At 45.3% G+C, this 144,179-nt stretch overlaps 1 protein-coding gene across 2 annotated transcripts; it reads right to left on the bottom strand.

Moving 5' to 3' along the window:
• Positions 1–4,928: 4,928 nt before the first annotated feature.
• LOC144799965 (maestro heat-like repeat-containing protein family member 2A) lies at positions 4,929–90,603 on the bottom strand. Of its 2 annotated transcripts, XM_078671609.1 has the most exons (20): positions 90,487–90,603; positions 75,105–75,267; positions 73,779–73,877; positions 70,544–71,571; positions 63,741–63,833; positions 62,157–62,235; positions 61,626–61,739; positions 60,920–60,981; positions 59,002–59,121; positions 56,534–56,641; positions 54,593–54,713; positions 52,535–52,575; positions 52,079–52,220; positions 48,386–48,438; positions 46,600–46,707; positions 25,916–26,035; positions 24,471–24,569; positions 8,721–8,804; positions 7,981–8,052; positions 4,929–5,414 (listed from the first exon to the last, which is right to left on the bottom strand). In XM_078671609.1, exons 4-19 carry the CDS (start codon positions 70,562–70,564, stop codon positions 7,987–7,989), a joined length of 1,431 nt encoding a protein of 476 aa, XP_078527735.1. In that variant the 5' UTR covers positions 70,565–71,571; positions 73,779–73,877; positions 75,105–75,267; positions 90,487–90,603; the 3' UTR covers positions 4,929–5,414; positions 7,981–7,986. The 2 variants fall into 2 exon arrangements, with proteins under 2 accessions (XP_078527735.1, XP_078527736.1); XM_078671610.1 differs by lacking the exon at positions 56,534–56,641.
• Between the last annotated feature and the right edge of the window lie 53,576 nt (positions 90,604–144,179).

Raw genomic sequence — 144,179 nt, forward strand, 5'->3', positions numbered from 1 at the left:
AGGGTTGATGGCGTTCATTTGTCTGACTACGGAATGGAGATTTACCTGATATACAAATAAAGGAAGTTTTATACAAAGCACTATACATACGAATAGCCTAGGTGATGGGTGGGGGGGTTGGCAGGAAAGTTATAGGGACTGTTTCTGAGTGGCGTCTGGTAGCTGGTTCTGTACAGTTTTCCTGTTCACTTTATGGTTGGGAACAGGTTACTCCAGGAGCAGATAATAAGGGTAGGATAGGAGATACTTAGTTAGGTAGACATTTAGACAGGTAGAGAAGATGTTACAGGATTTAAAAGGTCACCAGTTATTGACTGAGTTGGGGTTGTTAAATAGTTGCAAAGAAAGGAGAAGGGCGGGGAAACTTTAGGGGTGGGAGTGGAGGATATGTAGATGAAAGATTTATAGCGGGGTTTAGTCTTGTGAGGCATAGGACAAGGTTATGTTTTTTGTAAGATGCACCTGTTTTCAATAAAGTGTCCTTTCTCACACATCTTGAGATTTGATTGTGGTCCATTCTGGGCATGTGGCCCAATGGTGCTTTGGGGAGGCTCGCATCCCCAGGGTTTTTGGGCCATTGGTGCAGCCTGCGACAAATTGGTCTCTCTATGGGCTGCACTTGGGCTATGTGATTGGGTATTTTAGCTGGAAATTTTAGAGGCTGTGTTACCATTTTGTAAGGTGACATGGCAGCCGGCAGTTAGGGACAGTTTCCGATCCCCTCCTACCGACCCTTTAGAAGGTAAGATGGGGGGTTATTTTGGTTATTATGGGATGGATGGCCAAATTTGTTGGGTACAGGTGCATCGGGGGAGTGAAAATGCATTGTAATTGGTTGTCACTTGAAGCAGGTTCATGGCGTCTGGAAGCTAGTTCTGTTCAATTTTACAGTTCACTTTCTAGTTGGGAACAAGTTACTCCAGGATCAGGTAATAAGAGTAGGATAGGAGATACTTAGTTAGGTAGATCTTTTGACAGGTAGAGAAGAGGTTACAGGGTTTAAAGGGACAACCGTTATTGACTGAGTTGGGGTTGCTAAATAGTTGCAAAGACAGGAGAAGGGAGTGGAAACCTTAGGGGTGGTCGAGGGGGATACGTAGATGAAGCATGTATAGAGAGGTTTCGTTTAGGGAGGCAAAGGCCAAGGTTATGTGTTTTGTAAGATGCACCTGTTTTCAATAAAGCAGCCTTTTTCACACAGCTTGAGAGTTGACTGTGGTCCGTTCTGCGCTTGTGGTCCAAAGGTTATTGTTTCAATGCGTTACAGGCATGTACTATTTAACAAGCGGCTCCACTGAAGGTTGTAAGGCTGAGTCAGAGATGACTAAAAACAATGTTCATAGAATTCTTGAGCTGGGTGTTTGGGTTAGGTTTTTTATAAATAGTGTTTGATTTTAAGACAGGGTTTATTAACTTTTTGTTTCATTCACTTTTTGGTGCTTTATTCATTTTGCGGTGATAAGGCACATATGCATATATAAACAGCATGGGTCATTTTTCACTAATTTTCAATTTTAAGTAATTGATAATAGACACACATATTTTGAAAAAATATATGTTTGAGTACAATATGCATAACATTTTACATTAATTTTGAAGAGTCTAACAATTTATACATGGTTCCTGATGGGTTGTTCTAAATTTCCAGTTACCCCTGACGAAGGGCCTGTAGCCCAAAATGCATTGGGTGGACTTTAAATCTGGTTAGTCAAATTGAAATGTGATACACGGAGCTGTTGGACAAAGCCCAGACGGGCATTCTTGGAGCATTGAAAGATTTTAAATCACATCCTCTCTGTCTGAACTTTAAATTGAACACAGATAAAAATAGATGAAAAGGATTACTCATAAGATTACTGGATTTTTTACTGAGACAATTGATTGTCTGTATGCAGTGCAGTTGTAAACTGGTGCATGCCGATGCCCCAGGTACTCTTTGTAATTGAATTTGTGACTCTTGAAAATCTCATTGTACCCTGTAACCGTTATAGTCAATTAATTAATCGAGGTAGGAGTAACAAGTGAAGTAGGCCTGCTGCAGTCTTAGTTCATGAATACATATGGTCTCAGCTGTCAGTAAACATTTATAACCTCTTGTAGAATGTTCTTTCTGACCATTAATTACTGTTGGTCTCTTGCTAGGTGAGAGGTGTATTCCACTAAAGCTGGTCATTGCTGACTACTAGCATTAATAGACTCACCCACCCTGACTCCATGATATGTGGTAACCCTCCCTGGTATTACTTTGTGAGCTCTGAATATGCTAAGAGAAGCTCTTTGCATTAGTAAGGATGATTTTGGGCAGGTGTAATAGCAAGTGATTTTTTTCATCAGGTGTTACTGTCAGCTGCAGCTACACTACTCATTAATGATAGATTTAACGAGTGAAGATGTCCCTATAATGAATGAGACCTCTTCTTCTGTCAGCAGGATCTCTATTCCCTGTCAAGTAGATAGTAACCACAGAATGCATTTTCTGTGGAATATTTACTTCATCAGCCACAATTTAGTAACATTCAGGTACTGGTTCTTATCTCAGGTTTCTTTTGTATCTGTTACACTTAAAAAGCCCTAAGGGATAAGGGGACTTGATTCTATGGAAGATTTATAAGTACACATGGGTCTTCCAAACACATTAGTATGTCACTCAAATTTGAAATGTGTAGCAACCAGTGAACTGGCCAATATAGGGTACCACTGGTTCATATCCCTCCTTTCTAAAGGCACACCTGGCTAGGTTTTGCTAGTTCCCGGAGCTGTAGGAATATGTTTGCGTTACTGCAGGTAAGGGAAAGCACACAGTCATCTCATACCCGTCTCCGAGGACCATACACATTAGAAGAAAGCCCATTTGTGAGCACACCTAACATAGTAGTTGGAGGAACCATGATGTGCCTACCCCAATTGTGTCTACTCAATTCATTATACAGGCAATAGATAATTAATATAATGGGTTTTTATTAAATCCTATCCTCTATTATTATCTAAGTATTACAACAGTCATCTCAACAAGATCAGTACTAACGATGTCACAATAAATTTGGGATAAAAGAATACAAATACTAAATATTATATTTTGTTAGTGAATTCAAGCCTACCATTGTTGACAGATCAGCAAAGCTATGTAAAACCACCTGCACTCCTTTTTACGACCCAAGAATGGCCTCTACCTCATCAGATGGGATGTCCTTTGAACAAGTACTGCTCCCAGTTCTCTAGAAAGCCTTTCTCCCTTTCCTTAGGAGAGAAAGGGTTATATTGTACTTTCACCTGGTTATGGCTGTTTCCTATTTGAACGGCATGAAAACCCATTGTTTGGTGAGTGAGCCTGGCAACCTGTTGTTGGGTGAAGCACTTTCTTTTCAGTTTTATATAGGGCACACTTGACCCAAAGGTATCAGAGCTCCTCACATGAACACCAGTTGCATTACAGAGGGACACATTCCTTTTTTAAGGCCCAGGGAGATTAAGTGAATAAAAGTAGCACTATCATATTGTTATGACAATTTTCACACAATCAAATCTCCTTAGGCCTTCAAGACTTGTACCTCAAGAGTCAGTTAGTAAAGGCCTTTAGTGAGGCACTATACCATATGACATGAGTTTTCGTGTATCAAGTAAAGACGAAGTAATAAGGGGCATCATGAGGAAAGAAATCCCTTCAGAGATTGCAGTATTAAGCCTGCCATAAAAAGCACCAAACCCTCATCCTGCTTATCTGATCCCATCCCTCCCACTTTTGCTAAACAACAAGCAAATTCTCTCTCACAAAGGACATTTTGAGACACACACTGGCAGGGGTTTGTTTTCTAATTATCTCGTCTCTGACCTGTGACAGAGAAGTCATGTGACCCTGAGGTATATATCTTCCTTCTTAGAATGAGTCAGGAGTAGAAAAAATAATTTGGGGTAAAGTTCTCATACAAGTTAGGGGCTTGTGCACAGATCCACTTTTTTTAGTTTTGTCCTTTATTTATTTCTTTAAGAAAGATGTATGTTTAAACAGTAAGATTCTTTTTGTCCGTTGAACACCCCAAATTACGATGATCGTTGAGAATAGCCAAAGAAGATTCCTAAATGTGATCAACACGGAATTTATTTTTATAGTGGTTTGTGTGAATGCAGTTTCCTAGATTCTTAATGGCTGGTATAAGCATTTTCGTAAACAAGGGACAAAGTAGGAGGCCTGGCCAGAGTTTGTGGAGTGACCAAAAAACTCTCCATGGAGTTCCGCAAGCGATGGAGTGAGGTAAGTTGCACTGCTGATTTTTAGCTCAAAAGGGTGCATCCTTCTGCCACTTGAGATGTTCTACTCGAGTGGCAGCTTCCTCAATGCAAGTGGCATGTTTCTCAACATGAGCAGTAATGACCTACCGCGACCCCTCGCAATGAGAAATCTCGCCGGGATTGGATTTTCCTAGCTTGCTCTTGCTAACTCAATATTGGCGAGCCATGAGAGAGGAAAGAATCTGCTGCACACGAATATGCGGAGTTTTTAGAAGCTCTGCGGTCCATGCGGAGTGCAGAGTTAGAAAAAGTCCACAAACTCCTCAAGGGTAGCGGAGTTTACCGCCCAGGCCTACAAATTAGTCTAATGAACAGAATTGTTTTTTTCATATTGCTTCCCTTGCACAGATCTGAGCCAAGCGAACTAATAGACAAAGACCAGTGGGTCTCTGTGTTTCAAACTTTTGAATGTGATTGAAGAAGCATGTTCCATCCAAATCCTAAATTCTGCATAGAAAAACATTGCTGAGAGTGATTTTTCAAGAATGACGCATTGTGATGCAACATGCCCCACACCTTTGCCAGTCATGTAGCCAAGAATATATGAGAGTCATCATTAAAGACAAGAGTGATTTAATTTTTAAAAACATTTAAATTAAATTAAATTACATTAAATAATGTACAATGTTCACATTCCGAGAGTTTGCACAAGAGCATTTGTAATACAAACATGTTAAACAGTAAGATTTACATTACAAATAGTAAGCAATTTAAAATTCACCATGGCTGTACAGTGACTATTGAACAACTGCTTAATATTGCTCAAGTTATTATGAAGTAACATGTCATGGATGATATTGATGAATGATTTGATGTAGAAGCACCAGACGAGGGGGAAGTAGTACTTCGTTATCATTCAAAGTGATCCTCAGCCATACTCCTGAGATGCGGTTGTCGTCCTTCGCCAAATCACAAAAGTCAAATCTTCATGTTTCTCTATGGCTGGTGTTGCTTTACTGTTCAATGATTTCTAATGGTTCGCTGGATGTCCTCTGGTGGGATATTGTGTTTCAGCAATGAATGTTTATGAGAAAGGGAGATGGTTAGGGATCCTCAATACATTTTGTCAGTGGTATCAGTCGCAGTGGTCGAATCAAAGGCCAACGAAATGGTAAGTAGGTTGAAACCTGAAAGTTGAAAAGTACAAGGTCAGATAGGTCAAGTAGGCAATTGCCCATACTCACAGTCCAGCAAGCAATGGAGGCACCAGGAGCTCATAAAATATATTTTGCTCTGTGTTCAACTTTGGCTTGCAAAGAATTTGAATACCGTTCACCAAGGTGACGGGGGAGTCAGCACTGAAGAGATTGTGACTCTTCAAACACGACAAGAGGTAAGGCAGTTTATAAAAATGTGCTGCCATACAATATTGTACTCCAGCAGGTGCCTCTTGTCTTCTCCAGTGTCTCACCCTGTTGTTTTGGAATCATACAGATTATTTTTAACAATGTGAAACAGGCCTGATAAATGTCAGTACTAGGGGTCGATTACGATCTCGGTCGAAACAGAAGCTTTCCGACCGAGATGGTTGGTTTCACTATTGACCCCCTAAATACAATTTTGGTCGTCGGAAATGAAACTGGCCAGTCATTCCAGCTGGCTTCCAACAGGCTCAAGGAGCCCGTCGGCCTGTCGGAGTCTGGCCCGTAATTCATATGGACGCATTTTTATACCGTCCATATTATGATTAGGGTTCCCTGATTTCCGCTTTGTCTGATTTTTACAGATAAACACAGACAGAAAACACTGTCTCCCCTGTCTGTATTTATTTTTGAAAGTGGAAAAATACAGATAATGTAGCTTCTTTTGAGTGATTCATCATGCTGAGATTAATCCCTTTCAGGCCAGTAGCTGTACATATTGACAGCAAGGGGAGCTACAAAACTCAATGATATGTCCTTAAATTACTGCATATCTCAACATGTATGTGTGTTGTTACACTATTTCTTTAATGTGAGTTTATTATGTTTATATTTTTTACTGTGTAATGTGCTAAAACCTGACAGGCATTTAAGTATGAGTCCACATTTATCTGTTAAATAAATGCAGAAAAACACGAGTTATCACCTCATCTATTTAAACAACACAAATTAAATATGGATAAATACCAATAAGCTGGCCAAAAAAGAAATATGGACAAATACAGATGGAAATGTTCAAATAATAAATACCATAAAACCGTGAGACCTAATTATGATGCACGGTTTCCGGGGCAGACTTTCCATGCCGGCTTCCGACATGGAAAGCCTGTTGGAAAGCGTGTTTGGGGGTGCCTGCCACGTGGTGCAGGGAGGAACACAGCTTCCCATTTCTCTATGGGAGCTTGTGCTACAGCTGATTTATAGCCACAACACATGCTCTTATAGGGAAATGTAAGTATGTGACCGCACCATGTGTGGTTGCATCATAATTAGGCGGTCGTGACTGCCAACTAGAGGTCAGTCGGTCCATGTTTCCATGACAGTGTTGGGCGGACTCAAGGGGGCAGATAACGATGCTTACTCATGGGCCCCCCCTTTGCATCTGTACCACATTTGCAGAATTATTTTGCTCTTCTGTGCAATCACAAAGCATCCATAGAGGAATTACAGCCAAGCTCTTGGTGGCTCTATTCTCACATGATGCATCTCTGAATTGGTAAAGTACTTCTCTTCTAAAAGGTTTTACACCCAATCTTCCCCAAAATTAGAGGTGTTTCTTTTATGATGATGAGTGCTTTGGACAACCCTACCCCGAAATCTCTCCTCCTCCAGCACCAATGGGATGTGATCGCTCAGTCTCGCTAGTTCCATTGTTGGTTACATATTTTTCTAGGCTCTTGAAAACCTATGTATTTCGTTCCTTTTCAACCCTCATAACTGTAATGTAATTTAAAACAGTAACCAAAGGCCTTATATTATAAGTGGCTCTGGAATTATGAGACTAAGAAGGGCCGATTGTACTCTTGAACGTCTAGTACAAGAATATCGTGACACAGTAATACTGTGGACAGAATATCGAGGGACAAAATATTAAAGGGTAAATGCACAAAGGGACATATACATTTGCCATTCTCAACTCCAAATAAATAAAGATATATGTATATGTATTTTGGTACACATATGTTGAATTAGGTACAGAACATCTTTACATACTTACCTTTTGGAATTTTGTCTCTTGATTTTTTTATCAATGATATTAGTGTCCCACAATATTGTTATTCATGAGACACATAGGAAGGCCAAATTATGGAACACAGTGCAAATTATGCAGCATAATGTAGTACATTCTGTGACAATACTATTTTGCTGTTTTATCAAATATTAATGCTGTTCTCGCAAAATGTTTTGCCTCTCTAGTACCAGTATAACACATGGGTGATAAATTCAGGTGAGTAGTTAACATTTGCCACAGAGCAACACCATGTGTAATTTTTGATTCTTCTAAACTAGCAAAACATTTATTTGTAAAAAAAACTGTAAACTATTTAGCATAGGGTGGATTGTTTGGCAAGTATAGTAAAGCCATTATTGTATGGAAGAAGTGCCTGGAGACCCTCACGGGTGACAAGCAGCTCTCTACAAATCCACCCTACATTTACATTACATTCCAGTGACCCCCATCGATAAGTGATGGTTTGTTGTGTGATCCGTTTAGTCTAATAGTACTCACACTCTCACTCACATTGACAGGAAAAAAGCATCAAAATCTTACCTCACCCTACTTAGAAAGTATGAACTCGCACAACCTGAGAGTGCTTTTCATCATTTTGATCATGTCCTCAAGCTGGTAGATAGAGAGAATGGAAACAAGAAGGCTATTTAGACATGAAAACATGTATAACAGTTGACTTGTTTTTCTCAAAAAACTCAAATTCTGGGCATTGCCAGTAAATGGTTGACCCCAAGGAATAGGAGCTTTTTTCTCCATTGATTAAAGCCAAGGCCAGCCAAATTCTTTGTCTAGTCTAGAAGTGAGGATAGAAAAAGCTAAATTTGCTCCTATTGTGAAAGGGAATTTTTAGCCCATAGATCCTTGCTCACAAATTGGATCAACCCCAGTGTATTTTGTTTCGCAGAAGAGGTTAGTCTAGTAGTCAGAAGGGTAATCGTTTTAAATAATCTCTTTTTCCTTCAGGAGATACATTCCACCTCTGTACATTTACACTGTGCACTAAAACCAGCTTTGAAGTTAAGAAATCAGCTCTAGCTCTCTAAGGGTACCAGTGGATGAGAGACGGATTGAGTTGCTACACCATTCACTCCTTGTTAATAACGTAAAGAATTCCTTGTGTTTTGTGAGAATGGAGTATAGTTTCCATGGGAAGTTATTTGTGTGATATCATGTGGATGTACTTTGTTTGTGAAGATGGTATGGAAGAAACAGAATTTGAGAGAGAAGGCACATGAACATGATGGTATTGTATTTTAAAGAACCCTCACAAGAACCCTCACATGTTTCTTTGGTGAAAAGTTGGGGATGTGGAAGTCATCCCTGTATTCTGGTGGTGGTATTTCTTCAAGCAGATTATCTGGATCCTGAAAATATAATAAAAAAGATCAGCATTACCAAGACCGTTGTAAACAAATGTAGACTGTCATGAGTCTTGAAGATGAAAGTCATGAAAGGCTGCACACCTCACGCAAATAAAAAACATATGTATAAGAAACAGCATACTATGTTCACTCCTATTTTGGCATTTCACATCCTTAGCACCTTGTACTCATCACCTAAAAGCAGAACATATGTGTGAGTGAAATATTGCTTTTGTGAGTAATGGATCAAAGATGCAGTAACAGTGAATAATAGTGATTGGGCAGTGTATACGTGTGCTGCTGCCATAAGTGCTCACTCTGCTCTTTACCTAAGAAATCTTGTATGGCTCTTTCTAAAAAATACAGTTTCTACCTTATCTGATAAATACCATCCTGGCTCCCAAAGGGCTCGCCTACCATTGACAGATCACTCACCTCCACTACATTGTAAAGAAATCAAGAAAGAAATTATTGGAGGACGAGGCCAAGCAGCCTAAGATGGTAGCCGCATTTTGAGCGAGCTACATGCCAGCTCCTAGAACCTTGCTGAATCCGAACCTTAGGTGACCTATTTTCAGTTGCAGGCACCAGTGCAGTGGCCCTATAATCACCCCCTTTGGCCCACCCGAACCTATCCAGGGAGCCCTGGATGAGAGAGCCAATTTCTGCAATCGACAGCCTGGGTGTGCATACGGCCTACCTGTAGATGGGCCTGCCAGAGGCAAACACCACCTGGAGCTGTGAACCCACAGTGGCAACCCCTTTCTGCATCGACTCCTGGAGCGTGAGAGGGAGAGAAGACAGGCGCGTGGCTGAGGTGTGGCACATTGCTGCTTTCACTTCCAGGTGGTGGCCCGTAACAATGTAACGGGCACCTTAGAGTGGAGGAGATGGACTGGTCACCACACGTGGCTAGGACTGAAACTGCAGCCTGATTGAGCCAACTATGGGGCAACCTTTTCTTGGATGCAAACATCCATGTGGTGCCCGCTACACTTGTCCCCTTTGGCCAACCTAAGCCCATGTAGGGAGTCGGGGATGAGAGAAACTTATTAGGCAAACAACGACCTGCCGGGAGATGGACATGCCGATAACAGACACAACCTGGAGCTGCAATCTCACTGCAGCGACTTACCTCTACCTCTGCATTGACCCTTGACTCGCAAGGGAGAGGATACAGCCACATGGGAGGGGAGTGGTAGGGACCACCTTTCATTTTAAGCACCCCCATGGGCTTGTAACAGCCCAGCTGATTTGGTGGCCCAGAGTAGAAAAGAGGGGGTGGGCAACATGAGAGAAATTCCCCACAGAATACTTCAAAACCTGCATCATGGATTGTGAGCTATCCTCCTACTTCATTCTGGAAAGGGCGCACGGGGCACTGGCCCTAAGGCCACAGCCAGGGAGACCGCCTAGAGGCGTTACCATCAGTATACTGTACCTTATGGACAGACTATATCCTGCGGCAGGCACAACAACGTCCATTGCACCAACTCTATGGTTATGCTCTCCCCCGATTACGCAGGTAAAGTGCAGCCCCTTCTTACATCTTTCTTAGAGGTTAAGTGAAAAGTTAGGGCTAAGGACATTCGATATATGCTGATGTACCCTGCCAAACTGAAAGTAATGTATCAGTGGAGAACCATTTTGTTTAAGAGTCCGGAAGAGCTCTGGGACTGAGCGGCGGAGAGGAAATAACTGCCCATATCAACTAAGGAACCAATGACAATTTGGGAGGCCGAAGGGTGTCAACCATCCCACTCTAGGAGGAAACTCAGCAGACTGATAGGAGGCCAACTGTGGTCACAACTGGAGGACAGACATAGGGCATCCTCCTCAGAGAGCTCTGGTGGTCATGGGGGAGGGGACGCTACCAGTGGATGATGAGATGTTATTCAGTGGTATAGAGTTTGGTCCCTTTCCTTTCTTTCTTCCATGTAGAGCTACAAGTTTATTCTCATTCGCTGACAAAGAAGAGACACATTGCATCTGTAAAGATGGGCTGTCTTGGGGCAAATCACTCCCTGCTACACAAGACTATGGTGATTACTTTATTTTGATAGAGTACTATGTTGTATTGTATGTTGTTCCTATTCAGGTTGCTTGTTTTTGGGGCGGCAGATGCTTCCTCTTTAGAAGTGTTGATTAGAGGGTTGTTGGGGGAAAAGTTGGGTACTTTAGGGTTGAGTTAGGTCACAATACTAGGTCTCATGCAAGACACATTGCACAAGCCCTAGTCAAACGGGCTCTTTTTAGGCTCTATTTATTTACAGCACTATTAGAAAGTAGACATTGCACTTACTGCTTTTTGTGCGTGACAGCCCGTCTCTAATATACGTCTGGGGTGGGTGACAGCTACACTTTGTGCATTCAAGCAAGACCGCCACAACACATAAAGGATAGATGGATCTGAGTACCCATCTAAATATATCTGCATTCTGATGGCCTTCTTGGGCGGGGTGGAAGGGAGGGTCTAACACGTCACTTGAATAGGCAGTGTCCTGTCCTCACAAAAAGGACAGATTATCCCTGATGGACAGGACTGAGTTGAAAGGAGAACCTATGCACTTCAGAGGGCTGCTTTGAAGTCACACCCTCACCTCAAAGGCACTTTTGGGTATAAGTACTGGGTCTTTGACCCCCACCCCGAAATCAGACACTTGTAGATATTGAACTGAATCTATCAGAAGGACTTTTGTGGTGCTCAAATGACTCATTTTTAGACTGCAAGCTTGAAAGGCCTGCTTCTATCTTGCGTTGCCCTGCTGTCTGCTGCTCTCGGACTCTGCTGAAGGAGAGCTTGACTCTGCCTTACCGCCAAGTGATCTCCAGGTGCTTGTGGCTTGCCTCCTGTTGCTTGAGACTCAGGGATATCAAAGTCCTTACCCCTGCTCCTGTGCCTGAACTTACTGGAAGTGGTCCGGTTAGAGGCTGCACACAGGTACCGAACGGGTGCCAGGCGTTGCGGGCGGTGTGTCATTTTCGCCTCCACCCCCCTCCCGAGACCTATGGGAAGTGGATCTTTTATTTTTCAAACTATACAGGTTCCTCTGTTAGATCATTTTGCACCTTTTTTTACACTGATTTTTAACTTTCACGTCCTCTGGTCAGGGTGGGCCTTAGCGTGCCCATATCGCCGAGGTACACTCCCCATGGTCCTGACGAATGCCCAGTAAATCACACATCAAGGGCAGAAACATGTTGAACCCACTTTAAGTGGAAATAGCCAAACAATTAAGTTGGTGGTTTCCTAAACACATTGCTTTTAATATGTCAGATTGGCCACAGAATAAAGTTTTTATGTGAGACACAATCTGGACATTTTTAAACCCTTTTCGCATTTACATAATCTTCACAACTAACCAGCTCCGCAGTAATCCTGGTGTTGTAGCACACCGGGGAGGCATTCGGCTTCTCCCGGTGGGCCCGATGATGAAGCATGTCACCAACCAGGGTGGTGAGTGAGGGCTTCCTATACAAATCTAATAAGATTTGCATACTCATCTTCTCTCCTTTTGTGCTTCTATACATTTATTGATTTACACTCTTTCGTTGTTTGAAGCTTACTGGAAGTGGCCCAGATACTTGCAACATGGAATTTGGCGCATCTCCTGTCTGTGTGTAATAGAACCGGCGATCAACACTGTTGCTGGAGTTTAATTGCCACATCACATTTGAACCAGCACTTTGCCTCTAGAGATTAATGCATCGGACAACACATCTCCGCCACTGCAGCTTGGTGAGATCGAGGCATCCCCTCAACTGTGTGGCAGAATCTGGTGAGGCCCATCACTCAACACCTCTCGACTCAAGCACCCATCTTCCGAACTGACACATCGCCATCACTACATGGAACAGATCGACTCATCTCACTGTTTGTGACCAGGAAAGGTACTTTGATCACTTGGACCTGCATGGGTCCTGTAGCTGGCCTGCCCTTCCACGCGGTCAGCCTGAACGTTGACTTTGACCCGGTCCAGCACGATGTAAAGTAACTTTTTTAATGCTACTTGCTTCTAAGCGCTTCACTGCATGTATTCCTTTAACATTTAATATCTCAACTTCTATACATTGGATTTTTGTCATTTTGGTCTTGTTTTGTTTATAATAGTGTTAGTATTTCTAAACCTGTATGGAGTCTTTTTGTGGGGAATTCTTTCTGTTGCTGTGTGTTTGTGTGTTGCACAAACACTTTACACGTTGCCTCTTTATATAAGCCTCACTGCTCTGTGCCAAGCTACCAGAGGGTGAACACAGGTTATCTTTTAGTGTGGATCTAGCTTACCCTGACTAGGATTACCGCTTCTGATTAGACAGGCTGCATTCTTTTGCCAACCAGAAACCCAATTTCTAACACATGAGACCCATAGGAAAGCTGGGACAGGAATATGACCCCATTGACACGCAAAATTAAGGGAAATATGGTGAGATAGATCTCCCCTCGATCATGATGGAGTATAGAGCCAGTCAAGTCAAGAATAACTTTATTTCAGCTCAGAGAACCATGAAAAGATTTACAAATTAATATGATTAAAATACAATACATACACAATTCATCATAAAAAGGTAAAATCTCTGTACCGATTTTACTCCTAAGGCTATCTAATCGCAATGGAGTTTCTTATGTAGTTAGCTACTGCAATTCAGATTTCAGCCGTAGCCAAAGACGGTAAGAAGTTAAAACCATTAATACGAGCAAGAGTGAGTATTTCTTAGTAATGGGAGCAGACATCTAGTTCTCTCTGATTTATACAATGTGCAAAAAAATACAAAGTCCATAGTTCGTTAAACTGAGACATTATCACATGGGCAGAGCATAACCTTGTTTGACCACCTTCCTTGGCGAGGAAATGCCGGCAACAAAGTGCACAGTGCATAAACAGAACCTGGTTAGATAAAATCAGAACTGGAACTTAGTAGAAATAAATAGATAACATTGTGCAGGGGCAGGAAGCAAACAGGGGACTCCAATATTGTCATGTTGGTAACTAATAAGCCTATTGCCCCTGGAACTGCATGCCTCCTTGAAAACTCCTTTGGCATTTAGGGGAATTCCTTCAGGGTTTTCAATAAAGTATTCCAGACCAATCTCATGGTAAATCCTCTCTAAATATTAAAACCATGGAACCTTTAAAATATTGTCTGATTTTTGGGAATCTTAAATAACATCACATGAAAATATTAAATCTTCAGAGGTCCCTATCTTGGCCTATAGAAGAAAAGGGGCACAACCTATACGGTCTTCCATAAATTCTAGTTAAGTTCTGTATGGCAAAAGAGGTAGGAACACTTTTTGGGAGCATCAGTAATCTTTTCATGAATTTATTTTCGATTCCTACAAACTGTTGGTTTTTAGCGTAGCCCCAAACCCCAGCTCCATACCTGGCAATAGAGAGACATTTGGCTATAAAGAGTAATTAGTTCCTTCACAGGCTTGTGTCCCAATGTATGGTTTAAATCTTTTATTCATTTTCAAACAGGAAAAAGGGCAAGACCCCCAGCTCCCTAGGGACAATGCACTAAAGACAAAAAGTTGTCCCCAATTTAGAAGCAAAACGGAATAGTGCATCCATCACCCTACTTGTCTGCTGTGCCCTTATGGTTAAAAGAGGTTCCCATCTCAACAGTTTGCTAAAAAGATTGCCCAAGTATGAGAAGTTACTTACCTTTTCTGTGTAATGTGCTAAAACCTGACAGGCATCTAAGTATGTGTTTTTTCCCTTTTACTGCCATATCTTACTATGACTGTTGTACCGGAGTGATGACTGGGGAGTAGGGTTACTAACGCTTTTTCCACACCCATATCTTCCAACATAGCCCATAATTTATCTCAGTTGACAGTGTCAAAAGCACCAGATAGGTCCATGAAGGCCAGATGGATAGAACTCTTCAAGGACCTTCTGTGCTTATTAATGATGAAAGATGAATTAAGATATTGTTCAGTTGTACCCCGCCCTCTCCTAAAACCATATTGAGTATTGGACAAAATCCAATTTTCTGATGCCCAATCTTTCAAGCGTGCAAGGAGGACTCTGCCCAAAACCTTATCTGCGGCATCTATCAACTAAATGGGCCTTTGGCATGCCAGGTCACATTTTGCACCTTTCTTTAAAGATTGAGACCACTGTTGCTTCCTTCCATGATGAAGTTATATAGCCCTCTTCAAAATGGTGGCATTGCCATAGCTGTTGTACGTTTTGCCACACTACCTCCAGAAAATCCTTACCCATTGGTTTGCAACCCTACAGTTCAACCTCAATAGCTACAAGTAGGGAGGACCGGTGCCATGAATCTCTCATAAGGAGTGCATTCAATCCTTTGTGATGGCGGACTAGGGGCAGTAGACATCAGACTATAATACTGGGCAGCTCAGATCAGCTGCTGGCGGTTAATGACTGGATCTTTGGGGACCGGGGGGACCCAGCCACGAAACTTAAGCAGACTCCCTTTACCGGGTAAGCATCAGGGTTTTGGCTGTATGGGGAGTTTCTCCTGCCCACTATTCCAGCCATTTTAGCCGTTCCAGCCATTCCATTGATTAACTGGAGGTTGCCTACTAGGAAGAAGCTGTTGTGCATGGGTACATGCCCAACGGAAACGGTAGGGCTGTAGGGCACTGAGATAAGTTTGGGATCTGTAAATAGGGAGACATCTGGCAGACATACCATATGATGTTCTACGACCAACTTGAAGCTAAAGAGGATTTACAGAGATCCCAGTTGTTTATTTACCTACTGTGCGGACATGCACTGGTTAGGCACATAGGCCACATAACAGCACTCACAAGAGTACAGTCCATTAGAAATCTGACTCATGATGTTAGCTATTGGTAGGAAAGGCAGATATTGCTTATACAGAATTCTGGTGCTAAATGTCCCAGACCGGCTAAACAAATTGCAGGAAAGATATGAGTCAGACCTGCAGCCCTTGGATGATGACAAATGGATTAAGGCAAACATTGGCCGCCGAAAATGGGTAATATTGCCTCACCTGAGATTAGACCAGGTTAAAGAATATATTAAACCCCTGAGAGGCTATGCAGGATGGGGAGGGACAGCTGCCCTGAATATTTTCGTATGGACAGACCAAAAGCTCCTTCATGCATGTGGTATGGAAATGCCAGGTGATTCATGTGTATTGGATCCTGCTATACCCTAACCTACAAAGGGTATGCCGATTTCTGATAGAACACAATCCCACGTTGGCTATCATGGAAGTATTTCTGGGATGGGATGGGTAAGGGTAAGGGGACAAAAAATGATGATTGGGACCGGTTGTGTTTTTGCTAAACGTCACAAAGTAGGCCATTGGAGATGCAGGCCCCCCACAATCTCAAAGTAGCCAAGAGGGATGGTATAACTGCTCTTTAGCTGCGGAAGCAGTATACAGATCCAGAGGGTAACAACAAAAGTATGATAGAATCTGGGGACAGTGGAAAGTTCAGCACAAAACACCCAGAGCTGGGCACCCATAGGAAGTTCTTGGTGGAAAGTGCACAGTTGTCCATGGCACATATCTATCTATAGTGAACCGGATTGGTAGCAGCAGACTTAACTGACGTCTACTTCATGGTATTCCAGAACTAAATGGGATGTTGTGCAAGGGGGGCATGGGATGGAGTGCTATGCAGTGATACAGTAGTGTGATCTTAAATGTGTTGAAAACTCAATAAAAAGAATTTTCAAAAAATAAAGAAATTACTATCCAGCTACAGGAAAACTCAACAAGAATTTCCTCTTGCGCAATAACTGCTCTTGAACCAGGGTGAAATTGCAGCAATGAAACTCATCCAATCTGTTCACTTCGCTGTCAAAGCTGACCCTGCAGTTGTGCCAGCTGGACTTTTCCCCAACTTTTAATATTATTGACTGAAGTCCTACAACCTTTCATGGGATTTTCAGGCTGTCAGAAATCCCTCAATACGGTGTGCTGTATGGCTACCAGGTCAGTGGAGTACATGCTTCCACTGCCCTGCCCAAATGGAGTTCATTATTTGATGGGCTGGCCCATCTATCAACACTCCAATATTTCTGAAGTTCAGTTTATACAAATATCTATGCAAACATGCATGCAATACCAGTGTAAAGTGTTAGAGTAACTAGCTAGAGCTGGGACTGCTGTTGTGACTGACATATTCTAAGACACCTTTCTTCCCCCTTTTTTGGTGATGTTGCATTTCTCTAAACTATTCATCTAATCTGAGCCTTTCATTGTCTCGCTTTTGTTAGCCACTGATCATCTTAATCACCATTGTCATACCCCCAGCCAATGAGCAGAGACCTTCACATATATAAGCTTGCATGATTTTACAATAGGTCTCGAATTTGCACGGGTTAGAGCTATAGACGTAAATGACAATGTCTTTTACTTATGTTTTTTGGTTTGGAGTGTAGTGGATGTATGTGGTGTCCAGTGGAATTATGTTGGTTGTATTCAAGTTGTTAGTTTTGAAATTGTGTGGGGTGGAAGTGTGTGGTGTATTTGTGTAGTGGAATTGTGGTGCATTGTGAATAGATAGGGGTGAGAGCTGTACAAAATAGATAGAAATGGATGATAGAGAGGGATAGGTAGTTTGTGCAGGAAATGGTGATTGATTTTGAGATAGAAGAGCAGAAAGAGTATGTGAGAAAGAAGGGGAGAGCAGGCCACAGATGCATAAACGGGAGCACATGTGTATGCGGAAAACACCTGAAGAATAAGAGGAGAGTGTGGGTTTGAGGGACAGAAATTTGAGATAGAGGAGCAGAAAGTGTATGTGAGAAAGAAGGGGAGAGGAGGCCATAGATGCATAAAGTGGGGGCACATATATATGCAGGAAAGTAAAACACTTAAAGAATAAGAGGAGAGTGTGGGTTTGAGGGACAGAAATTTGTGAAAAGGCATGGTATGGAAACTGTGCTTGAGAACTCAAGTGAACCGTATGAGAGAGGCGGGAAGAGTGCATGAGAGAGCGAGAGAGAACAGTGAGAGAGAGTAAGAGAGAGAGAGATAGAGGTACAAGTGGAAGGGGCAACAATAATAGGGGGGGGAGGCGAGAGGTGGACCAGTGAAGAGCGTGAGGAGGTACAGGAAGGTAGCGGATGTGAGCAGGCAGTATAGAGAGAAGACAGGGAGCGTGAGGGTGGGAGAGATCAGCGGTATTGTAAGATGAGAGGGGGTACTGGGAGTCTGAGGGAGAGATGAGAGAGGCAGTGGGTGTGTAGGGAAGTGATGACAGGGTTGATGATAGTGCAAGGGAGTGAGTGATGTGTTAGATTGGAATTGTTTGTTGTAGAATTGTATGGCATGGTGTGAAGCTGTGTAGAGGAAATATGTGGCATGGTGTGCTCTGGAATATGTGGATATAACTGAAGAGTGATGATGTTGGCAGCAAATGGGAAGCCCATGGGCAGGCTAAAGCCCATCCAGTAGATGCAGCATGTCTCGGTTTGAGACAGCCCATATGCTCCGTCTAGAGCTGAGGCCTAAAAAACATGACTTTATCCAGCTGCGTGGTTTACCATCAGAGAGATACCAAATAGCGCTGCAATGCTTTGCCTGTACAAGCGCATATGTGTTCTCTTCCGTGTTCTCAGAGTGCGACAGAGAGCAAGATTGAATGAGCAAGCAGACATTGTAGTTTATGAATTGGTGGTAGCAGCATTCCTGACAAACAAAATGGCTGTGTGTGTTTTGACCACGGTGTGGGGGCAGTTGACAGATTTGTAGATGCAGAAAATATGGGTGTCACTAAATGTTCAATATGTCATCCTGCCCTTGGAAGAATGCCCACAAAGGTAATCCTAGAAAAATCACATGTACATGCAATTACGGTATAATCAATATAACAACAGAAACATATGTAAGAGGCTTCATTGGATCAGATAATGAGTGTAAAATAACCCTGGGCATAGTATGCATAGTGGGCCTACGCGAAGCTACGCAAAGTGGGCGAGAAACTATGCCCACCTACACACTTCGCGTAGCCCCACTACGCACCGCCTGCCCCCCTCCTCTACATACCTAATTTTTGTAAATGCTGTAATAAAAGTAAATAAAAAGCACTTACCTTGTCCGCTGCGTCCCGGGGCTCCCTCTACTCATTCGCGCCGCCGTCGCCGCCATCTTGGATAGCAATGCGCATGCGCGGCCGCCCGCGCATGCGCATTGGTATCCAAGACGGCGGCGACGGCGTCGCAAACGAGCAGAGGGAGCCCCGGGACGCAGCGGACAAGGTAAGTGCTTTTTATTTACTTTTATTACAGCATTTACAAAAATTAGGTATGTAGGGGAGGGCGGGAAGGAGGCGGGTGGCGGGCAACTTTGCTACGCCCACGGAGTGGGCGTAGTGTTGCCTGCTACGCCTACTTTCCAAAGGGCGAAGTAGGCAACACTACGCCCACTCCGTGGGCGTAGCGAAGTCCTTCGCCCAGGATTAGTCTAAAATGACTTTGACAGTTACCAAAATGTTTATTGTGTAGTACCTTACAGTTTGCCACTCATTTCCATACACATACTAACCGTTTGACCTACATTTACTTTCTGAGAAAAATAGGCAATGCTCATGTTTTATTGACCAGGAAGTGCACGGAGTGGGAGGCCACTTCAGTGCGGGCCACACTTTGCAGGAAAAGGCCCTACCTGCAGAGCCCAGGTGGGTGTTGGAAAGGGACAATTAAATGCTCACACTTTCAATTCCACTGCAGTGTGAGGGGTGCAAGGCCACAGGAGTTAGAATCATAGAATAATGAACAAGACTAGTCTCAAAAAATTTGAAACAAAGAGTCCAGCAATTTGCGGCAGCCCCGGCTGCCAGGGCGTGTTATACAAATTTCCAACATGATATGACTAATGCTCAATTACCATAAACATAAAAGTCTACCACAATTGGCAGCTCATCATGCTCAGAAAGAAAAAAAATTAAATGTAGCAAGTTACTGTTTGTAGCATGCTTCATTAAATAAACCCTGGCCTACGACGAAAGGCCTATGCAGGGCTTCAAGTGGTATGAAAAAACTGGTGGGTCCCTCAAAGGGGCGTGGCAAGAAGATTACGGATGTGTCTTAAAACATGTAAGCTAATAATATGTGCTTCTGTATAGTGTGCCTCCCCACTAGTATTTTGGAGCTGCTGTCATTGCACCCAGATATATAATACAGCAAGTTACATGGCTGATACAACAAGCCCAGGTTGTCAGCTTTGTCAATGGTGTGTATTTCCATTGGCTATATCTGAGGGTGAACATTTCCATGCCCTTTTCAAATAATTTGCTTCCTTTTAAGTCTTTTCTCTCTCAATGGGGGCTGGTTATCAAAGGGAGGATTTGAAAAGGTTAGTTTAAATAGGCCATCTTCTGTTTTTGCTGAGTTTAACGCAGGATATTTAAGTAAAGCCCTTGCCTTTCTCTCATAATTTTTTTTCCTGCACAACTTATTTCTAACAACCTTGGTGTTTAACAAAATATATGCTTCAATACCTCGATTACACACTCAAAGCATTTCTTCCTGCAGAACAGTTGTCATGTAAAAATATATGGTTTACATGTAAAGCCCTTTAGTGCCCTAGGGCCAAGTTTACACTATATAAACTGCCAGCAAAAAAAGAAAGAAAAAAGCATAACTTGACCTTGGTGTGGCCTGGCAAGTCATATGTCCTTTTGTGCAACAACAGCATGTAAGCATAATCGTTGCCTTAATTGCAGAAGTATACAAGCACATGAAGGGCAGAAACCTTCCCTAGTAGAGGACAATGACAGTTAATGTCATTTGTAGTGAACACTGTAATAATGTACTCTGCATTATATTGCTGTTCTGCAGAGTATGTTGCAATGGTAAAAGACCCATGCTTCCCTACAGGAAGGAACTTCCCCTAAGCAGCGGGATCAGAGCAGACATTCCAGCAAAAAAGAGGAATCTGACAAAACAGAGGTTTCTGCCTGGAGGGTGCGGGCAAAAATGGAGACCCCGTTAAGGACACGTCCCGGCACTTGCTTTTTAGAACTGCTGGTGCACCAGCAAGACCCAGCCCACTTAAAGCCCTCGGCCTATGTGATATCTATTTGTGCCTGGGTTGTTAAAAACATTATCTGCAAGACGTGCGGCAATGCTATGAAACTACAAAAATGCAGTTACATGAGCTATAAATGAAAACATACATTATTATTATTACGGTGTTCAGGCTGTTAAACATGAACATGTGCGCAGAGTCAGAAGGAGGAGAGCAGAAAGAAAGTATACGAGTAAACTGAACGTTTCTGCTGGGTGAGAACGAAACCTGCAGAGAAGACTGCAGCCCTATGCAGCGTGTACCCCATGTTTTCACATCTTGCTTGGTCCCATCTATGATCTTACTGCCAGGTCCTATAGGCAGGCTTGCTTCCAATGTGATCTGACTGAGTGCTCCTATTTGATTTTCACAACTTAGAAGCGGTGTTTTAGCCAACACAGCATTGGGCATTGTCAGAATTATGCTCACACTACAGAAAAACAGCTTTTTAGACGACAGGCATTGTGCTGTTGAAATTCCAATTTCTTTGCGATACCCCTTAGATCAATGAAGCAGCTGCCATAAAGGGGCACCTGCTGAACAACGGAAACACGACAAACGGAAAACAAACCTGAGCCAATAATGTGTTGAGATAAAAGCACAAGATAACAATAAAAAAACAAGTATTTCCAAGATCAACGAGAGAGTGCGCCTGTAACCACCGTGCACAGTAGTTCTAACCAATGGAAAAAGTATTCCCAAAATGAGTACCTAAAATGGCCACTGTGTTAACAGATAAGTAATTGGCTGGTGCTTTCAGGGGGGGTTCAATACAGGAAGAGGCATGATGTATTCATGCCACGGACGAATGGAGTGACGATTGGGGCAGCTAAAGGGAAGCCTATGGGCAGGCTGGTCAGAGCAGCGCACACGCGCTGTCTAGAGCAAAGACCTATGAAGTAACCACTTTTGTAAGTTAAGAGCTTTGCCAGGAAGCGGATCTTTAACCTGTCGGAAAAAGTAATTTCATTCATCTAGTGACGACTTCATGCAGCTTCTGGGCACTGCTAAACTTCAAACGAAAACCTAAATTTCAGATATCGATCCATCACACTTAATATCATTTATAAACTTATACAGCTTATTTTTATTTCATTTAAAGGGTGCAGCTCATAGGTTTCATGCCTTAACAAACACATATTTTGTCATAGCTATTGGCGCATTTATTGGAGTGCAGCTTCCACTTGCCCTGGAACGCAATGTACTGTGAAATAAGTGAGGGATGTGTAATGGCTGTTGGTTATGATAAAGTTTAAACACAATTCTTTTTCTGTGCTATACAATTGTGGTGGCACAGGCAACACTAATTATTCACTCAAAGTTGAATTATGGTGTCAAAGAACTTTTGGGCAGCACTACCTCGTGCACCTGTCTGCTCAAAAGACACTTGTCCCTTGCCAGTGGTATTTAGGTTAAAATTTAGAAATTAAATATAGAGGAAAAAAATACAAACAGAAAAGTGAGAAATTGATATTTCAAATTTTAATGCTGTATAAGTATCTGAAAATTATTTTGTAGGATTTTATTCTTGTGGTAAGGTACACAAATCCAAAATCCTATGTCTAACCATAATGCTATCACTATCACTTGCCCATTACTATTATGTACTATAACCCAAACCCAAACCCCCTAACACTAGGAGGATAAAATACCCACCACTTTTCACAGACCTGAACCTAGTTCATTCCAGCAAAGAATGCTGAACAAAATTCTTTACCCTAACCCTGTATCATGCCCATACTTCATCTCTAGCCATAAAGTTATCCCTAAGACTAACATTAATCAAGAACTGTTCCGTAACTGGCACAATATACGCAACCTGAAGTCAATATCTATCCTTTATGCTTACATTAACTCTACACCTAACTTTAATGTGTACCATTACCCTTACCCTAACTCTTATTCACACACACACACGCACACACTCACAACCTCAAAGGCGGCAGGAACGCCACGAAGAAAATGCCTTGCAAAACCAATGATCCAGTGAATATTGCCTTACCCGGCTGCCTAAATCAACCCTGGCCTCAGTGTCACCCAGCCCCCAAATACAATGATCCTCCCTGGCCTTGTCCTAGGCATAAGGGATATGTGTGGTTCTCTGCCCGTACAACGCAATCACCATGCCTTACCCATGTGTCAATCAATCAATCAATCAATCACAACATTTATATAGATCGCTACTCACCCGGAGGGTCTCAAGGCGCTAGGGGGGGGTCCACTACGGCTCGAACAGCCAGGTCTTGAGCTGCTTCCTGAAGGCGAGGTGGTCCTGGGTCAGGCGGAGGTGGGTCGGGAGGGAGTTCCAGGTCTTGGCGGCCAGGTAGGAGAAGGATCTTCCTCCTGTGGTGGCTCTTCAGATGCGGGGGACGGAGGCGAGGGCGTGGCCGGTCGATCGAAGTTGGCGTGTGGGAGCGTAGAAGTTGATGCGGCTGTTGAGGTATCCTGGGCCTTGGTTGTGGAGGGCCTTGTGTGCGTGGGTGAGGAGACGGAACGTGATTCTCTTGTTGACCGGGAGCCAGTGCAGATCTCTCAGGTGTCCGGAGATGTGGCTGCGACGGGGGATGTCCAGGATGAGTCGTGCTGAGGCGTTCTGGATCCGCTGGAGTCTCTTCTGGAGTTTGGCGGTGGTTCCGGCGTAGAGGGAGTTGCCGTAGTCCAGACGGCTGGTGACGAGGGCCTGGGTGACCGTCTTCCTGGTCTCGGTGGGGATCCACCGGAAGATCTTCCATAGCATGCGCAGGATGTTGAAGCATGACGAGGAGACGGCGTTGACTTGTCTGGTCATGGAGAGGGAGGAGTCCAGGATGAAGCCCAGGTTGCGTGCGTGGTCTGTCGGTTTGGGTGCGCTGCCCAGGGCGGGGGGCCACCAGGAGTCGTCCCAGGCAGAGGGTGAGGATCCCAGGATGAGGACTTCCGTCTGGTCAGGGTGGGTTGTTCACGTTGGCCTCATGAAGGCCCATCCTCAGACAGGAGAGGTAGTCCTTTAACACAACACACCAGTGCTGGTGCCGGTTGCCTCCTGGCCCGGGCCAGTCACCATTTCAGTGGGAGTTTAGAGCACAGTAAGCTGTGTGCTATAGAATATGGACTCAGCCGCATACCTTTCCTCAATGTAACTGTATTCTGTAGATACAGAGCCCAGCCTTTACCCAGGCCTGTTGTTTGATATCGAGTACCACTCCCCCCTTGAGTCCAGGGCCTGGTCTTAGACCTGGTCTTGTATTGAACACCCACATTCCTAAATGTAAGTTGTCTTGGAGGGTGGCATTTCCGTTGGTGCTCTATTACTTCTGAAGTCATGAGTAAATCAAAGGAGAAAGTAAAGGTTGAATGACTTGTTTTTATGGTAAATTTAAGAAAGTGTTGCATTTGGTATCATAAGCCCCTTCAAAATAAATTTTCTAAACAAATTTCTAAATTTCTTCAACAAATGTTTATACACATGAGGAATGGAAGCTGCACTGGCCATTTATTTGATACAGTTTTGTTTTCGGAATTGTAGACTGCCTACGTCTTTAGACATATTTTAGCTTTTATTTCTCGTAAACTTCTATCTAATTGTAAAATACATTTAATAAATGTGAACCGCCGCTGCTGAGGAAAGTTTGAAATATGAGACAGAAAGAGATGCATGGTTCTTACCAGCTCAATATCAGAAAGACAACCCTTGTACGCTTCAAGTACCTGCCGACATGCGAAAGGATGAACCTTGGCACATGTTTGGAAACCAATTACTATGCCCTGCAAATAAGGAAAGACAACTCACAGCCTCAGGGAGACAATAGACATTAACCAAACACAGACATTTAGTACAAGAGATTTCATATTTGAAAGAAAGGATAAAACTGGTTCTTGATTTCACATTCAGTGTTTACAGCTGGTATTGGTGAATGATTGTCAACTAGTAAAGCAAGGGAAACGGCCACTACAACGCGGCCGTTTCCACGAATGCATTAACCACGCATGCATTACAACGCATGTGTGGTTAACACGAAAGCCTTTACCACGCATACCTTTACTAAGAGGTAAGTAGTAAAGGCATATGTGGTAAAGGTTCAAAATAAAAAAGGGGGGTTTAGGGGGTCTCCCCCCAAACAAAAACCTCACCTGAAATCACGTAGGAAAGTGCAGGAAATCGGCATAGTTTAAGAGGAAATGGAAAGAAACTTCCGCTTCCTCTTAACGACGTACAACGTCACCACGCAAGAATTAGAGGAAAGGGTTATGCGTTGAAAAACCATTCCGTTGTAACGCATGCGTGGTAAAGGCATGCGTTGCAACGGAATGCGTTGTAAGAACATACAACCGTAAAGCAAATATATTCAGTGGCCTGAAAGCATGATTTAAGGATACCTTTATACAGCTATGCTGGAGGGCCTTTACCATGCTACTTAAAAAGCATCTTTGGACAATAAGATGAGAGTTTCGTCACTATTTGTTTTCTGTCACTTTGTTCTCTCTGGTGTTTCACATAAAGGAACTGCAAGGACAGTTCAATACACAAGCCTTCTTTACAACAAAGGAGTGCGATTTCTTTAGAAGCGGTGCTTATCCATTTTTCCTCATGTCTACTGTTGTCTATTTTGAAGTCCTTTCTGAGAGAGTCATTTCAAAGCCTTCACATAGCTTTATGTCTTTCACCACTTTATCTGCAACATTGATTAAACTTGATTTATCTTGTTCAAACACTGGCTTCTATCAAGAGAGATCACCTAAAGAGGCTCCTAACTATCCCTGATGAAATGCATTATTAGTCACCTGAAAAAAGGAGCTCTACATTTAGTTTCTGCTAACTTAGTCCTCATCTACTCTGTAGAGGGGTTTCACTCTACTATAATTTGGCTATGCACGGAGTACAAAATCACACTTTTGGGTTAGAGGAAGTACTGAGTGAGGAATGTTTCACCGGTCATCAATAATTTACCATCAAGCTCTATGAATGAAGTTACAAACCTACACAATGTACATCCAGATGCTCCACAGCCCATATGACTACCTTCTCAACTTGTTTTTGTTGTGGTCGTACAGGGTGAAATACCCTAGGGAAATAAATCTATGATATTGTAAGATATGCACTTGATACTTACTGCATGGTAAGGCGTAGCGATGAACCTAGTAGATTCGAACATGCTTCGAAGGAAGGGTAAAATCAGTGCAGTATCATCACTGCTGGCCATGCACTTACCAAGGCACTGGAAAATAAAACCCTAATATGGGAGTGAATTAAAGACAGTCTGAGTTAAGAATAAACAGCATCTCCTGCTCACTCTATGAAAGTCTTACTTATATTGGAGTATTCATCTTTGATTCACTCTACACACATATTTGTCTCCCACTTTCAAATAGCACTTAATAAGTTGAGTGAAATGTTTGTTATCTTATGTATAGTATAGTTATATTTTCTGGACATTTTAGAGATTTGTATATGGCCTTAATATGACTCAAAACAAGGAAGTGAGGGGTAATGTGAGCCAATGAAGGTCCAGTACCAAGGCTCTGAAAGTGCTAATGCAGAAACCAGTGGAAATACTGCTCCTTTCAGAAAGCAAAGTAGAAAGAAAGGCGGACAAAGAAAGGGGAATCCTAAGGATTTTTTCTTGGTGCCTTCACAAATCCATGAGCATGTAAAGTCTCATCATCAAGGGTGTTCTTCATAGGGCTGGCAATGCAATGCCCTATGGGCCCCACGAAGGGTCGCTTTAGCAGAGATCTTTTTATTTTTGCCATCTGATGAAAGTGCCAGTGTGAGGGCGTTTTGAATGTGTGAGGTTGAGTGAATGTGTATAGTGAAATGAAGAGAGACTAAAAAGAGGTATTCAAGTGGACTTTAAACTGATGGTTTCCTTGGCAGGTTTAAAAAAAACATAATTTGGTACGGGCGACTACAGGGAGGTAATGTATCCAAGTAGCCTAAATCTGTGAATGTGGTCAGGTCAACGTGTTTCTTGCCTGTTGGCCCAAAAAGTATCTGTACCACTTCTTCAGGACCTAAAAAAGGGAGAGCTAACCCTACCCCACATCTAAGATGTGATATAAAGTGTAGGTAATTCACAAAAAAAAAATACCTTTGTTCAAAAAGTTTAAAATTGATCGTCCAACTTAGAAAAAAAAAGAGAAATTGAAGAAAACACAGAGTAAACAAATGTTTTGCATGTATGGGCCAATGTGTCTCCAGGATCGCTTTTCCGGGACACTGTGTGTGCATGCTATTGTTATGGCTGATCAGTCGCCACAATGTGAAGGAAGTAAAAAACACACTAGTACATGCAATATAACAGAACAGGCAAGTGGACATACAGGCAACAGATAACATAAAACCAATCTGTGTTGCTGTTACACAGTGTATCAAAAGTTGTCCTCAGGAGTGAGTGAAGGGTCTTACCCTTTGGATCAGTGACCCATAGGTCAAAAGCAGAGTGTAGCACTCAGCTGCTAACTGTGGAAAGAACAATGATAGTCAACATAAAGAAACAGCAAGTCAAGGGGACCCAAATTGCCTTGGGGTGAGAAAAAAAAGAAAAACAGAGTTTTCAAGAGATGCAACCATACTCATGTGGTTTCTGTGCAGAGAGCACAGGAGACCTACCATCCTCTGTTCATCTGGATTGAGACTGAGCAGGGGAGAAGACCCGTCTTTTAAGGTGCAGGTAATTGTAGTGATTGTCCTTGGGTGGGGTGCATGCGACCGTGGGAAGGAGTGATGACGCACTGGGCCCCTTGAGATTCCCGAGCCATGATTCGCTTTTAAGTGTACCCAGAAACTGAAGGACCTCCTGGTAAACACCAGACCTCATATTCAACAGTCCCACATGCAGAACACCTGGTGGGCCTTACCACCTGTCACAGGGCACTATCCCTGTGGGTCCTACGGGGTATGCCCACTGACTAAACATTCCTAAGAGGTCAGGTTGGGTCCCCAATTCGCCTGGAAACAAAAAAGTCATAGTAACTGCAGTACAAAAAACTGTGTTTACCTGATCACCTGCCTTTGTGGCCTTCATTTGCGGGAATGACCACGAGCGCTATCGAACCAAGAATACATGGAGCACTGGAGCAACATATGCTGCAGACACAGCACTACAAAAATGTGCCATCACTTTTCCAACTCCAACCACTCTCCAGATGACCTCCGGCAGATCATTTGGGAAGCTATTAATTCATGGAGCCCTTTAAACCTTTTCAGAATGGAGCAAGGGTGGATTTTATGCCTCTCCACCAACAGCAAAGGTTTGAAAGATGAAATCCTCTAGTGCGAGGTGTAATTCAGTCCCCTGTGAAATCAGATACTCTCTTACTATGGCTGGATTGACATTTTCTTCATACATGGGACCTGATATACCATATCACCATTGACACCATGTCACATATGGAATGCCCGGCTATGGAGTCCCAGACACCACACTAAGCAGTGCTTATGATAAGCATTTTGCGACTTGGCATTGGTCTCTTCTTCAGTAACACAAATGATTCTGTTGATACCAATGAGGTGGTACCCTCCAATAAGAAACCATGTAACTGTCTTAGTCTACTGTTTGAGATGAACAAGTTACTTACCTTCGGTAATGCTTTTTCTGGTGGATACAGTATCTGCCTGTGGATTCCTCACCTTGTGAATATCCCCCTGAGTCAGCAACGTTCGTAAAATTCTTTGTAGCTCGCCGGCGTGGACGACGTCACAGGAACGCACGACATCGCGCGCGGCTGCGCTGATGTCACCGACTCCATAATAGGCCTACGCCGGCGTGATGACATCAGTTCCGCCCTTTTTTCCGTGCCTTCGAGGCACACGGACGGACCAACAACAATAGATATATACACAGTATACACAGTACAAACTAGTCAAGTTAACACACATAGTGTGAATATAACATAGTAAATCATGTACAAGAACACACTTCCTTTGAGGATAACATGTATACATTAAAAAAACATTACCAGAAATTCAGGTATAGAAGAGTGGACAACGGGGAGGCGGGTGGGCATGTGAGGAATCCACAGGCAGATACTGTATCCACCAGAAAAAGCGTTACCGAAGGTAAGTAATTTGTTCTTCTGATGGATACATCTGCCAGTGGATTCCTCACCTTCTGAATAGATTCCCACAGCAGTCCTCACTCCTGGAGGAGGGTGTCTACTCCTCTATACCAGAAAGTCCTGAAGGACAGAACGCGCAAAGTGGCCGTCCCTCCTCACTTCGGTATCCAAGCAGTAATGCTTCGCGAAAGTGTGGAGGGTGGCCCAAGTTGCCTCTCTACAAATGTCCTCTATAGGAACACCCCTAGACAAAGCAGATGTTGATGACTTTGCTCTAGTAGAATGAGCTCTTATACCCTCTGGAGGTTCCTTACCAGCCAGGGCGTAGCAGATCTTGATGCATAGAATAATCCATCTCGAAAGTGTGCGCTTGTGCACAGCTCTTCCTTTTCTACTGACAGAAAATCCAACAAACAACTGGTCATCCACTCGATAGTCCTTTGTCTTATCAAGATAAAAGCTCACCGCCCTCTTAGGGTCCAGACGGTGAAGCCGTTCCTCCTCCTTGGAAGGGTGAGGGGGAGGATAGAAGGTAGGAAGGGTAATAGACTGTCCTAGATGGAAGGGAGTTACCACCTTAGGCAGAAAAGCAGCCCTGGTCCTAAGAACCATTCGTTCAGCATGAATGGTCAAGAATGGGGGCTTCGAACTAAGAGCTTGAAGCTCACTTACCCTCCTTGCCGAGGTAATAGCAACCAGGAAGACCGTCTTAAAAGACAAGAGTCTCAAGGGACACTTGTGGAAAGGTTCGAAAGGAGAACCCAGTAAGCACCAGATTCAAGTCCCATTGAGGTACAATAAAGGGAGTAGGAGAAAATGTATTCTAAGGCCCTTTAGAAATCTTAAAACAACAGGAGACTCAAATAAGGACGGCTGATCCGGCAGGTAGAGAAATGCCGACAAAGCCGAAAGATAACCTTTGACTGTAGGAACAGCAAGCCCTTGCTGCGCTAAAGAAAGAGCAAATTGAAGTATAGCTGATAAACGAGCCCTCAAAGGATCGATGGATTTCTCCCCTCACCAGGAAACAAACCGAGACCACCTATAAGAATAGATAGACTTGGTGGAGTCACGTCTGGCCGATAGAATGACATCCACCACATCATGTGGGAGAGAAAAGGAATTCAGGTTGCCCCTTTCAATCTCCAGGCATGAAGGTGTAAGGTCTGGAGGTGGGGGTGTAGAACCTGCCCCTCCATCTGAGAGAGGAGATCTGCCCTGAGAGGGAGACAGAGCGGCGGGCACGAGGAGAGGTGGAGAAGATCTGTGTACCACACCCTTCTTGGCCAATCCGGGGCGATCAATATGACTTGGGCCCGGTCTTGGCGAATCTTTCTCAGAACCCGAGGAATCAATGGTATGGGAGGAAACGCGTAAAGGAGTTGTGAGCCCCAACTCAACTGAAACGCGTCCCCCAAAGCTCCCAGCATCGGATACTGAAGACTGCAGAATGACGGGCAGTGAGCATTCTCGTGAGTGGTGAACAGGTCCACCTGAGGAGTTCCCCACGTCCGAAAGACGTGACAAACTACCTCTGGATGAAGCCTCCACTCGTGGTCGGCCAAGAACTGCCGACTGAGACTGTCTGCACGCACGTTCAGAACTCCGGCCAGATGATTTGCCATCAGACAAATCTGATGGTCCAGAATCCAGGACCAGAGACGCAGAGCCTCTCTGCAGAGACACTGCGACCCCACTCCTCCCTGTTTGTTGACATACCACATCGCGGTGGTGTTGTCCGTCAGGACTTGAACCGACCACCCGCGAAGGGAAGGGAGAAAGGCCTTGAGTGCTAGACGTATCGCCCGCAACTCTAGAAGGTTGATGTGTAGCAACCTTTCCTTTTGATCTCCAGATCCCCCAGATGAGCACCCCACCCTAGAGTGGATGCATCCGTTATCACCGTGGCAACCGATGGAGGTAGATGGAAAGGCTTTCCTTGAGACAGATTGCCTTCCACGCTCCACCAAGATACCTCCGCTGCAGCTTCTCTGGAAATCCTCACAGACTCCCTGAGATCCCTGTTGTGTTGATACCACTGCCTGCGGAGACACCACTGGAGTGCCCTCATGACCCAGCGTGCATGGTTGACCAACAGAATGCAGGAAGGCATCAGACCGAGCAGGCGAAGGACCTTCAGGACTGGAACGACCGCTCCATTGTGAAATAAAGGAATCATTCCCTGTATGTCGAGAATCCTTTGAGGTGGAGGGAATGCTCGACATACAGTTGTGTCCAGTACCGCACCTATGAACAGGTTGCGCTGGGAGGGCACCAGGTGAGATTTGGGTACATTTATTGAAAAACCCAACCTGTACAACAACTGAGTTGTGACTTGCAGATGATGGAGCACTGTCTCTGAAGATTCTGCTTTGATCAACCAATCGCCCAGATACGGGAATACAGGTATCCCCGACCTTCTGAGATGTGCTGCCACCACAGCCATCACCTTGGTGAAAACTCGAGGTGCAGTAGTAAGACCAAACGGAAGGACCGCAAACTGGTAATGTTGCGATCCCACCGTGAAACTAAGATACTTTCTGTGCGACTTCAGGATAGGAATATGGAAATAAGCATCCTGCAAGTCGATCGACACCATTCAGTCCTCTTCCAGCAGCGCCTGAAGAACCTGAGCCAGGGTGAGCATCTTGAACTTCTCCTGTTTCAGGTAAAGGTTCAAGATCCTAAGATCCAAGATTGGACGAAGTCTGCCACCCTTCTTGGGAATCAGGAAATACCAGGAGTAGCATCCCTGACCCCTTTCCTGCTCCGGAACCATCTCTATTGCACCCTTTCATAACAGTGACAGGACTTCCTCCTGCAGGAGAAGTAGGCGGTCCTCTGAGCAAAATCCTTGGCAAGGAGGGTAATCTGGAGGAAATTCCAGAAAGGGAAGAGCATACCCATTCTCTTCAAGATTGAGAACCCAAAGATCTGATGTAACCGATTCCCAATCCCGTAGAAAATGGGTAAGCCGACCCCCTACAGGACCCGCATGATCCGGAATGGCGGATCTAGGGCTGCTTTGCTGATGGTGAAGGGGGTTGGGAAGAGGAGGAGGAGGCTTGACGTCCTCGAGGACAAGCTCTTTGTTTGCCCCTGTAGGATTTATATAGTGGATTTTGCTTTTGCTGCTGCTGTTGAGTTTGACGGTAGGGACGATAGGACGAACGTCCAAAACCTCTATACCTCTTAGTCGCAGAGCCTCTGGACTGCAGCCCCAAAGATCAGGCAGTAGCCCTACTGTCCTTAAATCTTTCCAAAGCTGCATCAGATTTTTTGCCAAATAGTCCAGCACCATCAAATGGGAAATCCAACAAGGCTGCCTGAACGTCCGCAGAAAAGTCAGATGACTTCAGCCAGGCAGCCCTTCTAGAGGCAACAGAAGTTCCCATAATGCGAGCAACTGAATCAGTAGTGTCAAGACCACTTTGAATCACTTGACGTGCAGCCGCCTGCGTATCGGCCAACACCTCGTTAAAATCCTTCCTGCTGTCCTCAGGAATTTTAGGAGCCAACTGCCGTACAGAGTCCATCAGGGCATGTATATATCTCCCCAAGAGACATGTGGCATTGGTCGATTTTAGAGCCATACTTGCCAAAGAGAAAATCTTCTTCGCAGTCTAATATTGTGTCTTGGACTCCTTATCCCAGGCACTTGAGGGAAAGCACCAACAGTCTTCTTCAAACAGGCTGCCAGTATAACCAGACTTCCAGGCAAAGGATGTGAGGATAGAAACTCAGGATCACCAGGTGCTACCCTATACCCCTTGCAACACCCATAGCCACTGCAGGAGCTGTAAGAGGCCTGTTCCAAACCTCCAATATAGGCTCAGTCAAAGCCTCATTAAAAGGAAGCAATGGTTCCACAACTGAAGATGGGGAATGGAGGACCTAAGTCAAAAGATTAGACTTGTATTCAGCTGTAGGCAAAGTCAAATTTAAAAGATCCGCAGCTTTTTTGATGACCACATGGTATGGTGCAACGTCCTTTGAAGGGGCATCAGATACAGAGGACAGCTCCCATTCAGGGGAAAGCTCCAAACCACTAGCATCCCTCAAATCATCAAAATAGTCCTCCTGAAGCTCACCTTCTTCCACCTCAGCCTCAGCCTCTCTAAATCTTTGCTCCTCTATAAGGCGCTGAGCTTCTCGCCTCGATCTCTCCTTCAAGAGTCGCGCCATCGGATCCGTGACCGACTCCAATGGAGCCGGTGCCGGTGTCGAGATCGGATCTGGAAGCCCAGGTCGCTGCTCACGAGGTCGAGTCGGAGCCGGCGATAATGGAATCGGCGTCGATGACCTCTGAGGCGCCGAGAAATGCCAAGGCGGAGCCGGCGCCGGCATAAACGGCATAAAAGGAGCTGGAGCATAGAAGTGGGGAACTACTAAATTATATGCCAATGGACCCATGGGACCCGAAGGTGCACCAGAGGGGTACAAAGCTCTCGAGTAGACTCCATACATTGCGTTTAAAAACGAAGTAGGGTCTTGACCTGGAGCTGGGAAGGGCGGGTAAGGACCCACAGGATGCTCTCTCGGAGGTTCCAGATTCGCCTCCTCTTCCACAGGCGGATGGACTGGAGTCATCGAGCCCTCAGGTAATGGAGCCTCTTCTTCCTCTCGAGCCGGGGACGGCGTGGAGAGGGATCCGATACCGGAGCCGGAGAACGCACTGGCAACTTCAAGGGCGAAGCCTCACCTTCTGGAACAGCATGTGAAGGAGACACCTCATCTTTTCTATGCCTCCTCTTAGGCGACTTCAGTCTCGACTCCGAGTCCTTACCGGAGTGATGTCGAGATCCATGCCTTCGCTTCTTATGCGTCTTCTTCGTTGACCTCGAAGCATGACCAGATGATGACCTCGAAGGCGATGCCGTGCGGGACCTCGACCTCGACATCAACTTCGACCTCGCCCTACTCGAACGCGATCTCGAAGTCTTCTTCTCCTTTCTACCTTTCAACTTCACCACCAGAAGTTTTGCTTCCCTCTCTCAAAGAGCCTTCGGGTTCAACTTCTTACACGAAGAACAGCCTTTGACATCGTGGTCCGAACTCAGGCACCAGATACAATCCTCGCGCGGGTCCGTAATCGACATCATCTTGCCGCACTCCCCACATGGCTTGAACCCGGTCTTCTTAGACGGCATCTTCAGCGAGAAACAAAGAAGCAAGAAGACACCAAACAGAGAAAAACAGTAACAAAGTTACTAACAGCTACAGAGGTTCTCCGAAACCGTTAGCGTCGACGACGTGGAAAAAAGGGAACTGATGTCATCACGCCGGCGTAGGCATATTATGGAGTCGGTGACGTCAGCGGAACAGCCGCGCGCGATGTCGTGCGTTCCTGTAACGTCGTCCACGCCGGCGAGCTACAAAAATTTTTCCGAACGTTGCTGACGCAGGGGGATATTCACAAGGTGAGGAATCCACTGGCAGTTGTATCCATCAGAAGCCGCCTTACTAATACCATTGACAACTTTGGTCGGCCTGCATTTGACCGCTACACACTCCAAGATGTCCACCACAGAGGGATGATACTTTTGCTACACAAGCACATGAGGGGCTTGCTCCTATTGGCTCCAGCCTACCTCTTCTCTTTCCTCTTCTCCTCATTTGACAATTCCCAATAGTGCTCACCAAGCATCCTAATCCATTGGGAATAGACCACTTGGCCGCCTCGTGTTACTTATTACATGAGGTGGCCTAGATTTCCAACATGAACACAGATGGCAATATGCCTAGATTCCACCATGAGGGATCGCTAGGAGTTATGTGCACCTGATTTGCTCTCCATCACTGTATATGCAAGAGTACTTAAATTTACTATACTTTTCTCTGACCATTACCCTTGATTAACAAAATATTCAACTGTCTTAGTTTACTACTTAGAGGCCACCTTACAAAAACCATGGATGACTTTGGGATGCCCAGCTTTTAACCACTGCACACTCTGAGATAGGCGCCACTGAGGCATGATACCTCTGTTACATCAGCACGTGAGAAGCTCACTCCTTTTGGCTCAAACTCGCCCCTCCCCTCCTCTCCTCTCCTCATTGTCCACTAGGTCATCACTCCTTCCAGCTGCTGCCCACACCACACCTGAGGACAATCGCTCCAATTGCCCGTACCTTCAATGACATGTCTTCTCCTCTGCTCAGTCTCGAGCCAGGCGAGCAGAGGAGGGTAGGTCTCTTGTGCTCTCCGTGCAGAAACCATGTGAGTATGGTTGCTTCTCTTGAAAACGTTTTCTTTTTCTTTTAACACTAAGTCATTTGGGTCCACTTGATTTACTGTTTCTTTTTACTGACCATCATAGCTCTTTCCACTGTCAGCAGCTGAGCACTACCCTCTGCTTTTGACCTTTAGGGCATAATTAATTGATCCAAAGGGTAAGACCCGTCACTCACAATGGAGGACAACCAATCACTTATGATACGCTGAGTAACACGAACACAGATTGGTTTATTTTGTCTGTTCCATGTATGTTCACTTGCATATTCTGTTATTTTATATGTACTTGTGTGTTTTTCACTTCTTTCACGTTGTGGTGACTGGTCAGCGCCAAAAATAGCATGCACATGTCTACCTTTAGAGACACTATGATACAGTGAGTTGGAAAATCGATTCTGGTGACACATTGAACCAAACATACAAAACATTTGTTTACTGAGTGTTTTCTTTATTTTTTCATTTATTTTCTAGGTTAGATGATCAATTCTAAACATTTTGAACCAGGTATTTTCTTCTAAAGGAATACCATAGCAGCATATCATGTCTTAGGTGTGGGGTCGGACTATCCCCCATATTTTTGGTCCTGACGAATCATTGTGGAACCTTTTTAGGCCATCGAAACATGACCACACTCACAGATTTAGTCTACTTGGCTACATCACACCCCTGTCTTAGCCCCAACCAAATTATATTTTTTTAATCCTACCAAGGGAACCATCACATTACAGTTCAGTTCGGTATCTCTTAGATAGTTTTAGTCTCCCTTTACTTCACTGTACACATTTACGAATCTCTGACAGAATATATAGGCTGAAAATATCGACAGACAAAATATCGACGCTGGAATATCGAAGGCAAGTACATCGACACCCTATCTACAACATGGTAAGTACAAAAATATCGAAACAAAAATATCGATGGTAAAAATATCGTAATTAAAAATATTGTTTTTAAAAAAAAAGATAAAATTAAGTAAATAGTACTTATATATATTTTAAACTTATGTTAAAATGTGTTATAATGTTTAAAATGAATAAATAATACATATTTACTATTAAACATTTAATTAAAATTAATAATAAAATATATAATATATACTTAATTAATTATAATATATACATTATTTTTTAAATAATTATAAAATATTAACAAATACTACAATTTAAAAATACATCAACACTCATAAAATAATAACACATAATTATATTTAATAAATAACAACAATTAAATATACTTTCAATATTTTTAAAATTAATTAAATACAACATTATGTAACATCTTAAATACATAAATAAATATAAATAATATTGAATAGCATAAGGGTAAAAATTACTATTCAAACTCCAGAGGGTGCAACAGTAGATAAAGCGTTGGATAGCGTAAGGGTAAAAATTACTATTCCAACTCCAGTGAGTGCAACAGTAGGGAAAGCGTTGGATCGCGGGTATGTAAAAATGACTATTCCCACTCCAATGAGTACAACATTAGGGAAAAGCGTTGGATAGCGTAGGAGTAAAAATTACTATTCCCACTCCAGAGAGTGCAAAAGTAGGGAAAGCATTGGATAGCAAGTGGGTAAAAATTACTATTCCAACTCCAGTGAGTGGAACAGTAGGGAAAGCATTGGATAGCGGATAAGTAAAAATGACTATTCCCACTCCAATGAGTGCAACATTAGGGAAAGCGTTGGATAGCGTAAGAGTAAAAATTACTATTCCCACTCCAGAGAGTGCAACAGTAGGGAAAACGTTGGATAGCGGGTGGGTAAAAATTACTATTCAAACTCCAGTGAGTGGAACAATGGGGAAAGTGTTGGATAGCGGGTATGTAAAAATGACTATTCCCACTCCAATGAGTGCAACATTAGGGAAAGCGTTGGATAGCGTAAGAGTAAAAATTACTATTCCCACTCCAGAGAGTGCAACAGTAGCGAAAACGTTGGATAACGGGTGGGTAAAAATTACTATTCCCACTCCAGTGAGTGGAACAGTAGGGAAAGCGTTGGATAGCGTATGGGAAAAAATTACTATGCCAACTCCAAAGGGTGCAACAGTAAGAAAAGCGTTGGATAGCGTAAAAATAATATTTAATATTCCAACTCCAAAGAGTGCAACAGTATGGAAAGCGTTGGATAGCGTAGATTGACAAATTACTATTCCAACTCCAGAGGGTGCAACAGTAGGGAAAATGTTGGATAGCGTAGGGGGAAAAATTAGTATTCCCACTCCAGAGTGTGCAACATTAGGGAAAGCGTTGGATAGCTTAAAAGTAAAAATTGCTATTCCCACTCCAGAGAGTGCAACAGTAGGGAAAACATTGGATAGCGGGTGGGTAAAAATTACTATTCCAACTCCAGTGAGTGGAACAGTAAGGAAAGCGTTGGATAGCGGGTATGTAAAAATGACTATTCCCACTCCAATGAGTGCAACATTAGGGAAAACGTTGGATAGCGTAAGAGTAAAAATTACTATTCCCACTCTGGAGAGTGCAACAGTAGGGAAAACGTTGGATAACGGGTGGTTAAAAATTTACTATTCCCACTCCAGTGAGTGGAACAGTAGGGAAAGCGTTGGATAGCGTAAGAGTAAAAATTACTATTCCCACTCCAGAGAGTGCAACAGTAGGGAAAGCATTGGATAGCGGGTGGGTAAAAATAACTATTCCAACTCCAGTGAGTGGAACAGTAGGGAAAGCATTGGATAGCGGGTATGTAAAAATGACTATTCCCACTCCAATGAGTGCAACATTAGGGAAAGCGTTGGATAGCGTAAGAGTAAAAATTACTATTCTCACTCCAGAGAGTGCAACTGTAGGGAAAACGTTGGATAGCGGGTGGGTAAAAATTACTATTCCAACTCCAGAGAGTGCAACAGTAGGGAAAACGTTGGATAACGGGCGGGTAAAAATTACTATTCCCACTCCAGTGAGTGGAACAGTAGGGAAAGCGTTGGATAGCGTATGGGTAAAAATGACTATGCCAACTCCAAAGGGTGCTACAGTAAGGAAAGCGTTGGATAGCGTAGATTGGCTAATTACCATTCCAACTCCAGAGGGTGCAACAGTAGGGAAAACTTTGGATAGCGTAGGGGGAAAAATTACTATTCCCACTCCGGAGAGTGCAACAGTAGGAAAAGTGTTGGATAGCGTAGGGAGAAAAATTACTATTCCCACTCCAATGAGTGCAACATTAAGGAAAGTGTTGGATAGCGTAAAGGTAAAAATTACTATTCCAACTCCAGTGAGTGGAACAGTAGGGAAAGCGTTGGATAGCGTAGATTGGCTAATTACCATTCCAACTCCAGAGGGTGCAACAGTAGGGAAAACGTTGGATAGCGTAGGGGGAAAAATTACTATTCCCACTCCGGAGAGTGCAACAGTAGGAAAAGTGTTGGATAGCGTAGGGAGAAAAATTACTATTCCCACTCCAATGAGTGCAACATTAAGGAAAGTGTTGGATAGCGTAAAGGTAAAAATTACTATTCCAACTCCAGTGAGTGGAACAGTAGGGAAAGCGTTGGATAGCGTATGGGTAAAAATTAATATTCCAACTCCAAAGGGTGCAACAGTATTGAAAGCGTTGGATAGCGTAGGTGGGAAAATTACTATTCCAACTCCAGAGGTAGCAACAGTACGGACAACTTTGGATAGCGTTGGGGGAAAAATTACTATTCCCACTCCAGAGAGTGCAACAGTAGGGAAAGCGTTGGATAGCGTAGGGAGAAAAATTACTATTCCAACTCCAAAGGGTGCAACAGTAGGGAATGCCAATTAATAAATATTTACAAAATATATTACACATAAAAAAATGTAATTAATTACAATTAAATTACTTCCCACCCTATTCCCCTATAAACCCACAACCCACTCTGGTACTAAAACATAACATTTAAAAATAATTAACATTATTTACCAATTAAATAAATATTTGATCAATTAAAATAATTAATTGCCAATTAATAATTACATAAAAAATTAATTATTTACAATTAAATTACTTCCCACCCTATTCCCCTATAAACCCACAACCCGCTCTGGTACTAAAACATAACATTTAATAAAAATTACCATTAATTACCAATTAAATAATTAATTTATCAAATAAAATAATTAATTGCCAATTAATAATTACAATTAAATTACTTCCCACCCTATTCCCCTATAAACCCACAACCCACTCTGGTACTAAAACATAACATTTAATAATAATTAACATTAATTACCAATTAAATAATTAATGTATCAATTAAAATAATTAATTGCCAATTAATAATTAAATAACAAATTAATTAATTACCATTAAATGACTTCCCACCCTATTCCCCTATAAACCCACAACCCGCTCTGGTACTAAAACATAACATTTAATAAAAATTAACATTAATTACCAATTAAATAATTAATGTATCAATTAAAATAATTAATTGCCAATTCATAATTACAATTAAATTACTTCCCAACCTATTTCCCTATAAACCCACAACCCGCTCCGGTACTAAAACATATAATTTACTTAAAAATAAATTTATTAATATATAAAAATAATACACATATAATAAAAATTAATTTAAATACTTAACAAAAACATATAACACATACATAATAAAAATCAAAAAAATAATACAAATATCGATATTAATAACATCGAAATTAGTTACATCGTTATATATGCTATCGATATTACTAACGAACAAGTTACTTACCTTCGGTAACGCTTTTTCTGGTAGATACAATATCTGCCTGTGGATTCCTCACCTTGTGAATATCCCCTTGCGTCAGCAACATTCGGAAATTCTTTTGTAGCTTCGCGCCGACGTGGATCCGGACGTCACAGAGGCACGGCATCGCACGCGACCTCGCTGACATCACCGGCGCCTATAACAGGCCCACGCCGGCGTGATGACATCAGTTCCGCCCTTTTTTCCATGCCCTCGAGGCACACGGACGGACCGATGATAGTAGAAATATACACAGTATACGTAGTACAGAAAACAAGGTAACACACACAGTGTGAAGCAAATGCAATAAAAACATTTGAAATAAACATTTCCATGACAATAAAATAACACATCATAGAAACTCTGGCATAGAAGAGTGGACAACGGGGAGGCGGGTGGGTCAGTGAGGAATCCACAGGCAGATATTGTATCTACCAGAAAAAGCGTTACCGAAGGTAAGTAACTTGTTCTTCTGATAGATACATCTGCCGTGTGGATTCCTCACCTTGTGAATAGAGTCCCACAGCAGTCCCCACTCCCGGAGGAGGGTGTCCACTCTGCTATACCAGGAAATCTTGGAGGACAGAGCGAGCGAAGTGGCCGTCCCTCCTCACCTCGGTATCCAAGCAGTAATGCTTCGCGAAAGTGTGGAGGGAGGCCCAAGTCGCGGCTCTGCAAATGTCCTCAACAGGTACACCTCTAGACAAAGCAGATGTTGCAGACTTTGCTCTAGTCGAATGTGCTCTAATACCCTCTGGTGGGTCCTTACCAGCCAAAGAATAGCAGATCTTAATGCAGAGGACGATCCATCTCGACAAAGTCCTCTTATGGACCGCTCTTCCTTTCTTGCAGCCAGCAAAGCCAATGAAGAGCTGGTCGTCCACTCGACAGTCTTTAGTCCTGTCCAAGTAAAAAGACACCGCCCTCTTGGGGTCAAGACGGTGTAATCTCTCCTCCTCCTTGGAAGGGTGAGGGGGAGGATAAAAGGTAGGAAGGGTAATGGATTGACCAAGGTGGAAAGGAGTCACCACCTTAGGCAGGAAAGCAGCCCTGGTCCTAAGAACCATTCGTTCAGCATGAATGGTCAGGAATGGGGGCTTGGAACTAAGAGCTTGAAGCTCACTTACCCTCCTTGCCGAGGTGATTGCAACGAGAAAAACCGTTTTCAAAGTCAGAAGCCTCATGGGACACTTGTGAAGAGGCTCAAAGGGAGCACCCATTAAAAATGTCAAAACTAGGTTCAAATCCCACTGAGGCACAACAAAAGGTGTAGGAGGGAACCTATTAGTAAGGCCCTTCAAAAACCTTAAAACAATGGGAGACTTAAAAAGAGAAGGCTGGTCAGGCATACAGATAAACGCCGACAGCGCAGAAAGATAACCCTTCACCGTGGCAACAGCAAGTCCCTGCTGGGCCAGGGAAAGGGCAAACTGGAGCACATCAGATAAATGGGACCTCAAAGGGTCTATAGATTTCTCCCTGCACCAAACAACAAATTTAGACCACCTATAAGAATAGATGGGCTTAGTGGAGTCACGCCTGGCTGACAAAATGACATCCACCACATCGTGAGGGAGAGAAAAAGAAATCAGGTTGCCCCGCTCAATCTCCAGGCATGAAGGTGTAAGGTCTGGAGGTGGGGGTGTAGAACCTGCCCCTCCATCTGAGAGAGGAGATCTGCCCTGTGAGGGAGACGGAGCGGCGGGTGAGAGGAGAGGTGGAGAAGGTCTGAATACCACACCCTTCTTGGCCAATCCGGGGCGATCAATATGACTTGGGCCCGGTCTTGGCGAATTTTCCTCAGAACCCGAGGAATCAAGGGTATGGGAGGAAACGCGTAAAGGAGTTGCGAGTCCCAACTCAACTGAAACGCATCTCCCAAGGCTCCTTGCATCGGATACTGGAGACTGCAGAATGACAGGCAATGAGCATTCTCGTGAGTGGCGAACAGGTCCACCCGAGGTGACCCCCACATCTGAAAGATGTCGTGAACCACCTCCGGGTGAAGCCTCCACTCGTGATCGGCAGAGAACTGCCGACTGAGACTGTCTGCACGAACGTTCAGAACCCCGGCCAGATGATTTGCCATCAGACAAATCTGATGGTCCTGAACCCAGGACCAGAGACGCAGAGCCTCTCTGCAGAGACACTGCGACCCCACTCCTCCCTGCTTGTTGATGTACCACATCGCGGTCGTGTTGTCCGTCAGGACCTGGACTGACTGACCGCGAAGGGAAGGGAGGAAGGCCTTGAGCCCCAAACGTATCGCCCGCAATTCTAGAAGGTTGATGTGAAGCAACCTTTCCTCTGGAGACCAAAGACCCTTGACCTCCAGGTCTCCCAGATGAGCACCCCACCCGAGAGTGGATGCATCCGTTATCACTGTGGCCATCGATGGAGGAAGTTGAAAAGGCTTTCCTTGTGACAGATTGCCTTCCACGCTCCACCAAGACAGATCCGCTGCAGCTTCTCTGGAGATCCTCACTGACTCCCTGAGATCTCCGTTGTGCTGATACCACTGCCTGCGGAGGCACCACTGGAGTGCCCTCATGTGCCAGCGTGCATGGTTGACCAACAGAATGCATGAAGCCATCAGACCGAGCAGGCGAAGGACCTTCAGGACTGGAACGACAGCTCCATCGTAAAATAAAGGAATCATCTCCCGTATGTCGCAAATCCTTTGAGGGGGAGGGAATGCACGACATACGGTTGTGTCCAGTACCGCACCTATGAACAGGTTGCGCTGTGAGGGCACCAGGTGAGACTTGGGTACATTTATCGAAAAACCCAACCTGTGCAACAACTGAGTTGTCTCCTGCAGATGATGGAGCACCTTCTCTGGCGACTCCGCTTTGATCAGCCAGTCGTCTAGATACGGAAATACATGAATCCCCGTTCTCCTGAGATGAGCTGCCACCACTGCCATCACCTTGGTGAAGACTCGAGGTGCAGTAGTAAGGCCAAACGGAAGGACCACAAACTGGTAGTGCTGTGACCCAACCGTGAAACGGAGATACTTTCTGTGCGACTTCAAGATGGGAATATGAAAATACGCATCTTGCAAGTCGATCGACACCATCCAGTCCTCTTCCAACAGCGCTTGAAGAACCTGTGCAAGAGTGAGCATTTTGAACTTTTCCTGCTTCAGGTAAAGGTTCAAAATCCTGAGGTCCAGGATTGGCCGAAGTCTGCCATCTTTCTTGGGGATCAGGAAATACCGGGAGTAGCACCCCTGACCCCTTTCCTGCTCTGGAACCACCTCTATTGCACCCTTTCGGAATAGTGCCAGGACTTCTTCCTGCAGGAGAAGCAGGTGGTCTTCCGAACAATAACCCTGGCAAGGAGGGTAATTGGGAGGGAATTCCTGGAAAGGAAGAGCATACCCATTCTCTACAAGATTGAGAACCCAAAGATCCGATGTTATAAATTCCCAATCTTGTAGAAAATGAGTAAGCCGACCCCCTACTGGGCCCACATGATCCGGAATGGCGGATCTAGGGCTGCTTTGCTGCGTTGGCCGGGGGTTGGGAAGGAGAGGAGGAGGAGGAGGAGGAAGCTTGACGACCTCTAGGACGGGGTCTTTGTCTGCCTCTGTACGACTTGTACAGCGTGTTCTGCTGCTGCTGAGGCTGCTGCTGGGACGATCTGTAAGATCGAAAGGATGATCGGCCAAATCCTCTGAAGCGTCTTCCGGTAGTACCCCTGGACTGAAGGCCCAAAGATTTTGCAGTGGCCCTACTGTCCTTAAAACGCTCCAAGGCAGTATCAGCTTTTTTTCCAAACAGACCTGAACCATCGAAAGGTAAGTCCATTAACGCAGACTGGACATCAGCAGAAAACTCTGAAGATTTGAGCCAAGCAGCTCTCCTAGTAGCCACAGAGGAACCCATGACTCTTGCCACCGAGTCTGCAGTGTCCAAACCACTCTGGATGACCTGTCTCGCAGCTGCTTGGGTGTCCGAGATTACTTCTTGAAAATCCTTCCTGTCCTCCTCAGGAACCTTTGGAATAAGTTGCTTGACAGAGTCCATCAAAGCATGGATATATCTCCCCATCAAACACGTAGCATTGGTTGATTTCGATGCCATACTGGCTGATGAAAAAACCTTTTTTGCATTTTGGTCCTGTTTCCTGGATTCCTTGTCTCCAGGAACCTGTGGAAATGCTCCAGCAGATTTTTTAGAGCAGGCAGCCTGCACTACCAAACTCTCAGGAAGAGGATGCGTTGTTAAAAATGCAGGATCCTCCGGTGCAGCTCTATACCTTCTCGCCACCGTTCTAGAAACCGCTGCAGCAGATAAGGGTTTTTTCCAGACCTCATAGATAGGTTCAGACAATGCCTCTTTGAATGGTAACATAGGCTCGATCACAGATGAGGGTGAATGAAGCACCTCAGTTAAAATATTGGGCTTATAATCAGCTGTAGGTAGAGTTATGTTTAGTAAACTCGCTGCCTTCTTAATGACAGTGTGGTAAGGCACCACATCCTTAGATGGAGCATTCGATACAGAAGCCAACTCCCATTCAGGTGATAGCTCAAGACCACTGGCCTCACATAAGTCATCAAAGGGATCCTCAGAATCCTGTAACTCTCCTTCCTCAGTATCAGAATACCCATATTTCTCCTCTTCCAGAAGTCTCTGGGCCTTTCTCCGAGACCTTTCTTTCACATCCGAAGTCAAAGGATTCAGAACCGACTCCAACGGGGTCGCCGCCGGCGTCGAACCCGACGTCGGACGAGGCTTCTCGACACGAGGTCGGACAGAATCTTGCCTCGGAGTCACGGGTATCGGCGTCGATGGGATCGGCGTCGATGGAGCCGGCGTCGTGCGCTTCGGCGTCGACGACACCGGGGGTGTCGGAAAATGCCAATGCGGCGGTAGAGCCGGCATAAAGGGCATGAAGGGTGCAGGGGCATAAGCCTGCGGAACCCCTAAGTTAAAGGCCATAGGACCCGTGGGACCAACAGGTGCACCAGACGGGAACATTGCCCTTGAATATACACCATACATGGCGTTCAGGAACTGGGTAGGATCCTGACCTGGAGTCGGAAACTCAGGATATGGACCTCTCGGTTGTTCCTGGGGAGGCGGAGTCGATACGACGTCGACCTCTTCTTCGGGCGCCGGAACCGGAGTCGATGAACCATCGGGTGCCGGAACTTCGGCTCCACCAGCCCCCTGCTCCTCACCTTCATCCTCCTGACCAGAAGGATTGGATGGAATCGGAGAATGGACCTGTTCCTGAGGTTCGGGTGAAACCGGATGCAAAGTCTCTTCATGTTCCGACTCCGAAACCTCCACTTCTTTACTCACGAGTTTGATCTGGGACTTCGGTTTCGAGCTAGAGTCCTTCCCAGAGTGATGACGTGACTCATGGGACTTCCTCCTGTGTTTCTTCTTCGAAGACTTCGAAGCGTGAGCTGACGATGACTCCGAGTGTGACCTCGAACGAGACCTCGACCTCGATCGGCGAGATCGAGATTTCGATGACTTCTTAGCTTTCTTGCTCTTGAGTTTCGCCATGAGGAGCTTTGTCTCCCTCTCTCTTAAGGCTTTTGGAGTCATCTTTTTGCAGCAGGAACAGTCCTCGACATCATGGTCGGAGCTCAAACACCAGACACAACATTCGTGGGGGTCGGTGATTGACATGGTCTTGCCACATTCACCGCAGGCTTTAAATCCCGTCTTCTTCGACGACATCCCGAAGAGAATGAAGAAAGACACAAATACGAAGAAATAGTAACAAAGTTACTGTAAGCTACTACACGATCTCTGAAAACCGTTAGCGTCGACGACGCGGAAAAAAGGGAACTGATGTCATCACGCCGGCGTGGGCCTGTTATAGGCGCCGGTGACGTCAGCGAGGTCGCGTGCGATGCCATGCCTCTGTGACGTCCGGATCCACGTCGGCGCGAAGCTACAAAAGAATTTCCGAATGTTGCTGACGCAAGGGGATATTCACAAGGTGAGGAATCCACACGGCAGATGTATCTATCAGAATTCGATATTACTTACATCGATATAAATGAATTCGATATTACTTACCTCAGGGTCGATATTCTGTCCTACGATATTCTTGACATCGATATTCTGTACCTTCGAAATTTTAAACACGATATTTGGTAGGTCGAAATTTTCAACTCGATATTTTGACTGTGTACCCACATTTACATCACCCCTTACATACAAAATGCCCTTACACAAGCACTTCTCATCAGACATCAAAAATAAAAAGATCTCCCCTAAAGTGACCCTTCTTGGGGCCCGTAGGGCATTATAGCGCTGGACCTATGAGAAGCAAGCCCACTATGAAGCATTACATCCTCAGTGATGTGTGAGGGCACCAAGAAATAATCCTTAAGATTCCCCCTTCTTTGCCCGTCTTCCTTTCTTCTTTGCTTTTTGATAGGAACAATACCTCCAATGCTTTTTGCATGAATATGGCCTCACATCCCCTGAACGGGGATTGGCTCTAACATGAAGACTACCTATTGGCTAAAGGAGATCCAGTAGGGAAATGAGTATAGCCCTGAAATGTTGTGGCTTTTATTGATTCAAGTGGAGAGGATTACCTCAGGGAGTTCATCTCCATCTGCTTCTTAGTAGGTCAGTCCTTCCAGGGAGTGGGAGAACCATACCTGATTTTCCCAACAGGCTAAGCCCAATGCTGTGTACCCATATTATAAAAATTACCTTTACTAATGGAATACACAGTTCTACCCTTCTCCGACTTTGTGTTAAATTGACTTCTCCAATGGTTCAATACTGACCCTTGAGAGCACTAACCTCCTCATTCACATGATGGGCAAAACTGTCAATCTGTTCGGTGAGTTCTTCCATAAAAGAGACATGCCATTCTCTGTATGGGGCTTGTTTTAGGATAGTCCCCAGGAACTACAAGAAAAACAGTGAGAGACTTTAATGCAGTAATAGAAACGTAAATGCAGTATCCACGGCTGACGTCTGCAATGATTTTGAGAAGATAAGGGTAAACAAACTTCAGCTAACAACTAAGGGTGGGCGTAGTTCGCGAAGTAGCGCTACGCGAAGCTACGCGAAGTGCACTTCGCACTACGCGAACTTCACGTAGCATTACGCGAGCTGCGTAGTAGCATGTTCGCACTGTGCAAGATGCGTTTTCAATGATTGCACAGTGCGGACAAGCATCCGGCACTGTGCAAGCATTGAAACCGGCATCTTGCACAGTGCGAGCTGTAGTTTTCTGCTGCTCAAGTAGATTATTACTCGAGCGGCAGCTTTCTCAACGCGAACCGGTAGTTTCTCATTGAGAGCGGTCGCGAGCATGCGCAACCACTCACAATGAGAAACCTGACCTCCTCGCATTGAGAATCTCGCCGGGATGCCATTTTGCTTGCTCGCGGTCGCAAACATGACGTTCAGGACCGCGAACAAGCAAAAAATGACCGCTGCACTACGCATGTTCGCACTGTGCTACGTGCTGCTCGCGTAGTGCGAAGTTGCGAAAACTTCGCAAACTCCGCGAGCGTAGCGTAGTGCTTTGCCCAGGGTTACTAACAACCTCTGTAATGAAATTATATTTGGACATAAGAACCAGAGAACACATACAGCAATGCTTAAATAGTGTGGTGTGATATCAGTGCTCAGAAGAAACAGGAGGCCTTGACAGTGGCCGTGATTTACACAGAAACACATGCAACAAAACCATGCTGCCCACAAATTATTGTGAAAAGAGCAACAGTGCAGCCATGCAGACAGAAAACACATTGGGACTATGCAACAATATCACATACTTAGAAGCATAATGCAAAAACATTTTGGGTATCCAGCAAGGGAGCAGAATGTAAATTTAGTGTTAACAAGGGTGAAGACTGAACACAAGGAACATACAATGTCATCTCAGGAGCACAATAGAAGCTCAGTGGAGTGTGATGGCCTGGCAAAACATACAGTGACAGAGTGACAATTCAAATGAAGATAGGGAGCATGGATCATGTGCCTATCCGATTGCAGAATTTGAATTTACTGATAATGTGGAATGCAGTGGGAAGAGTGATAGTGTGACAATCCAGGGAAAGAAGAACGTTGTGCTAGTGTGACTATCATGGGGGATAAAAAAGAGTCGGAGGAAACAATTACCAGTAAGGGGCTACATTTTTAGCCCTGTGCAACAACAGTCAGATTTATGAGTAATGCAATGATCACTGTGGAGCCTGTAATTTACCTGGGTAAAACATGCAGATAAACTCTGATACATGTAGGACTAGGTGTCGTAAGCATGCAATTTCCAGTTTTAGGAATGTCAACCTGGGCCAATAAGGTTTTTAATGCCTCTGGTAAACATTACATATTAGGGAAATGTTATGTACCGGGTACAGCTGCTCCCCCTCTGTGCCCAATCATAATCAACATCATCTTAACAATCATAATCCATAGAAATAATAGGGATATGGTGAGAATATTGCAACCTCATAGCAGAACAGCACTATGATGGGGTGAATTTAATATCTGCATATATTCACGCTGAATGAGTGTCTTTGGGAAACAAAGAGACAAGCGTCATGTGTGACATTCATTAGCAATTCATCCTTACTGAAACAAGCGTGCATTTCCACTTTGCCAAGTCAAAGTTTCTTTCCGTGGAAGCTGAAATAGTAGTTGGTAAAAAAGAAATATATGTAAGTAAAAGTAAATAGCAAGCAACATTTCAAAGGCAATGTGCTTACATACAAAGCACTAGCAGAAGTAGATTCACACAATTCAAAGTGTGCAAAATGTGTTTGTTGGCTCAGCCTTTCCTGGGAATTGAGTTCAAGGTCATTAGTTGTTCATGTGCCCTTGATGTCACTCTTAGCTCCTTATATCTGGTTGTAATTTTAAGTTTATATATTCTGTTTTCCTTTCTTATATAACAGAAAGGTCACCACACCACTTGTTTGCAGAAAATCAGTTTATTACAGAGCTACTGCCAATAAGCATTTCAGCTGTCAGATTAAGCCTTGATCACATAGGGGATAGCCGTTGTGGTTCAGAGTAAAAAAGTGCATATGTGCTCTAAAATTACATACACATAGAAAAATACTCCTTTATTATATCAAAGACTAAAATATTTTGTAACACTTCTTAATTTGCTATAATACCCAACGTACTCCAATATAGTCCTAGGTAGTCGCACAAGCTTTTACCGACATTTGTCCTACCTTGCTCTACATAACAGTTCTGGCCCTGACCTTTTACCTAGTTAGGTGCTGCATAAATGTTGTGTAGTTTTCTAAAAAAACTAGCCTAATTTATTATGCATGAGGATTCTTAGTATCACAGCAGGATTACAATCTTGTGCATAATAACTCTGTATAAGGGTCACCACTATCGTCATCCTTGGCCTACATGCCCACAGTACCTTGGCACATCTAGGTAGAACCCCTGATGGTACCTTTCATGTATATAAGTACCACATCTTTGCTGGGCAAGCCGGAGGAGAAAAATATTCTATGCTGACATGCTGACACGAGACGCTGAAGTCCCTGCATGCAGACACTCCAGTTAGCAGTCGTCTGACATTACTTGTGGGTTGTCCACTCGAGACCAAGATGGGGTCCTTTGCTTTCTCACATCAGGTATTGGGGTTTGCTCTTTCCTAGGAGGTTCTTGGCTATACTCCAACATACATGCTAGGTACACTTAGGTACATCTAGTTAGGGTTTGCATCGTAGGAGTACGCACTATTAGCTTTATGTATTTATATGTCTGCATATATTCACTATTTTATCACCATGGTAGAATTCTACTTTTTATTTACTCTATTGGTGCTTGTAATCGTCTATATCTGTTTCTGTCTCGTGGTTGTTGCAGCACATGTATTTTATGCTAGAATGACTCTGGTTCAATAAATACTTATTGAAAACACCCCCACCATTTAGTCTGTGTATCTCTCTGAGATAAAGTGAGCACAAGTGACCAAGCAAAAAGTATTGTACTGTTTCCATGATCCCTGAGGGGTCAGGGTTCTCATGTTCGATAGTTGTCAGAAACTATTCTCTCCTTGGTAAGGTTGTGGGGCTTATAGTGGCACTGTGAGCTAGCTGGTCTACATACTGACATATCCTTTGGGGGTGTCTGGAATCAGTCTGGACACCAATCCCTTAGTTTATGTTGTCTAAAACGTGGAGATCCTTTATAGATTCGTAGGAATTCACTACTAATTCACATAAGCGACATTATAATTTGCAATTAATTCTACCTTAAAAACACAATAAAACACTTCCGCATGATATCTGCTACACAGGTTGAAATATAAATCTTGTTTTTCAGAAAGCAAGGGTGTCTAACCTTACAGAAATATGTATCAATCAATTTATTAACAACATATTATCACCAACTTTTCTAAATGTTCCTCCATGTGAACTTCTCACATAGAAGGATTCAATTATGCAACATTTAAAACATTACTTTTAACTGCAACATATGGTTGTATCAGAGCTCTAACATTTTCTTTCATATTAATTGCTGTGAAATACCCTGTTCATCCTTAGTCATCACACAAACAATGTTATGCCCGAGTAGACTAATCTAACCTACCATGTACCCTGACTAATACCTACTTCTAATACAAACGCAGAGGATTTAAAGCTGCAATATTGGGACTGGGTGGTGAACAATAGACACTCTGGACTGTCAGATACTAACCTTACTGGTACATTTGTTGTTAGGAAAGATGTCCCCAGTTTTGAAAATTATTGGGATGCTATAACTAAACCCCTGGACCGCAAAGTATACCATCAATTTAGGTGCGGTTCTTTGCCCTTAAGGGAGTATACTAAACAGTGGGGTAAGGGAGGCCCGGGCATTGTCCTAGGTGCTCAGGACAGGATGAAAGTGTTAACCATTTTCTTTTTGCCTGCCCGTTGTACACTGCCCCTCGAGTAAAGTGGCTAAGCCCAGTTTGCAGAAACTTGGGAACACGTTCAGCAGCGAATGCTAGTAGGTTATTAAAGTCTGACCTGTCACCCACAACTGTAACTGGAGTAGCGAAATTCTTAGGTTGGGCTTGGATCCTAAGAGTAAGATTCATTAATTTGTCTTAGGTTCCAGCCTATATCCACAGATCTGCAATTGACTATGTGTAAATGTGTTCCCGCCTAATGTGCCTGGATTATTAAGGTTATTTGGTTAAGGATCTATTGTAACTTTTAACTAATTTTCAATGAAGTTTTGTGTAAATGATTTATTTTGGTCTTTGACTGTTTTAATATCACCCTATTCTATTTTAGGAACTGTACATGTATTTTAGCTACTGTAATTTGTGTTACATGTCTTTTATGATTTAATTATCGAATAAAGACTTCTTGAAATTGAGAGAGCGTTTGGTGTTTATAAATGTGTGTGCAAAATCTCTTCTGTATTGAGGCCACCAGGGGTCTTTGTTTCGAGTTTAGTCATTAGAAGAGTTGGTGCTACTGAGTTGTTACAATAAGTCACAATTCAAATAAAAGAAAAGGTGCCAAAACAGGTAGTGCTCTAAAATAATGTTGACCTTGGATATACTGAAGAAATATTTTTTTCTATGTTTATGGAATTTTTTGGCACATATGTACATTAAAACACTGAATCAAGATGCCGCATTCTTATGTGATCAAGGCTGCGTCTGACAGATGAAGTGCTTCATGGCCGAAGCTTTGTATTAAACTGATTTTTTCGGCAAACCAATGTGTCAACTGCCTTTCTGTTATATGCGGAAGTAACCCAGAACTTGCAAGAAGATACCTGACTCCGTTTCTGTTATTGCCTCATTCGGTTTGGAGTATGGCATCGGCCAGCTACAAAGAAAGACTGTGACTATTTCTTTTTTTGCTTACTTATACAAGCATTCAGCCAGACCTCCTCATCTGCTGGTCTAACATGTCCTATCATTCACATTCTCTTCTGTCCTCCACAGCATACATCATGGGCCAATTCTGATGTTGGCTAACTTCACTGTGAACAATGGCGTTCTGCTTTTTCACAAGGAACACATCCACACACAAATTATTTTCATTTAGTTCCAGGGACAACAATAAGAATGTGACCTTTTGAGACCAAAACAGTATTTTTTATCTTGGTATGTACCTGGCATCACCTCCCACAATACAAGTTTATAAAAACCATGAAAAAAACATGAGTGGACAAGGTCTAAAAGCTAGCAGCCAACACCAGACTTAATGGCTTTGTCATTGGTCAATGGTTGTTTGAAATGCCATTAATACTTGTTTAAATTGTGTGCTCACTGGTTCATGCTTTGGGGTCTCACCTTCTAAATATGTTATCAGCAGGGGGATCTTCATTCTGAGGAGTTTTGCTAGAAATGGGTAATTTGCAGGAATCAGACGCTTGAGAAGAGCCAAGACTGAAGTTCCCCTTTCGACATCCCAGCGAGGATATGAAGAAATTACCTGAAACCCCACAACAAAGAATTCAGAAAGTGATTCTTTCATGAGTTCCTATTCTCTAGCCTTTAAAACTTCTGGAAATGCTACCTTGTTCTCTACGCAGTACTTAGTACCAACCACATTTTGGCTGTTTCTGTACAATGTAAGTAGCATGTCGTACTGATAACCAATTTACTGGAAATAAAACCATCAAATTCAAAAGGAAAAAAGCTGAGTTGAATTTAAGATCTCTATTAGCAGGTTGCATAGAAATGGCAGCAAACAACTTGGGAAGAGGGATCTGGTGGAATATGATGGGGGTGGAATGTGATACTCACCAGCAATCTTATGAAGAGCCTGTGTATTGGAATTTCTTTAGCTGTTTAGGTACAAAAGAATGAAGACATGTCATACTCAATCCATAAATTACTGAGCAATACTTGCCAAAGGAAGACATATGGCTGACACACACACTTAAGACACCCAGTAGTACCTGTAAAGAAGATGATGGGTGATGGGTGGCATTTCAATGAGCCTCTAGCGGTCATGAGGATGCTTTGAAATTCCTGCAAATACTGGCAAAGGCACCCCTACCACTAAGGAGCGCTCAGGGGTGTACAGTACCTTGACAGCCTACGCTGCGATTCTCTTCCTCCCTCCTTTAGCGGTTGCTGTCAAGGAATGAAAGCTGGAGGAGGAGCTACCTAAGCTGTCATGCACAGGTTCCTGCTACAGCTTTCATTGAGGGATAGAAGACTCCAGTGGGATAAGAGAGGATGCGTCATGAGCCGTGGACGTGCTTTACATCCTGACAGCGGATACCCCAGAAGAAAAGAGGACTCCAGAGCATCTTCTTGCATATCTATTTTCTAATAAGGTTAACGACCTGGGGCAAGCAAGAATGAGCACATATTTTGCCTGTTCGATTCTGCTCAGGACTCCTAACATGAGTGACAAATAAATAGACTATGATACCATCTGCCCAGGTCACTCGCACTTTATCAACACATCCACTGGAAAGATGAGCGGGGAGAGCTAATTGGAACCCTGGAATTATAGCAATTACAGGTATTCACCACCAGATGCGAATCTCCTTCGTAACCTTGGAGTCAGTCAAAATATTTATTTTCACTTACCATCATTGAGCATGCATCCCTGCTTACAACTGAGGGCCAATAACTTGCATTTTAGTATGGTGCTGAAGTCCAAAATGTTGAACCAGAAACATTGCAGAGACAAATATCATAACTAAAAGTAACTCCATGGAGAAATAAAATACATCCCTGTTGCGGTCGGCAAAAGTAACAACACATAAATAGGTACCATACCCAGCAGGGCATGATCAACATACTAGACAGAAGTAACATCATGGAGAGCAAGAATACTCCAAGGTTTGAAGAGGAGCATTAGAGCCCTGAGTAGCCTCATGGTGTGTGGAAACCTGGGACAGTTAGTACATTGCATTAACCAGACTAAGAGCTGAACCAAACAGGAAAGTCACTTTATGTCTGGCAAACTACAAAAAGTATATAGGGATTATTTACAAGCCCCTTGTGCCACCTGTGCATCACTTTTTGAGACACACCAGCAGTGCAACCTGCTGCTCCATATTTACAAGGACAGGTAAAGCCACCCTGCGTGGCTTTTAATGCCCTTGTAAATATGGCCCCTTTACACACAACACTTTGTGTGGAACAGTTGTGCCATGGGTTTTGCTGTGAGATTTCCTGCGCAACACCCAAGGCTTCTGCCGCATTTCCAGATTTACAAGAAATAGTACACCTGGAAATGGGTCAGAATGCTACACCTCCCCAGGGGGAGGTATAGGGAGGTGCAACAAGAACAAATATTTTTATTTCTCCCCGTTGTTTACCTCTTTCTACGCATACTGCAGCACATTTAGGAAGAGGAAATTACCTATTGTGATTGTTTTTGCGCACAAAGGTATGCCTAACTGCATAAAAACAAAGATATGCCTTACTGCACAAAAACAATCATCCCTGTGACGCAGCCACCAGCACTGGGAGTGCAAAGGGATCCATTATATCATTGTAGATATGAAGCATCCCGGTGCTTCGGAATTAACGCAGCGTGGCACAGCCAAATGGCTTGAGGCACAGCAATTAGTTAATGCCTTGTGAATAAGGCTCACAGCGAGCAGCAACATCAGCACAGACACATATATCTCTAAAAGGAGAGCAATAAATGTTATTTGAAATATTGACACCCACATTCTATAGTAACTCAACCATAACATCCTGAGCTAATGGACTGGTTCTTCAACTCATGACTGATCATGTCAAAGTAAGAGGGGATCTGGGGAGTGGAGGAGGAAGCATTAACCACCTTCAATGGTAGATCCCACTGTGTCAATGAGTAGGATGCTTAAGACTCACCACATTCATGAAAGTTGATGCTTGCTTCCTTATCTACAACAAGTAGCATCTGGCACAGTGCTGGCACAGATGAAGTATAGTCATCTTCCAGCATGTAGCTCAAAATCTCTTTCCAAAATCCCTGCAAGAAAGAGCAGCGAATGTGTTATTAGTATTATTAGCATTTAATAAGGCTGCATTCCCACAGATAAACAGTCATAGCCGGTGGGAGGGTTTCTGGTGGGTCTTCTGGAGATGGGGCTACATTTGAATTATCCCCTTCCTGATACCATTCCTTGCTGATGGGGTCCAAGACAGATTGCTGGTATTACACTGATGTAGCACCAACCCTGTTCAATGCTACAATCCGTGATTCTATATCCGAGCAATTATTTGCAGAGAATGAGTGCAACATTTATTCTCCAAAAACCCTGTGAGTGAGCTGCTTTGTAAATGATCTCATTATCTGCTGTTATCCTCATAACAATCACAAAACAAAACTATCTTTATAAATGTGCCAGAGTGTGCAAAGCTATGGCTGGGAATGAACGACCCTGTTGATATGAAATATTGGTGATTGATGTATCAAGTAGCAAATAGGAGATGCAGATTGAGTAGCTATGTTTTGCAATGTGACTGATGTGCCATTCAATCTCGTTTCAAAGTGGCTATTTAGACTAATTTGGAAAACCTGCCTAATTAAAAAAGATGAGGTAGGATTCGACAATCTTCTATGAATGCCAGAAATGCTGGGAATGAGGACTGCATGGGACAGCAGACCTCTATCCCTGCAGCAGAGGAAACAGACTTTACATCGCGTCTCAAATCACGCTGTGCCTTAACAACTTGGTCCAAACCACTAATAATAATAATAATAATGAGATTTATAAAGCATATAGCTGCGTCAGCTGCGTGTCCCAGCACTGGGGTATCAGTCCTATTATACAGAGTAAGAATATGAATTTCCCTAATCTAAGTTAGCGTGAAAAAACATGTTTTTAAATTCTTGCGATATCGTATTTCAGATTTTTCTTGCCTAAGTCAAAGTGGTAGGGAGTTCCACATCTTGCCTGCCAAGTAGTTGAAGGAATGGCCTCCAATGTGAGCGTTTTTGATTCTGGGGATAGATGCAAGAGAGGCATCAGCTGATCTCAGATTTCTTTTAGGAAGATAAGGTGTGATCAGAGGTGAAGATATTTAGGGCCTTTATGATTGAGAATCTTGTGACAATAGCACATGGCTTTGAAATATACCCAATGCCTTAACGGAAGCCAGAGCAGCATTGGTAGAGCTGGGGCTGATGGTGAGTGTCTAGGCAGATGAAATAGCAGCCAAGCTGCCATATTCTGCACCCACTGTCGTCTTCTTCATCATGTCTGTGACACTCCGCGATACAGAACAATGCAGTAATACAGTCTCAACATGATTAAAGACTGGACCACTGTCTTTCTGGCAGCTTCTGGCAGGAAGACAAGATGTTTTTAAGGTATTTAAGATCCCAACACATTGCCCTGCAAGACTCGTAATTGCTGTACGTTCCCTAATGTGTCTTTTCAATGCATTACTTTATCAAGCAAGCCAATAAAACCACTTCCCTGAAGGAAAGCGTTGTTGGACTAATGTTGTACTTTAAGTCCAACTCTTTCCCTACAGTTGCTCAGACTGCAGTTGGAATAGTAAATACTATTCCAAAGTCCAGTGCTTTCCTGAAGGCAAATCATGGTAACGACCTGGGTGAAAAAGGAATGCATTTTAAACATGCATTCATGGTTCAGATCACTATGTGCATATTTCCCACATACAAACCTGCAGCAGAGAGAGCTTTACTAAAACATGCTATTATGTGAGTTAGAGGATAATGAAGATAACCTGGGAATTGAGGAGTCTTTGGACATTCTGCAATTTATATTTTGTACACTTCTAGTTTATTGACCCACCTTATTTCACATCCTTCTCACTTACCTCGTCAGTATTTTTATGGCGTAATGCAATTTTATTGAGGAGCTGAAAGATTTGGAAGTGGATGGTCTCTTCTTCAACATCAGATTCAGGATCCATGTGACTAATACCCTGTGAAAATGTGGAAAAGCAAGAGAAGTAAAGTAACATATATTTTCACATCATTTTCACTGTGTTTTCTCTCCTCATGGAGGGTCAAGAGATTTGAGAGTGAAAACATCACAATTTTCAAATCAAGGTTGTAAGCACAGAGAGAACCTCTTGGCTTAAATTCAAATGTGAAATTAAAACCACTAGCCGCAAAAATGTAAATAAAAATGTATAAATGAGGTTATGCACCCATGCTCCGCTCTACAGAGAATAAAAGTATATGGTCATTTGGCGGAGAAGTGTATAGCATTCATATACAGTGAAAATACCGGTGGACTCACTTATAATATGTAAGGTTCTGATGCACTGGGCACTACATCTGACACATTGCACCTCTGGCACCACAAGGTAGTCTCTCTTGCTCACTACAAAGATTGTGATGCCCCATGAGGCCTCCCCTTGCTGCTTGATGGGAAAGTATGTGCTACATTAAGGTACTTCTTACACTCAATAAGACAAAACCGGGAACTGCATTTTTGGGAGGCAGTGCTGATATGAAATACTGATTTGAAGTATGTTTGTGCTACTTTGTGTAGGATTTGGTAGTTTGCCCTGTTAGGCATTTCAACGATAAAGCGGGGTATGTAACAGAAAGGAGCCCACTAGATAATGTATTATCAGTGAAAAACACAGCTTATCAGTGCATTCGCTGAATGCCCATGTGCCTTGCCCAATCACCCAAGAAATTTCCCAGTTAGCCCCGGCAAAGTCTAAGGGCCAGTTGTCTCACTTAGGCTGGATTGTGTGGTAGGCCTATGTACTGCATAGGAGCACTGCTGTTGAGACCTGTATGGAGCGAGTCCCATTCTCACAGTGTCTGAGCATCTTATTTCTTTGCACTCATGCCAGTCAACATGTGCATCTGGTTACTAAAATGGGATCTAGGTATTCAAGCACCATTGTTACAATGCGATGCAACATAAGGACAGGCATCTGAATTGTTCCTGGCATGATGCCTCTGGCCTGTGGTAAAAAAAACTATGGACAGCGTCTGGCTCATCTATTAGTTGAGCTTAATGGGAACCCAAGAGTAAGACTAAGCATGGACGGCAGACACTCTGGATTATGGTCAGGCCCCAAGGAGATGGATGCCAGACGTCATCAGTAGTGCCCAATCCCCACACATATTACTGAGCATGGACTTGAGTTGTGCATCTTGGTACAACTACTCTGTAACATGGATGCATTGGCCAAGCTTGAGGAAGTCCTACCTGGTTCACAGTGATCAAGAAGGTCATGGCACCCCTGCTGTTATGGAGGAATTGGTGAGACCATAAACCACTGTGGCCTACTCTCCCAGAGACACTGACAAAGCCAAGAATACTGCAGTTTTCAGACACCATGCCACCTGCCATTGCCCATGCTGCCACATATCACCTGCAGCCCCACAAGCACCAGTGAAGAGCACTGATCCAACACCCATTCCTGGCCCCTAGTCAGATGACAGGTGTTTCCTCCATCTACTAGAGATAGGATCAACGTGTAAGTGCCCAAAGGACTTGAGATGGTCCAAGAAAAGAGAAGAAACAGAAGAAGTGCCCAATACAAAATCATACATGAGGCCTGTGGAAGAGGAGGGCAATGAAGGAGAAAGAGAATAACTAAAGGATATTATCAGACCACTTTCTGAAACTTGTTGTTCACAACAGTGGACAATTTTGCACAACATAAGAGCAGGATAAAAGTTATAAAATTGCCACAAGTGCCACAGTACGAATCAAACCAGCTGCAATAGTTGAACTTCGGGACAACGACTCCACTTGCAGTTGACATCACTAACTCAGACCCCACAATAGTAAGGGTACACTAGGTTAAACATTTCACAATAATGGAAAAACCGTAGATTGGGTATACTGGAAGAATGACTCTTGAAGTGAAAGCAATAGGTAAATTCACTTGAGAGGTTTGGTTCACATCATGGGCACCCTGGAATAGCAAGACATGAAGAAAAGGCATGTACAGTGTTGGCACTGATGGGCAGCTGCTGAATTTCAGGTGCAAATGTAAGCAGACAAATGGATAAGGGACACCCATAAAAGTGACGGAGGGAGAAAGACGCACTGGAGTGGAAGTAGGGAACATCAAGCTCAAATGAAGAACATAGAATGTCAAGGTGAGACTATGGGAACTAACGAGAGGGACATGAGGTCTATATTCCACCATCAGGGGCAAATATGTGACACTGCTGATGTATATTATATGGCAAAGTAACTACGTTGGGACACAAGGGGGCTAAAAGGTCCACTTATTTCTTGTGTGCTGACTACTGTTGCTGTTCCCTAACACATTCACCTACCCAAATATGTGCATCTGCCACTTACCTGCTCTTTGATAAGGAGGCTGGTTTTTTTAAGCACATAATCCATCACAGCTCTTCCGTTCACATCATAAAAACCTTTGGCTGTTAAACTGGACATTAAACTTAAAGTGGCAAGAATAACCTGTAATTGGGAAAAAAGGTAAGCATGGTTAGTGAGAAACCCTTTTGGTGTATGAATAGGAGAAAATCACACATTCCAGTGAGAAAGTAGCAAGGGAGTGTGAGAAAACCATGCATTCTCTCCTTCCTTTTGTCCACAGAGTAGACAGATATACATTTTTATGTGTGGAAAGCCAGTACCTGGATACAACCTTTTAAAGTATGTTGCAAAAAGGGCTATTATGACACTCTGAGAATGAAACTAGAGTCAATTTAATTAAACTGTTTTTACAGAGTGTCTGACTGAAGTGTGATTGAGGGAATATTCAAATATTCCAGGTGGGCTACACCTTCTATAGGTGCCTGAGATTTGATAAAAGATACAAAAAAATTGCAAAATATGCCTAGGTAGGTTACAACCAACAAAAAAGCTCTCAAGTCCTGATATTGATTACAAAAATGCAAATGAGAATTCAATAGGCTGTGGATTCCACTGCTGAGGGAATAAAAAAAAACTAGAGTTGTCTGTGGGAAGAATGATGGCCGCTGTCTAACTCCACCTGTAAGATTGAGCAGACATCCCAACACAGACAGCAGATAACAAATGGGTTGCAGTACTTAGAGTTCATTGTCCCACACCTTGTTGTTTGGTTGATCCATATCACTTTCAAGAAGTCGTTTTGGCTCAAGACCGTAAATAGTCACAGTCTCCAGTATCCAGCATTGAGTTAAAATTCACATCCCTAACATGGTTCTGTACGCTGTATATTTGCACAATCTGGCCACAATGGCTTCAACTGCCAAAGAATACATCCATGCTTGATTTCTGTGATTCTAACATTCCTAGCAGAGTCCTGTCTCTGATGTTCCTGGTTTAATCTGAAAAATATCTAAGAATAACTTGGTTTATATCGTGCCCTGATGTTAAAAATGACAAACCCAATACACCTCTCAAAGAGAATCCAATAGAGATAAAGTTATGGCAATACAGCCTTTTGTTCGTTATCGAAAGAAAACAGCTTTGTTGATTTTCCTTTGTGCCTATGTCCTGTGCTTGCTAACATGCTGAACATGGTGATTCTGATAGTGAGTTACTTGCTTTCTCCATGGCACTGAAGTTAGGCACATTGTGGACATACATGGCATCAAGAAAGTCACATATATTCCAATTTCTACATAAAATACATCTTTTATATCACAATCAGACTTTTCAAACGTGCACATTGAATATTATCCTGTATTATCGATTCACGTTTGGTGAGATTTCGCTGAGACATGGCCCAAATATATTCTTGGTAGAGACATTTGAAATACTTTACACCACGGTTGTTAAAGATTTGAGGAGATAATAATATTCTGAACTTCAAAACCCCTTATTTGATCATCAACATTCTCCTCCTCAGTGAGGGGTATTACAGATCAACTCAATGTGAAATACAGACCAAATATGTTAACAGCATACACAAACTTTCTTTTAACACACATTTATTAAACAATTAGGGATCAGCAACCTCTGGGATTGGGTCTGAAAATAATGCATTGACACAGACTAGGGCAGGAAAACTGGGATATGTCAACTTGGACAGGGAGACAATGGAACACAAGACACACTGAACTGACAGAAATGGCTGGAGGTTGCATGACCCAACACCTCCACTGAAGACTTGCCTTGGAGAAAGTCAACAGATTGTGGTGTGCAAACCACAGCTCTGAGTCCATGTAAGTAGGACTACTGCACTATGCAAAAACTGCATAACTTAATTAGATTGAGTTGCTAATTATGAAAGTGCTTTAACACACGTATAATAGCTTGATGGTACCTTGCGATTGTTATCCTCAAGCACGTGACGGACCGCATCCAGATAAAAGGCACCTTCTGAATCTATTAAATAAAGCCATACACCAAATGTTCATAACACATAGATATTGACTTTGTCTATTAAGATCAAGATTAATACATAAGTAGTGAAGTTTCAACTATCAACTGTGATTACCACCCTGAGGGTCCTGTCTTTCAGTTTTGGTTTGTGAGTCTGTGACTGTGAGCCCCATGGGGCTATAAATGCCTTCCTGTTTCGCCGTGCATGTCTGTGTCATCATGTACCACTGAGCGTGTCTGTGTCGACCTGCTCCATATTTTATTTCCCTTTTTGTTCCTGTCCAGTGTCTATGTCAGGATCGGTTTTCACAGTGTCCCTGTCCCATTAATGGCTCACAATGGGAACAATTAACCGAAAAGAAAACAGTGGCACTCCTTTATTTCTTCACCATGATTCACATAATTGAAGTTGATGTAAGCAAGACTTTATTTGTAAATTGCAGTGCTCTACCAGGAAAAGTTGGCAGTTAATTTAGCTGAAGAATATAAAATTGAAGTATTTTGCTTATAGCTGCACCATGTTGGACAAGTAAGGGAGTAAGTTGGGAATACAACTTAGGGCTCCGGATTCTATGACAAGCATTATATCCCTTTAACTATTTTCCCTGCTAAATCACACACTGCCACCCACCCACTGACAGTCTTACCAGTTTCCGAAAGGAGCTTGCAGAGCAGCTGTAATGTTGTGGCACGGGACTCTGCACCTATCTGCATCAAGTTACTTTTGAAATATTTATGGACCTCACTAGAGTGAGAATGGGCTGCAAGAGTAAAGTGAAAAGAAAAAATAGACATAATTGAAAAATAACACAACATAAAATTATGCAAGAAGGAACTCAACGCCGGGGAGCAGCCCATCAAGGCCATTCTTCAACGCATGTCCAGGAGGTATGTTATTAATGGTCTGCAACATTTAATTATGATCTTACGAGCACATGGTACTCATGTGACTACTATAGCTGTATATAGTAAACTGGGCACCATATTCCAGTAGCAAGCCAACCAATGTACTGGGTGGGGAGATAAATACTGAAGCAATAGTATCTTTTAAGATGATCAAGTTACGTGCAGGGCAGTGTACAGAAATTAATGTTACAGAGGACCTGATCCCTAGTAAAGGCCAATATATACTTGCAGTATCACAGATATATACATACATACATTTATGACCAACTCACCCAGTGACAGGATAATAGCCGTGGACAACTTGAGTGGCTCTTCTGTTTCATCGGAAACCCCACTTGAGGGTGTGCAGATCTGCCAATAACAAAGCCATAATAAATAATAATGGAAGCTAGGCTATCTGAAAGCCAATCCCATATATCAAGACAGCAAATAACTTCCAGTGGGGGAATGATAGCATAGGAGTTTGTCAGGACTTGTGGGGTCATGATCCATACCACGCTACAGTAAAATTAATTGTGTGGAATACAGCATATTCAGGGTGCCCGATATTGGTGGAAGTGCAAATTCTCAGATACCACTCTAAGATGGATGCCTTAGTTTCCTATGGTTTTAGGATAGTTTGTAGACTCAGAAGTCTGGCGAGATTGCAGAAGGTAGTGGTACTTAATGCTTTTAACAAAGCTGGCACTAGTGGCGGCTATTCAACGTAATCAAGACGAAGGCTGTAGTTACACTTCATCTTGGTTTATCTCTGGGGACGGTAAAGCTGTTCCCCTTTTGCGTCCTACGGTGTCTGGCCAGCATAGTGGGTTGCATGCTTTTCAGAGCAGGCCATTTTTTGCTTCACTGTTTGCCCATTTTGCGTCCCAGGTCTCTAGTCAGCAGAGTGGGGTGCGAGTGTTTCTGTCAGTGGCTTCATTAGGGCCTTTTTCTGTTCTCGCCGCCACTTGCTGTTTCTGCTGTACCACTTCATTTTTTTTTCTTTACCGGCATTCAGTTCTCGCACTTTGGCCCTCATCAGAGATGCTTGTCTTTTGTTTCCCATTCATTCCAGATTCCACGTGCCAGCATTGCTATTTGGAATTTCATGCTTATGGCCGTCAAGTTGTGCACCTGTTTTCAGAGGGCCTTCTTATATGTGGACTGGGGTCTTGAATGCTTCAAGTTTGGATTGTAAGGATATTCCAGAAATGTTGTGTATTTGGATTATTTGAACTAAATTGTGGGGTAGTTTCTGCACATATTGACTTTAGGAACCTTAGTGGGATAAACACTGAATTTCCTTGATTGATGGCATTAATCAAATGCATACGATATAGCCTTATTATTATTAAATATATAGATTTAAGATTGGGTGTACTGTTGTTGGGAATGTCATGAAGAGTCCAGTATATGTTATATAGTAAAGTCTAACTGGAGATAAGCTTTGTTAGTATTATGTATCTGTTGTAAACCATTGTTATTGGGTACAGCTTTTTTCTTTCAGGTCTCCATCCTTGGTGTTACCCCTGGGTCCCTTCCCTTTCCCTGTCACTCTGTTCCTCTGTTACCTATTATCAGAGCCAGAGCTGCCGGGAGGCAGACTTATGGGTGGTTCTTGCAGAGGAGCTCTCAACACTGGCAGATTTATATCCATTGTCTTCTTTCTTAGCATCCTAGAAGCAAATTGGTTCATATAGGATTTTTATGGATTATAATTTAATATTTTATGCAAGAGAGTTCCCAAATGCCCTTTAAAAACACTCCTACTATAAATTGGATTAAGGAGAAATGTTATTTGTTACAATATGTTACACAGGAAATGTCTGTCGCCTCCCACTGATATGCTTTGTTTGTCCTCATATATATATACTTACCAGGTGATGCAGGATGGCAAGCACGGTTGGCACAGTTCCATTCAGCGCTCTGCAACTCTTTGTAACAGCTGCCTTGATGCATAACTCAAGGGTCTGCAAGGAGATAAGAAAATTGAGATGAGGCCAAAGGGCAGTTTGTGCAAATGATGATGGGCAGTGGTGAATTACAAACTTCAAAGTGTAAATTCTGTCTGAATGCAAGAGTGGGTTGGTGTGCGAATGAGCTCTCTTGTGTACTAATTCTAAATACATATGACCACAAGTAGATTTTGACAGATGACCGTGCTTATGTCTAATTTTTTCTTTCCTGGTTGTTCTGTTTTCTTGACTCACAGTGCCTTAAGATCTCTCAGATCCACGTAGTGATTTCTGTAGAGGTTATCTGTTGGAGTCAGATGTTGGATTTTAGTCCATCAAGGAACCAGAAGAGAACATGTTCAGCATTTAACAGGGGCATGCCCTAACACATGTAGCCTAGACTCACTTGTCATCGTAGGCCCTGTATTCTTAGCCACTGTTGATGATGGCCCTTGCCTTGGTTGTCCTAGTTCTCTTGGTGGTTCTAGTTCTCTTGGCTGTCTGATACTCATTCTTCTTATGGCACTGTCTAGATCCTCTTGGCCATCTTAGTCCTTTACTTCCTGGCCTTGGTCTTCCTGCTCCTGGTCTTCCTGCTGGTCTTGGTCTTAATGGTACCCATCAGTTTTGTTGATCTCTCTTTCCTTTCCTATCACCATACAGCCTTTGCTTTTCCTGTCCCTAGTTCTCCTGATGCGTGCCCCGTTGTGATTCCCTTGATGGTTGTGTCCTCTTGGTGGACCTGGTAATCCTAGTGCTCCTGGACTTCCTGGTTGCCCTAGTCCCTCTACTCCTCTTGGTCATTCTCCTCTTCCTGGTCTTCCACCTATAGGTTTTCCTCTTCATGCTCCTGGTTTACCAGGTCTACCTTTTAATAGTTCTCTTAATCTTCGTATTGATTTTCATGTTCTCCTTTTCTAGGTCTCTTCCTCCTGATCATCCTCTTATTCTTCTTTCCTCTCTGTCAACTCATATTTTCCTCAAAATCATCCTCCTGGTCTTCATCTACATATTCTTGGTCCTGGTCTTGTAGGTATTGGCCATTGGCCATAAGTAGCCCTTATCCTCCTCAGATCCTACTCCTGTTAAAAGGATTATCTTTACCATGGTGCTTATTGCTGTGTCCCTCCTAGTTGTTCTTCTGGTGCTCTTGCCCTGGTGTTCTTCAATCTTTTCATTCTTCGGGTCCCAGTCCTGCTAGTCCTCATGATCTTCATTGTCCTTATGTTCATGGTCCAGCTAATCTTGGTCATCCTCTTCCTGGTCCTCTGGATCCTCTGGTGCTGTTACTCCTAGCAATCCTGGTGTTGGCCCTCAGGTTTTTCATGGTGGTCATGGTGGTGGCTGCTGTTCTGGACCTCCTAGCCTGTGCTTTCTCTTCATGGTCTTCTTCCTCTTACTGGTCTCCCTCCTCCTGGTTTTCCTCATTATTCTCCCAGTCCTCTTAGAAATCCTTTTCCTATTCTTCCTGGTCTTGATCCTCTTGGTTGTCCTAGTTCTTGGACATGGTATTGGTCCCCTGTTGGTTCAAGTTTTCCAAATCCTTCTGGTGGTCCTGGAGTTTCTAAGCTTCTTGGCTGTCCTGGACCCTCACCTCCCCTTCTACTCATCCTCATGGCCATCTTCCTCCTCCTCATTCTGTGTAGGGTCTTCACAGTGGTGTAGGTTTTCCGTGTTGACCTGCCCATCTTCTTCCTTCTTGTTCTGGTGATCCTGGTCCTCCTGATGACCCTCCCTTTCCACTTGCACATCCTTCTTCTCCATTCCATTCCATTCCAAAGTAGCTTTATTCGAAGTATACTCATAAAAGCACAAAACAAACAACATTTAGATACAGTTAAAAATGCCTTGGCTGGATAGTTAAAAATGTTTGATAAAACGTAGATCTCAGAGCAAATGGACGAGATAAAAGTTACATTAATTCAATTTTCTTTGCATTATGAAATACATTACAGCAGACAAAAACAATTTAAAATAATCAATTACATTCAGTGGCCAGGCAAGGGAAGTTAAAATTAATTCTCACCAAAGAATTACCCAGATTTAGGTTTCAGCCTTATAGCCCACGCCCATCCTAGGTATTTGGCTACCGCTATTGTGATAAATGGTAAAGTGCTGGTGCGCATAAGCCTTTCCGCTTTGGCGCTCCTAAGTGTGCAAAGTAGTTTGCACACTGGAGCCAGCCAAACTCGCCTAGGGAGTGCATAGGCGGGACAGGCAAATAGCAGGTGGGCAACTGTTTCGCTATGACTCCCACAGGCAGGACAGATGTTATCACTTGTGGGAGTCCACCTGGACATAAGGGACTTTAAAGGTAAGGAGCCTGCCCTGAGTTGGAAGTAAAGCTTCCTATCTCTCGGCCTGGTGATATTATCCCAATAGGATTCTAATCTGGGTGTGAGTTTTGTTTCTAAGAAGATTCCCACCATAGAAGATGAGTCAGAGTTACTCCAAGCATTAAAAGCAGCCTACTCCCAATACTTCTCTTTTAGGATGTTTAGAGGGAAAAGAAGCCTCTAATGGGTTCTCCCATAGCATTCTCATTCCCTGGCCAATCAGGCTATTCCTAACACCTCTTAAACAACCGATTTTATGGAAGGCATCAGATTTTATTACAACCAGAAAACCTGAGGCATATGATGAGACTTCATGTGTTGTTATATAAAATCGGACGCAACTTGGCGACATCAATAATAGCTTTTCTACCCAAATCATATCTAAGTGGCTTAAGAGGGGTGCTTTTTGAGAAATTGGTAATGCTACGGAGGAACTTATTTTCAGAAAGAGTTAAAGGTGCTGCTTTCTCAAACCCCCATAATTCGGCACCATGAAGAGCGGGGCTAACAGCTTTAGATTCATAAACTTGGAGGACTGGTCTAATTGGTTTTTTTAGAGACCTTTTATGCTCCAGACTTAAAGCTCCCGTAACTTGTCGATGTTTCAGGGCTGCTAAATCTATATGGCAGTCCCACTTAAGTTTCTTCTCTAACTGTATACCCAAATAGGTAAAAGCCCTGACCAGTTCAAGTGGTTGTTTATTCATAAAAACCCTCCCCTTAAAACTTCGATTAAAAGCCATGAGTTTCGCTTTTGACACATTAACTTCCAGGCCTCGAGCAGCACAAAAATCTTCAAAAATTGATAGAGCTCACTGGAGGCCATTAGGAGTCTTGGAAATAATTAATGTGTCATCTGCAAACATTAAAATCAGAGTTTTTACACCTGCTAGAGAAGGGGCATCTGTATTCACTGGCAACAAACGGTCCACTATTCCATTAATATACAAAGAGAATAACGTTGGTGCCATGGCACAGCCTTGCCGTACCCCTCGTTCAACCGGAAACTGGGTGGTGACCCTACCCTGCCCTCCCCAGCGGATTCTAGCATGATTGCCCTCGTGCAGCCTCATTACGAAGGTTAGGATCTCGCCCAAAAGGCCTAATTCCCTCAACGTCACCCATAACCGGGAACGGGGGACAAGGTCAAAAGCTGATCGTAGATCGACAAAGGCAGCATAAAGGCTGCCCTTGCCCAATGTCACAGTCTTCCACTATAAAAGAATAAAATGAATGACTTGATCAATGGTGCTAGTGTATTTAAGGAAACCCTCTTGGAAAGGGGGCAATATACTATTCTCTTCAATCCAATCTAAGATTTTGTTTAGGATCAACCTCCCAACTACCTTCTGAATTGTATCCATCACGCTGATCTGTAGTTCCCCGGTTGAGTTTTATCTCCTTTTTTATATACTGGAATTATCATGGCCCCTTTCCAGGAAACCAGGATCGGGCCACCCTGGGCCGTTGCATTTGCCAACAAGATGTATCTACCCCATCGTATTTTGTCGTAGAGGAACACATCTGCAGGGACACCATCGGGTCCTGGCGCTCTACCTCCAGCAACTGCACTAAGAGCTGCTAAAACTTCTTTGTCATTAAAAGCCTCATCAGTATAAAAACATAACTAACTTCTTCCATTTGATCATCTAATGGGTTACGCCCATATTGGGACCTAAAGTAATTAACCCATCCTTCATGAGAAACATGAATTAGGGGCTGATCAGGTTGACCCCCTCTGCCTCACTTAATGATATTCCAAACTAATTTGGTATTATTCTGCAAACTAGCTTCTTTTAGGTCCTGCCATCTAAGCTCATCCCATAGGCACTTGGCTTTATGGATAGCTTTTTTGTATTCATATCTTGCAGTACGGACTGTACCCATTTCCCCAACCCTGATAGCATTGCCAAGGGCAATTCTTGCTTGCCTACATTCATTGTTATACCACCGAAAGGGTTTGGAGTCAGCTAGTTTCTGGCTTCTATGGCGCTTAATAAAGTGGCTACTTGTACTTCTTCTCCTCTTTGGCCTCCTGGTTCTGGTCCTTCTGGTCTACTTCATTCTACTTATTCTCCTGGTTTTACTGATCCTCCTCTTTGTCTTGGGCATGCTGGGCCTTATATCCTTGGGGTCTCAGTCACCCTGGTCGACTGTGGTTTTTGGCTGCCTGATCCTCCAGGTTTTTGCCATGGTCCTCCTGCTATTGCTTTCTCTTCATTATCTTGGAAATCCAGTTCCGTGTGTTCCTAATCCTGCTAAATGATCTTGGTCCTCCTCCTCCTCCTCCTCCTCCATTCAGTTGTACTGAACTTTTTGGAGAGTCTTGTTCCCTTGTCCGCCTCCACTGTTTGACCTCCCTTTCACCCTCCTGTTTCTCCCTGTTCATCCTACAGGTCCTCTAGTTATCTGCCTGCTTCTCCAAGTGATCCACACTCCACTCATGTAGTCTCATCCAAAGTCAGCAAAATACACCCTCAAGCCAAAGGGCACACTTAGATGTAGCATGGGTGGATGAACACTATTGGAAATACATTTCCCCCTTTTTTGCTGTTAGATAGTAAAATACAGACATAATTGGGGTGCTCCTCTAAAACCTGCATCCATGTATGCGCCGCTACATCTGTTTCACTATTAACAGTTGTGGACCAGGATTGCTCAATGTCCCTCTTGCACCCCTGCACACTGTGAACCATGGGAGTACAGAGGAGCCTAAACGGATAGTGTTTGCTTATGAAAATCAAAGGCAACGTGGAGGCAGGAGCTGCAACACAGAAGATGGGTGACGACTAAAAGCAGTTTTAGGAACACATTTGAATTTTGAATTTGAATTTACAACAATTTGTATAGCGCACTTATACCATGCGGTTTCATGGCGCTAGGAGGACATTTAGCTACACAGATGCTAATGTGGAGAATGATCACCTGCATTGAAGGCTTGTAAGACTCATTGGGGGAACAACCTCAAATTATGTATATGGTCAATATGCCATACAACAAAATTCTGTCATGTTTTTATGTTTGTAGCTGGTATTCAAATTTTTATTACAAGTGGAGACTGTCAAAAGAAGGACTTGTAAGGAAATTTGAACATCCTGTCCTTTTAACTGTAAGTGCTCAGACCTAGCAGAAACTGTTCCACTTAGAGCCTCAACATTAATCTACAATTCTCAAGCCTTAAAAACAATAGTTCTGTGGAAATGAAAATTGGCAGATTGGAGACGTAATGATTCTAATATTGTGTCCACCAAGGTCTACGTCACTCTTGCTTTTTCAGCTAATACAGTTTGCACGTCTCTAACTACGGACTCTTTCCTTTGCTTATATTTGTTTTTATAGCAACTAAAAGTAGTATTCTATAATTCCAACACATTATTGATTACCAACATGATACATTTCCAGTGCTCCTCTTAAGACTTCACTGTTTTGCCTGTATGTTCGGTCACCAGGAGTGCAATACAAAGTCATGGGGCTCCTTAGTGAAGGTCATTTGTAAATGTACTTGTATTTCACAGGGTGTAAGCAGCCTCTCAGACTAGAGAAAACGCAATGGCACACTGTTTGTTATAAGAGGTCACTAGGGCTTTAGTAAGCCCAATTACTGCTTGGGACCTATGTCAGGGCTCTAGTGACTGAAGATCTGCTGTTTTGTTATGATTAACGCATCAAGATGGAGCGTCAGTATGCTCAATTTCACTTCCATAACCAATTTTACTTACCCAGTATCACAACAACAGGTGAAGCAAATTTCAGCACTGTTGATGTTTATTTAAAATCTAGCACAATTGCTTCGGTCCACATTTCTCCTTTATTAATCCCGATTTCATATGTAACAAATACAAATGTGCATTTTGCTTCTCTGGCTGCCTTCATGGATTGTGTACTAATCACAATTGAGCTGGTTCAGTATTTGGAATTAATGTTGGAAAACTATATTCCCTGTAATCCCTTCATCTCCCAAAACAATACACCAGCTCAAAACTGAAATAATTACCAGGTGTGAATGTGTCAAATAGTGGGGAATTACTGTCCAAATTGGTGTGGTGGTTCTATTTCTCAGGGGTACCTAAGGGGCAAACTTGGAATCATACATTTTTCCTACATCCCAAAATTTCTGATACCCACAACATTGGTACTATTGGGAGCGGAATGCCAATATGTTGGCCCAATGTACACATGATGGAGGCCTGAACCATCTCACAACTCCACCTGTGGTGTAACTAACTCACCAATGGAATCCTGTAGTTCTGTATTCAACCCTCATTTCTCAATAATGTAGTGTTTCATTGCAGCTAATCTCTCATTATGGGATACAGTGTTCATTATGAGTGGATCATTTGGGATTGGTTGAAGTGGCAAGCATGGACAGCAAATAAAGGTCACACTCACCGTGAGCAAACGAAATGCCATATCAGCAGGCAGCTGGGGCTGGAGCCTTTCAACTTCATTGACCAACCAAGGAAGCTCCTTATCTAGTTGCTCCTCTGGCAGAATGGAGGCCAAATGTCCCAGAGTGGTGATGACCTGCCCCCAGACCTGTTAAGATAAATTACACCAGGTTTTCAGTTCCACACACTAGACATTAACTACTAAGAAAAGATGAGCCACATGTGGAAGTAGAGGGTTCCCTGGAGAGGCAGCTGCACTTGACATCTGTTCACTAGGAAGTGATTCTGTCATGCAAAGGTAGTGGTTTCTGTCACTGGCAGAATATTCCAATAGACAAAACTGATTCTCTAAAATAGAAATGTTATCCATGAATTTGTTTCGCTCTTTTCTTATTTGGATGAGGGTTCCCCACCCACTCTCTCTATTTTCTCCCTCTCCCCAGCTCTTTAAAAAATATATATTTCCCCTGCCTCCTATTCATGGACAGGTTGTAGTAGACATAGAAAATACACTACTGCAGCTGCGATTTTATTATATTGCCCTAGAATCTAATTCTGTCACTTTCTTTTTCAAAAATACTTATTACACTTACTGTTCCCTAATACTTAAGTATTATATCATGGTTTAGCTTTGATTTTGTTTTATATATCTGACCTGATAGGAATTTGATACTTGGTCGGGTACAATAAAGGTTTTTACACATTTTATTCAGCTACATAAATAGAGATCACAAGTCTGGGTCAAGAGAATGAATTTCATATTTTTTTTGTATTTCATCAAATGAAGTATATATGCAAAGGCAGAGGAAGGGGCAGTCAATGTGTATGCATCAGTTATCTCACAAAACGTAACAGCTCTAAACCTTCATCCACTGCACTCTGTTCTCTCCCCACTTTACCAACTCACCTCCTGGAGACTGGGGATGGTTTCAAGAAGAAATACCTTACAGGTTGAGTAGGCTTCAAAGAAAAGTGTGACTAGAGGAGTGTCTACACTGGAAGCAAACTGGCCTGATAACATCTCAATGACTGCACAAAAATAAAAAAATTACAGTTAAGTTCAAAGGCTTAAGTGTTGCATTAATCTACACATGTACCACCTCGTCTGGTAGTGCATAGGACATACTGAGCAAAAACAGTGCAATGCGTCTGCTGATAGGAAATGAGTTTTAACAGGTATTAGACTCAATTCACATAGGTATTCTCTGACTCTCATAGATACTGTAATGGTATCCATTTCGATCATGCATCCTATTGCACTTTTGAAGCATTCTAGACAATATATGGTAATAATTCCAAATTACTGCAACTCATTGTATTGAACTAAAATGAAGGAAAGGCAGAATATGTTTCACCAGAGTACTTTTTGCATTCAATTAGCAACAAAGCAATTTAGTTTGTACAGTTTTGTTGTTTATGAAATAAGCGTGGAGAAATCAGATTTTGCACAAGTTATTACTGTATGACGATATTTGCCCTCTTGGCAAAATAAAAAAAAGTATGTAAAAATATAAAAGATGATGCATCCGAGCATTCCTTATCAGTAATTTTGTGAATCATATTATGTGGTTACAAAGAAGTGCTGGTTCAGATATCACCAGAGTAAAAAGTGGTGTAATGATTTTGCACTCTTCTGCTAATCAGGCAGGAAGACACTACACTGGTTTTAATCTCACATCTAAATAAACACTGATTCATTCAATTTCCTATATTAAGCATAGCAAAACGTGTGAAATCACATTGCCCCTTTTTCTGTCCTAATATTGAAAATGTTTAGTTGGGAGCAAATCTTGCTTCCTGCATTCTTTATTTTTCAAGAGGCAAAAATGGTAAAAATATATTTACTCCATGATTTGCACCAGTCTAAGGGCTAGATGTAGGTAATTCCGATTTACCTACTCTTAAATACCGAATTTTACCGATTCGGTATTTAAGAGTAGGTAAATAGGAAGGAGGCAGATGTAGGTAATTTTAAATTCAGAATTGACGAATCTGTAACATTCGGTATTTACCGATTCTGTAAATACAGAATCGGTATTTCCCATTGATTCCTATGGGCTTTGAAGCCCATAGGAATCAATGGGAAATACTGATTCTGTATTTACAGAATCGGTAAATACCGAATCCTGCAAGGGTGCAGGGGGTGTCACTTTGACACCCTCTAGCACCCCCAAGTACAGGCTTGTGTGGCATGTGGCACACATACATGCCCTAAGGGCGTGTCTGTGTGTCACATTGCACAGGTGTGCATGCACAGATGTGCATGCACACCTGAATTCGGTATTTTACCACACAATAGGATTGTGTGGTAAAATACCGACTCTTAAGGGCCTATGGCACTGTAAACTGTGCCACCTACATTTGGAATTACAGAATCGGTATATTTACTGATTCGGTAATTTACCGAATCGGTAATTTTACCGAATCAGTAAATATACAGATTCTGTAATTTTCAGCCCCCTACATCTGAAAACCCTAATACCGGTCGGAAACGGCCGAAATCGTCCGTTTCCGACCGGTATTAGGGCTCCTACATCTAGCCCTAAATCTTTACTTAACACGGTGACTAGTTTGCAATTGTGCGAGCTCTAGGTTGCAACAAGATGTCTGTGCCATTGAAGTGAACAATTACCTCTGGGAAATGATGTACAATTTCTACAGGTTTTAATGCTCCACTTCCTAGGGAGGTAAGTTCACAACATAAGGCCTGATTCAGGCTGTGGCAGATGGGTATCCCGTCAGAAACGTGATGGGATAGCCCGTCCCTCTTATTACACATACAATAGGATACAACTTGTCCACCGAACTCTAAATCAAGCCCTTCGTTTTTTATTACTGAAAAGAATAGGGTTTTTCCCGGAGGTGCACTATACAGACTAGAGATGTGTTCCAGTCATTACATGGCAAACTTGACACAGCAGCTCAGCATGCCAGTCCAATTGGCAAATGTACTAGAAAGTAGTGGAGTTACACATTATGCAGATCATTGTTGCAGTTGAGTTCTGATTTGTGCCACAAATGAAAGTTTAATGCAGATAAGTAATCAGTTGTTGAAAACAATGGGATGAATAGGGACTGTTATTCTCTGCACCAATCAGACATAAGAAATTGCATCTCTTTGCATGAAGGGTGCTCTCAGGAAATGTTACAAAAGTGAACTTAATAAAGGTGTCCTCTCCCAACACTCTCCCAACCATCAAACCAAACCCGACCGCTCCACCAGCGCAGGTGCACACCAAGGCTAAACCAATATTTCTGGTTGATTGTAGAAGCAGTCTTCATTACAGGAAAGAGCGTTCTGAGAATCAGATCTAGATATGGTTCCATTTCCGGTCCTGTAAGAGAAAATAGGACAAACAATTAATTAAACTAAACACTAATACTAACTTAAGATGATGAGTGTGCTGCAAACTTGGTGTTGGTCATGAAACATATTGTAAAAAAATCTTGATGCATGGCTTTGTATATTTTCCACCCAGCAGAACATAAAACGTAATGCAATAAGCAGAAAAGAACGTTTCACATTGTCTTTTCCCAGGATTCACTCGCACCTTTTTATGACGGTGATGAAGGAGTTCGGCATTATAGCAGAGTTGCTGCATTTGCAGAAATTCTAAATCCTTGTACAAATAAAGGCTTAATAGTTAAGTAGCTGGTTGGTGTAGAGCTGTTTCAGTTTTTAACAGTTTTTCCTCAAGAGACATAATGAAACAAAACCTGTAAGGGACATCTGGTACTGGTATGTGGTGCTAAAATGTGAATCTAAAATGTGAAATTACTAAATTTCAACAAATCTAAAACAATATGTATCATTTGAACATAATAACCAAAATAGCAGCAATACATTTGCATCTTCCAAAAGTGGCTGTCAGTGGACCTGTATTTAAGATGCAACCATTCACTTCTAAGGCCTCTTGCTGGAGTTCCATATTTTGAAGCCTTCTGATGGCATAAGCACGGAGATGCTTGTTTCTTTAATTAGCACTGGACAGAAAGTAATCATTTTAGAGCTTATTTGAATTACCATTATGACATGGGGTTGCAACACATAGTGGTGCTGTTGTATTTCCTTCCAATTAATTGTCACTTCCTTAAAAAATTAATTGTTTTAACTATGCGGGCTGAAATGGCAAAGGCATGGGCATGGGACTCTATTCTGAATGCCACAATCAGTTTGAAATATATGTAGAAAATAACTTAAATATACCCTGTGGCTTCTTTCCACTTTCAATTTGCATTGTATATGCAATGCTAGTGATTGATCCATTCTCAATCACCACTGTAAAATGCATAAATTCGCCATACTGTTATGGGTTTTGTACAAAATGTAGAAATACTTTAAACAAGCAATGGAGTAAGGGAACTGAAAGAACAATGGAGTAAGGGAACTGAAAGAACATGTTGCCGCATGCTTCAGAGCCCACTCTGTGTATTTGAGTGTTGTGATGACATGAGCCATAGACAGATAAAATATTTGCAGACAGACCTAAAATGAATGTAGAATCCGGTAGACTGCCACAGAGCACAGTGTTTGACAACAACATAGCATTTTTTCAAATTACCGTATTGAATTGTCATTTGATGAATGGCCCAAAAAACAATCTCCTCTGGAATAGAAGGCACCGTAAACAGATTTACAATCTTAGAAGATATTGACTGTGGTATCCACTTGGTAAGAGAAATTTGACACATTAAAGCCATCCTTTCAACTTCAGGCGAATTCTCCTAAATATGCAGAAATAGGAAATATTGGTAATTTGAAACATTTGTGACGAACAAGAGGAGAAAAACAAATCCAAAACAAGTATTAAGTACCATGGATCAGGTATAGAGGGAATATTGTGAAACAGGAGATGCTTGTACAAATCAATAACGGCTTGATTATGAATTTGGCGGATGGGATACGCCGTCACAAACGTGACGGATATCCCGTCCGCCATATTACATGTTCCAACTATAGGATATATTGGAATTGTAATACGGAGGTCGGGATATCCCTCACGTTTGTTATGGAGTAAACCTGTCCTCCAAACTCCTAATCAGGCCCTAAGACTCAATTATCAATAAGATAGAAGCGGAGCAAATAACAACAATGTAATCACTCCTTGAAATAGACCAAGTAGAACCAGCAGTTGCCAAAACAGATTGAAAATAAGGCTGTAGTCTGAGATTTCTTGACCCCTAGCAGCAAGAAAGTTTACAGGATAAAAATGGGTCATAATAAAATTATAAATATATTGGTACCCCCAATGAATGAATAAATAAGTCCATCAAAATATCAGAAATTCTTGTCTTTTCTTAATTTCACATCAAAAAGGCTTTTCTTTTTTTATAAATGAATGTCTTTCTGCACTGCAGAGGTATCCAAAAGTGACTGATACCATTTAGGATGTGCACCAAATGTATTGCTTGGTACAGGCTGAGAGGTGCGAGCTATTCGACCTAGTCGCTTTCTGTATTGGCATGGGGCATATATCATCAGAAATAATGAATTCTATTTGGCTATTCTCTAGACCTGGATTACCTTAGTGTTTTATACTTATAAAATATCTGTACTAGGGGTATGAGTTTGTGAAATATTTAACCTCTTTTCAACACAATACTGGCCTTAGAGACTGCAATATCTTTTTGAGCGGAACAAAAGGTAAACTGGCTTTAAAAACACTGAATGATTATATTTACAAATATTTTACCTATTTTAAGTCTAACACAAATGTATTTTAAACACTCTAATTAGGATGGACTGTCTTAGATAAAAAATACATGGAAATACATGATAAAGCACAATGTCAATAAATCAACAGTACTGTAATGGTATAATACATGAACTACATGCTAATAACAATGTGGTGTGTTACGAAATAGGTCTACAGTTGTTTCATCTCCTTGTATATCTTGATAAAAACATGACCTTGCTAGTGAAGTCCTGAAGTCTCAGAGGCCAGAGAGGGTGCAACAGTGAAAGATGTGTGGCACTTCCAAGCTGCTGTTCTGTTTTGTACTGCCAGCATATCGGAACACATTTGGAGGTGGGTATATTACTTAACTTCATTTTCATGGGGATGACTGGGTTTCTGACAATCTCCGTAGCACCTCCCAAAGTGTGCCTCGGTAGGGGTGCTACCTTTGCACCGCTTCCCTTAGAGTTAGACATCTTCTGCGATCCAGTTTGCCTTTGCCAGTGCTTAGTAATTTGACAGAAACACCTGGACAAAAGTGTTCCCTCATTTGTATGGGCCCTAGCCTCCTAGCAAATGGTGTAATGCATCTTGACACAGTGTGGGGGGTGAAATGGGTGAAAGTATAATGCTTGTTACAAAAGGCCCAGCACATGCCTTGGCAGAATCTGCTGCAAAACAAACACCACCTACCTCCTGTGGTTTTTGCCAATCTAGTCCATGATTTAAAATGAGTGCAGCCCCGAACTCTCATCCCCTTTCTTACTCTCTCTTCTCTCAGTTTCTCACACACATAAACAACTACACACACAAACCAGTACAGACATGCACACACATTTCTGTGTGCAAATCTGGTACTAAAATAGACAATTCATTCTACAAAATAAAAATCAAGATCTATGAGAGAGCTTTACCTTTGAATCTATTAGTTTGTTATATACAGATTGACTCTATTTTGTGTTCTCAGCCCTTGCCTACCTGTGGAATGTAAAGAAGAATCCGATTCTCGGTGTTTCAATATTGCTACCTTTGTTAATATATTTCAGAAGTTCTTTAGGGGTGAAAATATGGAATTTGGGGCCTGATTTTGTATTTGACAGGCAAAGCAGTGTCCTCCAGGGTGTCAGAGGACATTGCGTCCGCCACCCCAATGGTATTTGAGTTGTTATGTTTCAAGCTGACCTCTTGCCCAGCGATCATCTCTGTACTTTGAAAGGAACCACTGTCACAGCGGTTTCCATCAAGGTACAAAAGGTTTGGTGGATGGCCATCCTCGGTTTGACAGCCGTTCACCAACTATTTATCTTTTTCTTTCAGAAACCCATGAAGCGGCAGTTTCTGAAAAACAAAAGATTCATGACTTCCACACTCTGGGAGTTTTCTCCCAAGGTGTGGAGATCATTATTGTTTTTTCCTGTCCCTCACAGGCAAGTTTTTTTGCAGTGATTGGCAAAAGAAAATGATTCTAGGCTTTGGTCAACTGAGCCATCAAGAAATCCACTGATTGAAAAGTTGTAGTCTGCCCATCTGTAAATAAGGCAGGTGGACAAAAGCTTGGAGGGCAGGGTACTCCGTCATATTTGCAACGGTATAACCTGTACGCCAACCTCTAAATCAGGGGCCTAATGTTTGTTATAGTCTTATTAAAGGCTGTGCAAAATATATAAAGAGGTGAAACAATCATAGACCTGCGTTGAAATCCACCGGTTTCTCTCCTAGATATATATTGAGCATCATATTGTTACAAAGAAATATTTACTTTGATGAATGTTCATTTACTTTTTAATTGATTTATGTATTTACAGCTTTTTTTTGTCCTTAGTTGTGAAATAAATCTCTCTTTCTTTTACTGTCAATGTGCAGAAAAAATAGAGTGGATAACATTTGAGATGTTATGAGTTTTTCCGTTTGACCAGATTAATGTTTTTCTAATGTATAGATGTAGTCATAATTGAAAACCTCTGAACACAATATGCAAAAAATGTATTTAATAGTTACAAAAATCACAACCAAGTATACCATTATTTTGCAATAGAATCAGAGATAAAGCAGAACAGTTTTATTGTTGCATTTGTTATGGGTATCGGTGCGGGATGTTGTGTTTATGTTTGAGATAAGCTGTATAGAGTAAAGTTTGTGAGACTTATGATTTGGTGGGTATTGAGAGTGACAGTGGTGGTGCAGGAGTTGTTGGTCAGTATGTAGGTATAAATTATAGGGTGTCTGGTCTGGGGGTTAGAATTTACCATGAGGCAGTTGATTTATTTGAGGGTAACATAGGGAGGGCTCTGCGCTCAACCAGGAGTAACCTTGACTTCTGGGCCTCCCTGCCTTTGTCGGTTGCGGGGCGTGTGGCATTATTAAAAATGATAACCCTCCCCCGTTTACTCTATTACTTTGTTGCCCTGCCGATTTGGATACCTGGAAAGTGCTTTGCCCAATTCAACTCCATGGTTTCGAGCTTCCTGTGGGGAACGGGACGAAGAAGAGTGTCTCTGCCGACCATGATGCGCCCGCGTCGGGAGGGAGGCTTTGCAGTGCCGGATTTGAGGCTTACTACAATGCAGCCCAGTTCCAATGGCTCACACAACGGCTGGCAGGGAAGCTGGGAATGGAGACAAACCAGAGAAGAAGGGACCTAGAGCTTCGTCACTTGAGTCGGATTTTGCTACCGTTCCCTATGCGGGAACGTGAGGTATCCAGGGATCTATGGGTCCTGAGGCAATGTTGGTATAGGGCTATACGACGCAATAAAGGGGTCCGGCATATGCCCCTGAGATCCCGGTGTGGTTCTGTGAGGAGCTCCCCCATGGAGGAGATTGACAGCGGCTACATGACTGGGAGGAATCGGGGATCTCCTCCATTGGAGATCTGTATGAAGATGGTGCACTTTTACCATTTCAAGACCTCATGCAGAGGCACAAACTTCCTGCTCAGGACTTTCTCTTGCACGCGGGATTACAGCTGCTGTGCGCAAGCACTGGAAAAAAGGGTTAGCGAAACCACGGGTCTTCCTTCCCTGCCAATATGTGGTCACCTCTGTAGGTAGGATCAAGGCGGTGAGGTGCTTGTATCGGAGGTTGATCCAGGGCTTGAGGACACCTCTGGAGGGACTGCGTATTAAGTGGGAAACTGACCTGGGAACGCCTATAGAGGAGAAACCTTGGGAATTGTTAATGGAACGGGCCTGGAAATGTTCCCGAAACGCGAGATTCCAACGTATTCAATTTTATGTGTTTCATCGGGCGTATCTTACGCCTCACAAAGTTTTTTGGCTCCCACGCTACCTGCCCACGATGCAGACTGGAGGGTGCGGTATGCATACACATGTTCTGGGATTGTCCGCTGCTTCGGGGATTCTGGGAGAGGTACTGGCCAAACTGACGGAGGTGACGGAGAGGGACCTGCAGAATACTCCAGGGGTATGCCTGTTGCACTGGTTCCCTCACACTTCCCACAACAAAACCACCAGTAAGTTCCTAGACCTGGGGTTAGTTCTAGCCAAGCGTGAAATCACTAGCCATTGGAAGGCGGCCACGACCCCTAGCGTTGCGCGCTGGCTAAGTGACTTTACTAAGTGGGCGGATTGCGAGGGGACGCTCCGCCTCCAATTAGCTCGGAGGACTGACAACGACAAATTCTGGGAGTCGGCGAGAGCCTGGGTGGCGTTGGTGGATTTGCTCAAGAATCCGACTGAGGATGATGACTGACCTCGCCGGCTATGGGTGCCCTCTTTATTATATGAGACTGCAACAACAGGTAGTGAGTTGAGAGAATGGGAGGAGCAAGTGTGGAAGTGGGAGTGTCCCTCCGGCGGAGATGTGGGCTACTGACATAGGACTAGGGTGGAGTATGCAGAACACATTATGAGCATTACATGCGCGGCTAGGGAAAGCGACATGTCTGAGGGGAGGTAGGTGGTAGGGTTCGGGGGGTAGAGGGCGGGGAGTTTGAGTTGAAGGGGGGGATTTTGTTTGTTTTAATCCGTGCTGAAACATAGAGGCTGACAGTGCCTGAATAGGCTCAGAGCAACACAATTTAGCCCTGTAGAACTGTGTCTCGGGTTCACTGGGATATAACTCTTGCTATTAGAAAGGCCTCACTCTATATGTGGAACAAATGGACGGACTAACACAGACTTGGCGGGGCGAGGCAAAATCTGGATGGGGATACAATTATTGGTCAAGTGTTGCGAGACTAAGGTAATGAAGTTGCATGTATCGGTGAAATGTTTGTGCATTGCATGAAAACCTAATAAAATATGTTTTCAAAAAAAATAAAAAACGTATAGAATGTCTGGTGCAGGTGTTAATGTAGGGCTCCGAAGGAGGTGGAATGTAGTTACATAAGTAAGCGAGACTTAAAGAGTAGGAAGTGGCGTGTTTCCTATTGGTGGATTAAAAGCAATGGTCTCCAACTAATCAATCACATGTTACTAGTAGCTCGCAGACTGCCATTGAGTAGCTCACATATGATAATTGCCTGTCAACAAGCTTGAGAATATACAGGTGCCCACCTGATAACACAGCTATTTAAAACACAGCTCCCGTTCCTATGATTTACTCAAACGCTGACAGCGCTTGAGGATGCAGACTACCCTTTTCTGAAAATAATTTCTTCGTTTTCTACTTCTTTCTAGCCTCATTTTACATGTCTTTCTGTTTTCCTTGTTTTTATGTCTCTCTTTCATTTCTCAATGTATTTTATTCTCCCTTTCTTGCTGTCCTCTTTCTATATTTTTCCCTCTTTCCCGCTTCCCCCCTATTTGTTTACACTATCTCTTTCCTTCCCTCCTTTGTTGTGCATTCTTTTTCAGTTCTCTTTCTTTTTTTCTTATTGGCTTAATATTCTTCTTGATATTTTTCTTTCTTTTTTTCTCATTTCAACCTCTATTTTAAATTTTTCCTCCATTTTCCAGTTCTTTGTATCTTTCTTACTATTTCTTTCTTCTCTTTTTCAATCTTGTGTCTCTCAGTAATTCTTTCCTTTCTTCTTTAATTTTTTCTTTTTGCTCCAATTTCTGTTTTTCTCTTTTCTTCGTTTATTATTCTTTCTTCTACTCTTACTTAATTTCCCTCCTTCTCTCTTTCTTTTCTTTTGTCCTATCTCCATCTTTCTCAATGTTTTTCTTTCTCTGGTTGTTTCCTTCTCTCCCTTCTTTTTTTCAGTCTTATCTGTTTTCTCTGCCTTCATCTTCCCTCCCCTGTTATTCTTTTTCTGTATTTCTCCTTTTGGTGTTATTACTTATTGTTCTGTTTCTTTCTTGTTCTCCTTTCTTCATCCACAAGGATCTTTTCTTAATTCCACCTCTGATCTGATCTTCTCCCTTCTGTTTTCTTCTACTTTTTTTCTCTTATTTTTTTTCTTTCTTTCCTTCCATTGTTTTCTCGCTGTCTTTTTCTTTCTCTCACCTTCTTACTTTATTCTTTCTCTGTTGTGCTCTTCATTCTTTTGCGTACTTCTTTTTTACCATGCCTTCTTTCTTCCTGTATTTTCATTCAACCTTTCCTAGTTTGTTTCTTCGTCTTTCATGTCTTCTTAATTGCTTTCTTCCTTCATTTCCTGCATTTGACTCTTTTCTCTGGGTATTTTGTCCTCGTTGTTTTTTTCCTTTATTTTGTTATTTCTTTTCCTATATTTCTCTTTCTTTCTTTCTTTCTTTCTTTCTTTCTTTCTTTCTTTCTTTCTTCCTTTCTTTTTTCATTTTTTCCTTTCTTTCTGTTTTTCTTTCCTGATTTCTTTCTTTATTTTGTCATTCTTTCTTTTTGTTTTATTTATCTTCCTCTCTTATACTCATCTCTCTATTTAGGTGTTTCAAGAGCGAAGGGACAACACTGATCCTCAGGGACCCCAATTGTAAACCTTTGCCTTACAGCTCCTGTTCTATTAATACTTTATGCTCCCTGTATCTGGAATGAAGAACTTAAGGGTACTCTAGGGGCAGTGTTTAAGTTATTTGGTCTCTGTGTGCATTTATAAAATTCCTATATTAGACAGTAGCTCAGGGAAGGTTTGAGACTCCTGATTTAAAGAGTGTACTTGAACTCTAGCAAAGAAGTATATGCTAGCTAGTTGTAACTGATGTCTTTTGTGATGCAGGAGTGTAGAACAGCAAACATTGGGATGTAGGTTTCATGTACGATGTAGGTAGTGAAAGTGTGGTATGGAAGTGCAGTGTAGATGCAGGTTATAGTTTAGCTGGTGGTGTCAGATTTCCCTACAAAAGTATGAGAGTGTCATGCTTACCCTAATGTGCATTGCATAATGATGTTGAGTACACTCATTTTCTACAGGCAGACCATTTAAGGCACACTATTTCTTTCTTCCTCAGGACACACCCTAATATCAATATAATAATTCATCACTATCAACTCTAAAGTACTACTACACCAAACTAAAGGACCTGGAATGATAAAAAAACATAACATTCAAACACTAGATAACACAAAATTAACTGTTGTCTTTTGAGTGCTAACAGCAGAGAAACTCCTTACTAAAACTATTAAAAGGGAATAATTGAATATTGCACCCACAATAGTATCAGAGATGGTAGTTAAAAAGATCAGCACATTGCATTTTACTCCTTCCTAAAGAATTCTTAATGGAAATACATGAGAAACCGGTGTGTACATAACAAAACTGTTTGGAACATGCCATATTTTATAGTTAATTAATTTTTTATCTGTGCAATGGTTTTAATTAACTATGCACTTTACAAATAAAACGGACTTACTTAAACTTACTTAGTTAATAAGGCCATTTTAAAAATAATGTGTATGGATACAGTGTTACGTTAATTGTTTGCAGTTTAATTGAAATAGAAATACTATCGCTGAATTTCAAACTCTGTGAAATCAAATATAACTTCTTGCTGCAGACACAGCTGAACTAGCACCTAATCTATCATATAGGTCCATCTGACATAATGTTATGACACAGTTGCAGCTGGTGTCAATGCAGTACTGCACATTGAGTTTTTCTGCTCTGTCTTCAATGAACGGCCCCAAGTGCAAGGTCAACATGTGGCCATACATACTGGATTTTCATACGGTACATCAGCCTGTCTGAGCGCTACTGATTTTCCTGCTAACAGCCCTTATTTTATTAAATCTGTCATCCTTTGTCAAATTCTATTGAAGGTGTTGTACCTGAATAGCATGGTCAGAATATTGACTGACATAATACTCTGTACTAAACATTGTTCATAAACATTATTGCCACATTTAGGACATGATATTTATGTCAAATGATCAACTATTTTTTAAATTTTATAAGAATTCCATAGTAGCAAAATAAATAATACATAACTGAACACATACATCAAGACTTCCATCATTGCCCATTTTAAGCCCCAATCCTAACCAATGCCCTCGACATCAAGTTAACATGAAGTACAAGCTATATGATACATAATAGACTTAATTACCCCGTCATATACTCCCTCACGGATGTACGTTGTTACGACGCGTGGTATTACCACGCGTACTGTTACAACGCGTATTTTACAACGCAAGTAGTTACCACGACTTGCGCTGTAGGGGTGCGGACTTAGGAATAGTTTAATTTACTATTCCAACACCAGCCTATGTACAGTAGGGAAGGTGTTGGAATAGTAAATCTACTATTCCTTGTCCTTTAGCGCCCTCCAGCGCAAGTCGTGGGTACAACTTGTGTTCTAAAATACGCGTTGTAACGGTACTGCGGGGTAACATCCGCGTCGTAAAGGATGTTCCCCCTCCCTCACCACCCCCAAATCATTAACCCTAATCTCCTTTTTCTATATCCTTTAACAGGATATAAACTGTATTCCATGTGGTACTCATTGAGAAACTTGGCCCGCCACATCTCAAAGGGCGGAGCCTCTTGCTGTAGCTAAAGTGAGGCAATTGCCAACTGAGCAACCACCGTGGCCATAAAAAAAGGATAACGGTGTTCATATAGTAGCTGCCCCTGGCGGAAATCTTCCCCAATACCAAGCAACATCATAGACTGAGAAATTTTAACACAGTCCCCGGTTATTTCTGACAAAAACCTCTCTATAGATTCTATCAGAGTGTCCAATACCGCACATGCAAAAAACACGTGCACAATGTCTGCACTATCCTTTCCACAGCGGCAACACTTCCCACCATGCTGACCCCCCACTTCATCATTTTAAGAGGGGTATAATACAAATTGAATAACATTTTATGATGATGACTTTTAAGGCTGGCTGCAGGAAAGATCCTCCCTGTCAAATCAATGGATTTTTCCAATGAGATTTCAGGGTTCCCCAACCATGTTCTCCATCTCATATTATATTTTTCTAGATCATCCGTTCTGCCCTCTAACAGTGTTTTATAAATTAGCTCGATGTTTCCCTGCTGTCTAATAGATTCTACAATTTTAAACTTCATAATGCAAATAGGGTATTTTCCCAGAAAGTCCCTTACTTGTAAGTATTTAAAAAATTGAGTTATGGGTAGATGGAATTTATCCGCCAACTCCGCAAATAAGTGTAATCTCCCATCATCATGATATAAGTCGCCTAGTCAGGTAATCCCCTTCCTTCTCAAGCCTAAGGCCACCTGGTCGCAGAAGATCGGGGGCAGCACTCCTGTGGCATTAGTGGGGGTATACACGGAAAGTACTGGAATCTCGAAGCTTTTCCGTACAGTCTTCCAGACTTTAAACACAGCATTTAATACCTTGAAGTGCGTTCTTTTAAAATAACTGCTGTCCGCTCTTTTGAATAGGCAATGCTTGACCTTTGACCCTAGAATCATCTGATAAATTGAGGGGGCTTTCGCCAGATTACTAATCTCTTCTCCAGTACGTAAAATACGTGCATTAACCAAAATACAGGAACAGTAATACAAAGCAAAGTCAGGGATAGACCATCCTCCTCTTTCTCAAGAAGGAGTCATATATCGAGCAGCCCTACGAGGTTTCCAAGGAGCCCAAATAAACTTACTACAGAGAGATTGTAAATATGTAAATATTGAATTTGCTTATAGGATACCTCCAGGGGCACAGCCCTAAAAAAATACATAACTCGCGGTAAGACATTCATTTTCAGAACGTTAGCTCTGCCACTAATGACAGATGGAGATTCTCCTACCTTTCAAGTGAGCATTTTACTCCCCAAATAATATCGCCCCAATTAACCTCAATGATCTCTTTAACAGAGGTATGGATCTTAATACCCAGATAGATATCTTCCTTAACACACCTAGCATCCCCATCCATTGCTTGACTTGTACATAAAATTTGGGTTTTAGCAGTATTAAGTTTATAGCCAGAAAGTGCCCCAAAAGTCTGCGCCAGGGATTCTATTTCAGGTATAGCGAGACAGGGATTACAAGTAATAATCGCTATATCATTGGCATAAACCATTACAGAATACTGTTCTTGTTGTACTTTACAAGGCAAAATCTTTCTACTTTGTTCTAGCATAAGAATAAAAGGGTTAATATACAGCGTAGATAAAAGTGGTGAACAAGGACAGCCTTGTCTCGTGCCTCTAGAAATCGTGATGGTCTCTGAGTGATATCCCATTGAGCAAATTTTCACTGAGGGGAGATGATAAAGGGCGTTTAAAGCACGTATATAGCCCTGCCCGAAACCCATGTGTTGCAGTCCCCATGAGAGGAAATGCCACAAAACCCGGTTGAGCGCCTTTTCGGCATTGAGTAAAATCAGGCCAAGTTCTCGAGATTCTACCTGTACGATATCTTGGAGAGTAATTACTCTACGCACATGGTCTACGGTCCCTCTCCCAGGTATAAAACTGTGTTGTTTTAACAATACTATTGATGGTATAATTTTTGCCAACCGTGTGGCAAAGATTTTTGCATAGATTTTACCGTTGGCATTAAGAAGAGAGATTGGATGATAAGACCCCGATAATTCAGATGGTTTCCACTTTTTCTTCAACACACAAATATTGGCCTCGGACCAGGTTCGTGGAATCTCCCCTTTTTGTGAAGTTTGATAAACGTTAAGCATATCATTTTTTATCTCCTGAAAAAAGATCTTAAATACTTCCAAGGGGGGTCTGTCTGGTCCCGCAGTTTTCCCTACTGCAAGAGAATTTATGGCCTGCTCTAATTCCCCCATCCTAATAGGTTCAACATCCGTTTGAGCCAATTTGCCCCATAAAGTGGTTGGAAGTCCCATATATGTCGGAGAAAGGCCCCCAGTATCGTTCTCTGTATATAATTCTGTATAAAAATCATGAAACACTATAAGAATTTTCTAGGGATCAGACACAATAACCCCATCCGTTCTTTATTCGTCCTCTTATATTTGCAATTTCTAGGCTAAACATCGGCCCGTGGCCTCGCCATACTCATGACACTCTTTTCTATATGTTTGATATTTTATGGCGCTCTCCTTGCTCCATTCTAGATTAATTTTGGCCTTACATCTCGCTAGATTATTCTGAAGTGGTGTGGTGTTATATCCTGCAGCTAACCCATTAACTAATTCCTCTTCGACAATCTTAAGCTCATCATAAAAAACCTGCAATGCCTGTTTCACTAATTTACATTTTAAATACCCAAGGCTCTGTGTTTCCCCTCTAAATCCAGCTTTGGATGTATCCCATACAGTCCCTCAGGACGCGGAGTGTCTATTAATTTGCAAAAATTCCTTTATCCACACCTTCATGTGTTCAATAAATTTTTCATCCATCAAATGCTTCCTGTCAAATTTAAACGTTCTCGGGGCTACACACCGAGCAAGGTCCGGGATTTAAACTACCACAAGTGCATGGTCCAAGGTCACCCTTGGGTATACACAGATTTAGTAATTGAAATAGAGCCTTGATGACCCGGGGTTTCCTACCTTTATAGTTTCGCCCCCAATTTTGAAAAGCTTCGGAGGTCAAATTTATATTAAGATCCCCACACAAGAATAACAGAATGGGCCATGTAGCAAGCTCCCCATTCAAATATTCCAATATTGGGGCTTCATCAAGGTTAGAGCCGTATATTGTACAGAGGGTAAATATAACCCCTCCTGTCCTACATTCCACAATGGCCCAAAATCAGCCCGATGTGGATACACCACATCGGGCTGAACCACCCGAAGCTCTCTGGAGACCCTCTGCCTTTTATTATAATTATTTAACCCGCACACATTCAGTGTGCATATTCGAAGGCCTAAATTTGCCATAAATTCAAGGTTGCCATACCTACAGGCCTATACGCAAACCTTTTAACCCTCTGTACTTTTATTTGCTGCTATGAATCTTCCTTTTTCTTTTACTTTTACCCCCCACCCTCCTCCTTACCCTCTCCACCACCCTCACCCCCAACACCACCCCAACAGCACACCCCACAGCCCCACTACCTCGAGGCTTTAGGACTGTTAGTCCTAGCGGTGACATGCTCCCTACACCCAAAAGTCCCTCCCACACCCGTGAAGTCCCCCAACAATTGAACCTAACAAAAAAACCATTAACCTACAGATCAATAGGCCACAGACAGTATGCATACTCATTCTCTTCCCCCATGACATAACCTGTTGCAACAGCTGGGGGGTATACAACTTGATAAACAAGAGTTATGCAAATAATTAGGCATAAGAGCACAAAAGGAAGCTGCAAATTTGATAATAATTCTATAAGCCTAATCCCTCCTTATCCTTCTTTGAGGGTTTGCAGAAACTCTTTCGTCAAAATTTCAGAGGTGAAAAACCTAGTATTCCCTTTATGGATGATTTTAAGTTTGGCTGGTTGTAGTAAGAAAGCTTGCCCCCCCTTAGTTTGAAATGGTAGAATAAGCTGAGGTAATTGCCAGTGTTTCTCTACCGTCTGATGGCCGTAATCTGGCCTAACAAAAAATTCAACCCCCTTGCCAACTCTTTTCCTATCGAGACGGGCAAGATCGGAAACTGCTTCTCATGCCAAAAAGTTGTTAAATTAAATCAGTATGGCCCTTGGTATAGCCACTTCTGCCGACTGACCTGGCCGGGCCCGGACAGAAAAGGGAAAACGGTGAGCCCTCTGAATCCTCTGTCTGCCAGTCCCATTGAGTTCATTCTGGAAACGCCCTGTCCTTCAACCCCCTCAGGAATTTGGAAGACTCGCAGATTGTTCCGCCGAGCTCTGTTCTCCAAATCAATAAGTTTCCATAGCATCATCTTTTGTGAAGCTAGTTTATCCTCCAAATACAAAATACAGGCTTCTGCCTCGGTAATTCTTGCAGTAAACTCTGAGCAAGTCTTGGCGATACGCGTACTGAATTTTGTAATTTACGACAGACATTCTGTGTCCTTTGGCTTTCTAATCACGTTTCCTCCCTGTGAGTAATCACTGTTTGATATATAAGACTCAAGGATACCTCTTCTGATGACTCTAGTGTTCTACGCACCACAGAGGGGTCAGATTTATCCGGGGTTCTAACCATTGACTTTTGCACCGGTAAAGAGGAATTGGAAAAGTAGCAAGACTCCTCTGTCAAAGCCCTTTTCTTCCGCATTGTCTGGGGGCTCCCCTCCGATGAATCCCTTTCCGTATCCTCAGGGGGTGTAGTACTATGCTCACTCAGTTCATCCCAATGTTGAGCCATATGCGTTTTCCCATTTCTCATCATCTCCTCACTGGATATATCCGAATGTTCTGATAATGACAAGAACTTATCCACAAGATCCACCAACTCCGCCTCCTTCGTTAGTGAATCTAGACTGTGTGACTCTGTCCCATTAAGAGCCCCAGCCAAGCCAACCGAGCCATTTTCGCTTCTAACCACAATGTTATTATCATTACAAAGCTTCTGTGGTACAACTGGTTCAGTATCTTGGCAACCCAGTTCCAGGGGTTCACCCCACTGTTGTTCACTCCTGCAGGATTGCGCCCATCCTTTTTTACCAGCGCCGTTAGCCAGATCCATATTGCTGCCAGATATTAAATTGTCCACGGCAACAGCGTCATACAGAGAAATCTGCTGAGCACCTGAACTCTCCTTCATGATGACCGGGGGAACCAACAACAGCTTCAACACCCAATGTTCCTAGGAGCTTGTCTGTTTGGGGATTCGGAACACCCTGGATCCCCGTTTTCCCACTCTTCCCACCTTTGCCTTGTGAGAACATTTGCTGGATAGTGCATTTTGCGGGACTGACCATGCCCGTAGAGTTACCACGGGCACAGCTCTCGCCTTTATTTGTTTTACCATTGAGATTAGAGGCTTTCTTACGGCTCACCGGCTCCGCCTTTTTTCCTACCGTTCCGGAGACAGTTCCAACGGCTGCCACTGTAGCAGCAGCAGTAGCACCATCAGCCAGGGCCTGGGCTTTCCCTCTAGCTCCTTTAGGCGGCATTATCGGTGTTCTGCGATAGCCTGTTCTCGACTCTCCAGTAGTTTTGCCTGCAACAGTTGCTGCTTCTCGGCTCGGCATCTACGCCCGGCCCCTTGCGGCTACAATGTATCCAAGTCGGATTTTGCTGAAATTAACCTGAACATGCCAATAGTACCAGGACTGAGCTTCGCACACCTCGGTAAGTGCTCAGACCCACTTTCACCCTCTCGTCCTCTCACTATCCACAGCACATCTTCTTCCCGGGTGTAGGAGGACAGGGCTACCATCTCACACGACTGAGCTGGCGGCCGCCATATTGCCTCTGTCAAATGATATTCTATATGTAATATTCTGATATATAGTTCTGTTGATTTCTACATTCCCACCCACTGTAAAACTAAGACAGTGTTCTCGATATAAGAGCTGCTATATTTCTTGTAACTCCCATGATATCCCCAATCCAACAAAATCCCTTCTATTTCCTTTGGGTAACTGATTAGACTTTTTTTTTTTTTTCACAACAAATTTTTATTGGTAGGATCAGGCAAGAAATACGCGTGGCTCCCCACATTCAGGAGAACACCACCAAACATCATGTTACTAGTGCAGCACAGTACCAAGTGACCAATCAACTGATTAGACTTTTTCATGTCAGTAATATCTTGGTTTTTTTTTTGTGCCCCATTGCGTCTCCCATGCACTACTTCTGCCAGGCTCTCTACTCACATCCATTGTGGCGACAAGTTGATCATCCTGTGCAAAATTTTTCAGATACTTTGAGAGAGCCATCTGTATAACCCTGTTAACCATTCAATCGCAACACTGCTAGTTTCCATACCGGCTGCAGACCATGATGGAACTATCTGGAATACCAAAGTTCTGACTGAATGATCAGAAGTAATTCTGCTTTGCCCTGAAGGTTCTGAGGTTTTCCAAGACTGAATGAACGATCACCATCTGTCGGTGAGAACCTGTTGCTTACCGAGTCCGTCAAGATGCTATCCAGAGTGTCAGCAGTCACCAACATGTTGCTCATTGTCACCTCCCTTTGAGTGATGGTAGTATACATAGAATGTACAATGGCTAGTTCCTGCTGGAGTATTAACTGGAAGAAAAAGTAAATTTCATACATGTGATTAACAGAGTCAATCAGGAACTTATTCACAAACTGCAACATACTGCAAAATGCTTATCCCAAAACCTTTGTCTGAAGACCTCTGCCTCCACCTCTCTTATCTTTACTACGAGATCTTTGCCCTACACATACAACTATAATTTTTTACTACCCGTGGGAGGGATGGGAGTGAGTGGCTGGAAAACAGGTAATAGTTATTACTAAATGGGAGAGCTTTAGGTAAAGGTAGATTGGGTATATATATTCATTAAAAACCAAAGGTTATAGGGAGGTTATAGTTAGGTTCAGATTTTCCACACTCAAAACCATAGAAATTCAGCAGTTATAGCTAGAGTTATCTCAAGTAACTAAAACTTGTGCCTAAGGTAATTATAACTCAACCCAGCCATGAACTGTTATCTCATCAACAATTTGACAGCAAAAGTTGCACTGATATTATCAATAATATCAGAGAAGATGTCACGAGTGAAGTAAAATGTGAGGTGCATGGTGACCTTGCGAGTTATAGTTGCCTTAGGGCACAAGGTATAGTTATTCCCCATTAGTAACAGTGCCGGGCCATTGGGAACGGGGTCCCTAGGGCTTGAATCAGCCCAGGGAGGGGGTCTGCGTGCCCCCTCACCCTTCTTACCTTTATCTGTACCCCAGAAGATGGAGTCCGAGACTGAAAACGGTAAGGGGCCTATGTGCTGCCCTCTCAATATTTTATAAAGCTGGGCCCCGGGAAATGGGGACATCAGGGTTGGCTCATCCTTGGAAAGTGGGCCACGTACACCTCTGACCTATATGCATATACAAAAATTAATGTGCCCTCAAGTAATACAACTGGTGCTATGTAAAGTGCTTTGAAACCCGATTCGGGTCAAGTTCGCGCTATATAAAACTCTGTAAAAAAAAAAAACATGGGACCTTACCCGCCCAGGGAATTAAAGAAAACAAGCACAGGAGACTGTACTTGTTTATTTTTTTATTATTTGGCCACAGATGCTCTGAGGCATCCGTCTGCACGATGAATTCTTTCTGGAAGTCAGGAGTGGCCAGCACCGGAGCTGTGCACATCGCGCGCTTCATTGTTTCGAATGCCTCCTGGCAAGCAGCCGTCCAGCAGCCCCGCAAGACCATCCGTCTTGCGGGGCTGCTTCTTGGACTTTAGCTCAGTCAAGGGGGCTACGATGGTACCATATCCCTTGACAAACCTGCGGTAGTATCCTGTGAGGCCGAGGAAAGCTCGGACCTCAGTTTGGGTTTTGGGGGGCTCCCAGGCCATGATGGTCTCAATTTTGGCCTGGAGGGGTTGCACCTTACCCCCGCCCACCAGGTGTCCCAGGTACATGACAGATCCCAGTCTAATCTGGCACTTGCTAGCCTTGATGGTGAGGCCAGCGCGTTGCAGAGCCTGCAGCACCTCCTGGAGATGCTGCAGATGGTCTTCCCAGGTGCTACTGTAGACAGCTATGTCATCCAGGTACGCCGCTGCGAAGGACTCCAGGCCAGACACCACCTGGTTCACCAACCGCTGGAAGGTGGCCGGAGCATTCTTGAGCCCGAAGGGCATCACTCTGAATTGAAAGTGGCCCTCGGGGGTTGAGAACGCTGTCTTCTCCTTCGCTCCATCGGCCATGGCAATCTGCCAGTACCCTGATGTTAAGTCGATGGTGCTGAGGTACTTGGCTGCTCCCAGCCGGTCAATCAGCTCATCCGCCCATGGGATCGGGTGAGCATCTGTCTTGGTGACAAAGTTCAATCCCCAATAGTCCACACAGAACCGAAGTTCTGGTGTGGTGCCCGGTGGGGCCGCTTTCGGCACCAACATGACCGGACTAGCCCACGGGCTGCTGGAGGGTTCGATCACCCCCAGCTCCAGCATTTTGGCCACCTCACCCTGGATGCTGTTCTTCACTTTCTCGGACAGCCAGTAAGACTTGGTTTTTACTGGCGGACTGTCCCCTGTATCCACATCATGGGTACACACATGTGTAATTCCAGGTTTGAGGGAGAACAACGAGGCGTGCTGCGCCAATACCTGGCGGCAGTCCCTCTGTTGCTCTGGGGTCAAGGATGGGGAGAGGACAACTCCCTCCACTTAACCATCCTTTTCCTGGGCCGCCAGAAGGTCAGGAAGAGGCTCACTCTCCTCCTCCTTGCTCCCATCCGTCACCATGAGGAGAGCATGCTCTGATCGCTCATGGTGAGGCTTCAGGAGGTTGACGTGGAGCACCTGATGGGGCTGACGGGGGGTCTTCAAATCCACGACGTAGGTGGTCTGGCCTCGACGCTCAACAATCTCGTACGGACCAGTCCACCGGTCCTGGAGGGCACTAAGCTCCCCAGGCTCCATGACCCACACCTTCTGTCCAGCGTCCAACTCCACCGTCCGAGTGTTGCGGTCATACCACTCCTTCATGACGGCTTGGCTAGCCTCCAAGTTGTCTGATGCTTCCTTCCACAGCTTGGCCATCTGGCTGCCGAATGCCAACATGTAGCTGACGACATCACGGGGAAGCTTCTTCGAAGTCTTCTCCCACCCCTCCTTAACAAGGCTGAGGGGCCCCCGAAAGGGATGGCCATAGAGCAGTTCGAAGGGGCTGAACCCGACTCCCTTCTGTGGTACCTCGCGGTATGAAAACAGCAGGCAAGGGAGGAGGATGTCCCATTTCCACCTCAATTAGTCTGGCAGGCTCCCAATCATACCCTTCAAGGTCTTGTTGAAGCGCTCTACGAGCCCGTTAGTCTGGGGGTGGTAAGTAGGGGAGAACCGATAGGTCACTCCGCACTCCTTCCACATAGCCTGCATGTAGGCCGACATGAAGTTTGTGCCCCTGTCTGACACCACGACCTTGGGGAATCCCACTCTGGTAAATATCCCCATCAGGGCCCGCGCCACCACAGGTGCAGTGATGGTCCTCAGAGGAATAGCCTCTGGGTACCGAGTGGCGTGGTCCACTAACACCAAGTTGAACCGGTGTCCCGCAGAGGTCGGAGGGTCTAACGGCCCAACGATGTCGATACCGGCCCGCTCAAAAGGGGTCCCGACCACCGGGAGCAGTTCCAAAGGGGCCTTCACTTTGGTCCCCGTCTTGCCACTTGCCTGGCAAGTCTTGCAGGTCTTGTAGTAGGTGTCAGAGGCAACTCTCATCCTGGGCCAATAAAAATGTGGGACTAGCCTCGCAAAGGTCTTGTCCTGGCCCAGGTGTCCAGCTAAAGGAATCTCATGCGCCAATTCCAATAAGAAGGCCCGGTAGCATTGGGGGACCACTAAGGCCCTCGAGGATCCATGCACTTAGGCTCACTGTAAAGGAGGCCATTCTCCCAGTACACGTGAAAACTGCCGGTCTCCTGATGAATTGCTTGGGCTTCGGCCTGTCATCGCATGACTTCAAGCGTGGGGCACTCCTTTTGCGCCCGACAGAATTCCTCCCGGGTAGGCCCTCCTTCCACATGCCACTCGGCAAGGGTCGGCCAGTCCCCCACGGGAACAACATCCACCTCCACGGACTCCGGGGGTACCTCCACAGGCTCCCCATCCATCAAACGGGGTGTGTTCTCCACTCCATTCTCCCCTTCAGGACCAGCATTCGGTTGGGCCATTGTCTCAGGCTCCAACCCGAGTTGAGTTTCTTGACGGGCAGCCATGGACCGCGTGACCACGCAAGTCCACTCTGGTAACCCCAGCATCTCAGTGTGGGCCTTAAACTCCACTTCCTTCCAGGCGGTATGTTCCAGGTCGTTTCCTAGCAGACAGTCCACAGGCAAGGCGGGGCTTATCGCAACTCTCAACGGGCCTTGAACTCCTCCCCACTCAAAGGGAACCTGAGCCACGGGATAGTAGCTCAGACTGCCGTCAGCCAACACAGCCAGATGGAACACATCAGGTACTACTTGCTCAGGGGACACCAGCCGCCTCACTACGGTGGTCATGCTGGCACCTGTGTCCCTCAGAGCGTCCACCTCCTCCCCATTGACCTTCACCCTCTGCTGGTACTTAGCAGTATTCCATGGTAAGGGCATCACTGGGACCATCTCTCTATCCCCAAGTGAAACCAGGGTCAGGCCTGTCTACTCCCCCTCCCTATCTAGGGGCAGCTCTATCCCAAGCGCTACACTAGCCACCCCAGGACTCTTGCCACCTGTGGGGGCTGGTGGTCATTTGCGACACTGGGCATCTCCCTTGTAGTGTCCAACCTCCCCACATTCATAGCACCGGACAACTTTTGGCTGCTGACTCTTGACAAGGTAAGTGGGCTTTGGGGAACTGGACTGAGGTGGGGCACCTACTCCTCTCCCAAACTGTCTAGTTTGTGGGCCTTTTGAGAACTCCTTCTTTTTATCTCCCCCTCTTTCTTCTGGGGGCCACCCTGTCCGCCTTTCGGGCCATCTCCCCCGGGGGCCTTGTGTGACACCCGGGTGCTGACCCAAGTATCCGCCTCCTCCGCAAGTTCACGGGGATCAGTCAGCTTGCGGTCCACCAGATGTTGGCACAGCTCCGGAAAACATTTATCCAAGTGGTGCTCTCTCAAAAAAAGATTGTACAGGCCCTCATAATCATGCACCTCGCTGCCACGCACCCAACAATCCAGAGCCTTACGGGCATAGTCAAAGAAATCCACCCAATTCTGAGTGGACAGCTTATGGCTGCCACGGAACTTTTGGCGATACCTTTCAGGATTGAGGCCAAACATTTTAATGAGCGCCTCCTTCATGGGGGAATACCTGAACTGGTCTGCCTTATCCAAGTACAGGAGGGTGTCCCTGATGTTGGGAGGTATATAACGATACAGGCCACCTCCCCAGTGTTTCTCAGGCACCCATGGGCGGTCAAGGCCACTTCATACGCCTCCAACCACCTAGCAATGTCATCCCCCTGTGTGTAGCTCGCGATCACCTCCTTGGGTAACCAAAATCTGGGCTCCTGTTGAACCCCTTGTACGCTGCCACCATTGGGACTTCCTGGCGCACCCAATTGCAATGCTCGCAGATCAATTTCTTTAAGCTGGAGCTCGTGCGCCAACTTCCTTTCTTCCATAGCTAACTTTTTTTCCTCCAAAGCAAGCTTCTTATCTTCCCTTTCTCTTTCCCTCTCGTGCTCTAGTTTGGCAAGCTCCCACTTCAATCGCCTCTCCTCCCTCCTGTCCTCATACTCCTGCGATGACGCGCTCCCCCCAGATACACTACTCCCTGCTCCGGAACGTCTTCCTGGCAACACATTGTCAGACATATCAATGTTGAGCAGGCCTGGGTCTTCTGGAGTGCCCGCCTCCCATTGCATGACCTGTCCCTCCTGTTCCCCATCCCCTCTCTTCTCTGGGTGGGCCCTTAACCATGCCCTCAAGGCAGTACGGAGTTCTTCCTTTGCGGCTCTCCGCCCAACCGGCACCCCCATCCCCTGACAAAATTCCCTAAGCTGCACCACTGTGTACTCCTCCAGATCACCTAGCTGGAACTCCATTTTGCCAGGTGGGGACCCAGATAAAATCAAGGAAAGATATTAGGACGTGGGTACAATACTGGGTCAACACAGGTCTCTACACACTCTACAGGCTAGACAGTGGGGGGGTTAATTGAGAAAGGTTATAGGCACGATAGGTGTCCAGTCTAATTGCAGCGCACTCTGTCCCACTGGAGGGTGTTGTATAGTCACAGGTCCTGGATCCCACCGCTCGCCACCAAATGTAGGAACTGAGGTCACCAGTTCCCCGGGGGTAGCCTGGCATGAGCAGGTAGGCACCTGAAAGCTCAGGTGTTAAGTGACTACACAGCACACGCATCCACTGAGACAATAAGTGCAGGCAAGGACATAGACCCCACCAGTTACGTTTGATTCAAATTAATAAGCTTTTATATAAGATTAGAATCAGGGCAATCAAAAATTCACAGTAGCAATAACTTATTAGTTTCCCTTAAAAGCACATGTGTCTCATCACTCTGCAATAAATACTTAAATGAATAAATATTAAATATTAGATAACCGTGGGCTTGGCAACAACCTTGCTCCTAATCAGCACCTGCAAGGCAATCTTTATAAAGACATTCAAATAACATTGCATCAAGCATCAATAACCATTTCTTCATATAAGCAACCATCTCATTTAGTGACTAAAAGCATCCAGGAAACGTTGCCTTGGACAAGAGTAAACCGTCCATTAAGTAGGAGTAAAACATTTCATTCTGTATTAATGGACATCACAGTGAAGATTGGGCATCAGCTCATTAGGCGAGAGAACTGGGCATTCATTAAGGCACAGATGCCCCTGTATTCAGCAAAAGCACTTCCTTATACCACCATTACCCAAGCATCAGGGCCTACACCAGCTGGCATTCGTCTGGACCCCAGGCAGGGGTTAACCAATGTATTGGCCCAGTTCAGAGGCCTGGCAGTCTCGCAAGAACTTCTCCCCCACCCAGAGTCATCTAAGGCCAACAGGGCCCAACCACGATGTTCCCCGGGGGAGGGGCGAATTCGGGGCCTTCTCCGGCCTTCCGCCCTCCTCCCCTGGGGGTTACCTTCTATCTTCGGCCCTGCGGGGCCCTTGCGGTGGGTCAACTGGTGTAGGAGGGCTCGGGCTCCTTCGGGAGCTCTCCGGTGGTCTGGCACTGTGGGGGGCAGTCGCAAGGTGCAGCCGGGCTTCACGAGGCCCCGCGGGTGCAGCAAGCAGGAGAGAATCTCTCGCTCTCGTCGAGTGCTGCTGCGGGATCTGCCCCGGGTCCCAGGCCTACCGAGTCTCACTGGGCCCAGGACCAATCGTAGGAGACAGGGGGGAGGCGCGCCCGCAGCTGCCGGTTGCAGGGCAGCCTGCGGGGGCGTGTAGGCCTCACGCTCGACAGCAGGAAGTGGTGGAGGGGGCACGGCTGGTGACGCGGCAGGCGTCCCCTCACCATGTGACAGGGGAGGCAACGGCTTCGGGCCCGGAGCGGCCTTGTGGAATGTGGCGGCGGCCCTCTCCTGGTCCCGGGGGCCACCGAGGGGGTGATGAAGGCAGCACCGGCCAAGGGAGTGCCAGGCTGCGACGGTGAGTTCCGCAGTGCGCTCAGTCTTTCCAGCGCTGAGGGGGCAGTCTCAACTCTAGCGCTTTGTGACAGAAAGGGGCTCTGGCCTCACAGCGCTTCGTGAAATAAAGGGGCTCTGGCCTCACAGCGCTTCGTGACAGACAGGGGCTCTGGCCTCACAGCGCTTCCCAGTGGGGGCACAGTTGACGAGCGCTGGATAGATAATGCTGGCAAAATAGCCATCGCAGCTATCAGGCAGGTCAGCGTTCTAGCGCTGAGGGGGGGGAGAGCGCTTCTCAGGTGGCCCAAGTCACTTCAGGTTTAGGCTCGCAGTTCAGTCAGGCAGATCAGTACCTAGTGGATCCCCAAGATTCCTGATTAGCGCGGGAAAGCTTCTTCTTGGCGCGTGTTGGTTCTGACGCCCTTTGTTTGTAGTTCCTTGGTTTCTTGAGGGGGGGTTAGAGTTGAAGGCTTGACAGCAGGTCACTTCAGGTGGTCCCTGGGTTCCCCTCCCGCCGGGCCAGATCAGTGGGCTAGTTCAGGGTTCCTCACTCTACTTGGAAGGCAGCACCTAAGCCCTGTCACTCCCAGTGCTAAATCTCCTGCGTGGGTCCCCCAGGTCAGTGATGCCCCAACGCTCTGACTGGAAAGTTTCCCTCCCTTTCCTTATATAGCGACAGTTGGCAGTTGGCAGTGGCAGTTGGTGTCACCTCCCCTGTTCTAGAAGGTTCCAGGAGCTTCCCTCATTCTAGCTATGGGCAGGCTGGAAGGCTGGCATTGCTACATAGTTTAAGGGTTCCAGTCAGCTCCTGGCTACTAGAGTGCGCCTAAAAAGACCATGCTGCAGTAGCAGGGGTCAGTGGCAGACATCTTAGGGGAAGAGAGCATCTGCACCTTAACATTGGGAAACAATGGGAAGGTGCCCAGAGACCTAAGGCCAACAAAAAGTAGGTGGGAAAAATGAGGCCAAGGCGAAACAAAATAGGGAAGACCACCCTAGGCCTGACCAACAGAAATCTATCCCTTTCATTAGATAGGAGTGAAAGGAAAGCTCCATACCCTGAACAATTTTTAAAAATAAATGCCCATATACAATGGGTTTCACAAGCTCTATGTGTTCATGTTGTAATAAGGGACTTTTGAGAAACAAGTCTCTCCCTCTTTTGAGTTCCAGGGGGTACAGGGACTAATAACTGCAGTATATGTTCACCCAACCCATGCTGGTAAAAGCTGCCTTCATATAAGCAATCCAAGGGAGGATTTGATGCATGTTGTCAAGGGTCAGACAATTTATTTTGCAACCCTCCCCAGTCTATATCTTGATCCAGCACAGCAAGGGTCTGAGAGCAACAAGGTCACCAATGTATCTAAAACAAAGTTCCTGACGAACAAAAAAAGCTGGGGTACTTTGTGGACCCGCAGAATACACCTTAAAATGTATTTTCTGTGAGTTCAATTTTATCGACCGTCATGTAACCCCATACATCACTGTCATATAGCTCCTTGGAGATGCACTTGGACTTAAAATACTTAACTAGAGAGTCCAGTCACCATGAGGTCAACCTCTGTGCAACACTAGCTACAGTCCCCGTGGTCTTGACCAAATCACAAGTCTTACCCTCAACTAGGGGTTTAAAACTCATATTAGCATCAAATAGCACCAGCAGGTAAGAGAAAGCTGGGACCTTACCCAGGGTATGACTCCCCACCTTGAAGGTTTTGAAACTGGTGGAAATTCAGCGATGTTAAGAACTCTCTCCGCAAGTTGGGCTTTAAATATGATATGCTCTACCCTGCCTGTCTATGAGTTGAGGTCAATGGGAGGCCTCGCTCCTTGACAACCCAGCAGAGGCAAACGACTTTTGCAAACACTTTGCTTTCAAGTCCTCCTCTTCTAGACAGAACACACTACAAATTACTGGATCACCGACTCCTGCTCCTTAGTCCACTTAGAGCTGATATGGCCTGCAGTATTTGGATTCTCCCTCAAAATAGGGACTACTTCTGCATAACACATGTGGACTGCCCCAGACAGTATGCTTTGCTAATCATTGCCTTCTTATTACTTTTTCCATACAAATGCTGTTTATATGTGGTTGATTCTTCCTTTCTGCTTCAGCTATTCCTCTAGGAACGGACCACACCAAGCAAACACGTCAACTCTCCCCCATGGAGAACACTGCAGTAGCCTCATTGGGATTGTTTAGTTCTTTGTTTCTCCTTTTTGGGGCTTTATTGGATGTTTTCCTATATAGTGGGAGTGGGGGGGGGGGCGATAGGTGTTGGCCCTTTCTGCTTTCTCTTCAGTTTTGTATTTGTTTGTTACCCTTTGCACAACAGGTACACTATATGCCAGCTTATGACATGGCGCTGTTCTTTTCACACCTGTTTACTCTATGCCATCTCAGAAAGGGCCTGTAGAGGTGATAGACATTACTTCCCTTACATGAAAGATATGTGGCATCAATAATCCACGTAAAGGCAAACAAGTCCTCTCATATCTGTCGCGACATAGCCTTCCTTCAGGAAACACGTATCCTACCCAATGGCGCCCAATCATATGCGACTACTTGAAGCCCCCACCCCGCTATTTCTCCTCTCATGGCTCCTATTCCTGTGGATTCTGCCCCCTCATGCATAAAAGCAGCCCCTATTCCCTCCATAAATGTCACTCGGACCCAAATGGATGCTATTTAATCCTACAAGGCAGCCTCACTGACAAACGAGTACTATTAGTCAACATATACGCCCCGAACACTGAGTATCCACAATTCTTTCAGGAGTTTTATGCCCATATGGGACATGCAGATGCCAATTTTGTATCCTATGAGATATCCACTCCCAACCGCAATGCTTTTAAACCTCCAAGGTATAGACTTAAGTGCCTCCTAAGGCGGCGGCCTCCAACTCCATTGACGTTTAGTATTGTTGACTGAATTTCGCGATCTGGCTGATAGGGAAATCGCATATCTAGGGAAACACTCTAGGGCTCCGTGCTATGGTGAGGGGGCGCACCCGACCGCACTTTTGTGCGGATAATCCACCCTAATCGCCTAGGTAGTTATGTCGATGAATTGCGCCCCGTCTCTGAGTTCTCTGTTTTTGCTGGCGAAGATGTTCTGGCAGAGTCCCAATGCTATTATGAACTCCTTTGTACATCCTGCACTCCTGACTATGCACCAGAGATCCCATCATACTTGGTGGAGATCGCCATAGGTCTGGCCCACTGATGGCCAATGACAATTTTTAGCAAGATGATTTTTTGCGAGGAGGTCACCCAGGTGATCGACTCTTTAGACAGGTCCAATGGCCCTGGCCTTGATGGCCTTATGAGAGCTTTCTATAAAGCTTTCAAACAACATGTCACCCACATCTCTTTGCAGTGGTCAACAGAATCTCCTGCCAAACACCTGCTTTAGTTACCCTATTGGATGCCGAAAAGACGTTTGACCCCTTGGAGTGGCCCTTCTTGAAAGAAGCTCTGATCAAACTGGGAATCCCTACCGCGCTCATCTCCTTAGTCATGCTCTTATATCCTAATCCTGTGGCATGCATGTGAGTCAATGGTTCCCTTAATGGACCCTTTGGTCTGCCACCTTCTGGAGCGCCACATACATAAGGCTCCTGCGCTTCATTTTTAAAATATTTTCGTCCGGAGTCACGTTGGGTGTGAAAATACAGCCCCCAAAAAAATGCTCTTTTGGCCCTGTGGGACCCTCTGATCAGGCCTATGCGGTCAGGGTACTTTTACCCTGCCACCTTTTCTTCTTTTTTAATCGTTTTTCTTTCTCCTCATACCAAGTGAAAAGATGGCTGTCAACACTTCCTGGTTACAAGTGTTGGCAGCCAATCAGAGGCAAGCTCCACTGTGGCACTTACTGGATGTACTGAGCAGGCTAATTGGACCCCACACTGAAAAAAACATAGGTTTCAGGGACGTTATAGTTAGTTGGAGATTTCACTCGTACAAAACCATAGAAATAGTCAGTAGACCTAACTTTAACTCGTGCCCATGCAATGCATTGCTGATGACGTCACATATTACATCACTCGTGACATGCTCTATGACATCACTGTTGACATCTCAAATTTTCCATTGGGCATACAAGTCACACAGTCCTTAAAATAACAAACGGAGATGTTGGTTCACCATCTGCCTACTGGCTCAACTACTGTCTCCCGATTGGATAGAAAATAGTCAATTGTGACATTAAATTGCTTACATTCTCATGGTTCTGCCTATGTCGAACACCTACTTTTGCCACACTGATGAAGGCTGATTGCTGAAACGCGTATGTGGCCAATAAAGTTATGTTGAAAGCCCCGGGAGTGTTCCAGTTGCTTTTTTGGTTGTTGAATGAAATGGGTCACCCCCCCCCGCTAATTGGAGGCACCAGATGTGAGTTCAGAGGAACTGGTGGGAAACGTGTATGTATATATATATATATATATATATATATATATATATATATATATATATATATATATATATATATATATATATATATATATATATATATATTCTCCCAAAGTGCCCCAGCTTTTCAAGAGGTCACACGCATTGCTCTGCCCTCCGGCTCTGTAAAAGCAGCCTGCTTTCCAGCTCCACAGTCTGTTTAAATTGCCAACGCGTTTCACGGCACCCTCGCCGCTTCTTCATGGGCTCGCAGTAACAAAGCATTCAGCTCGCCCCTGATTGGTTCACACTTTATTTGATTGACATGCTCGCATTTGATTGGCGAAGTATTGCAAACATTTTTCTGGTGCATGTTGGACTATTAAATCTATTCAGGGGTCAGTTAAATGCATTTGTAGAAGCTTTTAAATACATTAAATATTTTCTTTAACTTATTTTAAAGATTAAAAATCCCCAATACTACACCATAGGGAGAACTCTGCCCTGGTGAAATAAGTGTGAAAGGTTACCAGTGGCAACTAGTCACTTATAAATTTGCCTCCACCCTCTAGTTTCAGGGATCGAGGATATGCACATTTCCACTGTGTTGTAACTTTAGATGTGAAAACGGTGAATAGCCAAAAGCAGTAAAGTTACTACAAAGTCTAAGAGTAAATGTGCACGTTTGCCGGTATTTCTACTTTTGTGAATAGGGATGATAGTCTTTTTTGACCTGTAATTAATGACCTTTTCCTTGTGCCACATTTTTCTCAATTATTCCTATCCAGAGTAGAAACTAGCCATGCATTCTTACGTATCACAAACGGCTCCTTTAGATGACATTCAACATAATATTGTAAGGACAAAAGTAGCTGACATGAGAGCTTTCCATTCACAGATTTGCTGTAATCAGGATCAGGGTATTTCACAATAAGTCCTTCAAAGCAAGATTCTGGTTACATTTCTGGATTTACCATAGTGCTTAAATGATCTTCATTTCGATGAGGTTATGTACATTTGTTATACAGGGATATCCTGAATACCTGGCAGGATCCAGTCTTTCTGGTTCTAGGTTGTAGACCCCAAGATCTGAAGTATTTTTACAGCAAACTAGCAGTGTAACTGTTCTTTCTTCACTCCAAGAAAGAATTTGCCATGACATGTTTCGGTGAGAGGTTAGTGTCTGCCATTTTCTCCCACAGTCTCTGACCGAACAGAGTTGAAATGTTCAAACAAAGGCTACAATACTGTTTTGTCTCATGACTCATCCATAAAGTACGATATCAATATGTATACTTAATGGATGCTTTAGATGAAAATCTGTCATTCCAGGCACTTGCAACACAACACAGCGATGTAATGCATTACAATACATCTCTGCATCATACTACAACATAACACCACAAAACACACATAGCTGCACTACAGCACAGCATGACACTGACAAACTACACAAGACTATAGTACACTGCACAAAAATATGATATAACACTGCAACACCACACTAACTTACTTATTCTGTACACTATAGCAAAGCATTTGACTACAAGCCAAGACAACCTAACCTTATACAATTCTACTTCACACCACATAGTCCTTTGCAGTACCCTAGGGCCCATAAACATCACACTACAACCCTAAACTGTCAGGAAACGGGCTATTTGCATGTTCCCATCCCAGTTCTTGACCCTATTTGAGTACTAGTTGCTGTTTTTTCGACTCAGTGCACTTAGGCCTGTTAACCTGACCCCAGTGCCAGTGTACTGACCCATTATAAAAGATTTCTTGAATTGGATGACCCCAATTTGCAAGCACTAACTTACTTGTGAGTCCCTAGTATATGGTGCAGAGTGTGACAAAAGACAAGAAGGCTACCAGCCTCCCACTGCAGACTAGAAGGGTAGTGTTCACAATGCTAGTTTGACTATGGCATTGCCATTAATGGCAAAGCCACCCGTTCCCTTAATGATATATGTAATTCACCCCTAAGGAAGCCATATAGACCCCTATGGCAGGGAGCTGTATATTATTAAGCAAGACATATACGTTTATATAGCCTTAGCAGCAAAACCCTTAAAGTTGTTGTTTTGATTAGGAAAGTTAGTCCGGCTAACTTCTGAATGGGACTACCTTACATCAAATTCAACTTGATGCCCAAATCGAAATTAATGTCACTGTTAAAGTTAGGCAGCTTTTAAAAAGTTGACACTCTGTGCTCTAGATAGTCCAGTGGCTTTGTGCAGGCCCGGGTTAACAGACAGCTTTCTGCCCACCTGGGGAGACATGTGAACAACTCCAATGCTTAAGCACAAAGGCAGTTGCCGCAGACTGAGGTGTCACCTCCTCTCCCAGAAAGGCCAACTGAGGTGTTAGCCCAAAAGGCAGGCTCAAAGGAAATGCCCCCTTTAAAGGGTGACAACACACCCGAGCAGGATGACTTTTGTTCCTGCAGACAAGTTGGAGGCAGGGACGGAGAGGAAAACACTGTCCTCAAACCTGTTTTCCTGTGGGCTTGACAGTAGCAAAAATATTGCACACTGGGATTGCGAAATGCCACACATAACTTGAACTTTGTCGCAAAAAAGGAGTGGGCCTACAAGCCCATTGAATAGTGACCACGTTGTCCCCCCAGGCACTTTCCCAGGATAAAATAGGCAACCCTGGCATGCTAAACCTCAGTACACATTGGATTTGGAAAAATAACCCAACAAAGACTGTCCTCCTGCCCTTGGAATATCACAAAGAGAGGATTCAGTGTTGGAAGGACTGCACCTGCTGCACTTTGGACTAGTAAAATTTGCACTGTGCCTGCGGCTCCCGGCTTGGGAAAACATTGATCCCAGAGCCAGATTGAAGCAGTGACTCCAAGGGTTAGTTGGTTGGCCCCCTGGAACAGCACCATGGATACCAAAGTTGAGAAAGCCGAAACCGGCAAATCAGTATCCTCTTCAGAGGAATCACCACTGACTGCTGTTGGGTGCTCCTAGAGACATCTCCGATGTAGCCAAAAGTTGCACTCGAGTCTGCTGGACCCAGGACTGCTATCAAAGGATTTCTTGCCTTAGAGGGACACTAGCCTCTACCAAGGATATTAGCAGTGATTGATGTGTCGGGAGCACAGTAGCCCAGCCGCTGCTTGCCTTCGACTGTCACAAAGAGAATGCCATGGGACCTCACATGCAGTGGCCAAAGTTGCCCCACCTGACCCATGCACCAAGGAATCACCCACATCTCACCCTTGTCGACTGCACAGCTCCAGGATGATATTTGAACATCTTTTCTGCCTGCATCCCCAGCATAGAAACCACTTCATTGTTCTATATGGTGGTTGTTTTCTAAAGGCTGGAACTGAACTGAAAAAGGGTCTGGTGGCCAGGTCATTGCCCAAAGTGACCTTAAGTCAGGCTGAAGTTGACAAACTAACTGTTTTAAACATTAAAAAAAAGTTACAAACTTTTGTTGACCAGTTCTGTTTTGTGGTTGTATTGAAAGTTTTTTTTTATTATTTTTAAAATACATATCTCTGGAACCTCCAATGAAATTTGATGAACATGGATTCTAAAAATGTATAGAAAAAGGTTCTATTTTCATAAAGTATTGTTGTATCTCTTGTGTGACTTTCTTATTCCATTGTTTGGTGCTCTTAAATGATTTACACTAAGTTCCTTTGTCTAGCTTTGCTGCTCGAAGCCCCAGATACCCAGGGTTGAACAAAGGTGATACAAACAAGCTTCACTGGACCCAAGACAGTTTTTGTGACTGTATTCCATGATAAGGCTTCTACTGCCATATCATATAATACTCTGAAATTCTCACATAAATAATATATCATACCATGAGACAACCACATTTTAAATGAAGCACATTGCCTCTTATTCCCTAGAATGCCCGGTAAAGCAATGGAGAATCACAGTTACCTTTTTTCGATGTTCCAGGATTTTACAACATGACAAGATGTTCTCATTTGAATTTGCAGAAGCAGATGTATGCAAAAAAGCCATAAGGAAATTTATGTCCATGTGCCGGATAGATTCCATCAGTCGAACTGTAATGACAACCCAGAGAAACAGACACATGTACAAATAATGCCCAAACAGAGGTTACTTGACATTTTTTAGAAGTTTAGAAAAAAGTGTCACAAGATATTTTTAACTTGCAGCAAAATTTGCATGAAATACTAAAGAAAGGACACTTGTCCAAGATGCATTGGTGCTTGTGCAAATTATGTTTTATGTTATTTTCTTACAGATTGATTATATCTGGAATTCAGCGGTAGGTCTTGCCACATTGAGATTGACACATTGTGTTCATTTTAGACTTTTACTCCAACTGTTAGGATCATAATTGGTTTTTGTACCTCATTCCACAAAACTTACAGGCGCTTCGTTTTAGCTTGATACTCAGGGTGACAGCTGTTGTGATCTTCCGTCCCTACCCCGTTCCGCCGTGGCTTTTGCCGTTTGTTGCAGAGGGCTAAAGGACCGGACATACCTGACTAGCACTTGTGGGTTGGGAACAGCTGATGTGTGCGCGAGACTCCTGACTCACTGCTATTTAAGCAGCATGCCGGCACGGACGCGAGAACACCAGCAGTAGGTCTTGTCACCTATCATTTTGCCCTGCTGCTATTTTTAAAAACCGCATTGATATTGACACTTTGTGTTCATTTTAGACTTTTACTCCACCTGCTGGGATCGTAATTGGTTTTTGTGCCTCACTCCACATGCTTACCGGCACTTTGTTTTAGCTTGCTAATCAGGGTGGTAGCTGTTGTGATCTTCCCTCCCCGCCCCCGTTCTGCCGTGGCTTGTGCCGTTTGTTGCGGAGGGCTAAGGGACCGGACATGCCTGACTAGTACTTCTGGGTTGGAAACAACTGATGTGTGCGCGAGACGCCTGACTCACGGCTATTTAAGCAGCATGCCAGAGCGGATGCACAGAGGGCGCGCCGCTGGCACGCCAAAGGCAAGCCCGTCTGCGCCCATCCGTGCCTAGATCGGGCCCAAGGCCACCCCCCCTGTCCGTTCCCTACTGATCTTGGGCCCAAGTTTAAGAGAGAGATACCCTTGTAAGTCTTAACTCCCAGATGAAGGATTCCTGTCCGCAACTCGATCCTTTGAAAGAGCCTAAGGTGTGCCCTCTGTGTGACATGAAGTTCCTCTTCACCAAAACAAAATGCAGCTTTAACTCGCATCAAGTCCTTTACCCGCAAACAGTTTTGCAAAAGTCCCTCCAGGGCCTACTCCTGAATACACTCTCTTTAATTAAACACAACATTGAATTCGCCGAGCTGCTGGAAGCTCACAATATAGATATGGCATTTGTCACGGAGACGTGGGCAGATGGAACATCTGATCCGGAGCTATCATTAGCCATTCCCCAAGGATGCTTATTAATCAGGAATGACAGACAGGATAAGCGGGGAGGGGAAATAGCGATTATTATCAAGGACACCTTGTCGATGAAAAGCTCTACTTCAGGAAGTGGTCCTGATTGTGTACTGCTTTCATTTGGAATCACCATCAGTGAAAACTATATATTTAACGGTATACTGCTGTGTAGACCACCAGGGGCTACGAACAAGTTTGTAGAGACAAAAGGTCATATCATCGAGTCTAGTGTTGACTTTCAGGAATTTTCTATCTTAGGTGACTTCAACTACCATTTAGAAAATATAAATGACCAATATACAATCTCGCTTCTAGAGCTGATGGCCAGTGTCTTGATGGACCAACTGATTATGCATCCTACCCACGAGGATGGACACACCCTAGATGGAATATTCATATCTAATCCTCAATTGAAAGTGCAGGAGAGGTTGCCAATCCCATGTTCTGATCATAAGGCCATTCGGTTGGTACTTACCTCGTCCCATCATCTTACTCGTCTTCATTCTGCTCTTTTTGTTCAGGAAGGGTTCCCTTCCTGCACAAAAACAATCTGAAATGCCGTTTTTCAACTTCTATGTGTGCTGCATTAGCACCCATAGAAGTTGAAAAACTGCATTGTTTCAATGATTGTTGATGTGCCGGAAGGAAACCCTTCCTGTACATAAACAATCATTAGAGGTGATTTCCTCTTTCTATGTGTGCTGCAAAATGCAGCACACATAGAAAGAGGAAAAGAAAACGAGGAGAAATTAATACATTTCTCCTTGTTGCGCCTCCCTACGCCTCCGCTGGGGAGGCGTAGAATTCACACTCATTTCCAGATTTATGATTCCTTGTGAATCTGAAAATGTGTCTGGTTCCATGGGTGCTGCGTGTCAACACCCATAGCAACACCCATGGAAAGTCCCTTTCATGCAAAGTGCTGCGTGTAAAGGTGTCATATTTACAAGGACAAGCAAAGTCACACAGGGTGGCTGTTCCTGTCCTTGTAAATATGGAGCAGTACCATGCGCCACCGGTACAACACAAAAAATGATGAACCGGTGTGTCAAGGGGCTTGTAAATCTGCCCCTCAGAGTACATTTATGTCTAGTGGCATGAGGTAATGAGGGGTTTTGCTTTCGACCACTTACCTCCCTCAGGGACTGGTCTGCAGCAGCAGATTACTGCCCTCAGGCGGGCTCGCATGCGGAACTACAAGAGAAACAGAAAGAATCATTTGGTCTTTCTCTCTAAAACCAGATTTCACCATTTCAAAATATTGATATACAATGTTACACCCTGTGCCGCTCAGCCATTTTCTCGTTGAAATGTAGTAGCTAACTACTGAAGGGAATCTGCTATATTCAAATGCCATGGTCGGGGAACAGTCGGAACACTGTGGTCTAAACCATGAGTTTTCCAACTCCCCTAGATCTACAGCACATGCATTAACCACACATATGCCCTAAGCACGCATATGTGTGGTTAAGGCAATATGCATACTAACTGCTGCCTGCTATGGACAGAAGCAAGAAGACCTTGCAGAAAGCATTGAGTTTATTTGTGCTGGGTGTAGTTTGGGCTGGGGGTTGTTTTGTTGTAGTTTAGTAGGCTGGTGGGGTTGGGGTAGTTTTATAGGCTGAGGGTGAGTCAGATTTTGATTTGCCGGCTGGAGGGGGTGGGTTGGGTTGGTTTGTTGGCTGGTGGTTGGGTCAGGAGTAGTTTTGTGGGCTGGGGTTGATTCTGTGTTGTTTCACCTTCTATGAGCCTCCTCGGTGAGCTGCCCTATATCTCACTCCTGCCTTGAAGGGGAAGTAAATTGTTTCACCAAGTGTAACTCTTTCACTTCACATTGAAGGCTTGTAGTGGAGCGAGCTCTAAACATGATGTTTGTACAACTATGGGAAAGAGATCATACCCCTGCTTTTTTTTTGAAGAAACTAAATTGATTGTCAACAAAATTGAGAACATCTCAAATGACAACTCTTTTCATGAAAGTGAAAACTTTAAAGTAGGCACAATAATGTGCTCACTACTTATCCTCCTGAACTTTTAAACTAACATTGTAAGTTGGGAAGAAACTGCGGGGCAGATCTAAAAGAAACTAACGCAGCGCGATGAAGCAAGTCATTTTGCTGTGCTGCACTGCGTTAGTTTCAAAGCACAGGGATGCAACATATTTACAACAGTATGTTGCATCTCTCTGCTTCCCCTTGCGCTGGCACACAAACAGCTGCCATGAGCCGGCGCAGGCATCCTTGCACAGTGGTGCAAGGATGCCTGCGTCATGGGGAGATTGTTCTTGTGCAGGAAGGGGCACCTTCTGACATTCTGACACATTTCCAGATTTACGATTTCTTGTAAATCTGGAAATGCATCAGTGGACATGGGTGTTGCGTGGGAACACCCATATTAACACCCATGTCCCGCCCCGAACACGCAAAGTGTTGCATGAACTGGGGCGATACTTACGAGCACAGGTTAAGTCACGCAGAATGACTTTACCTTTGCTTGTAAATATCACTCAGCAGGCTACGCCACAAGTGCCTCATGCAACTAGATGCACCGCGGCACATGGGGATTGTAAATCTTCTCCCATATATTTAGGTCCGATCATTTCTCAGTCATCAAACAAAAACATAGTTCAAAGGTCACTACAAAAACTCTTCTCGCTCCCTTTGTTTTTAGTAGGTGACACTATATTGTTTCCTCACCTGTTTTAAAACATTGCATGTCTTATATTTTACCTTTGTTCACCTGCAGCTTCTTTTAGAATCAGGACTTAACATGCGAATTTTCACTCAAATAGCAGTACTCATCTCTATTTCAGAAACTCAAACCCTGATAATGACAATTAAGCATAATACCTCATTTACACTTACAGGCATGAAATAAAAACTCACATTGTTGGACATCCTGAATTGAGTAAAATTCAAATTTCAACTGTGGTTGATGGTGCTCACTCAACTAGACTGTAGATAATTAACTAGGAATCAAGAGAGAAAAGTAATGAGTTGACTCAAGAACTTCAGTTGTCACAATAATTTTGGAGCAAAGGATTCCGTGAGCTGTGAAAGTCGGAGATCAGTGGCATAGCCTCCCATAGTAGGAAACAGTATACAATATATGCTTTATAAACACTGGAGATTCAAGACGGGTCTGTGAACTACGACCGTATTTTTTAACATGAATAATTTCTGATGTCTAAAAGGGATTATAAGAGAAAGAACATTATCTCTATATCCAGGGTTCAGTTCAGGGGAGGCGAGAGGAGAAAAGAAAACTTGATTCTCACCTATGCTGTTGTTATATTAAATCCCCAAATACCAACATATTTCAATATCATTTCACCAAATAGAATGAGAAAACACCTTCACTGCAATGTGCTGTACAAAAGAATTCCTCACTTCTCATCCCTAAAACCCAGACCTTAAGTTACTGTTTTCATAAAAGGATTGGCCTATATCAGAAACTGTGGGGATTCACATTTTCATCAAGTAACACTCCCTTTCTATAAGTGACTACTAGAAAATTGTCTAGACTTGGGATGAAACATGTTGGCCCTATGGAACCTTGTAAATGATTTTTAACTATCCAAAGTGTTTTTGTTACATGGAATCTGCTTCATTTTGCTATATGAGAATAATGCCCTCAAACATCACCTGCTTGTGACACAACTATTCTCTGTCTACTACAGCGTCATTGTTTAAACATATTTTTGGTTGCTTTTCAAGTTGCTCAAAGTGATATTTTATGAATGCAGGCCACCCAGTGCCCCTGTAATAGATTATGTGTGTGTGTGTATATCTTTGAACTGGATGTGAGGACAGGCGTATTGTGAGAGTTCAATGAGTTGGAGTTGGAGGGTGGAGTTGGAGGGTGGAGTTGGAGATGGAGGGAGGAGTTGGAGGGTGGATTTGTAGGGTGGAGTTGGAGTTGGAGTTGGAGGGTGGAGTTGGAGGGTGGAGTTGGAGTTGGAGGGTGCAGTTGGAGTTGGAGGGTCCTATTGGCTATGGCAATGCTTGTTGGTAGCAAGCAAGGACAGTGCTGTTGTGGTGCTGAGTGATGATGTGGTTGGGCTGAGTGAAGTGGCGGTTTATTAGAGTGATGTGGTGGTGTCAAAGAGTGATGTGGTGGTGTCCCTGAGTGATGTGGTGGTGTCCCTGAGTGATGTGGTGGTGTCCCCGAGTGATGTGGTGGTGTCCCTGAGTGAAGTGGTGGTGTTCCTGAGTGATGTGGTGGTATTCCCAGAGAGATGTGGTGGTGTCCCTAAGTGATGTGGTGGTGTCCCCGAGTGATGTGGTGGTGTCCCTGAATGACGTGGTGGTGTTCCTGAGTGATGTGGTGGTGTCCCTGAATGATGTGGTGGTGTCCCTGAGTGATGTGGTGGTGCCCCTGAGTGATGTGGTGGTGCCCCTGAGTGATGTGGTGGTGTCCCTGAGGGATGTGGTGGTGTTCCTGAGTGAAGGAGGGTGGAGTTGGAGGATGGAGTTGGAGGGTGGATTTGGAGGGTGGATTTGGGGGGTGGAGTTGGAGGGTGGAGTTGGAGTTGGAGGGTAGAGTTGGAGGGTGATGTTGGAGTTGGAGGGTGGAATTGAAGGGTGGAGTTGGAGGGTGGAGTTGGAGAGTGGAGGGTGGGTTGGAGGGTGGAGGTTGGAGTTGGAGGGTGGAGTTGGAGGGTAGAGTTGGAGGGTGGAGTTGGGGCTGGAGTTGAAGGGTGCAGTTGGAGTTGGAGGGTGGAGTTGGAGTTGGCGGGTGGAGTTTGAAGGGTGGAGTTGGAGTTGGAGTTGGAGGGTGGAGTTGGATGGTGGAGTTGGAGGGTGGAGTTGGAGGGTGGACTTGGAGGGTGGAGTGGGAGTTGTAGGGCGGAGTTGGAGGGTGGAGTTGGAGTTGGAGGGTGGAGTTGGTGTTGGAGGGTGGAGTTGGAGTTGGAGGGTAGAGTTGGAGGGTGGAGTTGAAGGGTGGAATTGGAGGGTGGAGTTGGAGGGTGGAGGGTGGGTTGGAGGGTGGAGGTTAGAGTTGGAGGGTGGAGTTGGAGTTGGAGGGTGGAGTCGGAGGGTGGAATTGGAGGGTGGAGTTGGAGGGTGGTGGGTGGGTTGGAGGGTGGAGGTTAGAGTTGGAGGGTAGAGTTGGAGTTGGAGGGTGGAGTCGGATGGTGGAGTTGGAGGGTGGAGTTGAAGGGTGCAGTTGGAGTTGGAGGGTGGAGTTGGAGTTGGCAGGTAGAGTTGGAGTTGGAGGGTGGAGTTGGAGTTGGAGAGTGGAGTTGGAGGGTAGAGTCGGAGGGTGGAGTTGGAGGGTGGAGTTGGAGTTGGAGGGTGGAGTTGGAGGGTGGAGTTGGAGTCGGAGGGTGTAGTTGGAGTGTGGAATTGGAGGGTGGAGTTGGAGGGTGGAGTTGGAGTTGGAGGGTGGAGTTAGAGTTGGAGGGTGGAGTTGGAGGGTGGAGTTGGAGGGTGGAGTTGTAGGGTGGAGTTGGAGTTGGAGGGTGGAGTTGGAGTTGTAGAGCGGAGTTGGAGGGTGGAGTTAGAGTTGGAGGGTGGAGTTGGAGTTGGAGGGTGGAGGTGCAGTTGGAGGGTGGAGTTGGAGTTGGAGTGTGGAGTTGGAGTTGGAGGGTTGAGTTGGAGGGTGGAGTTGGAGTTGGAGGGAGGAGTTGGAGTTGGAGAATGGAGTTGGAGGGTGGAGTTGGATTGTGCAGTTGGAGGGTGGAGTTGGAGTTGGAGGGTGGAGTTGAAGGGTGGAGTCAGAGGGTGGAGGGTGGGTTGGAGGGTGGAGGTTGGAGTTGGAGGACAAAGATGGAGTTGGAGGGTGTAGTTGGAGGGTGTAGTTGGAGGGTGTAGTTGGAGGGTGGAGTTGGAGTTGGAGGGTGGAGTTGGAGTTGGCGGGTGGAGTTGGAGGGTGGAGTTGGAGTTAGAGTCGGAGGGTGGAGTTGGAGGGTGGAGTTGGAGGGTAGAGTTGGAGGGTGGAGTTGGAGGGTGTAGTTGGAGTTGGAGGGTAGAGTTGGAGTTGGAGGGTGTAGTTGGAGGGTGTAGTTGGAGGGTGGAGTTGGAGTTGGAGGGTGGAGTTGGAGTTGGCGGGTGGAGTTGGAGGGTGGAGCTGGAGTTGGAGGGTGGAGTTGGAGGGTGGAGTTGGAGGGTAGAGTTGGAGGGTGGAGTTGGAGTTGGAGGGTGAAGTTGGAGGGTGGAGTTGGAGTTGGAGAGTGGAGTTGGAGGGTGGAGTAGGAGTTGGAGGGTGGAGTTGGAGTTGGAGGGTGGAGTTGGAGGGAGGTGTTGGAGTTGGAGGGTAGAGTTGGAGTTGGAGGATGGAGGTGGAGTTGGAGGGTGGAGGTGGAGTTGGAGGGTGAAGTTGGAGTTGGAGGGTGGAATTGGAGGGTGGAGTTAGAGGGTGGAGTTGGAGGGTGTAGCTGAAGTTGGAGGGTGGAGTTGAAGGGTGATGTTGGAGTTGGAAGGTGGAGTTGGAGTTGGAGCGTGGAGTTGGAGGGTGGAGTTGGAATTGGAGGGTGGAGTTGAAGGGTGGAGTTGGAGGGTGGGTTGGAGGGTGGAGGTTGGAGTTGGAGGGTAGAGTTGGAGTTGGAGGGTGGAAATGGAGGGTCGAGTTAGAGGGTGGAGTTGGAAGGTGAAGTTGAAGGGTGCAGTTGGAGTTGGAGGGTGGAGTTGGAGTTGGCGGGTGGAGTTCGAGGGTAGAGTTGGAGGGTAGAGTTGGAGGGTGGAGTTCGAGGCTGGAGTTGGACTTGGAGGGTTGAGTTGGGGGTGGAGTTGGAGTTGGAGGGTGGAGTTGGAATTGGAGGGTGGAGTTGGAGGGTGGAGTTGGAGGGTGGAGTTGGAGTTGGAGGGTGGAGTTGGAGTTAGAGGATGGAGGTGGAGTTGGAGGGTGGAGTTGGAGGGTGGAGTTGGAGGGTGGAGTTGGAGGGTGAAGTTGGAGGGTGGAGTTGGAGGGTGGAATTGGAGTTGGAGTGTGAAGTTGGAGGGTGGAGTTGGAGTTAGATGGTGGAGTTGGAGTTGGAGGATAGAGTTGGAGGGTGGAGTTAGAGGGTGGAATTGAAGGGTGGAGTTGGACGGTGGCGTTGGAGGGTGGAGTTGGAGGGTGGAGGGTGGAGTTGGAGCGTGAAGTTGGAGTTGGAAGGTGGAGTTGGAGGGTGGAGTTGGAGTAGGAGGGTGGAGTTGGAGGGTGGAGTTGGGGGGTGGAGTTGGAGGGTGGAGTTGGAGTAGGAGGGTGGAGTTGGAGGGTGGAGTTGGGGGGTGGAGTTGGAGAGTGGAGTTGGGGGGTGGAGTTGGAGGGTGGAGTTAGAGTTGGAGGGTGGTTGGAGTTGGAGGGTGGAGTTGGAGGGTGGATTTGGAGTTGGAGGGTGGAGATGGAGGGTGGAGTTGGAGGGTGGAGTTGAAGGGTGGAGGGTGGAGTTGGAGTTGGAGGTGGAGTTGGAGGTTGGAGTTGGAGGGTGGAGTTGGAGGGTGGAGTTGGAGTTGGAGGGTGGAGATGGAGGGTGGAGTTGGAGGATGGAGTTGGAGTTGGAGGGTGGAGTTGGAAAGTGGAGTTGGAGTTGGAGGGTGGAGTTGGAGGGTGGAGTTGAAGAGTGGAGGGTGGAGTTGGAGTTGGAGGGTGGAGTTGGAGGGTGGAGTTGGAAAGTGGAGTTGGAGTTGGAGGGTGAAGTTGGAGTTGGAGGGTGGAGTTGGAGTTGGAGGGTGGAGTTGGAGGGTGGAGTTGGAGGGTGGAGTTAGAGTTGGAGGGTGGAGTTGGAGGGTAGATTTGGAGTTGGAGGGTGGAGTTGGAGGGTGGAATTGGAGGGTGGAGTTGAATGGTGGAGGGTGGAGCTGGAGTTGGAGGGTGGAGTTGGAGGGTGGAGTTGGATTGGGGAGTTGAGGTTGGAGTGTGGAGTTGGAGGGTGGAGTTGGAGTTGGAGGGTGGAGTTAGAGGGTGGAGTTGGAGTTGGAAGGTAGAGGGTGGAGTTGGAGTTGGAGGGTGGAATTGGAGGGTGGAGTTGAAGGGTGGATGGTGGAGTTGGAGTTGGAGGGTGGAGTTGGAGTTGGAGGGTGGAGCTGGAGGGTGAAGTTAGAGTTGGAGGGTGGAGTTGGAGTTGGAGGGTGGAGTTGGAGGGTGGAGTTGGAGGGTGGAGTTTGAGGGTGGAGTTAGAGTTGGAAGGTGGAGTTAGAGGTTGGAGATGGAGGGTGGAGTTGAATGGTGGAGGGTGGAGTTGGAGGGAGGTTTTGAGGGTGGAGTTGGAGGGTGGGGTTGGAGCTGGAGGGTGGAGTTAGAGGGTGGAGTTGAGGTTGAAGGGTAGAGTTGGAGGGTGGAGGTGGAGTTGTAGGGCGGAGTTGGAGGGTGGAGTTAGAGTTGGAGGGTGAAGTTGGAGTTGGAGGGTGGAGTTGTAGGGTGGAGTTGGAGTTGGAGGGTGGAGTTGGAGTTGAAGATTGGAGTTGGAGGGTGGAGTTGGAGTTGGAGCGTGGAGTTGGAGGCTGGAGTTGGAGGGTGGAGTTGAAGGGTGGAGTTGGAGGGTGGCGGGTGGGTTGAAGGGTGGAGGTTGGAGTTGGAGGGAAGAGTTGGAGTTGGAGGTTGTAGTTGGAGGGTGGAGTTGGAATGTGGAGTTGAAGGGTACAGTTGGAGTTGGAGGGTGGAGTTGGAGTTGGCGGGTGGAGTTGGAGGGTAGAGTTGGAGGGTAGAGTTGGAGGGTGGAGTTGGAGTTGGAGGGTGGAGTTGGAGGGTGGAGTTGGAGTTGAAGGGTGGAATTGGGGGGTGGAGTTAGAGTTGGGGGTGGAGTTGGAATTGGAGGGTGGAGTTGGAGGGTAAAGTTGGAGGTTGGAGTTGGAGGGTGGAGTTGGAGTTGGAGGGTGGAGTTGGAGTTGGAGTTGGAGTTGGAGGGTGAAGTTGGAGGGTGGAGTTGGAGGGTGGGGTTGGAGTTGAAGTGTGAAGTTGGAGGGTGGAGTTGGAGTTAGAGGGTGGAGTTGGAGTTGGAGGATAGAGTTGGAGGGTGGAGTTGGAGGGTGGAATTGAAGGGTGGAGTTGGGCGGTGGAGTTGGATGGTGGAGTTGGAGGGTGGAGTTGGAGGGTCGAGGGTGGAGTTGGAGCGTGAAGTTGGAGTTGGAAGGTGGAGCTGGAGTTGGAGGGTGGAGTTGGAGTTGGAGGGTGGAGTTGGAGTTAGAGGGTGGAGTTGGAGTTGGAGTTGGAGTTGGAGGGTGGAGATGGAGGGTGGAGTTGGAGTTTTGGAGTTGGAGGGTGGAGTTGGAGGGTGGTTTTGGAATTGGAGGGTGGAGTTGGAGTTGGAGGGTGAAGTTGGAGGGTGGAGTTGGAGGGTGGAGTTGGAGTTGGAGGTTGGAGATGGAGGGTGGAGTTGAGGTTGGAGGGCCGAGATGGAGAGTGGAGTTGGAGAGTGGAGTTGGAGGGTGGAGTTCGAGTAGGAGGGTTGAGTTGGAGGGTGGAGTTGGGGGCTAGAGTTGGAGGGTGGAGTTGGGGGGTGGAGTTGGAGGGTGAAGTTGGAGTTGAGGGTGGAGTTGGAGTTGGAGGGTGGAGTTGGAGTTGGAGGGTGGAGTTGGAGTTGGAGGTTGGAGTTGGAGGGTGGAGTTGAACGGTGGAGGGTGGAGTTGGAGTTGGAGGGTGGAGTTGGAGGGTGGAGTTGGGTTGTGGAGTTGAGGTTGGAGTGTGGAGTTGGAGGGTGGAGTTGGAGGGTGGAGTTGGAGGTTGGAATTGCAGGGTAGAGTTGAAGGGTGGATGGTGGAGTTGGATTTGGAGGGTGGAGTTGGAGTTGGAGGGTGGAGTTGGAGGGTGGAGTTGGAGGGTGAAGTTGGAGTTGGAGGGTGGAGTTGTAGTCGGAGGGTGGAGTTGGAGGGTGGAGTTGGAGGGTGGAGTTGGAGTTGGAGGGTGGAGTTGGAGGGTGGAGTTGGAGTTGGAGGGTGGAGTTGGAGGGTGGAGTTGAGTTGGAGCGTGGAGTTGGAGTTGGAGGGTGGAGTTGGAGGGTGGAGTTGGAGGGTGGAGGGTGGGTTGGAGGATGGAGGTTGCAGTTGGAGGTTGGAGTTGGAGTTGGAGGTGGGAGTTGGAGGGTGGAGTTGGAGTGTGGAGGGTGGGTTGGAGGATGGAGGTTGCAGTTGGAGGTTGGAGTTGGAGGGTGTAGTTGGAGGGTGGAGTTGGAGGGTGGAATTGGAGGGTGGAGGTGGAGGCTGGAGTTGAAGGTTGGAGTTGAAGGGTGCAGTTGGAGTTGGAGGGTGGAGTTGGAGTTGTCGGGTGGAGTTGGAGGGTGGAGTTCGAGTTGGAGTTGGAGGGTGGAGTTGGAGGGTAGAGTTGGAGGGTAGAGTTGGAGGGTGGAGTTGGAAGGTGGAGTTGGAGTTGGAGGGTGGAGTTTGAGGGTAGAGTTGGAGGGTGGAATTTAAGGGTGGAGGGTAGAGTTGGAGTTGGAGGGTGGAGTTGGAGTTGGAGGGTGGAGTTGGAGGGTGGAGGTGGAGTTGGAGGGTGGAGTTGGAGTTGGTGGGTGGAGTTGGAGGGTGGAGTTGGAGTTGGAGTGTGGAGTTGGAGGGTGGAGTTGGAGGGTGGAGTTGGATTTAGAGGGTGGAGTTGGAGGGTGGAGTTGGAGGGTGGAGTTGAAGGGTGGAGTTGGAGGGTGGAGTTGGAGGGTGGAGTTGGAGGGTGGAGTTAGAGGGTGGAGTTGGAGTTGGAGGGTGGATTTGGAGGATGAAATTGGAGTTGGAGGGTGCAGTTGGAGTTGTAGGTTTGGAGTTGGAGGGTGGAGTTGGAGTTGGAGGATGGAGTTGGCGGGTGGAGTTGGAGGATAGAATTGGAGGGTGGAGTTGGAGTTGGAGGGTGGAGTTGGAGTTGGAGGATGGAGTTAAAGGGTGGAGGGTGGAGGGTGGAGTTGGAGGTTGGAGTTGGAGTTGGAGGGTGGAGTTGGAGGTTGGAGTTGGAGAGTAAGTTGGAGTTGGAGGGTGGAGTTGGAGGGTGGATTTGGAGGGTGGAGTTGGAGGGTGGAGTTGGAGTTGGTGGGTGGAGTTGGAGTTGGAGGGTGAAGTTGGAGTTGGAGTTGGAGGGTGGAGTTGGAGGGTGAAGTTGGAGTTGGAGGGTGGTTTTGGAGTTGGAGGGTGAAGTTGGAGTTGGAGTGTGGAGTTGGAGGGTGGGGTTAGAGTTGGAGGGTGGAGTTGGAGGTTTGAGTTGGAGGGTGGAGTTGAATGGTGGAGGCTGGAGTTGGAGGGAGGATTTGAGGGTGGAGTTGGAGGGTGGGGTTGGAGTTGGAGGGTGGAGTTAGAGGGTGGAGTTGAGGTTGGAGGGTAGAGTTGGAGGGTGGAGGTGGAGTTGGAGGGTGGAGTTGGAGGGTGGAGTTGAAGGGTGGATGGTGGAGTTGAAGTTGGAGGGTGGAGTTGGAGTTGGAGAGTGGAGTTGGAGTGTGGAGTGTGGAGTAGGAGTTGGAGGGTGGAGGGTGAAGTTGGAGGGTGGAGTTGGAGGGTGGAGTTGGAGTTGGAGGGTGGAGTTGGAGGGTGACGTTGGAGTTGGAAGGTGGAGTTGGAGTTGGAGCGTGGAGTTGGAGGGTGGAGTTGGAATCGGAGGGTGGAGTTGAAGGGTGGAGTTGGAGGGTGGGTTGGAGGGTGGAGGTTGGAGTTGGAGGGTAGAGTTGGAGTTGGAGGGTGGAAATGGAGGGTGGAGTTAGAGGGTGGAGTTGGAAGGTGAAGTTGAAGGGTGCAGTTGGAGTTGGAGGGTGGAGTTGGAGTTGGCGGGTGGAGTTCGAGGGTAGAGTTGGAGGGTAGAGTTGGAGGGTGGAGTTCGAGGGTGGAGTTGGACTTGGAGGGTTGAGTTGGGGGTGGAGTTGGAGTTGGAGGGTGGAGTTGGAATTGGAGGGTGGAGTTGGAGGGTGGAGTTGGAGGGTGGAGTTGGAGTTGGAGGGTGGAGTTGGAGTTAGAGGATGGAGGTGGAGTTGGAGGGTGGAGTTGGAGGGTGGAGTTGGAGGGTGGAGTTGGAGGGTGAAGTTGGAGGGTGGAGTTGGAGGGTGGAATTGGAGTTGGAGTGTGAAGTTGGAGGGTGGAGTTGGAGTTAGATGGTGGAGTTGGAGTTGGAGGATAGAGTTGGAGGGTGGAGTTAGAGGGTGGAATTGAAGGGTGGAGTTGGACGGTGGCGTTGGAGGGTGGAGTTGGAGGGTGGAGGGTGGAGTTGGAGCGTGAAGTTGGAGTTGGAAGGTGGAGTTGGAGGGTGGAGTTGGAGTTGGAGGGTGGAATTGAGGTTGGAGGGAGGAGTGGGAGATTGGAGCTGGAGAGTGGAGTTGGAGGGTGGAGTTGGAGTAGGAGGGTGGAGTTGGAGGGTGGAGTTGGGGGTGGAGTTGGAGAGTGGAGTTGGGGGGTGGGTTTGGAGGGTGGAGTTAGAGTTGGAGGGTGGTTGGAGTTGGAGGGTGGAGTTGGAGGGTGGATTTGGAGTTGGAGGGTGGAGATGGAGGGTGGAGTTGGAGGGTGGAGTTGAAGGGTGGAGGGTGGAGTTGGAGTTGGAGGTGGAGTTGGAGTTGGAGGTGGAGTTGGAGGTTGGAGTTGGAGGGTGGAGTTGGAGGGTGGAGTTGGAGTTGGAGGGTGGAGATGGAGGGTGGAGTTGGAGGATGGAGTTGGAGTTGGAGGGTGGAGTTGGAGGGTGGAGTTGGAAAGTGGAGTTGGAGTTGGAGGGTGGAGTTGGAGGGTGGAGTTGAAGAGTGGAGGGTGGAGTTGGAGTTGGAGGGTGGAGTTGGAGGGTGGAGTTGGAAAGTGGAGTTGGAGTTGGAGGGTGAAGTTGGAGTTGGAGGGTGGAGTTGGAGTTGGAGGGTGGAGTTGGAGGGTGGAGTTGGAGGGTGGAGTTAGAGTTGGAGGGTGGAGTTGGAGGGTAGATTTGGAGTTGGAGGGTGGAGTTGGAGGGTGGAATTGGAGGGTGGAGTTGAATGGTGGAGGGTGAAGTTGGAGTTGGAGGGTGGAGTTGGAGTTGGAGGGTGGAGTTGGAGGGTGGAGTTGGAGGGTGGAGTTAGAGTTGGAGGGTGGAGTTGGAGGGTGGAGTTGGAGTTGGAGGGTGGAGTTAGAGGGTGGAGTTGGAGTTGGAAGGTAGAGGGTGGAGTTGGAGTTGGAGGGTAGAATTGGAGGGTGGAGTTGAAGGGTGGATGGTGGAGTTGGAGTTGGAGGGTGGAGTTGGAGTTGGAGGGTGGAGCTGGAGGGTGAAGTTAGAGTTGGAGGGTGGAGTTGGAGTTGGAGGGTGGAGTTGGAGGGTGGAGTTGGAGGGTGGAGTTTGAGGGTGGAGTTAGAGTTGGAAGGTGGAGTTAGAGGTTGGAGATGGAGGGTGGAGTTGAATGGTGGAGGGTGGAGTTGGAGGGAGGTTTTGAGGGTGGAGTTGGAGGGTGGGGTTGGAGCTGGAGGGTGGAGTTAGAGGGTGGAGTTGAGGTTGAAGGGTAGAGTTGGAGGGTGGAGGTGGAGTTGTAGGGCGGAGTTGGAGGGTGGAGTTAGAGTTGGAGGGTGGAGTTGGAGTTGGAGGGTGGAGTTGTAGGGTGGAGTTGGAGTTGGAGGGTGGAGTTGGAGTTGAAGATTGGAGTTGGAGGGTGGAGTTGGAGTTGGAGCGTGGAGTTGGAGGCTGGAGTTGGAGGGTGGAGTTGAAGGGTGGAGTTGGAGGGTGGCGGGTGGGTTGAAGGGTGGAGGTTGGAGTTGGAGGGAAGAGTTGGAGTTGGAGGTTGTAGTTGGAGGGTGGAGTTGGAATGTGGAGTTGAAGGGTACAGTTGGAGTTGGAGGGTGGAGTTGGAGTTGGCGGGTGGAGTTGGAGGGTAGAGTTGGAGGGTAGAGTTGGAGGGTGGAGTTGGAGTTGGAGGGTGGAGTTGGAGGGTGGAGTTGGAGTTGAAGGGTGGAATTGGGGGGTGGAGTTAGAGTTGGGGGTGGAGTTGGAATTGGAGGGTGGAGTTGGAGGGTAAAGTTGGAGGGTGGAGTTGGAGGGTGGAGTTGGAGTTGGAGGGTGGAGTTGGAGTTGGAGTTGGAGTTGGAGGGTGAAGTTGGAGGGTGGAGTTGGAGGGTGGAGTTGGAGTTGAAGTGTGAAGTTGGAGGGTGGAGTTGGAGTTAGAGGGTGGAGTTGGAGTTGGAGGATAGAGTTGGAGGGTGGAGTTGGAGGGTGGAATTGAAGGGTGGAGTTGGGCGGTGGAGTTGGATGGTGGAGTTGGAGGGTGGAGTTGGAGGGTCGAGGGTGGAGTTGGAGCGTGAAGTTGGAGTTGGAAGGTTGAGCTGGAGTTGGAGGGTGGAGTTGGAGTTGGAGGGTGGAGTTGGAGTTAGAGGGTGGAGTTGGAGTTGGAGTTGGAGTTGGAGGGTGGAGATGGAGGGTGGAGTTGGAGTTTTGGAGTTGGAGGGTGGTTTTGGAATTGGAGGGTGGAGTTGGAGTTGGAGGGTGAAGTTGGAGGGTGGAGTTGGAGGGTGGAGTTGGAGTTGGAGGTTGGAGATGGAGGGTGGAGTTGAGGTTGGAGGGCCGAGATGGAGAGTGGAGTTGGAGAGTGGAGTTGGAGGGTGGAGTTCGAGTAGGAGGGTTGAGTTGGAGGGTGGAGTTGGGGGGTAGAGTTGGAGGGTGGAGTTGGGGGGTGGAGTTGGAGGGTGAAGTTGGAGTTGAGGGTGGAGTTGGAGTTGGAGGGTGGAGTTGGAGTTGGAGGGTGGAGTTGGAGTTGGAGGTTGGAGTTGGAGGGTGGAGTTGAACGGTGGAGGGTGGAGTTGGAGTTGGAGGGTGGAGTTGGAGGGTGGAGTTGGGTTGTGGAGTTGAGGTTGGAGGGTGGAGTTGGAGGGTGGAGTTGGAGGGTGGAGTTGGAGTTGGAGGGTGAAGTTAGAGGGTGGAGTTGGAGTTGGAGGGTGGAGTTGGAGGTTGGAATTGCAGGGTAGAGTTGAAGGGTGGATGGTGGAGTTGGATTTGGAGGGTGGAGTTGGAGTTGGAGGGTGGAGTTGGAGGGTGGAGTTGGAGGGTGAAGTTGGAGTTGGAGGGTGGAGTTGTAGTCGGAGGGTGGAGTTGGAGGGTGGAGTTGGAGGGTGGAGTTGGAGTTGGAGGGTGGAGTTGGAGGGTGGAGTTGGAGTTGGAGGGTGGAGTTGGAGGTTGGAGTTGAGTTGGAGCGTGGAGTTGGAGGGTGGAGTTGGAGGGTGGAGTTGGAGGGTGGAGGGTGGGTTGGAGGATGGAGGTTGCAGTTGGAGGTTGGAGTTGGAGTTGGAGGTGGGAGTTGGAGGGTGGAGTTGGAGTGTGGAGGGTGGGTTGGAGGATGGAGGTTGCAGTTGGAGGTTGGAGTTGGAGGGTGGAGTTGGAGGGTGGAGTTGGAGGGTGGAGTTGGAGGGTGGAGGTGGAGGCTGGAGTTGAAGGTTGGAGTTGAAGGGTGCAGTTGGAGTTGGAGGGTGGAGTTGGAGTTGTCGGGTGGAGTTGGAGGGTGGAGTTGGAGTTGGAGTTGGAGGGTGGAGTTGGAGGGTAGAGTTGGAGGGTAGAGTTGGAGGGTGGAGTTGGAAGGTGGAGTTGGAGTTGGAGGGTGGAGTTTGAGGGTAGAGTTGGAGGGTGGAATTTAAGGGTGGAGGGTAGAGTTGGAGTTGGAGGGTGGAGTTGGAGTTGGAGGGTGGAGTTGGAGGGTGGAGGTGGAGTTGGAGGGTGGAGTTGGAGTTGGTGGGTGGAGTTGGAGGGTGGAGTTGGAGTTGGAGTGTGGAGTTGGAGGGTGGAGTTGGAGGGTGGAGTTGGATTTAGAGGGTGGAGTTGGAGGGTGGAGTTGGAGGGTGGAGTTGAAGGGTGGAGTTGGAGGGTGGAGTTGGAGGGTGGAGTTGGAGGGTGGAGTTAGAGGGTGGAGTTGGAGTTGGAGGGTGGATTTGGAGGGTGAAATTGGAGTTGGAGGGTGCAGTTGGAGTTGTAGGTTTGGAGTTGGAGGGTGGAGTTGGAGTTGGAGGATGGAGTTGGCGGGTGGAGTTGGAGGATAGAATTGGAGAGTGGAGTTGGAGTTGGAGGGTGGAGTTGGAGTTGGAGGATGGAGTTAAAGGGTGGAGGGTGGAGGGTGGAGTTGGAGGTTGGAGTTGGAGTTGGAGGGTGGAGTTGGAGGTTGGAGTTGGAGAGTAAGTTGGAGTTGGAGGGTGGAGTTGGAGGGTGGATTTGGAGGGTGGAGTTGAAGGGTGGAGTTGGAGTTGGTGGGTGGAGTTGGAGTTGGAGGGTGAAGTTGGAGTTGGAGTTGGAGGGTGGAGTTGGAGGGTGAAGTTGGAGTTGGAGGGTGGTTTTGGAGTTGGAGGGTGAAGTTGGAGTTGGAGTGTGGAGTTGGAGGGTGGGGTTAGAGTTGGAGGGTGGAGTTGGAGGTTTGAGTTGGAGGGTGGAGTTGAATGGTGGAGGCTGGAGTTGGAGGGAGGATTTGAGGGTGGAGTTGGAGGGTGGGGTTGGAGTTGGAGGGTGGAGTTAGAGGGTGGAGTTGAGGTTGGAGGGTAGAGTTGGAGGGTGGAGGTGGAGTTGGAGGGTGGAGTTGGAGGGTGGAGTTGAAGGGTGGATGGTGGAGTTGAAGTTGGAGGGTGGAGTTGGAGTTGGAGAGTGGAGTTGGAGTGTGGAGTGTGGAGTAGGAGTTGGAGGGTGGAGGGTGAAGTTGGAGGGTGGAGTTGGAGGGTGGAGTTGGAGTTGGAGGGTGGAGTTGGAGGGTGGAGTTGGAGGGTGGAGTTGGAGTTGGAGGGTGGAGGTGGAGTTAGAGTTGGAGGGTGGAGTTGGAGTTGAAGGGTGGAGGGTGGAGTTGGAGTTGGAGTGTGGAGTTGGAGGGTGGAGTTGGGGTTGGAGGGTGGAGTAGGAGTTGGAGGGAGGAGTTGGAGGGTGGAGTTGGAGGGTGGAGTTGGAGGTTGCAGGTGGAGGGTGGAGTTGGAATTGGAGGGTGGAGTTGGAGGGTGGAGGGTAGAGTTGGAGGGTGGAGAGAGAGGGGTAGGGAGGAGAAAACAGGATAAGCGGACATCAAAGGAAGGGTGGGCGGAAACGAACATATGGGGTGTGAGTGAGCGAAAGTTAATTGCTGTAAGAGGGGGAAGAGGAAGTGAGGCCAAGCGCGCGCTGCCGAAAGCAGTCTGCTGCTTTTAAGTCAATGCCAGATGCCTGCTTCGCACTTTAATGCCTTACATGCACTGGCCATAAACCGCATTCCAGAGGTCTTTGGTAGACTTTTCTTTTCCCCTTACTATAATCTCGCATTGCGATTGCTTACGTAATAGCTAGGCTCGACCTAATGAGGGGCATCAATCAGATCAAAACTATTTTATTCATAGTGACTTGCAAAACCCACCACAAAGATTGTGTCCATATATTAACATTGAAGGCAATGCTGAACCATCTACTGCCCTAACCTGTGAGGGAACATTCTTAGTGATCAAAGGTATCTCGAATGATTGTCCAAACTTGATAACCATATAATTCCCTGAGACACCTAAACCTGACCTGAAGTCCTGAAACCAATTCACCTTGTTCATTGGATAAAATAATTTTGTTAGGAACTGCTACATGCGTAATCAATCACTACATAGTATTAGCTGCCTATTTTGTGACAAACTGCTTATCTTCACTCAACAAGGCAGCACCATTTATTGTCGAGGCGCTCAGTTTTCCACTGGTTGTAACCTTTCTAACTGAAGGCATCTGTATTTGACTCTTGAAAATTCTATGTTTACTGTGACAATCTTTTAGATAATATCCAGATTTACCACAATACAAACACATTCTTTGTACACATCTTCTTTTCGTTTCTTCCTTTTGCAAAGCTCATATCATAATAAATTGCAAGGATTAAAAATAAAAAAAGACTGTTATGAACGGAGGTTTGCTCCCTGGGGCGGGGCCTATGTTGGCACCGCGAATGTCACATCTGCTGCTGACTACGCCAACAATACGATGCAGTGCCAAACGATGCCAACTACCAGCATGCAAGGGGAAATTGCAAAAAATGATTCAGGATGCAGTATGACACTAGGGAATATTCTCATATAAAGAATCAGCGTCTAGATAGAGTCTCTACCAACTAAAGCGTTATGGAATGTAAGTAACTTGTTCGTCAAGATGTTAGTTATCACCTCTGTTGTAGATAGGGTCAGGTCAAGGACCTCCTCAGACCCTAGGCACCACAGACATAGTTCATAGGGATCTGTCACAGACATTGTTGTTTTGGTAGGTGACATATTGTCCCTGGGACTCTGAAAAAGAATGTTTTGGGAGAAAAATAGTCGTCAAAGAGAGGAGGAGTAAGCTCTGTTTCCGCCTCAAAAAGCATGTATACAAAGGAACTGACATCAGCACGCCTGGATGGTGGTTATTTACACCCAAGTCTTCTGGAGTGAAACAACGTCAGCACGGAGTTGCACAACGTCATCTACTGGTATACAAGAGTACTGCTGCTTTTAAATATCTGGATCCAGTCTGATGCCTACCAGAAGCCTTAAAACAGCAGCATGTCATGCCAATTTTATTTGCTCTAGCATCATCCATGTAGCCATGACTGTCACAGCGACCTGTTGCTTTCATTGAACCCCCAAGTCATACATTGAAACCATTTAGTAAAAGGTGGAAATCCATTAAGGAACTATTTGTCTCATCATCTTAAGAAAAGAATGGTAATTATCCTAGCTTCTTTCTGCAATGTCTATGAAAATCTCAGTTTTTGTCAAGACTGTAGGGAAGGATTATGCATAGTTTAAAGCGTACTCACCACCGACTGTACTGCATAGCTTTAAAATATAACCACTTAAACGCAGAATACCCACACCACTTGACATCCTTGAAAATGTTGTCCAATCTAGCTCCCACTACCAGGGCTTTTAGTGCCTTGGAAACTCCTGTCGATTGTGGCTCAAACCTGCAAATTTCAACCCTCCCTTGTTCAATCATCCACCTGATGCATCTGTTTAAGGCAGATTAAGACATTGTAGTGCCGACTGGTCTTGATTCTGTTGTCCTCTTGAAAGTTGTATGAAGTGTGTATCAATAGCAAATTGATGTTGCTAGAAAGCATGTAAGAAAGTCTAAAGACACTGGAGGAAAGGTTTTAACTCAAACCCTAATAAGAATGCCATTTCCAGATTTTAAAACCTATAAAATAGCCATTAAAACAAAACATTCGACTCACTTTGTGCTCAGAGTAATCAGTTCACCTCTCGACTAGACAGATTTTGGAGATTGTTAGAGAGTTTGGCCCACTCACTGTGAAAGATGTAAGTCTCTGCCCTCCTACACTTTATACAGCCAACTCTATCACTTTTTTGCAGGAAGCATTTTAGAAATTAGCTCACCCTCTGCAGACCTCTCAATAACATATTAACTGGACTCTACTTCTCAAGGAAACACTTTTATGCGTTTTAAGCCTATAAAATAGGTAGAGCTAATTGAGCAGCTGAAAGAGATATTATCAAGATCTCTTCGGGATATCTGTAAGATGAAGATCATTCACACAGTTTGTGAAATTATTTGAATTAAACTTACAGAATGAATGTATCAGGCCAGGTACCTAATGGGTGGGAAAATACTGCTGTCTTTGGAGCATAATTAAAGTTTACCTCAATTACCGACCTTTATCATTTTTATCGTTTGCCACCAAACTGATGCAAAGCCTGGTTAATAATCAGTTATCAAGTTATTTGGAAAATAATTGCTCAGCCCGCAACAATCAGGTTTTAGACCAATGCACTCCTCTGATTAAGCCTTGACGTCCCTGTTGGATGCCCTCCATCTGTTGGATTCCTGATTCTTTTAGGCCTTTTGGCTTCTTTTGAGTCTGTTTCCTATCCAGTGCTTAACACGGATAAAATCAAACCTAGTAGTGGGCAACAAACTAAACAGCTGGGCTAACAACTGTTGGCTGGATAATCAATCATATAAGTCAAATATCACACGAGTTCCTCCAAAAGTTTCTTTAACCAATAAATGATGAAGTTGGCACAATCTGGAGTGTTATCACAGGGTAAAAAGCTTTAGAGCAAGGGGATCTGGAAAGCCCATCTTGCTGCAACATTAGGATTCAAGGTCTTGCGTGAGTGGGAAAAGAAATTCAGACTTACATTCAGAAGCTACTCCCACACATCGTGAACAACATCGTTAACATGCACTGTACATACATATGTTCGAATGTTCCTCACCCATTACTGTACCCATATGTGATGAGTTCCAACACCTACAGGAGTCCTGCACGTGTCTTGCATAATTATGTAATGATTATTTTGCCTCCCACTACTGTATCCCTCTTACCCAAAATTGTGAAGCGCTCTGATACCTGTAAGGGTCACGTTGGCGCTATATAAAACCTTATAAATAAATATTTGTGCCTTGTGCATCAGACTCAAACATTTTACCGCTGACCTGACTCTGTGAAATATCTAGTCTGTTATGTGACTTGTTCACCAGCCATTAATATTTTGCTATGCATGACTATAAGGGAGAGCCATTAGCATGAATACTGAATTCCAAGTCCTGTTATTGCTATGACAGAAAAACTGGGAGAAAAAAGTTGTTTCATACTGTTGCAAACTGATAAATCAGTTCCAGGTTATCCTGCCATGGCTCTCAGAGAGCCTGTCAGCATTGGATGAAGAGCAGAGAGCACAACTTGGAGCAAGGAAGGAAAGGAAAGCTCTAGAGAGAAATGTGGTAGGGTAGCCAGAGGCCAGGAATAATGTTTTTATATTTTGGCAGGAGAAAGATTTAAAGAGAGGTGTGGTGGGAGGCAAAATATCAGGCTTATCAATGAGTAAGGCAATGGCTTTTGCCTCAGGGTTCTGAGATGCATCATAGACAGGGCCAGACTGGGCGTAGCGGGCACTAGGTTTTTCCCCGGTGGGCCGTCAGTGTGAGGGATGGTTTTTGGCCTGTGGGGTGTTGTTTTTGTTACAGGGCCGTTTTTGCAGCACAGCTATAATATCGGACCCTGTAACAAAATCGTCCGAAACCGGCACTGGCAAACAGCTAGGTCGCTCCCCTAACCCCCCAGGCGGTCCGCCGAGCACTTTGCCGGGTCTTGTTTTGGTTCTCAGTCCAGCCCTGATCATAGACAACTCAAGCTTCCATCTCATCATCTATTTGATTCTACCTAGGACCCCTGCGTGCAAAACATGGCAGTTGTGTTAAATGATCGCTAGTCCGAAATGTTTAGTTGATGCATGAGAAATTGCAAGAGATCTAAGTCAATAATCAGCTTCAAAATGTATTAGTGGGTTAAACGGATAATTTCACTATAAATATTATTCCGCTAATAGGAACAAAACAACATGTAAAGGGTGATGGCCCTTTGTGGTTCAACTTAAATTTGAAGAACTGTAAAGTGTCCTTTATGGCTAAATTATTTTGGGGAAAATATACAATTGATGATGGCACTTTGTTGCAATAACTTTTTTTTGCAAGGTGCACATGAAATTCCTATGGTCTTGTTTAGCCTAAGAGTGTTATGTTAAAATGTCTGATTTAAGCACCATTAGCGACAATCATTTGAAAAGGTCTGGATAGAGATAATTGAAAACCCTGCGTCACTGGCCCCTCTGCCACAAAGGATAGATTCATTCTGAGGTCATCCATGTGGGCTCATTTAAAAGAATTCCTTGCACCTGAGAGACCTTCCAGGCATGTACTGATAACTCTGCTTTGGCTTCATTCATAAACAATTAATTTAAACTGACCAAGCGTTAGAAACTGGGTGAGAGGGGTGGAAGCATCACTCAAGTAATAAACATAATCCTTGTCTGGTTAACCACAAAAGTCACTAAGTAAACCTGTGCTTACCCTCTGGTGCTTTGGCACAAGATCACTTATGCTTAAGATAGGGTTAATGCGCATAGTACTTATGCAGCACGCAAACAAAGTAACAAAGTGATAACACAACGCAAGACAAATCCCAAATCTATTGATGTTGCTAGAGATTCTCTTTGGCAGTCATTGCAGTCTACTGTGCTGGTGCTGGTTATCTTGACTGGGAGTGAATGTTTGATTCATTCAGCTCTACGTCCATCATTTGTTTGCTGAGCACTTTTGCCGTAAGTGGGATGAGTAAGCCTAGATGTGTGTCCTTTACTGACTGTGCCACTGGATTTAAGCTAGCCTAGCTGATGACGGGTGATGCTCCGAAATTGGTCCTTTGATACTTTTTTCTGGTCCAAGGAAGGCCTTGCTTGACAGTACAGGCTGGACCGTTCCCATGAGAAGCAGGATCAACACTGATTTGTATATGGCTGGGTCTAAACTGGCATGACATGGAGAGCAAAAGAGCAATGGGTTTAACCCATATTTCTTAACTGGGGATGAATGTTTGGTTCATTCAGCATTCCTTCCATCATTTGTTTGCATAGCACTTTTCACCCTAAGGGAGACGGGTATGCCCTGACATGGGTCCCTTGCTCACTGTTGCACTGGATTGAAGCTACCATGGCTGATGAGTGGTGATACTCCGAAATCGGTCCTAGGATGCTTGTGTCTGGTCTAAGGATGGCCTGGCTTTTCAGTTCGGTCTAGCCTGTTACCATGAGACGCAGGTTCAAGACTGTTTTGCATTTGGCTTGGTCTAAACTGGGATGACATAGTGAGCACAATAACGATGGCTATAACCCAGATCACTTGACTGGGGGTCAACATTTGATTCATTCAGCATTCCGTCCATCATTTGTTTGCTCTGAACTTTTCACGTTAAGTGGGATGAGTAAGCTCAGATGTGTGTTCCTTGCTGGCTGTGCCACTGGATTCAAACTAGCTTGGCTGATGAGGGGTGATGCCCCGAAACCGGTCCTAGGATGCTTGCTTCTGGTTCAGAGAAGGACTTGCTTGACAGTTCGGGCTGGACTGTTTCCATGAGGAGCAGGATCAAGACTGATTTGTATATGGTTGGGTCTAAGCTGGGGTGGTATGGTGAGCAAAGGAACAATGGATTTAACCCAGATCTCTTGACTGGGGATGAATGTTTGATTAATTCAGCATTCCAGTCATCATTTGTTTGCATAGCACTTTTCACCCTAAGTGGGACGGGTATGCCCAGACATGGGTCCCTTGCTCACTGTCGCACTGGATTGAAGCTAGCATCGCTGATGAGGGGTGATACTCCAAAATCGGTCCTAGGATGCTTGTGTCTGGTCCAAGGATGGCCTGGCTTTTCAGTTTGGTCTAGACTGTTACCATGATAAGCAGGGTCAAGACTGTTTTGCATATGGCTGTGTCTAAACTGGGATGGCATTGGGAGCAAAATATCGATAAATTTAACCCAGATCTCTTGAGTGGGTGTCAATGTTTGATTCATTCAGCAGTCCATCCATCATTTGTTTGCGTGGTGCTGGATCTAGGAGCGGACATGAAGAGCAGGTCGTCGCAGGAGATTCACGCTGGCAGGCATTGCAGATGGTTGTCGGGTGACATGAGGAGTCCATTCGCAGTGGCACAGTGGCCAAAAACTTCAGAATCTTCACCTGGGACTCAGGGCTTGCGGTTTCAGACAAGAAGGGAACACTCTAATGCTAGCCAAGGGTCCATGACTTGGATGGGCACCTATTGGGGATCAGAGTTCACTCCAGCAGAGGCCGGCAGAAGGGCTCAGGCAGGCCCAGTTGCTGCTGGTCAGCTTTTCAGTTGCAGGGAGGCTCCTGGAAGCATGCCTTGTCCCTTTAGCTCAAACAGGAGGTCAGTCAACTAACTCTTGGAGTCACTTCCATGGAGCCTGAGCCCAAGTCAAGCAGGTCCAATCTTCCATCTTCAAATGCAGGACAGTTCTTCTTCCTAATCTTACACAGGTCAAGGAATGTTCTGATGAGAGGTTTTGAAGGTACCACTTTTATTTTCAGTGCCAGTCTGCAGGTGAGGGACGTCCCATTTGTCTAAATTTCACTCTTTCCTATATTTGGCTCAAAACTGTCCAGGGTGACAAAGGGGAGACAGGGAATCATGCCTTTAAGATATTCACATTGTCAGGGCATGTAAAACTGAAGTAAACCTTTGCTACTTTTTAAATACACTGCACCCTGCCATATGAACTATTAGGGCTTGCCTTAGGGGTGACTTACAAGTATTAAACAAGAATGCTTAGGTCTAGCAAAAGGCATGTTGTGCCTGGTTTAAATGGCAGTTTAGTTAAAAACTGTACTACAGATTGAGTGGCAAAAATAAGATATGTTTTGCAGTGCTACCTTAGTTAGGGAGAGGGGGCACAATGAGTGCTGCAGCCCACTAGTAGCATTTAATTTGCAGGCAGTGGGTACATTTAGTGCCATGTACTAGGGTTTTACAGGTAAATTAAATGTACCAGTCAGGTGTAGGCCAATTTTACTCTGCTTTAATGGGAAAGCACAATCAGTTTACCAGTGATTATCAGGAGCAATGTGCACAGAGTCCTAAAAGCCAACATATCTGTGTTCAGCGAAAGAAGGCAAAAATCTGGGGTGACCTGGCTTAGAGGGCAAGTTCGAACACCAACTCATTCTGTTGCTGCTTTTAACATTTAGAACTCATATTACCAGCCCACTAAATAGTAATATTTCTGCAGGTTGTAAGGCTGACCAAGAGATATTGAAACCATCACCACTGACATTGATTAGATGCAAATATACCTCATAGGTATCTCTCCTTTTCCTATTTGATAGGTCGACAAGCCCAACCCTAACGTCAACATATATTAGATATCTTTAGATGGTAAACAGTGTTTGAACAGAACACAAGTAATCTTTCTTCTTTTCCCCACAGCCTATACGTTTTTCTCCTACACCTTACCAATGCACAGGTTCATAACACGGGTGTACAGCCTGACAGCCCTCAAACACAAGACTCACATGAACATACAGAAGGAAGAGCAGAGTTTAATAACAACAATACCAGCCCAACAGTGCAGCAACAAGCACAACTTACCAGAAAACGAAATAGCTAAGCAAAAACTAGAGATACCTGTAACATTTTGAGGACAATAAATCAACAAAAGTATTTTTCACTTCAGAACATCAACTCTGAACCACTAAGGGAATGTTTGTCAATGAAAGAAATTTACAAATTAGGTATGTCGTAATATGTACAGACTTCAGCCCCTATCAATTAAAACACTTCACGCTTAATTACCACATTTATAGATGTTTTGAAAATATACAAGCAAACACAACTAATCATAAACAAATTAAACATGTAAACATAAATAATAATCTTTTTGAAATGAGAAATCATCTAAACTGGTGCTTAGTGAACAAAATTCTATGGGTACTTAGTTTAAAGCTAAGAAAGAAGAGGATCAGAGAGAGATCTATGATTGTCGTAGGAACTATTATAGATAACAATAAAACTACATACTCAAGAGGTGTGTGTTTGAGTGTATGTGTTTGTGTACCTAGATAATTCATGTTGTTTACTGAGAAATAGATGTCTGGAAAGTCATGTGTGTTCCATTGAAATAAATCGAGTGCAATGTTAGTATGAAAAGTTAACCTGCATATTTTTCATACAGATTAATAAAATTTTAAAAAATACTCATTAGCATAACTCATATTCCTCTATATTATTAAAGAGATGTAATATCAGGGTTTCTTTAATCCTAAACCTACACTTTTTACCCTCTTCTCCATAACCTTAAAAAGATTCCTGAAATACTTAAGCCATCCCCTTAGGCCCTTTACCTTATACTCAATGTGTTAATCGCTGTTCCCTTAATCCATTAACCCTTTACCCAAAAGTGTCAATCCTAATACCGTATATCCCACAATATTAAACCCTAGCACTTATAACCGTCATAACCGTCACTCCTAACCTTTTGACTCCTTAACATTATACCCAAAACCCTTAACACTTAAATCTGTACCTCAAAATCTTAACTATTATCCCCTAAACCTCTAACCTAAAACCACATTACCTCACATCTATTCCCCTAATGCATAAACACTAGTCCCTGAACTTTAACGTAAATTTTCATCATTTGTCCCCAGTATGTGTGTGTGTTTATGTAAGTGCACATGGATTCTTTAAATACACAGGCCTTTGGAGGTAGAACAATGTCTATATTCTATTTAAGTTTAATATTAACACAATGTTTTAGATTCAAAACATCACAGATATCCCATCCATCAAATTCCAAGTGTATTATAATCTAAAGCACTTGTAACATAGGGGAAGAAGTATCTGTCACATTTTGACTGAGTATCCCATCCACAAACCTCTAAATAAGACCCTCAGTCAAGCATTTTAACACATAAATGACCTTACCAGTTGTAGTAGTATTCAAGCTCAATAATAAATGTCAGTGTTTAAAGAAATTGCAGCTCTCACAAGCTAACACAGCTCCAACTGCCTCCTTCCAAGTCTCCAAGGACAGTGACCACTGCGCCAGAGATCTAGAACTCTCAGCCTCAGTTTCCTAGGCAGCACTAATGGAGCCCTTATGACACTATCAGCAACCATCTGCTTGTTATGTTTCTATTTGTGCTCCTTGGCAATGTCTGATGATGTCACACACACAGAATCTGGAGAGGTTGGAAGATGAATTGAGAATCCTGGTGTGTGGGAAATTCCAACAAACAAAAGAAGCAGGATTATCCTTATTTAAAATGCAGAAAGGTCATCGTTCCTCAATATGGGAATGCCCACAAGCTTTCGAATTCAGGTAAGCTTTGTTCCAGTGGCACAGTGTCACTGAAACCACGTCTGGACATACACTGTGTCACAGGAACAGAGCTATACCTATTTGATGAGCCCTAACCAGGGTAAAACCACTCCTGGGTTGCTTGGTTCCGGTTCAGGGAGAACTTAGCCTGTTCTCATTGGAGCAGAGTCAAGAGTGATTTGCATATGGTTGGATCCAAACTTAAGTAGCATGGTATGGAAAATAATGATGGATTGGGATGCTGCCCAAGAATTACCAATGAATGAGATTAATTCAAACATTCCATGCATCACTTTTCTGTACACTTTAATGAAAAAGCATACATTGTTTATTAACCATGTACATCATGGGAAGGGTTTCCTAATTCACAGTTATATTTGTTGTCAATTCTTGTGGAGTATTGCTATTTTTTTTCAATGTTTTAAACCATTTGAAAATGGTTGTAATAACCAAGCGTGCAGTGTGCATTTGCACACTTTTTGCATGTTGTAATAATTGTTGGCCACTATTTTCTGTTGCTTTTATTATGAAGTATTATGATAGCAAAATTTTTTGATATATCTTTGCTTTATTTCTTACCTAATGCCTCTGCACTAAACCTGGACGGAGTTTGCGGAGTTGCACTATGCGGCACTATGCGAACTGCAAACAAATCTCCCCCGCACTACGCAGAGCTATGCGAGTGGCGGAGTATGATAGGAAAATGCTGTTTGCAGTGATTGGACAGTGCCGGATGCTTGTCCGCACTGTGCAATCATTGCGAACGGCACCATGCACAGTGCAAGTGGTCCCTGCTTTCCTTTTGTGCCGCTCAAGTACATTTTTACTCGAGCGCCAGATTTCTTAACGGGAACGGGCAGTTTCTCAACGGGAGCTGTCACAAGCATTCGCAACCACTTGCAAGAGAAACCTGTTGCCCCCTGCATTGAGAAATCTTGCCGGGATGTTGATTTTCCAAGCTCGCGCTCGCCAACTTGATGTTGACGATCGCTAACGAGGTAAAAAACTCTGCTACACAATGCGAATTGGAGTTTTTTGGAACTCAGTGATCTCCGCTTAACGCGGAGTGCAGGAAAAGTGAGGTTCAAGAAACGCTTAGGAAGATGTGTTTCAGCCTTCACATGGCTTCATCAGGGATGTATGACGTTATAACGCATACTATTACTCCGCAGACCATTACAACGCGACTTTTACTCCGCATACCGTTACAACGCATAGCGCCTTGGGGCGCTGGATAGTGGTAAGTATAATTTACTATTCTAACTCCAGTCCCCGTGGACCCTAGGGAAGGTGTTGGATAGTAAATTATACTTATTCCCTATCCTAGAGCGCCCCCCAGCGCAATGCGTTGTAATGGTATGCGGAGTAATGGTCGCGTTGTAATGGTAGTGCGGAGTAAAAGATCCGTTGTAACGGGTGTATACCCTTCATCAGTGCTGGTTTCAATGACTCCTCTTCCAGGGGGGCCAAACGCACAGATTTAAATATCGTGGCACTCCCCACCAGGTGGTCTCTCGCCCCTCCTCAGCCCAACGATGTTCAGGTGTCCTGCGCTCAAACCAACCAGGCAGATGCATGCTGGGGCTGGGAGTACTCAGAGGAAGCCCTTTCAGTGACGAGGCATCTCCTAACAACATGTGAAGTCCCAACTGGTTGGCTAGGGATCCCAAAGCCGCCAGAGGTACCTGGAATGATTATGCCTTCCTATGTCCCCTTCTCAGGCAATGGGGGGCCACGCGTTGCAGTTTCATGCAGCTACCAGAGTTCACAGGCTCTCAGCATTGCTCCAGACCGAGAGGGAGGTCGTCAGCCAGCGCCTGCTTGCTGGCGAAACATAGACACCAAAACTTTCGCCCAGGTAGGGAAAAAGGGGCGACACAGCTCCGGGGATTAAAAAGGCTTTAATAGCTCTTGTTTGGCACAAGTAAGTGAGGTCCATGAAACGCTTAGGCAAACGCATTTCAGCCTTCAAATGGCTTCATCAGTGCCGGTTTCAATGGCTCCTTCTTCCAGGGGGGCCAAATTCACAGATTTAAATATCGTGGCCACTCCCAATCAGGTGGTCCCTCGCCCCTCCTCAGCCCAACGATGTTCAGGTGTCTTGTGCTCAAACCAACCAGGCAGATGCATGCTGGGGCTGGAAGTACTCGGAGGAAACCCATTCAGTGATGGGGCATCTCCTAACAACATGTGAAGTCCCAACTGGTTGGCTAAGGATCCCAACGCCGCCACAGGTACCTGGAATGGTTTTGCCTTCCTATGTCCCCTTCTCAGACAAACAGTGTTGCCTCCTTGCTCCCAAAGTATGGAGGGCAACGTGTTGCAGTTTCATGCAGCTACCAGAGTTCACAGGCTCTCACCGTTGGTCCAGACCGAGAGGGCGGTGGTCAGCCAGTGCCTGCTTCCTGCAAAATCATAGACACCAAAACTTTCTCCCAGCTAGGGAAAAATGGACGACACCGCTCTGGGGATTAAAAAGGCTTTAATAGCTCTTGTTTTGCGCAAGTAAGTGAGGTCCATGAAACGCTTACGCAGACGTGTTTCAGCCTTCAAATGGCTTCATTAGTGCCGGTTTCAATGGCTCCTTCTTCCAGGGGGGCCAAATTCACAGATTTAAATACCGTGGCCACTCCCCATCAGGTGGTCCCTCACCACAACGATGTTCATGTGTCCTGTGCTCAAACCAACCAGGCAGATGCATGCTGGGGCTGAGAGTCCTCAGAGGAAGCCCATTCAGTGACGGGGCATCTCCTAACAACACGTGAGGTCCCAACTGGTTGGCTAGGGATCTTAAAGACGCCACAGGTACCTGGAATGATTTTGCCTTCCTATGTCCCCTTTGCAGGCAAACAGTGTTGCCTCCTCTCTCCCAAAGTATGTGAGGCGATGAGTTGTAGTTTCACTCAGCTACCAGAGTTCACAGGCTCTCAGCGTTGCTCCAGACCGAGAGGGCGGTTGTCAGCCAGCGCCTGATTGCTGGCGAAACATAGACACCAAAACTTTCTCCCAGGGAGGAAAGAAGGGACGACATAGCTCTGGGGATTATGAAGGCTTTTAGAGCACTTATTTTGCGCGAGCAAGTGAGGTGCATGAAACGCTTAGGCAGACACGTTTCAGCCTTTAAATGCCTTCATCGGTGCCGGTTTCAATTGCTCCTTCTTCTAGGGGGACCAAACACATGGATTTAAATATCGTGACCACTCCCCATCACATGGTCTCATGCCCCTGACCAGCCCAACGATGTTCAGATGTCCTGCTCTCAAACCAACCAGGCGGATGCATGCTGGGGCTGGGAGTCCTCAGAGGAAGCCCATTCAGTGATGGCGGCATCTCCTAACATGTGAAGTCCCAACTGGTTGGCTAAGGATCTCAACGCCACCAGATGTACTTGGAATGATTTTGCCTTCCTATGTCCCCTTCTCAGCCAAACAGTGTTGCCTCCTCTCTCTCAAACTATGAGGGCGACACGTTGCAGCTTCATGCAGCTACGAGAGTTCACAGGCTCTCAGCGTTGCTCCAGACCGAGGGCGGTTGTCAGCCAGCACCTGCTTGCTGGCGAAACATTGACACCAAAACTTTCTCTCAGGTAGGAAAAAAGGGAAGACACAGCTCCGGGGATTAAAAAGGCTTTAATAGCTCTTGTTTTGTGCAAGCGAGGTCCATGAAACGCTCAGGGAGACGCGTTTCAGCCCTTCAAATGGCTTCATCAGTGCCGGTTTCAATGGCTCCTTCTTCCAGGGGGGGCCGAACACACTGATTTAAATATCATGGCTACTCCTCATCAGGTGGTCTCTCCCACCTCCTCAGCCCAATGATGTTCAGGTGTCCTGCGCTCAAACCAACCAGGCAGATGCATGCTGGGACTGGGAGTCCTCAGAGGAAGCCCATTCAGTGATGGGGAATCTCCTAACAACATGTGAAGTCCCAACTGGTTGGCTAAGGATCTCAACGCCGCCAGATGTACTTGGAATGATTTTGCCTTCCTATGTCTCCTTCTCAGGCAAACAGTGTTGCCTCCTCTCCCCCAAAATATGGGGGGGACTTGTTGCAGTTTCATGCAGCTACCAGAAATCACAGGCTCTCAGCGTTGCTCCAGACCGAGAGGGTGGTCGTCAACCAGCGCCTGCTTCCTGGCGAAACATAGACACCAAAACTTTCTCCCAGGTAGGGAAAAAGGGACGACTCAGCTCCGGGGATTAAAAAGGCTTTAACAGCTCTTGTTTTGCACAAGTATCTGATGTCCTTGAAACGCTTAGGCAGATGCGTGTCAGCCTTCAAATGGCTTCATCAGTGCCGGTTTCAAGGGCTCCTTCTTCCAGGAGTCCAAACGCACAGATTTAAATATGTGGCCACTCCCCATCAGGTGGTCTCTCGCCCCTCCTCAGCCTAACGATGTTCAGGTGTCCTGCACTCAAACCAACAAGGCAGACGCATGCTGGGGCTACAAAAATAGGGTTATCTTTGGGGCCCTTTGATGAATCTTCGCAAAATTTTCAAAACTAATGAGGCGCTCCGTTAAGCTACTGTCTTGAAAGGTTTGGGGTGAATCATCAAGTGGGGGCCGAGAAAAAAGGAGGGTCCCAAAATCCATTTTCTCCATGTTCATTTCCATAGGAAACTTTAGACAAGGCTACAGCCCGAACTCCTGAACAGAATTGCACTAAATTTAGCAAGTTCGGACTGGACTGTTTCCATGAGGAGCAGGATCAAGACTGATTTGTATATGGCTGGGTCTAAGCTGAGGTGGCATGGTGAGCAAAGGAACAATGGATTTAGATTAATTCAGCCTTCCACCCATCATTTGTTTGCATAGCACTTTTCTCCATAAGTAGGATGGGTATGCCCAGGCATGGGTCCCTTGCACACTGTGCCACTGGATTGAAGCTAGCGTGGCTGACGAGGGGTGATACCCCTAAGCCGATACTAGGATGCTTGTTTCTGCTAAAAGCATGGCCTGGCTTGCCCATTCGACTGGACTGTTCCCATGAAAAGCAGGGTCAAGACTGTTTTGCATATCGCTGTGTCTAAACTGGGATGGCATGGGGAGCAAAATAACAATGAATTTAACCCAGACCTCTTGAGTGGGGGTTCAATGTTTGATTCATTCATCATTCCATCCATCGTTTCTTTGCGTGGTGCTGGATCTAGGAGCGGACATGAAGAGAAAGTCATCGCAGGAGATTCAAGTTGGCAGGCATTGCAGATGGGTGTCGTGTGACATGAGGAGTCCATTCAAAGTCGCAGAGTGGGCAAAAACTTCAGAATCTTCACCTGGGACTCAGGACTTGTGGTTTCAGATAAGGAGGGAACACTCTGATGCTAGCCAAGGGTCCATGACTTGGATGGGAACCTATTAGGGATCAGAGTTCACTCCAGCAGAGGCCGGCAGTAGGGCTCAGGCAGGCCCAGTTGGTGCTGGTCAGCTTTGCAGTTGCAGGGAGGCCCCTGGAAGGTTGCCTTGTCCCTGTAGCTCAAACAGGAGGTCAGTCAACTAACTCTTGGAGTCACTTCCATGGAGCCTGAGCTCAAGTCAAGCAGGTCCAATCTTCCATCTTCAAATAGCAGGGCAGTTCTTCTTCTTAATCTTCCACAGGTCAAGGAGTGTTCTGATGAGAGGTTTTGAAGGTACCACTTAAATTTTCAGTGCCAGTCTGCAGGTGAGGGATGTCCCATTTGTCTAAACTTCACTCTTTCCTATATTTGCTCAAAACTGTTTAGGGTAACAAAGGGGAGACAGTGAGTCATGCATTTAAGATATTCTCATTGTCAGGGCATGTAAAACTGAAGTAAACCATTGCTACTTTTTAAATAAATTGCACTCTGCCCTATGCGCCATTAGGGCTTGCCTTAGTGGTGACTTATAAGTATTAAACAGGAATGCTTAGGCCTAGCAAAAGGCTTATTGTGCCTGGTTGGAATAGCAGTTTAGGTAAAAATTATACTACATATTTAGTGGCAGACGTAAGATATGTTTTGCAGTGCTACCTTAGTGGGGGACAGGGGGGCACAATGAGTGTTACAGCCCACTAGTAGCATTTAATTTACAGGCAGTGGGTACATTTAGTACCATGTACTAGGGTTTTACAAGTAAATTAAATGTACCAGTCAGGTGTAGGCCAATTTTACCCTGTTTTAAAGGGAAAGCACACTCAGTTTACCAGTGATTAGCAGGAGGAATGTGCACAGAGTCCTAAAAGCCAACATAGCTGTGTTCAGCGAAGGAAGGCAAACATCTGGGGTGACCTGGCTTAGAGGGCCAGGTCGAACACCAACTAATTCTGTTGCTGCTTTTAACATTTAAAACTCATATTACCAGCCCACTAAATAGTAATATTTCTGCAGGTTGTAAGGCAGACCAAGAGATATTGAAACCATCACCACTGACAATGATCAGATACAAATATACCTCATGGGTATCTCACCTTTTTAGGTCGAGCCTCAGGCATCGATTTAGCAATGCTTGTTGGTGAGATATTTAGTAAGGGGCCTTTGGAATGAGGTTTATGGCCAGTGCATGTGTGGCATTCAAGCGCGAAGCTGGCATCTGGCATCGGACTTGAAAGCAGCAGACTGCTTTCGCCAGTGCACACTCTGCTTCACTTCCTGCTTCCCCTCTCACAACAATTAACTTTAGTTATCGCTCACACCCCATATGCTCGTTCTCTCCGACCCTTCCTTTGATGTCCGCTTTTCTTGTTTTTTCTTTGCATCCATTTCGCAGGGAAGCCGTGTTTTGTTTGGCGTTCTCTGCACCTTTCTCGGTTTTTTTTCTGGACGAAAGTGTTTGTTTACAGTAGCCTTGCTCTTCAAATACTGTTGCTGTATTGCCATCTCTCTAGGGACAGTCAGCTTGAAAATACTCGACTTGCTAGCTGCAATGCTACATCTGCTATGCTTTGCTTCTAGACACGTTGATCCCTCGCAGACTGTGCTGACTCTGCCCCTCCTGATTCTGAAACTGACCAACGCAGTCACCATGCAGTCTCTTCTCTCTGTCTTCTGATGTCTGCCCTGCCACCATTTACTTCGGACCCACACCCTCACACCTCCTCACCCTCACACACCCTCACACCCTCTCACACTCACACACACTCACACACCGTCACTCACCCTCACCCACCCTCACACACCCTCACTCACACTTACACCCTCACCCACTCACACCCTCACCCTCACAACCCTCTCACCCTCACTCACCCTCACCCCTTACACCCCCACACACCCTCACACCCCCTCACCCTCACACCCCCTCACGCTCACCCCCTCACCCTCATACACCTCCTCACCCTCACCCCCTCACACCCCACACCTTCACTCACCCTCACAGCCTCTCACCCTCACACACCCTCACACACCGTCACTCACCCTCACCCACCCTCACACACCCTCACTGACCCTCACTCACCCACACACCCTCACACCCTCACCCTCACAACCCTCGAACCCTCACCCCCTCACACCCCAACACCCCCTTACCCTCTCACCCCCTCACCCTCACCCTCACACCCCCTCACACACCTCCTCAGCCTCACACCCCCTCACTCTCACACCCCCTCATCCTCACACCCCCTCATCCTCACACACCCTCACCCTCACACCCCCTTACCCTCACACACCCTCTCACGCCCACATACCCTCTCACCCTCAAACACCCTCTCACCCTCACACACCCTCTCACCCTCACACCCCCTCACCCGCATACCCCCTCACATCCCCTCACATCTCCTCACCCTCCCTCACCCTCACACCCCTTCACACACCCTCACGCACCCACAACCTCACACACCCTCACCTTCACTCACCCTCTCACCCTCACGCACCCTCTCACCCTCACACCCCCTCTCACCCTCACACCCCCTCTCACCCCCACACCCCCTCTCACCCCCACACCCCCTCACCCTCACACCCCCTCACCCTCACCCTCACACCCCACACCCTCACTCACCCTCACACACCCTCTCACCCTCACATCCCCACACCCTCACACACCCTCACACCAGTGTTCCCTGTAACCTGCGCGGCTGGGTGGCCACGCACCTCAGTGACCCCGAGCGCACAGTGTGTCGAGTGAAGCGCGCACACATCCCGGGAGAGCATTCCCGAACACCGGTCATTTTGAGGCTCCAGGGTCGAGTTTTAAAGCAAGTGCCGTCTGCACTTGCTAGTTTTCATTCTTAATGGGCCAAGGCTGCGGGCTGATTGTGAAAATATTCTTGTTAATTGCAACGCAGTAGGGTGCTGAAATTAACCGGAACACATTCACAAGTGCCCACAATCAGCCCACAGTCGCACTCTATTAAGAAAAGGCATGCATCAATTTCAAAAGCACAACGTGTAAAGCGCACGTCATGCTTTTGGGCTTGCTGCATTTCTTTTCTTAATGTAGCGTGGCTGAGGGCTGATTGTGGGCACTTGTGAATGTATTCCTGTTAACTGCAGCACCCTACTGCGCTGCAATTAACAAGAATATTTTCACAATGGCCCACAATTAGTGCTCAGCCTTGCTCTATTTGGCTTTCCAGCTGCTGGACAGTCTCCGTTTGGCCTGTGATTTGTATTTGTAAAGGAGAATGTGGACTAGTTTGAATAGCACAAGTTAAAAAATAAAAACAAAAGGTGTGCATCGTATCCCCATATTGTATCTTCATGAACTTTGACTCGGGATAGCACCCGCACCAGGGCCGGCTTTAGGCATGTGCAAGCTGTGCACCTGCACAGGGCCACCAAACCCCAGGGGCCACCACGCCAATATATATCCTTAATATATTAATCCTCTTGTTGGACACGGCCTCGTGGCGTGGTCCGACCCCTCCCGCATGGTGGGCCCAGGACGACCTCGGCCCTCCATCAACCTACTATCAACCCCCCTGATACGAACATTCACGAACCCTCGGCGAGAGCAGCCTCCCCGGCAACCTACGGCTCTCCCCCTTCCTGGTACCCCGGCGGTCCCCGCTCAGCAACGCTGCCGGACGGTCGCCCATGCCAGGCCACCATGTCCGGCCCGACGCCATCTTGGGGCCATCACGTCCCGAGCACGTGGCCGCAGCCTTCCCTGGGCCCGGCCCAGCAAGCCCCGACATCGAGGCACCAAGGTCCTCCCAGGTGGTTGATTGGCCACTTGGCGGATCCCGGAGAAGGGGAGTTTCGATGGGCCTCCAGCCGTCCCCGGACGCCTGGTAGCAATCGCCCTCCAGCCTCCCTGGGCGCTGGCTCCACCCCCCTGCTGGGTGTCTGGACACCTTCATCCCGGCCCCTCTGACCCCCAGGCGCGAGGGTCCAGACATCAAAGGACTCCAGTCCTATATCTGGGCCAGCCCCGGATTAGAGCGTCAGTTGTATCTTGGAGTCGAAGCCCTGCTGACCTCGTCGCGGCTGATCCTGATCCGAACTCTTGCACCTGGAACCTTCGAGGCCCTGCTGACGCTGTCGCGGCCTGACCAAGCTGAACCACCTTCGAGGCCCTGCTGACGCTGTCGCGGCCTGACCGAACTGAACCACCTTCGAGGCCCTGCTGACGCTGTCGCGGCCTGACCAAGCTGAACCACCTTCGAGGCCCTGCGGACGCTGTCGCGGCCTGACCGAACTGAACCACCTTCGAGGCCCTGCTGACGCTGTCGCGGCCTGACCAAGTTGAATCACCTTCGAGGCCCTGCTGACGCTGTCGTGGCCTGACCAAGCTGAACCACCTTCGAGGCCCTGCTGACGCTGTCGCGGCCTGACCCCTTGAACTATCCACGCACCAGTTGGTGCCGAGACTGTCCCGCTACCCCCTATCCCCGAAACCAAGACTTACGGATCCCTCGATCCCTGCCTGCTATCCTGCCAAGAACTTGCCTTAATTACTTATATAAAGATTCTTGTGAATACACCTCCTGTGTGGTGTCCATCTGTAAGTAGTGTGATTGCTCTGCTGTTACGATTGTAGGCGAGGAACCTCACCAAGGGGGCCTCCCTACGGCGCTCGGCCTATTCTATACCGAGAGGTGGGTCTCGGGGCGGGCAGTCAGACACCTTCTGTCTCCCCTGGGATCGCCTTTCCAACATTGGTGGCAAGCGACGGGATCCGAGCCCGCGCAAATCGTACAGCGAGTAACACGTCACTACTAACAGAGACCCACAACCACGATGACTACTAAGGAAGCCGGAACGACCACTGAATTCCAGAAGGAACGATTAGAGGAATACACCCATAAAGAACTTAAACAATTTTGCAAAGACTGGGGTATCGCTACCACCGGACTAAACACGAAAGACGATTTCAAAGGAGCGCTGCAAGCCTGGGTAGAGACCGGAGCGGC

This window comes from Lissotriton helveticus, chromosome 12 (assembly GCF_964261635.1).
Source record: "Lissotriton helveticus chromosome 12, aLisHel1.1, whole genome shotgun sequence".
Classification (NCBI taxonomy): Eukaryota; Metazoa; Chordata; class Amphibia; order Caudata; family Salamandridae; genus Lissotriton; species Lissotriton helveticus.

Excerpts from the sequence above, each read along its gene's own strand:
- LOC144799965 (XM_078671609.1), bottom strand. The coding sequence starts at position 70,564 with ATGGCATTTCGTTTGCTCACG. Across the intron at positions 61,740-62,156 it reads GGCTATTATCCTGTCACTGG|CCCATTCTCACTCTAGTGAG; the intron begins GTGAGTTGGTCA and ends TTACTCTTGCAG. Across the intron at positions 56,642-59,001 it reads GCCTCCTTATCAAAGAGCAG|GGTATTAGTCACATGGATCC; the intron begins GTAAGTGGCAGA and ends ACATTTTCACAG.